Here is a 137,123-nt window from a genome sequence, read left to right as displayed (position 1 = left end):
TTTACGAAGGAAAATTCCAATAAAAGGATTTATCAAGCCTCCCACAGGCCAAACCGCCAAACCCTCCTCCCAAACATGCTAAACTATCAAAATGTCAGCAAAATGGACCGATTCTTGCCACCCATTCCCACGATGCAATGAGAAAAACATAAATATTGATGTCAAAAAAGATCCTCCTGTAATCGGCTTTAAAACGTTCTACTGAAACAGCTCTTCTTATCTCTCAACTCAAATGTTAAATGACCTGCACTTGTATAGCGCCTCTCAGAGTAAGGACTCCAAAGCGCATCCATTCACACAGTGATGGTGATGAGCTACGATGTAGCCACAGCTGCCCTGGGGCACACTGACCGTAAACTGGTTTCTACTGCAGATCTGGAAAACATAATCCATGCCTTTGTGTCATCCGCTTAGACTACTGTAACGCTCTTTTTACTGGTCTCAGCAAAACCTCCCTCTCACGCCTTCAAGCCATCCAAAATGCAGCAGCCAGACTCCTAACCAAATCCAGCAGACAAGCTCACATCACTCCAGGTTTACAGTCCCTCCACTGGCTCCCGGTAGAATATAGAATACAGTTTAAAGTTTTAGTCCTGACCTATAGAGCTCTTAACAACCAGGCTCCAAGCTACCTATCTGAGCTTTTATCCCCACACACCACCTCTCGGAACCTTAGATCCACATCTGAAAACCTCCTGGCTGTTCCTCGAACCAGACTGAAAACCAAAGGGGACAGGACCTTTCAGACTATTGCACCCAGACTTTGGAACAGTCTACCTTCAAATCTCCGTCTCTCTAACACTGTAGAGGTCTTTAAAAATCATCTAAAAACTCACCTTTTCATCCAGGCGTTCCCTCCCTAAAGGTTTCAGAATGACGGCTTTGTTCGGGTTCACACCTTCACTTTGTTTGTACTCATGATTTTATTTTCTACTTTATCACTGCTATTGTTTTTCTGATGTTTTTATTGGTTAGAGGTATTTGCCCTGATCTTTATCATGTTGTACAGCGCTTTGTGATTTATATCTGTGAAAGGCGCTCTATAAATACACTTTTACTTACTTACTTACTTACTTACAGGCATGAAGCATGCCACCAAAGTGCTGTACAATAAAAAATAAATAAACTGATAAAGCCAACAGAAACAATTAAAACCAGCATAGTCAAAATTATGGAGTATGATCATATAAAATATCAGCAACCACTGAGTTAAACGTCAGTTCATAAAAGTAGGTCTTTAGCCTCATTTTAAACATGCTACTGATGAAGAGAGCTAACAGGTAAGGGAAAGTGCGTTCTATTGTTTTGGTCCCGCTACAGAGAATGCCCTATCCCCTCCGGTCCTCACCAGAGCTCTGGGAGCCACAAACAAACAACTGGTTTTTGGAGTGGATTGTCCGAGCAGAAACGTATGGCTACAGCAACTCAGTCACATAGGCAGGAGCCGACCCAGTCAGTACCTTCAACAGCAATGAAACCAATTTTAAAACAAGTTCTAAAATGGACAGGTCGCCAATGAAGAGCAGCCAGAAATGATGTCACGTGGTTGTAGTTTTCTTATGCAAGAGTCTCGGTGCAGCGTTCTGACCAAGCTGCAGGCGAGCTACAGTACCCTGACTTACACCAAATTAGACAGTTACAGTAGTCTAGGCCCGAGGTAATGAAGGCAACAATCTCAAGATCCCGTCTAGTCAGAAATGGCTTCACTTTAGCCAAGCGTCTCAAATGATAAAAGGAAGAAGATACCACAGAACTAATGTGAGCATCAAAGCAGGAAGCATTGTCTTTCTTCACGTCAACATTGATTGCAGAAGCACTCTGGCAGTAAAATATATCACCACAGTCCACCTTGGAAGAAGTGACCATTGGGTCCATTGCCTCTGTTTTATTCTCATTGAGACACGGGAAGTTTTCTGCCATCCATGCCTTGAACTTTAGCCAAATAATCAACAAATCTTCTGATTGGGCAATCTCCAGCACCATCCAGAGGTAGATATAATTTGCAGTCGATGGCCGTTGTGGTTCTGCTGGACCTGACTGCAGTCTTTGACACCGTTGACCATCATCTGCTACTAGATAGGCTGAGAGACTGGGCAGGCCTATCAGGAACTGCTCTGGAGTGGTTCTCCTTATACCTGCCTGAGCTTTCCTTCTCTGCGGTCTCTAAGTTTTGGTCATCCTCCATCTCCCTCGCCCACGGTGTCCCACATGGTTCGGTGCTGGGGCCTCTACTCTTCCTCCTCTATCTGCTTCCTCTTCAGCACATCTTGAGCTTTTTTAAAGGAATGTCTTGCCATCTTTATGCAGATGCCATCCAACTGGCGTGACGGTGGCACAGGAGTTAAGTGCTCGCCCTGTAATTGGAAAGGTTGCAGGTTCGAGCCCCGCTCAGTTTGTTGCTGTCATTGTGTCCAGGTGCCAGACACTTTACCCACCTTGCCTGCTGGTGGTGGTCGGAGGAACCAGTGGCGCCTGTGTACAGCAGACTCACCTCTGTCAGTGTGCCCCTGCGCAGCTGTGGCTACATTGTAGCTCATCACCACCAGGGTATGAATTTGTGAATGACTGATTGTGTTGTAAGGCGCCTTGAGGGGTCCAGGACTCTAAAAGGCGCTATATCAAATACCATTTGCCAACTGTACGTCTCTTTTAGGCCCCATGAGAAGTCTAAGCTGCAGCTGCTTTGTACTTTCAGTGTTGAATCTGATTCTTACAGACTCCGCTCGAAGTTCTCAAATTACTACTCTAACCTACAATTACATTCTTTTCAAAATTACACTATTTTAATGTTTTTTTTAATTTCATTCTATTTCTGTTTTTAGTTTATTTTTAATTGAAGATTTTTCAGCCCTGTGTAATTATAATAGCTCTTTTTTTTCAGCTTTTTAAAACCAATTAGAGACAACATGTGGCGTTAGCTCAGGAGGTAGAATAGGTTGTCCAGTAATTGAAGGGTTGCTGGTTCAACCCTAGCTTTCTCTTGTTGTGCTGTAGTGTCTTTGGGCAGTACACTCCACCAAAATATGCTTCGTAAATAAATTGAACATTGAATTTATTAATTTATTTGAAATGTGATGTATGGAAAAAAAGTACATTACTTTCACTTTACAAAACACTGTTTAACGTCAATAATAACTACAGAAGGTAATAACTGATAGAAGAAGATGCCAAAATTAAAAAATAAATTAATCAAGAATTCCATCTCTATCGTCCTTGTTCAAATCAAGAATCAACAGACTTCTCTGAAAATACACTATTTTAATGGTCATTCTGTGTTATTACACTGTGGAAATATTCTTCAAACGTATTGTTTAAATAACCACTGGAAAAATCTGTACATCTCTCAACAACGTGTGCTTGTTAAGTCACCAAATTCCCACAAGACACCAACAGATATCCAGTAGAAGCAAGAGCCAAAGATCCAGACGTGGAAAGAAAGTCTTCCATAACTGTGACCTCAGTGAGTTGTTCTCGAGTGGTATTAATAAAAAATAATGAGTACTATTAAAATTAATAATAACTGAATTAACTAATAGAAACCAGGATGTAAATTCTACATGATGAAGTAATAAATAACACAAAGTTTAATATATATTTTTGAAAACTTGATGAATGACCATTTCTACAACATTTTGAGGCTGTTTACGTGGTGAACTATGATCGTGGGTGAATTCAGTTTGAATTCCCGCCGACTGAACCCTTAAACGGGCCGGTCTGATGTAGTAAACACTTTTTCACAGCACGCTATGTGTGAGATGGTTTAGAATATTGTGACAGAACATGCTTTGACCTGATAGCACAGTTGTCACCGTCAGCTGAAGAGGAGGGCACCGACAGCATCAGGAAGGTCAGCGTGCCCCAGAGGAGGAAACACGGTTAGAGACGGGACAGCAAGTCAAAGCTGCTCTCAGATTGCTGCAGGATCAGGTTGGAGTTGTGGCAGAAGGTGGTGGTGGTGGTGGTGGTGGTGCAGCACGGCAGCATACAGCGATGCCCACTGCTTCTCCTGCCCCTGTGGCACTCTGGATGTAGCAGCTATTGCCCCTAGCAACCGACCCCAGGACTGCAGTTCCCAGGGAGATGGCACTGCAGTCCGTCAGAGTCCATCCAGCGGGACAGGACAGCTGGACCTGCAGCAGAGACATCTGACGGTAAGAAGATCTGTCCAGGAGGTGACTCTAAAAGACGTTTACTAATTACAAACCTGCTCTCTGTCTGCAGCTGAGTTTTCCAACAGGTGGCACTCAAGAGACGGAGCGCGGCAGCAGAGTGCGTGTGATGTGACTCCTTCCTTCACCACGCAGCGCTTCCCAAGTCCGGCATGAGGACGGGAGTCGGACAGCAGCTCAGTAGTGGAATAAGCTGTGCACCCTGGAAGGCAGAGACCAAAGTCCCAACAATGAGACGTTCTCATCTTCCACTCAGGAATCATCACGGACCCGATCACGGACTGGAACAAAATGCATTTAGGTGTAAAAATGACATTTCCAGATCTGCTTTTAAAACCCAGACAGCTGGCGTTTCTGCTGACCAGAAGAGCAGGTTTTCTTCCTGAGTGATTGCCATGGAAACGTAATTGACCTAGAAGATCTGAATGCAGCAGAATGAAAAAACCACTTACACATGCTGCAGAACGGTACCGGTGAGCATGTTCCACTGCCTTTTGCACATATGAATAAGTCCTAAATGGCTCGTGCAGGCAGCAGTTACCCAGTTGTCCTCACATTTATTTAGGATAAGCTGCAATCTACCTCAGTATTCTACTAAATCCATCATTTATTAGGGTTATTAAGACCAACAGGTCAGTTTAAGGTGAGCCAAAAAAGATTTTTACATTTTAAACGCTAAACGTATTAACGTTCCCAGTTTAATCCCGGAGAACATCCACATGACTTTAGTAACTCTAAGCAACAAATCCTAATCCTGTTTCTGCTGCAGTAATACCTGTGGCTCACCTGTGAGGTGCGGCGGGTCGCCACACTGAGCATCTTTCCCAGCCTCAGGACTGGATCGGACCTGACAGTGAAGACCGTTCATCACACAGCAGCGGGCCACCGCGTACACACCGTTACCTGCTTCGCCGTTGTAGGCAACACACTCTGCCTGTCCGCGGCTCTCCTGCACACGCAGCAGATGGCGGTTTATTTAACACGTCTGCGTTGGTTTGGATCAAAGTGTAAGTCTGAACGGACTCACGGTGATGGTTTCTCCCACACGGACGCCATCGGGAGCATAGCTGCTGCAGCCCATCATCTCCTCCCCCGGGCGACAGCGGCTCGTCACCCTGTCGGTTTTTGAAAGCCCTGACCTCTCCGACCACACGGAGCGGCACAGCAGCTCCTTGCCTGCCCATAAAAGTGAAACCACCTGCTGAGAACAGCGCTGAGATGTGTCGTGTGTTAAAGGGTGGGTCACTCACTTGATTTGGAGCTGCTGGATGAGGGCAAGGCTGCTACAAAGTTTGGAGAAGAGAGACGCCGTGTGTCTGACAGAGGCAGGAAGTTGATTGTATTGCTGATGGAATGATGCAACATCATCTGTAGGACCTGAACCGGTGATGCGTCCTGATTGGAGGACAGGACAACAGCTGCTACACCTGAACACATAACAAAATATAAGACCGATCAGTCTTGGGTTACTTTGCATGAGCGTGTGTGTGTGTGTGTGTGTGTACCTGCAGCATGCGCTGCAGCCTGCGAGGTTCCACTGCGTGATGTGAAACACGTGCTACAGTCACTGCTGGCGCTGACGATGTCATCACCAGGTGCAAACAGATCAACACAGCGTCCTGTGTTGGTGCCGCCTGCTCCCTGTGACATGAGCTGGTCTGCTGAGTTCACCGCTCCCACTGTGATGACCTGCACACACAGATCAGCTTAGCAGAGGAGTGTGTGTGGTCCGGTATGTTCAGACTCTTCAGACGATCACCTCTGGCTCTGAAGCAGGTGAGTAAAGGCAGGCGTCGTCTCTGTGGTTCCCCGCAGCAGCTATGACCACGGCTCCGTGAGCCACCAGGTCTCTGCAGGCGGTGTTTAAGGAGCGGCTGAAGCCACCGACGAAAGGCAGCAAAACAACCACCGTGTCCACCGGGTGGGCCAGTAATGTCGCTCGAATAAACTCCATCCCTGATCAGAACAAAGGCACGGATAAGGTCCCAGCGTCTGCTCCGGCTCTGCTGAGGCTTGGTCATCTCAAGTACCTGCTAGAGCTCCTGAAACGGTCCCTTTCCCCTGACAGTTAAGCACACGAACCAGGCTAACACCCGCACCTCTAGCAACGCCCGAGTCCAGTCCAGTCACAACCCCCGCCAGGTGTGTGCCGTGGCCGTCACACTGACCGGCCTGCAGAAAGGGAGACGGGTCAGAGCATCAGTCAGACAGATCTGTGTTAAAGCTTCATCACTGAGCTGCAGTCACACACACATACCTGCCTATGAACTCTGACCCCATCCTCCTCAGGGACGTTGTTGAAGTCTGTGATCTGCACGCGTCCTTCAACCTCTCTGTGGGAACTCTGAACACTGCCATCCATCAGGAACACCTCCGCCATCCCTCCATCATCTGCGAAGAACAGAGATGAGTCTGACTGTCGAGTTCTTCTTTTATCGCTTTGTCATGAACGAGAAATGACCATTTTACTTTCACAGAAAAAACACAGTACCAGAACAGCCTGGTCCCAAACGAGAAGATAATTACCCCGAAACCTTGAAACTGCTCAGATCACTTTTGGCAGCAACAGCTGCAATCAAGTGTTGATGATGACTGGGTCTTCCACATCTCTGTGGAGGGCTTTCTGATAGAAATCAGTTACAGCAAGTGGTCCCAGACCATCACACCACCACCACATGTTGGACTGGTGGTGTGATGTTCTGAAATGCAAAGTTCGTTTTACACCAGATTTAAAGGGGCACACTGTCTACTGAATATTTGTGGAGCATCAAGATGTTTGTGGGTAGCCAGGCTAGTTTCCGGGCATATGTGAGACGGGTCTTTTTGGTCAGCAGAGGTTTTGGTCTAGAAGTCTCACATGGAGACTAGTGACCTCTGCCCTAAACCAAGCCTGCTTTAGGCGTTGTTTTGGTGCCATGTTGATGTAGCCCCTCCATATTCCTGACATGGCTTTAAAATAAAGAGCTAAACCTTCTCTGCTGCCTCCCAGAGTCTGACCCACCTGTACTTGAGTCCTAACCACAACCAAAGCACGACATTTGGGTTCTTTAGTGGTTATATTTCTTTAGAACAGATCATGATACGTTGCTTTTTGAAGCCTTTTAGCCTAAAAATTCTGGGATGTGTTGGTGTGTTTTCTTTTCAGTGTCATTACCAGCTTTGTACTTATGTGAATATTTGATTTTATTTAAGCCAGAATTATTCTTCAGCTTCTTACTTATATTTTCTTCCTGTTTGGAGGTTTTTATTTTGTAAATCTGTCACTTTTCAAGCATCTTTTTCACTGAAGCTGTAAAAGCCGACATTTTCCTTTTTACTGTGAGTGAAGGCTTATGGTAACGACAGCGATCTCCACCTCATAAACTCATCATCAGTGTGTACGTACTCTCAGTGAAAGGTTGCCATGGTGATAAGAAATGTCATGCTGGGTCGTTTATTACAGACGGAGTTATGACTGATTTAAGAACCCAAAGAACTGCTGTTGATGCTTTTTTTTAATCAGAGAAAACTTTGCTGATTTGTAATAAATGGGCATGCATCCACAGAGTTGGTGTGTGTGTGTGTGTGTGTGTGTGTGTGTGTGTGTGTGTGTGTGTGTGTGTGTGTGTGTGTGTGTGTGTGTGTGTGACCAGATTAGACTCACTTGGAGGGCTGTATGTGGCATTCAGAGAGAGCCCACCATGAGGCTGCAGTAAACGCTGGAGGTTCCAGGGGGCGCTCTGAGCAAAGATGGACGAGTCCTCCTCTACATAATGAACATGAGGGAGCTTCACTGCCTTAAAGGAACAAAGCCAAAGATAATTAACAGTAATTCTCCTGCTCAGTCATAAAAGAAGATCAGGAAAACTAGTTTTTATGGTTTTGTCTTCTTTCTAAAAGCTGAACAGAAGCAAAAAGTAACTGACAGTTAAATATGAAAAAACAAATAAAATTAGTTTTTAATTTTAAAATCTTAGCAGCTTTGCAAAAAAGGATTAGTTAAAATGCACATTAAAGTGTGTTAAACGTGTTAACCCTCACAAGGATGCCCAAACAGTGCACATTTCTGCCAGCTCCTTCCGAGTGGTTCCCATGCCAACCTAGAGCTTGAATCCCTCAGCCTGTCCCGGGTCAGCCTCAGCTTCTCCTCCCAGGGACATGTCTGAACCACCTCTCATGAGCAGCAGCTGTACTCCCTCCTAGATGTCTCACTAAAAGCAGCTGAAATGAGCTTCCTCCTTTCTGCTTGGCCTCAGCGGTAAAATGAGAAGCTCCATCAATCTGGGAGCTGAGACTAGAACCACTGCTCCTCCACATGGAAATGAGTCCAGGCATCTGATCAGGATGCATTCTTTCCTTTGGAGGTTCTAGTCCGGATGAGACCCAGTAGGGTAGACCCAGAACCTACTGGTCTGGGAGGTAGTTGCTAGGGAGAAATATGTCTGTTTCTTTGTGGACCATGAATAAGTGGAAACGGGTGGAAAGACTTTTTAAATCAGCCCATTGAACTGCCTGAAATATGCTGTTTTCAGTAGTTTTACATTATTGATTAGGTGGTGGGAATAAAAAGGGTTAAGAAAAAGTAGCTGTAGGTTTAAATATAGATGATTTTGTACATACTGAGATAATTTTTTTACAGTTTTGTTATTAAAGAAATTCGTACGGATGAAAGGGTTCCAGCTGGTTTTACATGTAGAACCTCAGCAGAGATCAGTTTGTGTCTCTCATGCAGCAACCGACGCCGAGAAGGTCATCTATGCTTTTATTCCCACCTGACTTATTGTTGTATTTTGTTTTGTTTCTGCATCATGAAGCAACATAGCAACAGGCAGAAGGTTGTCAAGCTTCTGAGGAGCTGAAGCACCACATCACTGAGTCTCTGCCTCTGTTAAACGGGATTTCTCAACACGTTCTCACTATGTTTTCATTTTTATACGCAGGCTCAAACTCCGAGGCATTTACAAGCCAGCGATTAAGAACCTACAGTGGGGAGTTTTTGCTTGTTTGGTCATTCGACAGATTTTTCTGTCAAATATCAAATTGGCAGATTAATTATTAAATTGTTGAAGTGGAAAAACACTGAAAACATGCAAGAGAGTTCTGGATCTCTGTCCATCCCACTGTTTTTGCTGACCCTGAAGCAGTTTTCATGTTAGTTAAGGATTTAGTAATTAGAGATTTCCAAAGCAACCTAAAGATAGAGCAGATTTGTGTCTCTTCTTGAATGTGGACGTGGGGTTTGTCACATTAAAATAAACGTTTTAGTAAATACACGAAATTAAAAACACAAGATTATTGTTCTCCCTACTAGAATAAATATTTACACTGCATAAAATATTAATTATGTTAAAATTGGTCGTTTTAATAAACTATCATCTAAATCAGCCAAACTAACAGCAGTTCACACAAAGGTATATTTTTGACCAGGACTAATGAGCTTTCATGCAAATATAAATGTGAAGTGGCCCGTTCTCTCAGATATTGAAGTTAATTCTGTTTTACTCATCATTTGTAACTTTCTCTCTTTAAAAGTTGCTTTTAGGAGGAACATTTACCAGGTGAAGTACATCTCGACTCATTTTGACCAGGAAGCCTTGCAGAGCTCCAGAGTAGGTCTGCAGGATCTCCAGTAGAGAGCCTCTCCTGGCTGCTTTGGCTCTCAGCCTCCGGATAGTCCGCTGGACCTGAGACGCGTGCGTCCCCTGGTGCAGTATAACCAGGTACTGACCGGGCATGCGCCATGCCGCCTGCAGCACAGGGAATAAACACAGTATGCTACAGGTGACCTATATGTCCACGCGCACACCAGAAATTACGCATTTGATTGAAGTCAGTCATTTAACATGTTTCTCTTATCATGTGCAGACTTATTTCCAAATGCAAGCATCCATATAATAAAACATGAACATAATCTGGTTGTTTTGGCACGAGCGCGCGCTGACAAACTATTTAATAGCATCTCTGATTAAAGATGGGCTTCTGCTGATCTGGGTGATGATTTTACCTTGTTACACTTGAGAAACTCCGCAGCGGGCTCTGCTCCAGCTTCGGGCTGAGTCCCGTCGTCTCGGATCAGATCCAGGATCATCTCGTCGTCCTCGGAGTAGTCCTGCGCGCACACGGCCGAAGATGCGCACAGACAGAGCGCCCAGCCAATCCAGGCGCAACGCATTCTGCACACCTCCGCTCCACTGTTTCCAGTTAAAATGGCCCAGATGACAATTACACCTCCGATCAGAGTTCTGGTTTTATTCCAGTCACACTTGTCCAGATGTTTGGAAGAGGGGGTTCCAGCCCCCGCGTGCTCTGCCAGCTCACAGAAACAGCCTCCAACCATATACTCTGATTTAAAATAGAAAATTAAAAAATAAAAAATCGAACAATTGATTTAATTCTTATAATTTAAGGCGGAGACTGGTGACGTCTCAGCGGCTCACGCCACCTCTTTTATATCGAAGGATTGTCTTCCGTCCCCCCCCCCCCCCACACACACACACACACAAACAGTCTGAGAATACTGTCACTCAAAAAAACACGTCCTCTTACTGATGTTTGTGCACGTGCGTTAATGTGAACTATAGAGGTGCTGGCCAGTAAATTAGAATATCATCAAAAGGTTGAAAATATTTCAGTAATTCCATTCAAAACGTGAAACTTGTACATTATATTCATGCAATGCACACAGACCAATGTATTTCCGATGTTTATTACGTTTAATTTTGATATTTATAGGTGACAACCAATGAAAACATCAAATCTGGTATCTCAGAAAATTAGAATATTCTAAAGGCCAATGAAAAAATGTTTGTTTCTCTAATGTTGGCCAACTGAAAAGAATGAACATGAAAAGAATGTGCATGTATAGCACTCAATACTTAGTCGGGGCTCCTTTTGCCTCAATAACTGCAGTAATGCGGCGTGGCATGGACTCGATCAGTCTGTGGCACTGCTCAGGTGTTATGAGAGCCCAGGTTGCTCTGATAGTCGTCTTCAGCTCCTCTGCATTGTTGGGTCTAGCGTATTGCATCCTCCGCTTCACAATACCCCATAGATTTTCTATGGGGTTAAGGTCAGGCGAGTTTGCTGGCCAATCAAGGACAGGGATACCATGGTCCTTGAACCAGGTGCTGGTGGTTTTGGCACTGTGTGCAGGTGCCAAGTCCTGTTGAAAGGTGAAGTCTGCATCCCCATAAAGTTGGTCAGCAGCAGGAAGCATGAAGTGCTCTAAAACTTCCTGGTAGACGGCTGCATTGACCCTGGACCTCAGGAAACAGAGTGGGCCAACACCGGCAGATGACATGGCACCCCACACCATCACTGACGGTGGAAACTTTACACTGGACCTCATGCAACGTGGATTCTGTGCTTCTCCGCTCTTCCTCCAGACTCTGGGTCCTTGATTTCCAAAGGAAATGCAGAACTTGCTTTCATCAGAAAACATAACTTTGGACCACTCAGCATCAGTCCAGTCCTTTTTGTCCTTGGCCCAGGCGAGACGCTTCTTGCGCTGTTTCTTGTTCAAGAGTGGCTTGACACACGGAATGCGACACCTGAATCCCATGTCTTTCATGAGTCTCCTCGTGGTGGTTCTTGAAGCGCTGACTCCAGCTGCAGTCCACTCTTTGTGGATCTCCCCCACATTTTTGAATGGGTTTGTCGTCACAATTCTCTGCAGGGTGCGGTTATCCCTAGAGCTTGTACACTTTTTTCTACCACATTTTTTCCGTCCCTTCGCCTGTCTGTTAATGTGCTTGGACACAGAGCTCTGCGAACAGCCAGCTTCTTTAGCAATCACCTTTTGTGTCTTGCCCTCCTTGTGCAAGGTGTCAATGATTGTCTTTTGGACAGCTGTTAAGTCAGAAGTCTTCCCCATGATTGTGGTGCCTTCAAAACAAGACTGAGGGACCTTTTAAAGGCCTTTGCAGGTGTTTTGAGTAAATCAGCTGATTAGAGTGGCAGCAGGTGTCTTCTATATTCAGCCTTTTCAGAATATTCTAATTTTTTGAGATACCAAATTTGGAGTTTTCATTAGTTGTCACTTATGAATATCAAATTTAAATGTAATGAACATTGGAAATACATTGGTCTGTGTGCATTGCATGAATATAATGTACAAGTTTCACGTTTTGAATGGAATTACTGAAATATTTTCAACCTTTTGATGATATTCTAATTTACTGGCCAGCACCTGTATGTTGTTAATGTTTGAACTCACGTTGTCTGCTGGGTCTGTTTCCAGAGTGAGTTTTAATGTTGGTTCAAGAAAAGGAAACAACAGCTGCGAGGCTGAGGTGTTCTCGCTGTTGCAGCATTTCACACATGTACGTTTTACTTTAAAAGCAGAATTAACGACAGTCATGAAAACGGGCATAAAATCAGACCTATTATCATTTCAGGTCACAGGTGCATCTGTTTTATTACAGCCACTTTCACAGAAATTTATTATGATGGCTAATGCTAATTCATGGTGATATGCAGCAGCAGCGGCAGCACATTTCCAACCTCCCCCTCATAACCCAGTGAGCCTATAGAAGCATCATGTGTCCAGGCTCTTGTCTTTTGATCGTGATCCAAATTTCATGACCTCAGCTGAGGTTTGAAAGGTAGACGAACTAATAAATCAAGAGTTGTGCCTTCAACTCAGCTCCTTCTTTACCACAACGGATTGGAACGTGCCCTCGTTGTGACAATCATCTCCCGCCTCTTCCTGTGATTGTGAACGAGACACCAAGATACTAAAACGTCTCTGCTGGAGGCAGAAACTCACTCCCAACCTGCCATGGGCCTGGCCTCATACACGTTTAGCACCACTTAAAACATAGCCCCAAATCATATTGTTCATGGCTGAATCCAACAAGGTTTCAGGTAGGGCTTCAACCTGCAGTAAGAGCTTTTGAGCCGTTTCAACTTCTGCTGCACCCAAGATCACACTGAAGGTCATGTGATGAAGATGAGACCCTTAGGCTACCAAAGCAGACAGCCTCCTTCTCCACGGCTGAGATCTTGTTCATGAACACCACCAAACGTGACTGCACTGACACCAGGTATTCCTGCAGGAACATCTGCGGAAGGCCTTGGTGGATATGGCCATAATCCTGCTTTAAGTTCACACACCAAACTCGATCCATTCAGTAAATCTATTTTTATTCCACTGAGTTGGACAAAAGTCACACGGTTCATCTTAATTTCAGGTTCAACGTGCGGCAGAATCAGGCACAGAGAAAACTTTGTTCACACTGAGAACATTTTCAAAGCTTGATAGGTAATTTTTCATTTATCCCATAGTACCTTAAAGGACGACACAGAGAGAGAGAGAGTAGATTATTATTATTTGTAATGTCCATGAATCGTCATGCGAGAGCTGGGCGGAAACCCAACCCCCACTCTGCTCTAGCCTTCGGCTCACCAGCTCTGCATACCCGCATTCTCCACCAAAATGTTGGGTAATATTTAACCTCCATAACCCTAGAGATTCATGATGTGTTAATAACACAAATTGGGCATCTTTTAGGCCTCAAAAAGGTAAAATTATAAAAATACCCAACAAAGCTTGGGTACAAGACTGTTTCTCCACAAAGTACCAGTACTGGGACAGCCCTGAGTTCTGTCCAAATCCTCCCAAAAAGACAATAAACTATTTAGTTTTTAACTAACTTATTACTTTGATTATTTTGACACAATTGCGCCTATAATGAGAAGTTGGCTGCTATTCTATCAATCGGAAGTGTTTCCTTTGTGCTTTTACACAAGACAAGTCTCAGCAGCTACGGATCATGAAGGAACTTAATGTCAGGAGTTCTGCAACAAAAACAGGAGCAACTTTACGCCATGCTAACGAGTTAGCATCAGACTGTGTTTTTTCTGTAGCCCTACATCAGTAGGAGCTATTTTTATCTTGTTGGCATCAGTGATCCAGTCTCTTCAACCTAACGCAACCCACAACACCAGTCTGTTTATTTATTTATTTATTCCTTTTTGTCTCTCGGGGGGAAACGATCAGACCAGATTACAGAAATCTATAAAGAGGTGACAGGAAGCTTGGCTCGTTCAGGGTTAGAGGGAGGTCACCAGACCTCTTTCATGAGCTGGTCTGATCTCTCTCTCTCTCATTACGGCTCACCCACTGGGTCTCGTTGACTACAAGTGTTCGTTAACTTCTCTGTGGACATAATTCTGTTGCTTGATTGTGGAAGAAAATCACAATCACTCCTCTGTTGGTCGACACTAAAATCCTAACCATTGAACGTGATCCCTCCTCGAGTGGGAACTCGTTTCATTCATTTATGGATTTTTTCATTTCTTTGGGGAACAATTTCAGAAATACATTCATTACTAACAGCACCAAGTGTTATTGTAGAAATATTCTTTGTCACAGTAGAATCATAGTAATGCTTAATGTCTGGCCTAATTAGGATAAGAATCAAATTTCTATCTAATAGTCACCAAATGAACCCAATTCATTTATCTCCCATCGTCTACTCGATCATTCAGTCCTGTAGACTAAACGTGTTTGTGGTGAGGAGAGCTCACCATCATAGGAACTGTAGGATCCACCCCGTTTTAAAACTCATGCTTCAGCCTATCTCCTTTCAGACCCCCCAGCCACACACACACATGTAGTTTAATGTGGAAACTGTCTTCATGTAAATCATTTCAGGTTGAAGGTTCTGATGTAGCGACTCGCATCTTTATACGTCGCTGTGAACAGCGCCATCTTCTGTGAATCCTACGTAAATCATTGTTACCCCTTTCTCTCATCAGGTGATTTAATACATGATGACATCATCAGATCTCCTTTCTTTCCTGAGTGCAGTCCAGTGTTCTGGGGTGTTTTGCATGAAGTTTACTCAGATCAGGTTGTCTGTTCCTCAGACCAGATGCAGTGCGGGGCAGCTGCGACACTGACTCTTCACAACCTCAGGAAGAACAACCCTGCTGCCCGACAAACCCAACGAAGCTTCCGTGTGCCTGAAATGATCCAGAAAGGAAGAGACAGAAATAGAAGCTCAGTTTGAGCGTTGTGTCCCATTTTCTTACTTTCTTATTTGCCTCTGAAGTAGATCTTTGCTGAGTGTGCACATCTTTATCAGGCTGCTGAGCTCTTGTTTAATTACGGACAGGCCCAGGATCAGGGACAACGTCTTTGTTAACAGTTTTCTGTGTTCGTGGTACCAGCTAATCTAACCGTCCTCGGTCACATTATCGTTTTTTTAGATTTCCCATTAAATCCACTCGAGAAGCTCTTTCCATGAAGTGGAGATTGTAATATGATTTCAAAGCAATCCTCACTTCTCTATTCACACTGCTGCTGTCACCGTGTTCAGATTAGATGATGGACACTCAGCAGTCTCAGATAGGCAGATGGACCATGGGGAATCAGGAAGACCTAAATAACAGGAACAGTACTGTGTGTGTGTGTGTGTGTGTGTGTGTGTGTGTGAGACAGTACCTTTCATCTTTAGCTTCAGCAGTAGAACACACTAAATCCTCCAGGCTCTCCCTCTCAGGCACAGGCATCACAATGACCTGACAAACACGCGTTTTGTTACCAAATCTGCTCCTGAAACACTTTTTGTGCCACACACTCTGAATCTACCTTGGGATAGCACTGGCAGAGGCTCCACGCAGTCCCAACACACACCATGGTGGCTCCCAGAACACACATGGTGACATAGACGTGTGGCCTCTCCTGCACCATGATGAAGAGGCCGACCGCCACCACACACAGGCCGGCCACGATCAGCCCGTATCTGTACGGTTTTCCCTCCACCATCATCACGACTGCCACCGCTGAGCCAGGAGTGTGCACCTGAGAACCTGAGTCTGAGGGAAGGCTTTACTCTGCTGTGTACCGGGGCTTGAAGGTGAAGAAATACGTTCCACTCTGTTGCTCATTATAGCCTGCAGTCACCCTGCTCAGGTCAGGTAGAAATCTGTGTGTGTGTGTGTGTGTGCACGTGGGGTGGGTGTGTGTGTGTGTGTGTGTGTGTGTGTGTGTGTGTGTGTGTGTGTACCTGATAAGTCACCTTGCTTCAGGCTGCTGGCAAAAAGGAATCTCACCTACGAGCTTCGGATCAGCTGACCGTCCATGTTCGTCTGGTTGGTGGACTTTTCCACGGCTCCTGGGACTCACCTCCTTTTACATAAACATGCAGTAACGGCTTCAGAAAACCTTTTATTGGTTGAAGTTTATAAGAATGTTAGAATAAACAGTGTGCATGCTGCAAAGAGGGGATACAAAGCAGAGAGGTAAACATCGTTGTTCTGTTATTCAGACACTGTGCTCCAGCAGAGGATACTAACACACACAACGCATTGCATTAGTGCTGTAAAGCTGTTCTGCACAAGCACAAACAGAAGAGAGAGTGTGTGTGTGTGTGTGTGTGTGTGTGTGTGTGTGTGTGTGTGTGTGTGTGTGTGTGTGTGTGTGTGTGTGTGTGTGTGTGTGTGTGTGTGTGTGTGTGTGTGTGTGTGTGTGTGCACTTGTCTTTATGGGTTTGTGTGGACCAACCCCTGACGGGAGACCAAAATTGTGTGGACATTCACCATTGTGTGGACATTTACCCGGTCCACACAATCAAAGTCCTAGAGGAAGCTTCCTTTGTCCCACCTAGAGTTAAACATAATTTTTGCACCATTCTGGCTATAGTGGAAGTCAGGGTCCACACAAACAACTCAGAAAACGTAGTCCACACAAACCCATAAAAACTCGTGTGTGTGTGTGTGTGTGTGTGTGTGTGTGTGTGTGTGTGTGTGTGTGTGTGTGTGTGTGTGTGTGTGTGTGTGTGACATGCAAAAGTAGTGAAACGTTTGAACGCGTTTTTTCCTGACATTGACATGTTTCATCGTGCAGCTCCGTCTGTATCAGGGTGCCTTCCAGCTGCAGCATTCTGGTGAACAGGAAATGTCGTTCAAGTAGATTTCTGAGGAAGGGTTTGAATAATTAATTTCTAGGTCGCTCCACGATCAGCCTCAGTTTGGAGAAGTCAATCTGTAGGTGGAGTCTCATCTGTGATGAGAAGGTAAGACGGGATCAGACTGCACTGAGAGATCAGACGTGGAAGAACTGGACCTGCAGTTCTGTAGAAGTCCCGCAGAGCTCATCAGTAAAAATGAGCAGCGTGCGTCTGACCTGAAAAGAGACCGGGATAAATGAAGGAGATGCAGAGGGGTTAATTATTGCCACGTATCATTACAACAAATAAACACAAAGGTCCTTCATAGTTCTGTTAAAGTATTGATTAGAAAAACTGGGGTTTAGATTTAATTTTACTTAATGACTCATCTCATCAAATTAGACTAAATAAAGTAACACTTAGAGAAATGAACCGTTTGATTGGTTGGATCTGACTATAGGCCCACACATAACCACTTACATAAACAGTTTCCTTCTTAGCTTTTATGTCTTGTTGGAGCGCAGATTTAACAATCCTGACAGAAAACAGGGATTGATTTGTTGTTGTCTGCTAAAGCAAAAACAAACCTTTGTGTTTGAAAGTGAACACCAAGAGAATTACTTTACTGGACTGGCTTCCTCAGAATAGCAGGAAATCCCTTTGTGTTGGCACACCGTGTTGGTAATGTGATAAACGTTACGGTTAGGCTCGGATGAGATTTCCACAGAACACAACTGCTGAACAATCTGAAAACGTGACGGCTGTCTGAAGCAGCAAGTGTGTGTTACTGCAGCAAAGTGGACCACGATTCACAGGAACCTCTGCTCCTGGAAATAATGTCATAAATGTTTACGGCAGCAGAGCCACACATGTTTTTGAGCCACTACCAAGCAGCTAATAGCGATGTTCTTTACTGGACATCTTAGGCAATTTAGAATTACATTTACAGTTTCTGGTGTTTTTGACTAATGTTACACATCATTTAGGGCAGAAGGTGCTAAACACCAGCACACGTAAAAATGTGAATAGTTTATTTCTTTAGATCAGAAAGTAAAGCGATATCAGACGATTGGTAGTTCAAGTCCAGCTTACCCACCACATTTAAATTCAGCCCACTTAATATTTCCTTTTACTGTTATTAGTGACAAATCTCCATTTGTCACCAGGTGCACCAGCCTTGTGTGTAATAGCCTTTTACAAGAAACATGTTTTTATTTTTATTTTTTTAACAAAACTATAAAATCCATCCTTTCCTTTTCTAAAATGACTATTTCCTGTTGCTGGGGGGCTAATAGTAAGAATGGCTGTGCAATAATTAACCAACCAGGTGTTTAATGGTGGTTCTGATCTTGTCTTTGCGGGCCTTTCTGTGCGTGTGTGGTCTTTCTGCGGTCTCCTTCCACCATCCAACAACACCAACGTCTGCTTAACTATTGGGTTTGAATTAATCGCGCGTGTGTGTGTGTGTGTGTGTGTTGACCCAGTGACCAGCTATAGGAACCTTTACCCGGTGGTCGCTGTAGCAGACCTCAGCACCTTGTGGTCCTGAATGAATGCATGAATTCCAAAGATGGCAGGATGAATGGTGTCAGCATGTTTGTCAGTTGAAGCCTTGATATAAACACAAGCTCGTGTGTTTTCAGAAGTATGTCACACACTTACAAAATCAAACTTCATCACTTAAGAGCATTCAGATGATCATTTCAGATAAAAAGTGGCAGATATAAAACTTAACAAAACAAATAGTGTTTTATTATTAAATGGCTTTGTAGTTTATTTAGTATTTTCCTCAGAATGGGACCCTGATTGTTGCACTGTCCCACAGCTTTGGTCATAAGGCACAAAAAAAGGAACAGGCTGTAGTGAGTTCATCCACGGGCCCATGCAGGTCTCACTACGAACCCATGACAGGCACTGAAGTGAATCTAAGATGTCCATCAGAGGTTAAAGCTGCTGACTGTTCTCCTGGCTCTTCATCACCATGTCATAGGATGGAGGGGGCTCCATGGTCCAGGGAGGGGGGGTGGATGGCAGGGGAGGTTCTGGCTCCGGTGTCCTGATGACAGAATCCGCTGACATCTCCCTACGAATTCGATCCAACCTCCTGATGAAACAATTTTGGAAAGGTCATAAGAACAGAGGTTAGTGTGCAGTAACTTTACTATAGTGTTCACATGTAAACACTTTTATCAGACTTCAGAAACATAATCAGACTTTCACTACTAGTATTTAAATCCTTAGTAACTTCTACGTTACACTTCTCAGGAGTTTTCTGTTTTTGCATTTTTGTCATACATAAAGGTTTTACATCACCAAACAAAAGCAACCTGAGTACGTATAAAAAGCTGTTTTCAAATCGTGATTCCATTTATTTAGGAAAAGGGTAATCCAGATAACTGACCACTAAACTTGATAGCATATGGGGAGCTAAATGCTAACTGCTAATGATTGCTCACATCACTGTGAAGCGGTTTTGTCCCACTAATTGTTTGATTCTGTTACATTGAAATGTCCTGTTTAAGGTCAAAGGTCAGACATTCTCCTTCAGGATTTCCTGCTAGAGCAGAATTAATGGTTCCACCAATTAGTGCAAGAGGTCCTGATCCTGAAGCAGCGAAGCAGCTCCAGACCATCACACTACCACCACCATGTTTGACAGATGAATGGATGTTCTGTTTCTGAAATCCAGAGCTAGTTTGACCCCAGGTGAAGATCTACACTTGCCTAGAATATCTAGACACACTGTAGAGTAGCTAAAGATCTTGCTCTGCAGGTTGGCCTAGTCATGCTCCATTGTAGCCTAAAGCCTGGTTCATGCTCCTCCGTCAGCTCCACAAGGGACAGACGTGCACGGATTGACGGAAGTGTTTTGCTCTCATACTTCTCCGTCTCCTGGAGAGTGTTGCAAAGCAATTCCCCACCAGGACAGCAGAGGGCGTAGCGCTGTTCTGTGGTATCCTTTCATGTATCCGGTCCAAGATAGTGTATTTATGTTGTGTTTTTTGTGTGTATAAGAGACTTTTAACACGGACATATTTGTCTCTCATTCTTCTCCACCTCTTCATGCGCTCCCCACCTCTAAACCCACGTTTCCTTCATTTCCGTCCACAAATAAAATGCTTGCTGCGCATCTTTTCACTCCTCCAGTCACGGGAGAATTAAACGTTCATAATTTAGAGTTTTTTCACGAGGTATTCTTCAAACTTCTCCGTCTGCCGCTAGTTATCCTCAGCTCTCTTTATGTTTTTGAGGGCGCATTGGTGGCGGTGTAGATGACAGCGGTGCCCTGACCAATCACAAGCTTGCGTTCTCCGCCTCGTTCGACGGATGTTTAAAAAAGTGGGCTCAACTCCGTACAAACTTGCGTGCTTGCCGGGGCCCTACGCAAGAACGGATAATGGCGTTGCATGTCTCCGCACTGATGCAGACGGAGAAGCATGAATCAGCCTTTAGGTCTAGCCCAATGGCAGCTCTCTATTTGCAGAGAGACGTTGGGCAGTCTTAGCACCACATTTGCAACAAAGAAAAAAACTACTAAAATGTCGTCGCCTCTAGAACAGTGCTCGTTTGGAACAGCGTTGACGTTAATTCTGAACGATTAGACTTGAGCCTTTCTTTGAGATATGAGCAGATAGAGGTACTTCAGTGATTTATTTTGAAAAAGAATGTACCTACTTCATCTTCCTCTTCTTCAATGGAACATGGCAGACTGCCTCATTGAATGGTTTCTGTATTGGTTAATGTGTTATGTAGTTATTTACTCTAATAGTGCTGTCTGATTGCGGAGACAGTTTGAAAGACAGCCGTAGAGCCTTCCATGACCGAGCTCTGTCCATGAGTCATAGCCAGACTATATATTTACATATTTAGAATGGCTTACCACCTTTTGGCTCATTGGGACACAGAATAGTCTACCAGAAATTTTGGGGATCATAAGATGTTTTTGGGTAAATGTGAGACGACTGTTTGCTTTTGTTAGCAGAGGTTTTGGCTTTGAACTCGAGAGACAACTGTCATGTGAAAGTGTTAATGGTAAGCTGTATGTTATATATATATATATATATATATATATATATATATATATAGCACTCATTACAGAAAGAAAAATCACATAGTGCTTCACAAAGATCAACAAAAGCACGTTCTCCGCTCACATGATTCCAAGATGGCAGTCCCCTTTCTGAATATCAGACAATAAACAAAAGACTGAGCTGGAAATGGAGGAAATGCTTCTACTTTTATTGTTGATGAGGCGTCGCAGCCAGCGTAATTTCAAAATTAGGAAAGTATGGGTATGGTGGCAAAGAGGTGCCAGGCAAAGAGTTTATGCCAATCTACTCCAAGAGATGCGCCTTGAAGACCCAGAACCCTTCTGACAGTATCGCCGCCTGGATCCTAAATCCTTCGAGGGGGTAAAGGAAAAAGTGGGCCCATCAATTTGCAAGGTACAATTTTGTTTATTTTTCCGACATGCAGACAGGGGGCTGCATCTGAATACAACTTTGAATCATGTGAGAGGAGAACGCGCTTTGATTGGCCACTAGAATAGTTCAGTTCAGCCGGAAGCTCACGCTGGGTGCACATGGTGAGGCGAAAAATATCAAATCAGTTTGATTTTCACCTCATTGTCTCATGAGGCAGAAAACTCAGCTAAAATTAGGCACACACAGTGAGGCACACTCAGTGTCTGCTGAGCAAATGGCCTCCAACGACTGTTGGCTCAGCAGTTTGCTCTCTTGTGCGGCAGGCTTAAAGGAGCAGTACAGCTGAATGTCATCTGCATATAGGTGATAAGAGACATTATGAAAATAATCAATTTTCTGTCCAAGAGGGTGTATGTACAGTAGAAACAGCAGTGACCCCAAAACAGAGCCTTGGGGTATCCCACAGAACAGATCGGTAGAATCTGACATGATTTGGTTTATACAGATACTGTATCTTCTGTTAGAAAGGTACGATATAAACCAGTCTAGAACCGTTCCAGAGATCTCCACCGAGTCATGGTCTCTTAGTTAAGGTGCTGTGATCAGCGGTGTCAAAAGCTGAAGAAAGATCTAACAATACCAACACTGTGAATTCCCCGTTGTCTGCAGCCATCATGATGTCACTGGAAACTTTAAGCAAAGCTGTTTCTGTTGAATGCTTTTTACGAAAACCAGACTGGAATTTATCAAAACTATTGTGTAATTCCAGAAAAGTAATCAGTTGATCTACCACAACCTTTTCTATAATTATAGAGAAATTGTTTTAGGCTGAGAGGACGCCAAACTGGGTTTTTAAGGACAGGTTCAACAGCTGCATGTTTGAAAACAGAAGGTACAGAGCCAGATTGGCGATAGATTAATAAAATCCACAATGGGCCAACTAGGTCAAAAGTCTTAAGAAACAAAGTGGTGGAAGAATATCAACAGGGCATGAAGTTGGTGTCATGTTTTCCTGAATGAGAGGAGTAGAGAAGGACCATGATTGGGAGGAAGGTGGTTCGATGGGAGAGTAAGAAGTGGATGGGGTATTATTCTAGATATTTGAAATCCCCTTTCTTTTGTCTTAACTTTACAAACATTTTAACATACTAGATGTGATAATACAATGTATAATAAAGGTTGTAATACCCATCAGTGAGAGTTTGGTCTGAAGGCAGGAACATCTACATTCCACACATCGGCCACAACGACCTGAGGAATATGCAGTCAGAGATACTCAAATCTGATTTTAAGTGCATTATTGACACTTTTCTTCAATCAGATCGGCGACTCATTATCTCTGGCCCTTTACTTGCCCCAGCTTCAGAGACGTCAAGTTCACTCGTGCTCTTCAGCTTCACACATGGCTGAAGGGCTACCGCTGTAAACTTGGCATTCTGTCCGTGGACAACTTTATGGCCTTTTTTAATCGCTCATATCTTTTTAAAACTGATGGGGTTCATCCAAACTCACTAGGGTCTCGTATCCTGACAAGAATATAGAATTTACATTAACCTCATCCAATAGAAATCTGGATGTTCAGTGAGTCCGCTCCATATTAGTGATTATCAGTATGCATCACTGATACCTGTTATTATTACCCATAGGCCTAATCACAGCAATTCTACAGTGAATCGCAGGAATCTAAACAATGTACATTTGGTTCGGACTCTGCCTACTAGACCAAAACAAAATTACATCAAGATGTCCTTACTTAATGTCAGATCAATAACTAATAAGTCTTTGATTGTAAACGACCTAATAACCACTCATTCTGTGGAATTTATGTTTTTGACTGAAACTTGGTCAGAGCAAACTGGAACCGCTGTGCTCAATGAGACTGTGCCTCATAACTTTAATTTTATTCACACCACCAGATCAGGTAAAAAGGGAGGTGGCTGTTGTTTTCTCTGACTCTTATGGCTGCAAAAACATTAATTTAGGCAAATTCTTATCATTTGAATATCTTGCTTTATCCGTTCAATGCAAGAATCCAATACTGATAATAACAGTTTATCGTCCTCCAAAAACAAAGTGTGAGTTTTATGAGGAATTATCTGAATTACTATCGAAGGTTTCTATAGATTTTGAGCAGTTACTTATTTTCGGTGATTTTAATATTCATGTGGATAAACAGGAGGCCCCAGAAGTGAGACAACTTTTTAGCATCCTTGATGCCTTCAGTTTAACTCAGCATGTATGTGGGCCTACTCACAACAAAGGTCACACTTTAGATTTAGTTATACCGAATTGTCTTAATGTTACTGCTCCTGCAATTATAGATATGGCTATGTCTGACCATTACTGTTTATTTTTTAATGTTTTAGCTGTTCCTCACAAGCTGCATAACCCTCAGGAAGCCAGAAAACGTTTTATAGACAATAGCACAATAGAAAACTTTAAGGAAATTATATATAAATTGCCTGCCTCTACAAGATCGCAAACAGTGATGAATTTTAACTTAAAATTGGAAAATGTAATGGATCAAGTTGCACCCTTTCAAACTCGACGCATACAACAACACAAACCCTCATGGAGGAAAGGGCTCGAAATCCGAGCCTTAAGGAGGAAATATCGGCGGTGGAGGAAATCTAAACTTCAAATTCATTATGATAATTGCAGGGACCAACTCTATGAGTACAACGAATGAAAAGAAGCAGAATTGACTTCTTTTCTAAAATTATAAATGAAAATATTAACAATAGTAAAGTCCTTTTTACTACATTCAATAAGATTATAAATCCTCCTTCTGGTCTTCCTGCTGAGATGTCATCTTTAGCAAAATGTGAGGAATTTGCATCTTTAACAGTAAAATTGTGAACATTAGGCAGAATATTTCCAGATCCAATTATGACCTCGTACAACAGCAGTCCAGTACCGCACTCTGTACTATGACTCATTTTGAGCTTTTAAATGGTAAAGCACTAGATATCCTGATTAAACAACTCAAATCGTCCACTTGCTGCCTGGATCCTATTCCAACAATCTTTTTTAAAAATATTTTCCCGTGTCAAATCTGATGTTTTGGAAATCATTAATTTGTCACTTCAATCAGGAATGTTTCCCAGCGCACTAAAAATAGCCGTCATTAAACCCTTGCTAAAAAAGAGTGGCCTTGATCCAACTGCGTTCTCCAATTATAGACCGATCTCAAACTTACCGTTTCTTAGTAAACTTCTGGAGAAAGCAGTTTTTATTCAGATCAATCGTTACCTTACATCAAATAACATCTTTGATACTTACCAGTCTGGCTTTCGCAGTGACCACAGCACAGAGACAGCTCTCATTAAGGTTGTTAATGACCTACACATAAGCACGGACTCTGGCAAAGTAACTGTTCTTGTCCTTCTGGACCTTAGTGCTGCATTTGATACAGTTGATCATGACATTTTGTTAGAGAGGCTAGAACACTGGGTTGGTTTCTCCGGTCCAGTTCTTAGTAGGTTCCAAACATACATTAGAGATAGGCAGGCATTTATGTCCGTTGGGGGGTTTAACTCCAAAAAATTAGTGGTTACTTGTGGTGTTCCTCAAGGTTCTATCCTTGGTCGCTATTGCAGATGACCTGCAGTTCTATATGTCATTGTCTTCTGGTAATACAGCTCCTCTTCACTCTCTTATAGAATGTATGAAGGATATGGATGCCTGGATGTCTGAAAATTTCTTACAATTGAATCAAGACAAGACAGAAATTCTGGTATTTGGTCCGAACGCACAGAGACAGACAGTGGTAGACTTTCTCGCCTCTCTGTCTCTTAAATGTAAAAATGAAACACGAAACTTGGGTGTATTTTTAGACCTGAATTTTAAAAAACACATTAATCATACAACTAAAATAGCATTTTTTCATTTACGTAACATTTCTAAAATCAAACATTTTGTCTCAAGAACTGACCTCGAAAAGCTAATCCATGCATTCATAACCAGCAAGCTCGATTGTTGTAATGGTCTTTTAATTGCCCTTCCTCAGTACGCTATTTACAGATTGCAGCTGATTCAGAATGCGGCTGCTCGTGTTCTGACTGGTACAAAGAATTCTGAACACATTACTCCTCTTTTAAGATCTCTGCACTGGCTACCAGTTGAAAAACGAATTGATTTTAAAATCCTACTGCTTGTATAAAAAGCTCTCAATGGCCACGCACCACAACATATTACAGACATGCTAGTACCTTATACACCGGTCAGACCACTCCGGTCTGCAGATCCGGGCAATCTGGTGATACCGCATACACGTTCTAAGTCAGGGGAGGCTGCCTTCAGCGTCTATGCACCTAAGATCTGGAATACTCTGCCTTTAGAGAAGAGGGAAGCAGCTACAACAAATATTTTTAGGAGAAATTAAAAACCTTTTTATTTCAACAAACATATGGCTAGGTTGTTTCATTTCTAATTTATTTCCTCATTTCATAGACATAGTTTTATTCATAAATAAGCACTTACAGTTATGTTTTATGGCTGTGCATGGATGCATGTGCAAATACGTGTATAGATGTTTGTGTGCGTGTGTGTGTGTGTGTGTGTGTGTGTGTGTGTGTATGTTTGAATGTGTAGATTTTAGTTTCATGTGTATATTTTAACATGTAAACACTGATTGTTTTTAAGGGTGTACATATTTTATAATTGTTTCTTTTATTTAGTCTCTTTTACTGTTAAGCACATTGAGTTGTTGTCGTACAGGAAATGTGCTCTATAAATAAAGTCATTCATTCATTCATTCATTCATCCACACTAATGAAGTCGTGTTCTTGGCACCTCTCTTCAACAAAGAGCAGAATGATCCTAGATTTTATCTCCTCCAACAATCCGTGCAGGACTCCACCACATGCCTGCTTTTTTCCTCTCTGACCTACTTTTAGAAGATTTGAGTTTTCCTGAGTGCCTCACTGGCCTTTGTTAGGTTGTGATTTATAAATAATATGATGTGATCTTCTCCAGAGATCTGTTTAAAAATAGACCACTGGATGACCTAGTCTGGTATCTGTCTGCTCGTGTGAGAGTTTTAAGGGAAGCCTGAAAACTCTCAGCTGGTTTGTTTACATTGTTCTCTGTGTCAGGGCTTTCCTGTGGGTTCACCATTTTTATGATCAGCTTTAGTGCATCACAACTGGAGTTGTGATTTTTCTGCGCACGCCTCCTTCTGTCTCCTTTTCAGATTCAGTTTGTCTTTTCTCTGAGCTGCAAGCCGATTCAGGGCATCTTAGCATACTAACTGTAATTTAAGACGAGGACCATGTCCCTCATACCTGCTGACTACAAGCCCATTAACATGCTGACGCAACCTGCAAGGTTATTTTGTACAACTCTGAGTCTGTGGTGTGATTTCTACTCGTGCGTCTGTATCTCATCAATCACAAGCAGCCAAACAAATGTCATGCTAATACTTAATAACTTGTTTCACCAGTAGTGTTCAGCTTAGACGGTTAGTTGTAGGTGTTGGACTTGTGTACCTTTGTATGGCTAGGGCCTGCTGCGGGTTGAAGCGCGTTCCCGTGCGGGGGTGCAAAAGGAAGTGACCTGGGACTGGGACAGTCACCTGAAGGTTCTTCAGGGCCACGCAAACTCCCGCAACCACCAGACACAAACCCCCTAGGCCCAGAAAGATCCCCAGCATAAATAACGGCGCTGCGGGACCGTCAAAGTAAAGAGCCATGATGATGCCAGCCGTCAGCAGCAGGACGCCCAGGCAAAGCAGTGTGCAGTGATGGACCGTCATCTCAGGGTCTCCAGCCTCCCAGGGACTTGTTTCCTCCTGTCACACACACACACACACACACACACACACACACACACACACACACACACACACACACACACACACACACACACACTCACACACACACACACACACCAGAGTACCTGACTTTAGAAGAGAAATGTGCAACACGTATAATTACTCTGGCTCTGATGATCCTCCATACCTGACAGGAACTCGTGCTGAGGAGCTGCTGCTTGAAGCTTGATCATTACTCTTTTCCTTCTTATCTCAACTTGAGCGGACCCTCCCTGGCCTGCGATGCCCGCACGATGTCTTCCCGATTCCTGGAAAAATCTGGGAAAGGCAGTCACTCCGAGTCGGTGCGAGTTTCCTGCCAGCCCGCCGCGGCGCGGCGCGCCTCCCTCATGCTGCGCCCCGCTGCCGCTTCTCCACCCGCACTAAACTCATGTCCGGCCCGGCGGCAGCGGCAGATTACGGCTCAGAATCCTGCCAGACAGGAGTTGGTGTTGCAGTGAGGGCTTTCATCTGGGCACAGCAGCTGCAGAGGACGTATTTTCATTTTTTATAACGAGGAAGGCTCTCGGTGACGAGGACCCGAGGGGCAGGGCGTCCTCGCGCTCTGAACGCGGTCACTGTGCCTCTGTTTGGGAAAGCTGCTCGCGCTGAGTTATGGTCGCAGTTAAAGATGAGCTGATTCCTTCCTCCTGGAGATGAAAAGATGAATTTGAGCCCAGCTGAGGGGCGGGAGGCAACACCACCCAGCTATAAAACATAATAAAAGCGGTGGCTGAAGAAGCCAGATCAACCAGTCTTTCGTTTGTTGCCTTGTTCAGCAGCCGTGGTCTTTATGGGTGGGGTGCTAAAAGCTGCCTTTAATGTGCTGTTAACATTATTATTAACAATGAATAAAATAAACAGGGAGCCGTTGCGATATAACCTAAATAATGAAATCTAAATAAAACGTGGTGGTTTCTAACTAAATATTCAGTTTACTCGGAAATGAAAAAATGAAAGCCCACCAAAATAAAATCGAGGTGAGGAATCTCCAGTATCTAGTATTTGTAAGTTTATATTGTATGTATGGGATTGTGGCGTCACACTTTACAGCGTAACTATACTGCATAGTTAATTATGACCAGTAAGATGTGATGATTCCATATAAATGTGAAATATCAACCTGAGTGATCTTTGAATGTTTAACCAGAAGAGTTTAGGATTCTTTGCTTGTTCAGGGACTATAAACACACTTCGTAGTAATTCAGGCAGAGTCAAGTATATAGTTAAAATGAATTTTATTCTTTTCTAAACTAATGATAATACATGACAAGCTATGAATAACGATATGTGATGGAGTGTGTATGCGGTGATGTAATGTGTGTTGTGGGTGCGGTTCTAATTCTGTGGATAAAGAATCTTTAAACTTTATGTGAGATGGCCTTAACCTTAATTTGCATCTAATGAACATCGTGTACGAGTGTAGATAATGATTACCTTGTTAAATCAAACAGTACTGATCATGATATAAATGTATCATTGGAAAAACAATATTCATTTCAACTTCACTGAATTGGGCACAGATTATTGAAACATTTCATAGAATATTTGGTTCATTCAACCATATAATTATGTAATGATTATTTAACGTATGAGTTGTAAAGTTCACTTCTTATTCAGAGTGTGGAATCCGGCAGTCTGAGATAAGAGGACAGCTTTTGTTTGGAGACCCAGTTTGACAATCTTGTCTTCATGGAATGTCAACAAGCACTGGAGAATCTTCTGGGTGTTAGAAGATAGAATAGAAAATCAACCTAGATAGTTGACTTGTTTCTGTAGATGACCGGTCACTATGTAGGTCAATATGTAGGTCACAATGGACCCTTTCTGGACATTACAGAATTAAAATATTTTTCAATGTTAAAATACCAAATTAAAGGTGCATTGTGTAAAAAAGCAGAAAGAATGACGTCTGTGGTCACATTTGATTACTGCAGTCCATTTTCTAAACAGAGTCACTTTCTCACTACAGTTCCATAGGTTTTGACTGTTAACAGCTACGGATCAACACCAGATTGTAAATGACAAGTGAAGACAAGTCACACACAGTAATTTAACTGAAGTAGATTAAAGATTAAAGTCCCATTGTTGTCACACACGGGTGTGGTGAAAATTGTCCTCTGCATTTGATCCATCCCCATGGAGAGTGGTGAGCTGCAACTGTGGCTGCACTCAGGAACTATTTGGTGATTTCAACCCCAAACCCAACCCCTTAAAGCTGAGTTTCAAGCAGGGAAGCATTGGGTCCCATCTTTATAAAATATAAGGTATGACCCGACCGGGATTTTGGACTCCGATCTCCCAGTCCCAGGGCAGACACTCAGAAGGGTTTTATACCCATCATATGTGCGAGAATTACAACATTAGGAAACTGCTGCGGTACAAGACAACAAAGTGATACGCAAAAATTACAATTAAGAAATAAGCACAATAAAATGATGATAACATAGGGAGACAATAATTAGAGACTGTTTGACCATTTTTTGTCACGATTCTGCTCAGGGTGAGTGATTTGGCCAAGACGGCCAAAAATCGCAGTGTGATCGGGCAAAAGTCTTTGTTCACATGCTAGCTGCTGCACGGTACTGCACTGCATGTAGTATTAGAGTGTTCCACTAGGGGCACAGTAGAGAACTCACACTGAGAAAAGAGCTGGGTTTGTGGGGTACAACCAAAACAAACATGGTGTTAAGAGAAGAGATCATTAACTGGTTAATTTTGAGATCACAAGAGAAAAAAGACAGCAACAGTATCGCAGATTGTAGGAAAGATCTCTAAACCAGAGACGGAGTCACCATGGGGAGTGTGTCTCATTTGTATTGTCAACTCCACCCACTGGTTACTCAGATATTGCAACGTTTGGATGCGTCATGTTAATTTTGGGGGACGTACACAAACTACACTTCAAATCAATGCAAGTTATGCGTGGCAGCCATTTTAAACATGCATACACATTCATAAATAGCAAGTATATTCCAGGCCTTAGGGGTACAAGAAATAACTTCTGAGTCGCTCCTGTTTACTGGATTTGGTTCAAGCCATCAGGCTTCTGCTTTAATCTGTAAGTCAATTCTATGTAAAGATTGTCTGCGTTAACCTGAACAGGCCCATCCCGGTCTTACTGTGAGACCGGGTTGACGGGTCACGCTTGTGCGTAATCATATCGACGCTTTCTGAGCTGAAGAGGATGTGAGATTCTGGGCTTCTCGTCAGGCGGCTCCTGGATGTGTCGCCACATTGGAGACAGGAACAAGCGCTATTCAGCCAAAGTTTCATCATCAGGGAACATTTTCTAAGTGACAAGTCTCTCTGAGCGACAGGGTTTGGAAAACGCTCGCTTCAGTGGGAGGAATCTTCCCGCATGCGCTCTGCTTCTGCGACGCGCTCCAAGCCAATCTCCACAACTTCAGCTCGCTGTGGACATATGCGCTGACAGCGAGCTGCGCTGAGCGGTGTCCAGCTCAGATGTTCAGATGGGAATCTTTTCTTGGGTGATTTAGCTACATCTGCGATGTGCGTAGAATAAAATGTCAGTTTGTCTGCATGCGTCGGGATAATTCTTTCTATTCTTTCTCCGTCAAAATAAACGGTCAAATACGGGAACTATCCGGTCAACACAAGCCCTGCTTTTAACTGTTCTGTTTTCTTGTGAAAATTGTTGCAAAGAGATATAATTAAACTTGATTAACACCAGAGCCAGGCGCCGTCATCTCCGTGACGGTAAATGAGGGGAAAACAAATTGATCGGATCCTGCACGTCTTTTAACAGGATTGACGCACTTTGTTTTCATTTAGTTGGTTAAAAAAAAGTTGGGCTCGGGTCGGGCCAGAGAATCCTGAAAACCTTTTCGGGCTCAGATTTCAGGCCCGTGCAGGGCTCTAATCCTTCCTGCCAACAGCCATTGTTATATACAACAACTCTTTGATGACTTGATTATTATTATTATTATTCTGAGCTACTCCAGCAATCAGTTTCCCTCTGGGATTAATAAAGTATTTTTGAATTGAATTGAACCACTTTAAAAAGAAAAGCTGGAGAAGAAAACAGCTGACTTAGAAGGAAATGTAACCTTTCAGTGTAAAACTATTATATTGTCCTTTAAATAAATAAAATATAAATGAAATATATTGTCTCCTAATTATGACAAACTAGTAAAACTGGTTACACTACATACCTGTACACTGAAATTTGGTAAGGAAAAAGTGGGAAACACACACACACACACACACACGTCTGTCTTTCTATAATAGTAAGGACCATCCATTTACTTCCATTCATTTTTGTGACTGTATACGCCTAACCCTAACCTTAACTAAAAGTTAATTCACATCATCCCTCTAAAACTAACTGGTAAGCTTCTAAAAACAAGTTAGGACCACGAAAATGTACACACACACACACACGTGCGCGCACACACACACACACACACACACACACACACACACACACACACTGAGTATATTACATTCTACCACTTAAAAAGAAGAGTGGTCTGTAATTTTCATCATAGGTACTGTGAGAAACACAATGTAAATTAAATCCAGGAGTTTATATTGTATTATTATTTATTTTATTTCCAAGAGTTATACAGGGCTGGACAAAGTCTGCAGGAAAACATTTAAAAATAACTTTTATGAATTAATCTAACTTTTCCATTAAAATCTAAAGAGTTTCTAAGAAAGAAGAAAAAGAGAAGAATCATCTTTAGTGTTTTATTAAAGAACATCCAATTCACAGCACACCACACAGCAGCTGCAACATGTTCTCCTGCATTGTTTTCTGTGAGAAATACACCACCCATCATCACACATGCATGCATAAAAAGAGATATAAGGCAACATGACACAGTGGATCATCTGCAATCAGGTGATTTGTGCTTCCTTCAAGACTCCAAAATGAACACCTGTCTTTACCATAAATTTACAATCTAAGTGCAAAAACACTAATGTGATCGTTCTGTTACAACAACAGGTCGGTTAGGGGATGGACGCTTGAGACATGTTGCCAGCGGTCAGCAACGGTCTGCTGAGCAATGGAAAAAAGCATATGGTCACATGAGTCACAATGTGAGGAGTGCATGAGCGCCACACAAACGGAAACATGGGGCAAGAATTTCCTCAAGGTTTTAGGATGTTGCAAAGGAAAACTGTGCTGTTTGGCAGGCAAACGCGGGCTTTATTGCTGGGGAATCCCAGTAAAATGAATAAAGTCTGAGTATCCGTGTGTTAAGAAATGTAAAATTTCCTGAGTGTCTTTGCTACTATGGCAACTGGTGACAGGATTTTAGTTGCTGCTTTTTTAACCAATCAAGTTCCAGGAAAATGTACCAAATATATAAAGGCGAGTATAGCTAAAGGGACTTTTATATCAATATAACAACATTTTAATCATACGTTAATGAACAGTTTTCACTGATGACACAAGGTCAAGATGAAAAAGGTCACTAAAGTGTTTTGTTGAGGTGAAATCAAGTACACACAATATAATAGTTCCCATTTGTTTTGATTTCAAGGGTGTTTTAATGCTATTTGAAAACAAATGTTGTTTTTATTCACAATACAGATCCTGCTTGTTCTTTATGCACTTTAAAGGGATACTGTAGGCACGTTTTTCCTGTTTTTAAGCCATTTTCTTGAGCCAGCATGTGCTAAAATGAGTCTTTACAGGGTTAATGAAATGTCACTCAGACTCCCACCACCCTCTGGGGCCAGAATACAGCATTTGCAACTTCAGAGTTGCCGGTCCGGTCTGTTGGTCTGACTAGGGAAAAACTGGACCTGACATTCCTGGTGCTGCAGTCTGCTTCCAGCATGTTTCCTGCATGTTTTAGATCATTAAAATAACTGATTTGTTTAATTTAGTGATGAATTACTCCTGTAGACACTAGGGTTGTCACGGTGTGAAAATTAACCTCACGGTTATTGTGACCAAAATTACCATGGTTTTCGGTATTATCGCGGTATTTTTTAAAGGTGTTACATTTTCAGACAACTGAATAAACCCTGTATATCAGGAAAATATTGTCCTCAGTTTGTGTCTAAATTTAGCCTAAAATTAGTTATTTTGTAATTATGTTGTTTATTTGTTTACATTTTTCCCCTTTAGTCTTTAAAATACCAATATTTGCCCATAACTCCTTATTTTATGTCTGTTTGATGTCCTCATTTTAAAAATATTAGCTCAGATGATACTCAGTACTCAAGTAGCCTTCTAATCAGATACTTTTTTACCCTTACTTGAGTACTAAACCCTATATCAGGAAAATATTGTCCTCGGTTTGTGTCCTTCCAGTGAGCTTTGCAGATGTGGGAAAATGTCATCAGGCAGTAATCGTTGTTAAATTCATAATTATTCTCGGAGAGAGACCAACTCTTATCTGACCCTGGGAGCCCCGTAATGCATAGCGTCATTTCAACATGGGGGTGTCCGCGACACGGTTTATATGCAGGTAGCGGCGCTGCGGCTGCTTTATATAGCGACTCGTTGCATTCTCCCTCAACCCAAATCCTCGGATCACGCATTTTAGCTAAAACGCTAACGTTAGCTTGCCTTGCGTTGACTGTAGAGTTGTGGGTGATGGTCACGCAGATGTGTCATGAGATTTGAAGCGTTGCTGCCTTTCACAGACACTTTTTCTGCTCGTGCTGCAAACAGGATAGCCGTCTTCTATCAGCTGTCCCTCGGCATTCTTCAAATATCCAAAAGATGCCCGTACTTCCCTCTTTGTCTTCTTTGAGGGATAATAAATGTCCTGACCGCTGCCGTCTCCTCCTTTGGCCATTATTTCAGCTTTAGCTTCAAGAAAGTTTTGGTTGTAAACAACAAAGTGCGCATGTGCCGCCGGCAACTTCAGCAGATGATACGGTGGCTGGTAAGGGTCACCGCGCCTACACCACAGCCACGCTTATCCACCGAGATAATATATGTTTTAAAAAACAAGACTGTTATTATTATTGTCAACTTTTTTTACCGGGGTTTACCGCTACACCGGTTACCGTGACAACCCTAGTAGACACAAATGAAGGTTAGGAGACATTTCAGATTTCAGGAGTAGGAGCGAGGATCTTTTTAATCTGCTAAACAGACACTAGGGGGTGCTAAAAGCAAGCTAAAACTGCCTAGTACCCCTTCTCAAACTTTAGTTTCTATTTTGAATTTTCCTGGAAGTATGTCTATGGTTTATGCCAGGTTGTCATTGAGATTTTCATCAGCCATCATGTTAAAGGGTGAATTATATCATTCCTATAAGGATTTCAATATCAGATACAAACAATAGTACTTAAAGTAGCTTTCCGGAGTTTTCCCATTCCAAAATTACGTGTGATTTTTCAGAAATTCGTAAAAGTTATTATCTTGCCATGTGATATAATGTAAGCAATACTTATTCTTTTTTTTTTTTTTTTTGCTAAGCATGCCCCCTGCCCCACAGAGCTCTGTGCAATAGGAAACTGAGCGCCGACCAGAACTAACCAATAGCGTTATGGGCCATTCCCATCTGTACCGGGTCGGCCCGGGCCGGGTAGCGTAGGTTGTTTACATATCTGGGTGGCCTGGTATTTTTCCGGGCCAACCAAGGCTCATTCTCAGCCCTCTTCTCGAGGGGGTCTGCTTCAGGCCGACCAGGGCCAACACACCCACTGCTGACAGCAAATTCACACCTTCCATTAGAGCAAGCCTCTGATTGGTGGGTAGAATCAGCCCACATGGGCTTAAGGATGTGTGGAATCAACTGGGCCAGGCTGGGGCCGACTGGGGCTACCCGGCCCAGGCCGACCCGGTACAGATGGGAATGGCCCATTAGACTATCGCTTACATGCTTCACATTTAAGGAATTCCTCAGCTGATGCAGAGTTGATGAATTTTTCACAAACAAGAAAGTCTCTAAAATATAAATATATGAAAACACAACATGACATGAGAATAATACTCATAAAGCAATGGGTTTTAGGTCTGTTTGTCGGCTACAGAAGCACATTTATAAACAAGAAACGTGATGTCGCCATCTCAAGAAAGTGGAAGGAGAAATTATTTGTGTGATATGCTTGTCAGCCACTAGATGGTGCCATCGGACAAGAGAAATACTCTGGAAAGAGACTTTAAGTGGCAGCTTGCGATTTGAAGAGAAGGAAAAAAGGTTCCGAAATCTGCAGGTCTGCTAAAGACCACATGAGGTGCTTTTTTAAGGTGAATATCTGTTTTTTCTGAAAAATGTTAACATGGATCCTCTCATGCTAAAGTGCGGAAGTAAAGTAAACATTTACAGTCTGCTGCAAAACCAGTTTGGTCTCTAATAAATTATTGTTGCAGTAAAACAGACATTTGTTCTAAGGTGACATTTTAAAGGGATAGTTCCAGATGTCTCTTCTTTTTCTAGGTGGGGTTCTGTGAAGTTTTTGTCATCAGACAGTGGTCACCTTCACAAAGCACTTCAAGTTATACCTAGGATGTCTTCCTATCTCAATGATTTGTAAAAGAACTCAGGCAACGAGGGTGGGGTTCAAGTCACCAGGTTCACCACTGTTCACTCATCACCCTGAGCCAACAAGCAAGGCAGCAGAACCGTGACGGTCAAAACCCAACAGGGTAAATGCACTCACCTTGTTCACACCCTCCAGGCTGCTTTTGGTGGCAAAGTGAGACCAGTGCCAGGATTTCTTCCATGTTAAATAAACTTTAAAAAATCATAGCAGTTTGCATTGATGGCATTTTATAAACCTCTACACAGATAACACGTTTGCTTGGTTATCTGGTTGTTTCTGTAAAGGTTGGTCACTAAAATCCTTCCATTGAAAAACTGTGTCCATGTGAAAAGTGCTGGGAAACAGAATCGGGCAGCATAGCTCTCTGATGGAAAAGTAATGCTGAGTAAAAATAAACAAAATAGGATTTGCATGGATTGCCATCTGATTTTAAGATTTGAGTTGTACTGAGATGGCAAAAAAATCAACCTTTGAACCGACTGACTTTTCAAACTACCTCGAGGGTTAACTCAACTTTTCAATGAAAACATCTAAACAGGATCACTCTGACTGCAGGTGACTATTGACATAACTCAAATCACATCTCCAAATATGTTCTAACTATCCCTTTAAGCAAGGTTAAATCTGCAACATATTTGTGAAAGAGCCTCCATCAGATGGTGCTGAAGTGACTGATTCTCTGTCAGAGCCTTAGTACATTTCTGCTGGCTTTACAAGCACACCTGCAGTTCCAAAGCTAAAATCTTAAAACCATTGGGTATTGTCGAGATGTGACCATTTTTACCCATTAATTAGCCTTGATAAGCTAACAAACCCCAACTGCTTCATAGACATAGACCCTGGACCAAATAAAAATCCTTTTAAAGTTCTATTTATATCTAAATAATAATTCCCTTAACATATTATTTTGGAAGTCAAAATTATTTTTGGGCTAGCCGAATATTTTAACAGTGAAAGAAAGTCAAGAAAATGCAGACTGGTTGCTCAGAGTTGCTGTGCTTCATAATTTCAACAAATCTTTGTGTTTCAGACAGAAAAAGCATGCTTTAACCGAGACAAAAGCATGCTTCAGGAGAATGAGTATGTCTGCAGGCTACACTAGAGTCTTGTGCCTCACAGAGCAGGCATGTTGTCGTCATAATCATTCAGGGTCACACCTCAAAGCTGATTTCTCTCGACTGTCCAAACAGCGGCTCCGTTGCCAGGTGTGTGTCTGAGTAAGCACGCCGCAGGTGTGTAGAACTGCAAGTGGTCTTGATGGCAACCTCGTAGGGAGGTGGGGGTCCCAGCCACGGAGGAAGATGAGGTGCTGGGCTAAATCCACCAGAATCCATGGGTGGATAGTCAAAATCCTCTCCACGACCACCCTGCCTTTGGCGCTCCAGGGTCCTAAACCCACAAAAACCACCATGATAATGACAGAATAATCATGCAAAAGCACACATATGTTATTGTTGTACAGCCTTGAAAGAGGAAGAGTTGCTGAGTCGTGGCACCGTCTTTCTTTGTCATATTTCGGCCCAGTGTGACTTAATTTTAATCACATCTGTAATCATCGGTGTGTGAATGTGTGTGTGTGAATGGATGATTGATACACTGTAGTGTAAAGCGCTTTGGAGTCCTTACTCTGAGAGGCGCTATACAAGTGTGGGTCATTTATCATTTATCATGAGTCCTATGCTGTGTAGTGCTTCATTTCTTTCCCTATCATTCGCAGTTTTGATCAATCAACAAGAACCAGTCAGTTGATTTGATTTATGTAAAATCAAAAGTTGTTGCAATGCAAACGTAGCCATATCATCCCATCTCCATTGGTTACCCATGACTTTTGGTGTGCAATTTAAGATTTAATCTTGTACCATCCTACCTGTCTAACCTGCTCATGCCTATAGTGCCAGTGTGCCCACTGAGGTCAGCTGGTCGCTTGCTATTTTGCACTCCAACCATGAACTATAAAGCAAGGGGTGAGCAGCCTTTGTGTCTATTGCCCCAGTCCTCTGGATGCACCACCCATCACAATTCGACAGTCATCATCCGACTCTGTCTTAAAGTGACGATAGAAGACCAACTTCTATGATTTGGCTTTTGGACAGTGACTCTCTTTAATGTTTGTTTTTTCCTTTCTTTTCATTGTTTTATCGGTTGTTTTTATCTGTATTTGTTGACTGATTTTATCTGTTTTTTGTTTGTTTTGTTTTTTCGTGTCCTGTCTGGCTGTGAAGCAAACAGAATTAATGTCTGAATGCTGGTGACAAGCCTTACAGATTTACTCTCAGGTAGCACATCAGAGCTTCTGCTTTAATGTCACGCCTGATACTTAAAACTTTATTGTTATTGTTTTTTGAATGCTTAGTAATTCCGACCAGACACGGAGACGAAGATGAACAATAGTCTGCTGCAGAAATGGGACACACAACATTACAACAGGAGCAAGCTATCACTGCATCAACTTGATGAACAAATATAAAACCAACATTGTTTTACTGAACAATCATGATAATGAATCACAGTGCATTAAGTGCCAACCACAGCCTTAAGACATGTGTTGAACGTGCCCAAGTCCATACTTATGAGAGCACCATGTGAGCACCTGTGTGTGTACACGCGCTTGTTTATGTAAGGTTTCTCTATAGGAGCGTCCAACAGAGAGTGTGAGGGGCCACAGATCTGCCCCCAAAGATGCGTAGGAGATGGAAGGAGATCCAAGTCCCAGAGATCCAGGAGCTTCCCCAGAGCACAGAGACCCCAAGGAGACTGCGACCAGATAAGCCCCTGCCCCCCTCGAGAGGCGCAGAGGATCGCCCCGGGGGGCCACAACCAGCAGCCGGCAGAGTCCCGGGAGATATCAGCGGCAAGCCCGCAGCCCGCCCACAGCCTCCCACCCACTAGCCGGCCGAGCCCGGGACCCAGCGACCCAGGACCCAGGGGCGACCACCCCCGCCAGGGACCCAGCAGAGCCCAGGGACCAGGGACCAGACCCCACCAGGCAGCCACCGGGATTAATCAGGCAGACGTAAAAAATCTTAAACCTCCTGACCCGGGAGCCACGAACACTCAGGCTGACCAAGGCACCACACCCCACACCAGGTGTGGCAGGGGGAGGGGAGACGAAGATGTATATCATCAAAAGAAGTTCCAGGAGAAGGGAGGACCCAAAGGCCCCACCTGACATATACAGTCATACACAAACACAGTCACACACTCCCTCCCTCATGCTCACACATGCACACACAACCCAAGACTTACGAAAATGCACGCCAGACACCCACTCATGCTCCCCATACACACCCTATTCACTCTGGTCCCGGTACTGCTGCACATGGGGTACAACCATCACCGGTAACCAGAGTTCGACCCTTTCTGCTGGGGTGCTGATAATTTTATCTGTTTTCAACGATCTTTGTGTGAGTGTTGCCTGTGCAGCGCTTTGGTCAGCTTGTATGCTGCATAGAAGTGTGCTTTATAAATAAAGTGGAAGTGGGAGTTTCTTAATTTATCACAGTATTAGCTTAATGTGCACGCTCATCGTTTTTGTTTCAGCAAACCCAACATGGCACAAGGCAAAGAAAAAGGGTCAATACCTCTTTCCCAGAAGATGATGCAACTTTATTTCATGATGCGGTCAGTTTTGAGTTTCACAGTTAGGACCATGAAAGTTTATCGTTATTTGTGAGTGTAGATATCATCACCAGCATATGCGTATACACATGAAGACAAAATTGTTGGTATTGTCTGGTCAATGGATGAAAAACCCATAATGGTCACAAAAATCACTTGAATCTGACAAATGTAATTATAAATAAAAATTATATGAAATTTAACCAATGAAAGTCGGACATTGCTTTTCAACCATGAATTATTTTAAAAACTGAAGTCATGGAGCAGGCCTGGACAAAAATGATGGTACCCCTAACTTAACATTTTGTTGCACAACCTTTTGAGGGCATCACTGCAATGAAACAATTCCTGTATCTGTCAGTGAGACTTCTGCACTTCTCAGCAGGTATTCTGGCCCACTCCTGCTTCAGTTGTCTCAGGTTTTAAGGGCGCCTTTTCTAGACGGCATCTTTCAAGGAATCAAGGATCTTTATTTGTCATTGTACCAGCGTCCCAGTGCAACAAGTAATTTCTGTGATTACAATTTTGTCCATGTGTGCATTCAGGGGTCAAAGATGGAAATCCTTATTTTTAATATCAAATAGAAATATAATCTCTGACATTTGGAGGATTAGAGCTATTTTAAGATAGCAGAAACTGACTTTAGAGATTGTCAGTTTGATCGACCTAACTGGAATGGGAATTGCTGCCATCTTAACCCTCCCACTGTCTTTATGGGTGACCCCGTGAGGAAAGGTGACCATTGAGCAGGATTGATGGTTTATCCCTTGAGGTCCACATGGCAGGGGTGAGGTGGAGCTCACTCCTCACCCCTGCCACGTGGACCTCAAGTGATAAACCATCATTAAGTGCATCACTGGAAACAACAACTCACAGATGTGTAAAAGCAGTAATGTGTGTCACTTTACGTTAGCAAAACATTTTGGTACCCAACCAGTTTTTGAGCTTCTATTTTATCATAAAAGAGGAAAAGTCTTACTCAGATAGATCTTTACACTGAGCAAAGTTGTTATTTTGCCTACCTTGGTAGAAACACTGACTGGGACTCCGGGAAGCGGGTTAGGGGAGGGGAGAAGAGAGCCTGGGTTGGGTAGTTGGTGTACTCATTGTATGGGTAATGGGGACAATCCGTGTCAAACTCCCGGCGGTTGTAGTTTCCAGCATTTTTGCTGTTCATGGCCCAAAACAAGCCGAGAATGAGCATGACCACCCCCAGCACCACGCAGCAGAGGGAGAACGCCTGCAGGCGACTCTGGTGCGAAGCCAAAAAGGCTGTGGAGCCTCCGGTCACGATGAGGAACGCTCCAAAGAAGATTGCTATGTGGTGCAAAGAAGGCATCCTCCTCCAGGACGGCCAAATATCTCTGAGATTCCTACTTGGCTGTCACCGGCTGGATTTTGTCAGTCACGAGTAAAGGGTAACAGAAAGTGGACCCCATGCACTCTGACAGACCCCAGATGTCCAAATAATTGACTCCACAGTTAGAGAAACCCTCCGACACAAAAATCCTCCTAAATCTTACTGTCTGGTTTCCATCCCTTGCATCTTCATTAACGTTGAAACACTCCTGATAATTTAGTCCACGTGTTAATCCTGACCCCTTGAAGCTCCACCACTGGTGTAAAAGTGTTCAAATTGATGGTTTGCTTGGACAACAAAACAAAACGGCGAAGGCTTTGATGTGCATCAGGCTAATGTTGAGCAGCTGTGTGTTTATCATCAAGGCAGATGGACGAGAGGACAGCAGAGCCCATTAAGAAATCTTTACTGGCGCCCCACCCTCCCTCTGTCTAATGTGTCTGAAGGGTACCACTTTAGCCTGTGTGTGTGTGTGTGTGTGTGTGTGCGAGCGTGCGTGCGTGTGTGTGTGTGTGCGTGTGTGTGTGTGCGTGTGTGTGTGTGTCTGCAACAAAGAAGGAGAGAGGAAGAAGGACAGGAAGATATTAGAGCGATTTTTCTCTGAACATGAAAGGGCAGATATAGTCCTGCATGCTTCAGCAACACATCCTGTAAATAAAACACAACCTGCATTGATTTATTTAGAAAGTCAACTTCTCTTGAACTCACTTCATATGTGTTTTGCAAAGAAAAGGAGAGACTTTACGATAGTTCCCATTGCAATGAAGTGTCTTACTCATCAAAAAACAGAATTTAAAAAGTTGAAATCGTGGTTGTTTGAATTCCTGCATGTAAAAAAATGAAATAAAATAAAGTGTAAATGTTAACCGTGCTATCATCAGAGTATATTACTGGAGAAGAGAGTTTGGGTACAGGATGCTACTTCATTTAACCCCCCCACCAAAAAAGCCACAAACAAGTCATAAATATGTGCCTTTATAATGAGATCAATATTCACATACAAAATTAGGTGCACCTGTTCAACAAACATTAGGATTTCCAAATTATCTCCAGGTAGCTGTCAGTCATCAAGTTCTTTGATTAATTAAAAAGGGGATTGCACCCAAAACAATAACAAAATGCATAACTTGGGGCAAATTTGCAGCTTCAAATAAACATTTACAGCTCAGTAGTGGATGAACACATGTCTTCAAATGTATCTGTGTCCACAAAAGGGGTAAATAAGATCCTGTTAAATGATCAAGAATGCCAAAATCCATGAGTCATGTTGATCATTTACATCATTTTTCCAATTAAACAATGAGTCAAAATTAAAAATAATTGTGAGCTGCAAACTAATTACGGATATGGAAATAAGCCAAAATTAGCAAAAACACAAACAGTTCCGGTAAGATGTCCAAAATGGGTTTAAGTCGGCTTACTTTTAATCAGCCCCATACAGCTGATTGTTTTTTATTTTATTTGGGGGGGGGGGGGGGGGGGGTAGTTTAAGAAAAAATGAACTTGTCTAGACTTCAGGAAATAATTTCTTCTTTTTAGTCAATTAATAGATTCATAACGCTGACGTCAGCCCCAAAGCATTTCCGATTGGGTAATTACTGATGGACTGAAACTACCATGCATTATTTATTGTGGCTGTTTGAGGTAAACTATGAAAACTGCGCAGCTCCAGACATGAGAGATGATCACTTTTATGCCTGCTTACATTTGTGGGCTATAAATGCACGTTTGTGGTGTGTCCGCGCGCCAAACGTGCATCTGAACCGGAGAAGTGAAGAAACTTTGTACCACAGCCATGTGGTGTGACAGCCTGCGTGTGTCCTGATTGGTCCAACAATAAACCTACAGCGGTTTGGTCAACCAATGAGATTAAAGCTTGAGAGACCGGCTCCACCTCTCCCGTTCCATTGGCCAATCAGTGTGAAGCAAAGGAGGGGCTTAAAGCCCACCTGTTAGCGCCCGTCCATCGCAGAAAAAGGGGTGATCAGGAGCCAGGTGTTGGGGTTAGAGATCAATCCGCTCATCTTTCTCCACCGGAGTCTTTTATCTCTGCTCTGCACCGGCCCGTGGTCCCAGCTGACTCCATGGCGGCGCTGCTGTGTTTAGGAGGTTTGGTGGTTCTGCTGGCGCTGTGGGTTAGGGTCAGGGGTCTGGATTACGTGCTCGTTCACCAGAGGTGGATATTCGTCTGCCTGTTCCTGCTGCCGCTCTCCGTCGTGTTTGACGTGTATTATTATGTGAGAGCGTGGCTGATTTTTAAGATGTGTTCAGCGCCTAAATTACACGACCAGCGTGTCCGGGACATCCAGAGACAGGTGAGGGACCTTATTCTCAGGTGTGCAGGATCTTGTTTTCTCGTTTCCGGTTCGGAAACTGCTGGATCAGATTTTAATATTTAAAGTTTACTTTTTATTTATTTCTTAACTCGCTTATGTGTTAATGGATTCAAGAACTAACGTGAAGATACTGACAGTGTGAGCGTCCTGTCACAGTGTCCCGATTGATTATGCGCCCTGGCTACCGGCCAGGGGGGGTGTCCCTGTGGCTGAGTGGTTAGAGCGTAGGACTGTCACCCGGGAGTCACCCGGGAGTCGGTGGATCGAATCCCGCCCGGGCTCCTGCCACAATACATTTAAGGCTATCTTTTGTATTTTATGAATTCAATAACATTTTATGAATTCCGATGCTATTATGTCTTAATTGTGTAATTATTTATTCCAAAATGGTGTATTTCATTCATCTGTTCATCTGCTCTTAATAAAGATCAGATAAGATCAAAACTATTCATAGACTATCTTTTCTTACCAAGTAAAAACACTAAAAATGGGCTAGATTAAATTAATAATGCATTATTTCCACTTGTGCTGCTACATACACTCATCAGTTCTTCGTTTCTCTCATTCGGACGCCCTTCAGGTACGTGAGTGGAAGAAGGAGGGAAGTAAGAGCTTCATGTGTACAGGTCGCCCCGGCTGGCTCACCGTGTCCCTCAGAGTGGGAAAGTACAAGAAAACCCATAAGAACATCATGATCAATATGATGGACATTCTAGAGGTGGACACGAAGAGACAGGTGAGACAAGTGGAATGTGGTGTTTTCATGGAGATGTAAGTGAGTCCGCTCTGTATGTTTATAGAGTTTAAAAGATGTTGTTTGTCTCTTTATTCCAGAGTAGGAATTAAAACGTACAGAACAGTGACAGCAATCTACAGGGTAGGATTAAAAATATAATATTTATTGTTAGAGAACCGTGAGACTTGTTTTTAGCTTTAAAACGAACCCTTTGGGTCGGCTAGCATGCATGGGGAGAACATTTCAACGCCACGCTGGCCGGATTCAAACCAGTGACCTTGTAGTGAGTTAATCTCATCAGTGGGGAAAAAAATGTCACAGTTAGATTTGAAGCATAAGTAAATAAACAGAATACAACTCAGTGTTGTTTTTGCAGATTTCTAACACAACAGCAGTTATTCCAGCTATTGTCTCGGCTCCGTTTGCAGTCCTGAGTGATTTAGTACACAGCCCACTACTGCGTTTCTAGAATGATGAAATGTCTCCAACAGGCTGATGTAGGGAGGTTTTCAATGTAGCTCTATAACATTTTTCTGTTCAAATCTTTTCTAATTGTACCTCTTTTGGACCTTTTCTCTCTCTTTTTTAGTAAAACACAAACTTTTGCAGCTTGAGAACTATTCACTTGAAGATTTTGGCCCTCATCTTGAAAAGTTTGGACACTCCTGTTTTTAGAAGTAGAAGGAGTTGCTATTTTCATCTGGGCCACTAGAGGTCAATGCATTGTAAACACTTCATGTAGTACAAGGGGGCCCAATCCTGGGCCTGAAGGGCCGTCAGCCAGCATCGTTTCTCTGCTCCAACATGCCTGATTCAGTAGTTGAATCAGCTGTTGATTAAAATCAGGTGTGTTGCAGCAGAGACAAAACTACATCAGACTGGATACTGGCCCTTCGGGCTCAGGAATTGGCACCGTTGCTGTTGCAGAAACAAAAGTTGCCTAAATATTTGCCTTCAGAAAGTGAGATAACGTAGTTAAACAAGTTCAGAGAGCTGATCAGAAACACAAGGACACCAGCCTTCGTCAGAGCCAGAGAGCTGTTGCTATCGGTATTTAGTCAAACAATTAATCCATATTACAGTTCAGCCACATTTAGGGGGACATAATCCTATTTTCCATAATGGAATCCTGTGCAAACCTGAAAAGTACGATCTCATCACTAGTGCTTGTGTAACTACCAGCCTCTTCAGTCTGATGCTGTTGCATTATTTATTTTTTCAAACCAGGTAGAGGAATTTTACACGAGGAAGAGGTTACAATTTTTCACAATATATTTGTTAAATTTTTGTTCAGTAATTCAATTCAGTTTATTTATACGGCTCCAAATTACAGCATGAGTGGTCTGAAGGACCTTCACACAGTAAACATTCCAATAAAGGTCAGTTCATTAAGCCAGTCAGTAAAAAGTTTCCTATATAAGAACCCTGCATGGAGTCACTGACTAGTGTCAGTGACTTTACAGCAATCCTCATACTAAGCAAGCATTTAGCGACAGTGGAGAGGAAAACTCCCTTTTAACAGGAAGAAACCTCCAGAGAATCCTGGCTCAGTATAAGCAGCCATCCTCCACGACTCACTGGGGATGGAGAAGACGGTAAACTTATTAATGTAAATATTACACGAGTATCTATTAATAGGGAGCCACTTGTCTCGTAGGTGGTGAGAGTGGAGCCGCTCGCTAACATGGGTCAAGTGACGGCTCTCCTCAACTCCATAGGCTGGACCCTGCCGGTGCTGCCGGAGCTTGACGACCTCACTGTGGGTAAGTCACGAGTGCCGTGTAGCTTTCTGGTGAAGACGCATGCCGGTGACCCCCCTAGCTGGGTGTTCAGTCTCTGCATCCTGTTCAGAGTCTCAGCAGCTTCTCTAATTGAGTTAGAGGACTGATGTTGTAGCTGAAAAGATGAAACCAGGAGGAAATGGCTGCAGTGCTTGGAGGCACCCGTGGATCACGTTTCATAATGGATTTCCTGATGCCATAAACTACGCATCAACCACCTAATGTTTTCCCATCAGGCTGTGCTACACTCGTTTATCCCGACCAGCACACTGGCAGCAGGCGCATGCTGCTATCTCCTCCTGTGTTTGCCTCCTGTTGTCATCACACGGGCAGAAATTCAATTACAGCAGAACACGGTTTGCTCTCTCTCTTCTCTCAGGTGGGCTGGTGATGGGCACGGGCATCGAGTCTTCCTCCCACATTTATGGGCTGTTTCAGCACATCTGTGTGGCGTTCGAGCTGGTTCTGGCTGATGGGAGTTTAGTGCGCTGCACAGAGGTATGGACGCTCAGTCTCCAACAGATTCAAGCCTAAAATAACAAAAAATATAAATATGCTAATGTATGCTGCTTGTTCAGCAGATGCAGGTTCTGATCAACTAAACTGTAAATCCTGCAAAGAAATGGGAATTAATCGTTTTTCCTCCCTCCAAAAAATAATCCAGATAATCCCTTTCTGATCCCACCATCACTATAGATCATTATGTAACCGTCCCTAACTTGGACGCCATCATGCTGGCATTAATTTTAATTTAACACAGTCTGATTCACGTGTATTTAGTGGAAGGAAAATGATCAGTGGAAGTATGTGTACAGCTGATGAACTTTAGAAGACAGCCCCATCCAGTTGTGGGTTTCTGATACCTCTTGTGATTGGTAACCATCCCGTAATCTGCTCTATAATCTGTTATTTGCAACACTTTCTTAATCTGACTTGATGAGACTCGTTATGTTAGAACAAGGTATCAGATGCACTTCTGAGACGGTTTGTAACGGGAGTTCGTTGTGTTCTCATAAGAAGATGCATCCATTTTATTTTTGAGGTGTGCCAGAAACGGACACGACAGCATTCTAATATTAGAAACTCGAGAGTCAGCAGAGGTGAGTGAGATCAGTTTGCTTTTGTGTAAACAGGACGAGAACTCTGATCTGTTCCACGCCGTCCCGTGGTCCTGTGGAACTCTGGGATTTCTAGTTGCAGCCGAGATCAAAATAATCCCAGCTAAAGCCTGGGTGAAGCTGCGCTACGAGCCTGTCAGGGGCCTGGAGAACATCTGCAAACGCTTCACGGAGGCATCGCAGAACAAGCAGAACGCCTTTGTGGAGGGTCTCCAGTACAGTCTGGATTCTGCTGTGATTATGACGGGAACCATGACTGATCACGCAGAGCCCAACAAGGTGTGTGTGTGTGTGTGTGTGTGTGTGTGTGTGTGTGTGTGTGTGTGTGTGTGTGTGTGTGTGTGTGTGTGTGTGTGTGTGTGTGTGTGTGTGTGTGTGTGTGTGTGTGTGTGTGTGTGTGTGTGTGTGTGTGTGTGTGTGTGTGTGTGTGTGTGTGTGTGTGTGTGTGTGTGTGTGTGTGTGTGTGTGTGTGTGTGTGTGTGTGTGTGTGTGTGTGTGTGTGTGTGTGTGTGTGTGTGTGTGTGTGTGTGTGTGTGTGTGTGTGTGTGTGTGTGTGTGTGTGTGTGTGTGTGTGTGTTTTTCCTGTCATGATTTTCTCATTTAATATTTATTTTTTACTGGCGGACATCAGGTTAACAGAATAGGTCTGCACTTTAAACCCTGGTTCTTTAAACACGTGGAGAGTTACCTGAGTGGAGACTACACGGGAGTGGAATACATCCCTCTGAGGCAGTACTACCACAGACACACACGCAGCATCTTCTGGGAGCTTCAGGTACACACACACACACACACACAGCCCTTCTAGCTATGTGGCACCCTTGCATTGATGTTTGTACTCTAGGGTGAATGTGATTTCTTGCTAGTCACGGGGCTGGTGGCTCTAATGGTGCTGTGTAACCAGACACCACCTCAGGATGCTCAGTGGAGCGTCCCACAGACGTCAGCAGGTGAAGCTGTTTTTAAAATTTTGGTCAAGGAAAGTTCAACCATGCTGCCTAATGCAGAAGAACAAAGTCAAACAATTTGAGTTTCTTTGTCCATGAAAATAATCCTACTCTTTATTGAAAGTTAAAAAGATAAGATGACTGGGTCACCCCCTAGCCTTTAGTGTGAACACACATTCAGCAGAGCAGTAGGGTCGGGGAGGGAAATGGGATTCATCCATAGGTTCTGTTGGACCAATCCAGCCAGGAGGCGCTCAGAGGACAGTTTCTGCTCCTTAGCATCAAAAGGAGCTGGTTGAGGTGGTTTGGGCGTCTGGTTGGGATGCCTCCTGGACACCCTGCAGGTTCGGAACTCGCTGCCAAGATGAAATCTCTAATCTGGCCTCAAAAGTCTGTTCAGAAGAGATCGAGGAGGAAGCTGGGGAGAGGGATGTCTGGGTGATGGGTGCATCCCTTCACCCATCGCTCTTCTCATCCTTATGCATCAGTTTCTCTGAAACTGTGTAAATTTAAGCTTGTCAGGTAACATTATCACACTGCTGCACAGTCTGACCTTTACACTGTAGTAAATACATTTCCCTAAAAGGTAGGCAGTAGTGTTTGTAGCTTTAGCAAAATGTCTGATCTCCTCAAAGGATTTTAATGGATCTCTCGGGTCAGAATGATGTACACCAACCACTGGTTAGTTTAGTCAGCCCAATCCAAGATGGCTGCCACAATTATAAACACAAGAATGGCTAAAACCCAGTCAGCTGTACAGATATTGGGTTACGGTTAGCTGAGATGCATCCCTACCACATTCTCCAAACACCACACGTTATGTGAGTATACACTCACTGGCCACTTTAATGGGTACCCCTTGAACTGCCTTAATCCGTCATGGCTTGGATTCAACAAGGGACTCAGATGGACATGAAAGCATCACACAGTTGCTGCATGTTTGTCGGCTGCACATCCATGATGTGAATCCCCGTTCCACCACAACCCAATGGTGCTCTTTTGGATTGAGATCTGGAGACTGTAGAGGCCATCTGAGTACAGTGAACTCATTTTCATGTTCAAGAAACCCATCTGAGATCCTTATGACATGCTGGAAGTAGCCATCAGAAGATGGGTACACTGTGGTCATATTGGGATGGACATGGTCAGCAACAATACTCAGGTAGACTGTGGCGTTTCAACAATGATCAGTTGGTACTAAGAGGCCCAAAGTATACCAAGAAAATGTCCCCCACATCATCACACCACCACCTGAACTGTTTATACAAGGCAGGATGGGTCCATGCTTTCATGTTGACACCAAATTCTGACCTTACCATCTGAATGTTGCGGCAGAAATCGAGATTCATCAGACCAGGAAACATTTCTCCAGTCTTCTATTGTCTAATTTTGGTGAGCCTGTGAATTGTAGCCTCAGGTTCCTGTTCGTAGCTGACAGGAGAAGCACCCCGTGTGGTCTTCTGCTGCTGTAGCCCATCTGCCTCAAGGTTCAATGTGTTGTGCGTTCAGAGATGCTCTTCTGCATACATACCTCGGTTGTAACGACCGGTTATTTGAGTTACTGTTGCCTTTCTATCCGCTCGAACCAGTCTGACCATTCTCCTCTGACCTCTGGCATCAACAAGGCACTCAGTGGATGTTTTCCCTTTTTCAGACCATTCTCTGTAAACCCTAGAGATGATTATGCGTGACAACCCCAGAAGATCAGCAGTTTCTGAAATACTCCGACCAGCCCCGTCTGGCACCAACAATCATGCCACGTTCAAAGTCACTTAACTCATCTTTCTGTTCTGAAGCTCAGTTTGAACTGCAGCGGATCGTCTCTACCATGTCAGCAAGCCTAAATGCATTGAGTTGCCACCATGTGATTGGCTGATTAGTTATTTGAGTTAACGAGCAGTTGGACAGGTGTACCCAATAAAGTGGCCAGTGAGTGTATTTGCTTACACTGGACATTTCTAAACCCTGTTTTAGATTTTTTGATGCACACCAACTACTTGACCCTCCTGAAACTGAGTAAAATAATTTCTTATTGCCACCTAGGAATGAGTCGTATGTCATGATTGTTAAACAGTGAGTGAGTTAAGAATGAATAATGTTTAAGTCACTGGGCTAGTCTGGCAATGAAACCTTCACTTTTTACATCACAGGGATGAACGATCAAAGACATGTGTGCATTTTTTCCCCCAACAATCATTAACTTTTGGGTCTTGGGTCACTCAAAGGAGTCAAATAGTTCAAAACATTAACACTCAGAGAAGTCATGGTTTCATTGAGTCCAGCCTGAGATCAGTGGACTCAGTGGTCTCCTTTAAAAAGCAGCTGAAGACTCACTTGTTCAAGCTGGCTTTTGTATGACCTTCTTCACCTCTCTCTCTTTATTCTGCTCTCCCCACCTATTCCACCTTCCTCAGGATCCACTGATTTCCCTCTTTCCTATTCACTCTCACTCTTTCTTAACATTTTTTAATCACAATTGTCTATTTTTGCTCATTTTAAATATATTAAAAATTTTCTAAATGCTTTTTATATTTTTACATTTTTTGTTTTTGTGAAGCTCCTCGTGATTTTTATCTTGAGAGGCGCTATAGAAATGATATTCTCTTCTTCAGATGCTTGTCTTCACTAGCTTGCTCATTTCCCAGGGTTCTTAACACACACACACACACACACACACACACACACACACACACACACACACACACACACACACACACACACACACACACACACACACACACACACACACACACACACACACACACACACACACACACACACACACACACACACACACCATAAGTGAGAAGAACTTGGCATCCTTGTCTGCTATAACAGTAAATGGTGTGTGATAAATTATGCATAGTCTGGTTAGACAGACGCCTGCACTAGCTTCCTCTGAGCTTTGAGGCAGGTGTGGTTCTGATTTTCTGATTGTGTTGGATTGGGACTGCCCTCTACTGGAGCTTAGGAGGGAGTGTCGTAGTTTAGGGGAAAAAACATTAAAACTTCTTATGAGAGCAAGCTAAAGAATGTATTCATTTATTAAAGCTTAAGATAATTCTAGAATAATTCGTACTTTGTGGTTTAAAAGAAATGAGTACAAATAATGCAAATGAGTTCTTCCAAACCTGTTGCAGGTTTTCAGGAAAATGGCCCTGAACAGCAGAAATATTTCAGATAAGCAAAGAAATGTCAATGTCAGACGGAGATAAGCTAAGTAAACGCAGAACGCCATTTTCAAATGCCACGCTAAAGTATTAAGATAAAAACCACCCAAACACACCTGAACTATTGTGGAAAAGGTTATTGACCCCTGAACTTAAGAACTGGTTCTAACGTTCTTCATGGCAGACACTTTAATCAAGCCTTTGAGTCTCTCGCATCACTTTGAAGGACTTTTGCAGGATTGAAGGGTTTTCCACGATAAACAGCCTAAGATCTGCAGCATCTGATGAATTTAAGTCTAGGCCACTCTGTAACTTTTCTTTTATGGAGACATTCAGAGATGGAGTCCTCGATGACCCTGCTGCATAATCCAAGTGTGCTTGATTCTCCTTCAGGGTTTTCTTGTAAAGAGCAGAAATCATCACCTAAATTACAGCAAGTTCTTTAGTGTGTGAAGCAATAAAGCAGTCCCAGACCATCACACCACCACCACCAGCATGTTGGTCTTTTTATACAGAACATCACAAGAACATCATCCAAAGAGGTCCACTTTTGTTTCATCCACCCTCAGAATTAAGATGAACTCCAAAAAAACAGAAATCTGAAAGCAAGTTATTAAAAGAACTGAAAAGCAGGTCTTCTGTTTCAGAGCTAAACTTAAATTCAAGCAGAGCAAAACAAAAGTTAAAAATCAAGTCTTTTTAAAGCCGATCCTTTTCTTTTGATTGAACCAGTATTGATCTGTATATCCGTGTGGTTTTTTTTTTTAAAGTACATTTTCTGAGTAAAACGTTTGCATTTGTCCTTCTCGTTCTAGGACATTATTCCATTTGGCAACAATCCTGTGTTCCGCTGGCTGTTTGGATGGATGGTCCCTCCAAAGATCTCTCTGCTGAAGCTCACCCAGGGAGAGACCATTAGACGTCTGTATGAGCAGCACCACGTGGTCCAGGACATGCTGATCCCTATGAAGCATCTACAGGCTGCCATCATGCAGTTCCACCAGGAAATCAGTGTAACAATCACATATTGATCATTTATAAATAACCTGGTCCTGCTCGAGTGCTTCTGATGTCCTGTGCTCTTTCAGGTCTACCCACTGTGGCTTTGCCCGTTCCTGTTGCAGCCAGGCAGAGGGATGGTTCATCCCAAAGGCCAGCAGGAGGAGCTGTATGTGGATATCGGCAGTTACGGGGAGCCCAGAGTCAAACATTTTGAAGCTAAAGCGTCCACACGACGGCTGGAGAAGTTTGTCAGAGATGTGCATGGGTAAATAAAAAACTAGGCCATCAAAGCTTTAATGATGCTACGCTGTGCCTGGTTTTGTAGTTACACTCTCTCCTGTTGATCTGAAGGTTCCAGATGCTGTATGCAGATGTGTACATGGATCGGGAGGAGTTTTGGGAGATGTTTGATGGACGGCTATACCACAGGCTGAGGGAGGAGCTGGGATGTAAGGAAGCTTTCCCTGAGGTTTATGACAAAATCTGTAAATCTGCCCGCCACTGACCCTTGTCCTGTACCTGCTGCCGGGCTTCAGCTGCGTGAAACAAGCTGACATCAGGGTGACGTGTGAAACTTCTGATGGCTAAAAAGAAATGTCTCTCTGGTAAACTGTGGGAGCATTTCTAGGAGCCTTAACCTATTTGAATCCATTTTTAATGAATATGTAATTCATTAGTTTTCTACAGTTTGATTTTTTTTTTTCAAACTTCTTAAAAATACACTGTAAAAATGGAGTAATGGTAACATTCTGTGGTCAAATAAGGGTTCTGCAATCTCACTCCTGTTAGGTGAGTTTCCTGGCTGTTGCCAGTTATGGATCAGCACCAGAAGTTTCTAGTTAACAAGCAAAGACGAGTCATACATTGTCCTTTACATAACTGATGCTAGCACTCGTAGGTGTTTTATGGTGGCGAGCACTTCCACACTTGTTACAGTAACATGCCTCTGGCATAGAAGTGGTGTTTGGCTGTTGCTGCTCTGAATGACGGAAGTAAAGCGCCACCATTGACTGATTCACTTCACACACATTTTACTGTAATATCGAGTTGTTGGAAATAGAAAAAGTAGGTCGAGATATTTTTAGAGCGGACTATTTGCCCCGTTAGCTCAACGTTAGCCTCTAGCCGTCTACCTGATATTGGAGTCAAACACAAAGATACTGTGGCTCCTTAAGGGTACAAGTAATGTCGTTGGGTCGCTCCTGTTACTGGCTTTGGTGCTTTAAACAACTCTGGAGATTTTTGTCTGTAAGGCCTGCAGTGCAACGCTGGCTCACAGCAGGGTATCCGCGGGTCCTTAAAAAGTCTTAAAAAGTCTTAAATTAGCTTTTCCAAATTTAAGGCCTTGAAAATCCTTAAAAATGACAAATAATCCTTAAATCCTGTTTCCAAAGGTCTTAAATTACCAAAGACCCAATAAACAAGATTATTTTATTTCTATAAAAATTTTCGTGAATTTCTAGTTAGCGTTCAGCATTTTTTGTGTACGATGTTGGCGTAAGCGGAACCGTACACATTCAGTTGGTTGTGAAAGGGGGCTATTTTTAGATGAGCACATTAGCTGGTTAAGCTAGTGGGAGCTTGCGCCATGGGGAAGTGCAAATTTAATGGTAACTGGATGGCTAATCCCACGTTCACGACGTGGTTAGCACCAGCCCCAGGCAATAGCTGGAAATTATAGCTTAAATTTAATTTAAAAAATAGCTTAAATTTGGTCAAAGAGGCCTTAAAAAGGTCTTAAAAAGTCTTAAATTTGGCTCCCTTAAACCTGCAGATACCCTGTCACAGGAGACACAGCAACCTCACACTCACTGATCAAAGCTAACCACGCCTTTATTTTGAAAGGAGAAGAACTGAATCCTCCCGCAGCCGACTCAGAATGAAATCTGTTTCAGTACAACCTTCCTTCCAGCGTGATTGAGACATTGGACTGTTTCACTGTAGATTTCTCATCATTCTTACACACAGCTCCTTAACTCTTAACTATTTTTGTGCATTAATATATATTTCTGCCAGTGTGGAGTTTGTGTAGGTTATGAATTGTCTTATCAGACATTATTTCTAATAAGCATTCCACTGTCATTAATTCCACATCCATTACTCACAAGGTTCCAGTCTGGTAGAAAATGAAGTGTAATGCTAAATCAGAAGTGTAATGGCCTATAATTTATCATAGGAGCGGCTGAAATACACTTTGGTTTCAGCTGCAATATAGACTAGCCGTTAGCCCATCAGTCCTGTCAGATGTAAACTCAATTTCTCTAAACAGGGCAGCAGCAGCTCAGGAGATGGAGCAGGTTGTCCTGTAATCGGGAGGTTGCAGGTTTGATCCTGGCTCCCGCCAGAGAATGCTGCTGTTGTGTCCTTGGGCAAGACACTTAACCCACCCTGCCTGCGGGTGGTGGCTGGAGGGATCGGTGGCGCCTGTTTTTAGCCGTCTCGCTTCTGTCAGTGTGCCCAGGGTAGCTGTGGCTACAGTGTAGCTCATCATCACCAGCGTGTGAATGACTGATTGTGTCGTGCACCTTTGGAGGTTGTTGAACCCTAAGAAGGTGCTATACAAATACAGGCTGTTGTTCAGGAAGCTTCCTTTTTTTCCTTTTACTCAGAAACGCCTCAGAGGGAATTAAAAATGTTAGACTGTACAGCTTTACCACTTTTCTACACCGCCTTACACTTTACAGCGTTGGGTCCTGAGCACATATTGAGATATCTTTATTCAAAAACTCAAATTTTATTCTTTGTACAAAACTTCTAACAGAAATGCTATTTTACTATCAGCTAAATAAATTTTTCCTTATCTGAAAGCTTTGATTTATTCATTTCTTTGTATGTACTGGATACACAACATTATTTGGTATAAGTAACTGTAAATCGTCTTTTTTTTATTTGAGTGGAAATGATAAATTGTTGTCTCACAGCTACAGTCCAGCAGAGGCTTATGTAACATCCAGAAATGGTCAGTTTTCACCTACATATTGACCTACATGCCACCGGTCATCTGCAGACATGAATACCATTCTCTACGGTGGATTTTACTTTCTATGTTCCAACAAGCCGAGAAGATTCTGAAGCTCTGAACACACGATAACACATTGTCAACAAACTGTTCCCGTTTCAAGGCCCAAGTTTCCCTTATCGCTTCTACAGGATTCCTCATGCCTCTGAATACAGTGAACATGTTCAGCTCATGTGAGTTAATTCATCATGAAATGAAATGTTTTGATTAATCTGTACCTAAGTTAATAAGGTTGACATGAATTTTAATATTACAATGAAACATTTTCATGTTATGTTCTGTAATGTTTGGTTTAACAAGTGAATCATTCTCTACACTCATACATAATGTTCATAAGATAAACATTGTTGGTGTGTTCTTGCTGTGTTTAGTTTCATATTCCATCTTTCAGTTCTTTTTAAAACACAGAAAAGGTTTTATTTACCTGCAACGTTTTGTTTGCGGCTGCAAACATCATCAGGCTGACGCCGATGGTGGCTCATCGGTGGCCTCCACCGGTCATTGAAGGATCGTTGGCTAGCAGTGTCTACACCACGCTCAGGACAATCCAAACTCTCTTCATGTATCGTTCCACAAATGTGGAATGACCTTCCAAGTACTACTAGAACAGGGGCTTCCTTGTCAATTTTCAAGAAACTCTTGAAGCCCCAGCTCTTTAGAGAACATCTTCTAAACTAGCACCCTCCAAGCACCTTTCCCCACTCTACTGACCACTCCTTGTTCTCTTCCCTTTATGATTGATTATGCTGCCTCACTTCCACCTAGGATTGACTGAAAAGTGTTTGCTGTTAGCCTCAAGGGCGACCTGATGGCTTGATTATCACCTGTCAGTTGCTTTGGACAAAAGTGTCTGCTAAATACATAAACGTAAACCACTCTGCTATTTTCTTTTAACCAGAAACCTTCCATCAAAGTAAAACGTTTCAGGGGTATAAAAGTATGATTTACTCTTCCAAAGCTGCTGCAAGAGTTCTGAAAGTATGACAAGATAGTTTAAGACCTTCAAAATCCCATGTTTTCAGGTATTCAATGTCAAAAATAATATTTCAGATATCCAGAATGACATTCTTTGTATCCATAATCAACACTTTGGATATCTTAAAGGTCATTCCTTCATGGGTGAATGCTAACCATGTTTCCACTCCAGGAACCCTTGCAAGTTTTCCTTTTATCTTAGATGGTGACTAAATGCCTGAAACAGAATTCTTAATGAGTGAAACTTACAGTTCAGACAAAGCCTTCGATACCATTAATTATGGCTCACTTTGGATATCCAAAATAAAAACCATTCCAGGTAAGCCTATCTGTAATTTTAAAAACAAAATTCTATTCAAATCTGCAGTAATAAATGTTACAAGTATATAAAACTACATAATTAAGTATATTCTGTATGTTTAGAAATGTTATGAAGCAGTTTTAGTTTTTAGAATGACTAAAAAGACAAAATACAGGGTGGGCCATTTCTATTGATACACCTTAATAAAATTGAAATGGTTGGTGATATAAGTGGTCAGAAACTTGTAAATAACTCATGAAAGAATAAAGTTATGTTCAAACCAAGCACACCATTGTTATTCTCATGAAATTCCCAATAAGTTTAATGTGTTACATGACCCTCTTCCTATTGAAAAAACACAAGTTGGATCCAAGATGGCTGACTTCAAAATGGCCACCATGGTCACCACACATCTTGAAGAGCTTGTCCCCTCACATATACTAATGTGCCACAAACAGGACATTAATATCACCAGCCATTCCCATTTTATTAGGGTGTATCCATATAAATGGCCCACCCTGTGCGTCAAACTCATTAAAAACGTAGCTGGGATGCCATATTAACAACAAAAAAAAGTTTTAATTCTATTCTAAATGTCCTTTTCTCAAGACCTTGAAATGTTATTAAGGGACCCTGCACTGGGCAGGGGCCCTCGTTATTCTTCACCGGAGCATTTGATATCTTTATTAAGGGACCAAATTATACATCAGAACGAGCGACTCGGCCTTTTACATCTCTAAGGGTTTCGATTTACCATGGCGAAATTATTAGCATAAAACAATAAACGTTTTTTTCATTTTGATTGTGAACCACTCTAAATTTAAATATCAAGTAAATATGAACATAGTTTATTTGATTAATTAGATGGCAGGCCAGCTAATAAGGGGGATTTTCACATAAGCATGGCCACGATCTTGTGCCAGTGGGCCGGGTCTTTTCTTTTTTATTTCTTCAGGAGTTTTATAATAAAATGATGCTCTTGGAAAACAATAAGTGTTCTGTCTTTGGTCCACTCTCAGACCTGGGGGGAATTCCAGACAGCAAGATTTTCCCAAAACCAGGCTTTCTGGTTTTATGAGCGTGGCTAGCCTGAAACCCCTCCCATTCAGCATGCTGGAGAACAACACCACACCAGCAGCTGTCACCTCCAGAAGTTCTCTGATGACTCGGCTGTGTGTCTGAAGGGAATGACCTGGAGTTCAGGTAAGCCATCATGGTCTTTGTGGACTGGTGTGAGCATAAATGACCTTCACTTGAACACCAGCAAAACAAAGGAAATGGTGATTGACTTCCAGAGAAGATGCTCTGTATAAGAAGGGCCAAAGCCGCCTCCACTTCCAGAGGAGGCGGAGGTCCTTTGGAGTTAATTCCCATATGCTAAAATCCTTTTATCACTGTTGTTGGCTGTTATTCACTCTGCTGTGGTCTGTTGGGGAGCAGGCAGCTCTGACTGAGACAGGAAGAGATTGAACAAGCTAATTTACAAAGCTAGCTTGGTTCTGGGCTGCCCACTTGATTCAGTTGAGGAACTGGTGAAAGAAGGATGGTGGTGAAGACGACCTCCGTCTTAAAAAACCCTCCAACCCACTGTGTTTCACTGTGGAGACCATGGAAGCTCCTTCAGAGGCAGACATCCCAGATGTAAAACAGAACACAACTGTAGGCCATTGATCCCCTCTGCAGTAAGAGTGTACAACTCCTCAGTTTAACTTGTACTGGTATTATCTTGGTACACAATAACATCAATGCAATACTCTGTATGTGCTCAATACTTGTGTCATATTGGATTTACATAGTTTGTGTTCCTCATAGTATGTTTTGGAACCCAAGTTTCATTTTTTTACGGGTTTGGTTGAAAATTACAATAATAGCTCACTGTCTATGTACCTTTGTTATTTTTGTTCGAATATTCTCTAAGTGTTGGTGCTGCTGTATCAAGTGAATTTCCCCACTGTGGGATCAACAACATCTATTCTATTCTGCTCTGTTCTGCTCTGTTCTGTTCTAAAGAACAAACTCTGGTTAGAGTTAGGTGAGTTTGGCTCACTGCAGAAATAAAAACACACACGGAGCTTCAACAAACACATCCACTCACCAACACTCGTCTGTATGAGCGTGACAGAAGGAAAGAAGAAAGACAGTTTTTTATATAGCGCCTCTCAAGAAAAAAAATCACAAGGTGATTCGCGAGAACCACATTTTTTAAAATAAAAGATTTTAAAAATGATTATGAGAAAAATTAAAATTTTGTTTGACCAAGTTGGTTTCTTCAGATTTAAGGTTTTCAAGATATTTTACATTTTTAAAAACTATTATAATCATTTACATTAATATAAATGTAAGGACAAGAAAAGAGAAAATGAATTAGAAAGAGGAAATCAGGGGATCCCGGGAAAGGCGGAATTGGTAAAAAGAGCTAAATAAGGTGATTAAGGTCACACTAAAGCCACCTTGAACAGGTGAGTTTTCAGCTGCTTTTAAAAGGAGACAGTTGAGTCCACTGATCTCAGGCTCAGGGGGAGAGAGGTCCAGAGTCTGGGGGCCACAGCAGCAAATGATCTGTCAACTTTGTTTTTGGTTGGGGCAAAAACAGTTAGTGTGTTTTTGCACCTGGCTGGAGCTCAGGCACGATCAAACGCTTACAGTCAATAGTGTCTGTGCCACAGCTTCTTAAAGGGTCATGGACAACAGCAACTTACTCGTCTTTTCATTTTTTTTAATGACGGACATACCGTGTTATGTCGATATGTGTTCCCCCGTCGAGATCTGTTCTTTTTTTTCCCACCAAGCTGCAAATTTGAACCGTCTACTGTCAAAAAATGTGTGTTGGTCATACTAACCATAACCCTAAAACAACCATATAAATGGTGCTACACAAAGTAATTTCATAAATTATAATTATGCAAAACACACATTTTTGGTGACAGGGTTATGGTTAGGGTAAGGGTTAGTGTTATTCATTTGTGAGTGTCAGGGTTAGTTAGTAAGAGTTACACATTTTTTGTTTTACTGGCCAGCCTCCACAACACGGCAGAACTCCTTCAGGCTTCAGTTATTTGTGGAAATAAAACATCAGTGTTGCTGAGCAAATGGAGTCAATGGTAGGGTCACGTTGCTGTTATCCGTTCAGAGGTAAGATTTTCAAATAAGAGTGCAAATCATGCCATCTGAAGATCTCCTCTCATGTGGCAATTTTCTAGTTTTTTTATATGACACAACGACTTGCCATAATTTGCTCCGCCCATCTCCTCGGTGACGGTCAGGGCTCGCGAGGTAGCTACCAATAGTCGGAAGTTCACGTTGTCTCCAGAAGTCACGGCAACAAGTTGTCTAGATTTTCTGCAGCACAGGTTGGTTCATATATATTTAAGTATGAAGTTCAAATAGTCCTCCGTAAAGACAAAACCCTCGTTTTTAGTGAACCGTTTTATGTAAAGCTAGCTTTGTTTTTGAGTCTCGCGGCCAGTTTAAACGATAGTTTTAATACTTTCTGTTTGGTAGCTAGCAAGTTTAGATCTTTTTTCGTCAAGGTGGCAGAAGATTAGTTCCTGTCTTGGAATTTGTTCAATTCGTTGTTCCTCTAAATGCTTTTATTGTGTCAGAAGTGCTCTATATTGCTGTTTTGTTATAAACCTTCTAACTTCGAGGCTACGTTGCCTAAAGTTCGGCGTCTCTTAGGTGTAGCTACATGCACACAGTGGGTGAGGCCACGCTGGTACTCCGGTTACCTTGACAACAATGCGGAAGTTACCTTTGACGGCAAATGGAGTATCAACGTTAAATAAAAGAAACCACGAACCAGTCTGGGTTCACTGGAGCAGTTCGTATAGTAGTAATAACTATGGTCTAAATGTGTGCTTTCTCACCTGACCAGGGGGCGTGGCTGAAAGCATTACCTGTTTGTCTGGACGCTGTTGTTCGGTAGCGGAGAAAGCATGCCCACTGACCAGGAGCCCACATACACCGTGAAGCTGCTGCAGCTGCTGCTGCTCTCCACCTGCTGGGGAATGCAAATCTGGGTCACCTTCATTTCAAGTAGGCGCCCTGAGCTCACACACTGAAGAGATGAGTGAAGGCTGTGCTGTCACAATCACACTCAACAGAAAAATCACACCTGGATTTTAAACAATATTGAATTGTTTCCTTTCTTGGATGGATTGCCGTCTATCTCGAGCACTTATGTACCAGTTTAGCTACACCTGCACTTGTTTTTTTCCCTCACCGTTCACACTGACTGACTTTGAAGGAACCTGGGTGTGAACATTCTTTTTGGATAACCAATTCTTGAACAACCCTTCTTCCAGTCATACATTAGTTCACAAGTTATTTGCAGTTAGTTGGTTTGAAGGTATTAAAACCGAGTATAAATTCTCCCACCATCAAATAAACACCAAAAGACGAGATTTTTTAACAGTTTCTGTTCAGAAGTCCAGTTGCCATGATCATTTGAACACCTTTGGATCACCGTGACCCGGGTGACTGAGAACCTTCACCAGTTTCTAATCAGGTTTTATTAGATTTCTACATCAGTGCCATTGTTTCTGAAATGCACAAGCGTGGACAGTTTTCATACATAAGATGATTAAAATGTTTGTTTTAGTAGTTGTTTGAAATCCATTTTCTTAAACAATGAATTACAATAAAATTTATCAAGAGATAGTTGAAAGTAATTTTCCTTAGAAATTCATTTCCTAACATTGTGGTTGTGTAGAATATTGACTCACTTTGGATTCTATGTTAGTGATGAGTGTCATCAGCTTAAGATAAACTGTTATGTTTACTCTGAGTTGTTGTCTGTTATCTGTGTGCTAAAACTGCAAACATGCAGTCATGAATATTACATGTTAATAATGATAAATAAGCACGTTACTTGCCTCTATAGAAGTGTGATCTTTTAGACTGCTGACATTTCCCTCAAATTTAGTGTTTTTGCAGCATTTTGTAAAAATGTATTTTCAGTTATGTTAGCTGTAAATTATTCCCTGAAGGTGACGTCAGTGCAGTCTGAAGTATTAACTCTAACATCATGAATGTGGAGTACCATTGAGGCAGTTTCGTAAACATAATTAATAACGATGTTTTGTTCTGATTTCTCTGCAGGCTTTATAATGAACAACCACCTGAACAGACACACATACGGGTTTATTCAGAGTCACCTTGTTCCTCTCTACCTCCACCTGGGTTCAGCATGTGCCTTCTTTAATCTCGCCATCTATGCCATGTACCATCCGCGCGACCAGCTGGATGACAGGGAATCTTTTCAGGTACAACATAATATCACACAGTAATACAACCTTCCTTAATTTCGTTGCTTTCCCTAAATCTTCTCCTCTGCCTTGTCTCCAGATTTTCATCTTCTTTGTGTCAGTAACGGTGGCAGCTGTCAATGCACAGTGGTTTGGTCAGATGACATCAGAGATCATGGCAGACATGCATCTCATTGAGCAGGCGTGTGGACTGGGTCAAGATATTGGACTGTCATCTAACCGCGAAGCTTATGCCAAGCTGTGTGACACGGATATGAAATACAGCCGCCTCAGCAGCCGCCTGTGGCTGTACCGGCTGCTGTCCTCTCTGTGTAACCTCTGCTGCATAGGCTGCAACTTCTACAGTCTCTGTTACATGGCTGAGAATCTCATCAAGCTGTAAAGCTGACACTCAGCAGCCGGACTGTTGGATTCACTTGATCACAGACTCAGAATTACAGCTCTCCTGTATGGAAGCAGTCATAATTTAATGCAGAACATTTGTATTGCTGCATGTGTGAAATGTCAGCTGAGCGTAGCTGTTCTTGTGTTTTTGGCTGCAGCCAAATGTGCCATTTTCCCCGAGTTTTTTTTTTTTTAACAGAGATAAATCAGCAACTACAGCATGTCACCTTTCACCTATTTTGGCCGACAGTTAAGGCTGCCTTGAAATGTCTTTAATCAAATAGGCGTTACCTTTTGGTGACATGCTTTTCCCCCATTTTAAATTTAGTATGAGAGACATTATAGAGGAAAGAAGGTGAATGTTTTGCACCTTTTATGAGACCGAACCTTTGCTGAAGGAAGTGCTCCCATGCTGCTGACTGCTGCTCTTCCTGATAGGGTGGAATTTTTATACCTTGTTCCGTTTGTGGGGTTGCAGGCTCCCCTGGCTTTTACCTAAATGAGAAGCAGGTTTCTGCATGTGCTTTATGTTGTACCTGTAAAGAGGCTGCAGTAGACACACTGGTTATAGCCCACCTAAAATCTACGTGCACAGCTTTAGGACTTCCTGTTTTGGACGCTTGTGTGAACGTTGTTACGCAGCAGGTTGGTCTTGTTGAAGTTGTCTAACTGGTGAACTGCTGCTCCACACCTGGGTGCTGCTTGGACAGGTATCAGAATGATCAGATCAGCAGTGTTTAAAGAGCAAGTCACCTCCCACCAGAGTATTACTCCGCTCCCCCTTCCTGTTAGAAAAATCAACAAATGCCGTTGCCTAACAGACCGAGAGGGCGGAGCCGCTAACAAACACACACAGGCTCACAGCGACATTGTGACATCATTTGGTACCAGCTAACGTTCTAGGGTACCTCTTAGCCAATAGCGGTGGCAGATTTAAATTCAAATGCAGAGTTTTTACCCGACAACGGCACAACACTGACAGTTTTAGGCAGAAAATTAAAATTTTAACTAAACTACTAAAGTGCTAAACCATTAACTACACGTGTCTGCAGCACGATTAGACACGTTTATATAGTTTATCAGAAAAAATTTGGGGGTGACTTGCTCTTTAAGGACTAGGTAGATGATGAGTCATCTGGAGAGGTTTAACCCTCTGGAGGCGGGCGTTGCAGATGTGCAACCGTTAAAACCTACCTACCTGGTTACTCCACACACGTGTTTCATGAGCATTTTTTACTCAGAAGCACCGCTGAAGGACTTAGTTGTTCGTCCTTTTATCAAAACTTACTTTGATGGGTTAAGGGATGGATTACATTTCTGTTGCAATACCAAAAACTACAGATGCCTCTGAAAATTGTCCATGAGATAATGTTTATCCTGAGCCAGTGCACTAACCGCCATGTCACCTCTCACATCACTGAGCGGGTCTGAGAGGAAACTCGAGGGTTTGCTTGTAGACTTGATTATGTTCAACCACTCCTCTTCACATCATCACCTCTGAATGTGTTTTAACCAGACAGTATGTTTGTACAGGATGTTGTTTTTGTAAATACCGGTGAAGGATTGTAAATCCCTGGAGGACTTCCTTGAGTTTGTCTTATTTAAACCATGTCGCTGTACTTTGGTGTCTCAGTTTAAACCTTTTTTATTTGGCTGTGGAGGTAAAAACACAAAAACTTGAAAAGAAGCCACATTCTCCTTATCTACACGGTTGTGCCTTCTAATGTAGTTCACAGGTTGTACTGAACTTCTCCTTTTCACATAGAGCAGATGGAGTTGTCACTTTAACACACTGAGTTAAGGCTGACCACCCTCTGGTGATGACGTTACTTCCTGATCTCTCGTGTTGACCTGAACACATCAGCTCGCTCCTATTTTACGCGGTTGAGTGCAGACGTTAAAAATGTTGCTTTTGAGTCGGCACACATGAAGGTGTGTTTTTATAAGCTCATTACTGCAAAAACAATGCAATGTCATGTGGTAGCTGGTATCAATTGTACATGTGGGGTTTCTGTTGTCTGTAAGCCAGACCAGTTGATTTATTTAGAAATTTTATATGAAATTGTTTATTTCTTAAAAATAATTTAAGATAATAGGGTTTAAAGTATGGGGTCCTGGTTTTAATTAGTTTGTCATTCTTAAGGTTAATGCTGTGGGTTTGTGTCAAAGATGTTTTTTTCATTAAAGCTTATATCAAATGTCACGTTTGTCAGTCTGTTTAGTTAAATATCGGTATGTTAGGGTTTGATACATTTCCATTTAATGGAGAATTATTTAAAACACCTTTTGACTTCATACAAGTTGTAGTATCCCTTTAAAATGACCAAACTCCAATCTCACAAAGGTCAGTTTTTAATGTAAAAATACATTTTCAGCTACAAATTACTTTGAGGTGATATCAATGATTCTTAACACCTTGCCTACAAAAGTGAACAAGTCTAAAGAAAAAACAGAATAAATACAAAATAACAGAAGTATAAAAACAAACACTTTTCCCTGGTTAACTAAACAAATTTTACTTGCTAAGATGTTTTTTAATCCCTGATATTTACATTTCAGGAAAGTATAATCTCAGTTTGACCAATGAAATGTGACAATCTTCCATTTTAGCATGCTTGACCTCAGTTAAAAGTGCGAGAAACGAGTTAGACAAAATGTAAAAAAAAAAAATAATAATAACATACCCCCCCCCCCCCCACACACACACACACACACACACAAAACTCCCGACTGAATACTTCTGTAAAAGTATTTGTAGACAAACAGTTATGCTTTAAAGAGTCCTTCACAAACATCCTGTAAGAACACAAACCAGGTCTGACCCTAACAACCAACAGCTACACGTGAAACCAACATGAAAGGCTACAGACGGAAAAATGGAAAACATCAGTGCATCTCACGGTTTTGTAAACGGCAAACAGAACAGGCCACAGAAAGGACTGTGCCTTTAGAAGATCCATGTCCCAGTGATGCATCAGTACACGCCTAATACAGCTGTTACATCCAGCTGTTTACTGTGTTCAAGACCAAACTCTGAAATGTTCATTTTGTCAGAAATCTTTGGATACAAGTTATTTTCCCACATTTCCTGGTTCTCTCTTGTGCAGCATTGAAACAAAAAGTATTTGTCGGTCTTCAGCGTCCTGTAGTGTTTCATAACCACGGCCTGCTGTCAGTGTGTCCATTTAAAACAACAATGGAAATGTTTGACACCCTGACCACGTGAATGTGCTGCCCAAATATCCCATAAATATCAGTTGCACTAAAAACAGTTTTCCTGTTCATTAAAATACACAACATATAAAATCCAGTGTCTGTCACACAAGCACCTTCCCCTTGATGTCCAGCTTGTTGTTGTCATTCGGTCTGCTGGACTGTTCTTCTGCGAGAGTGATGTACGAGTAAACCAGGCTGCCTGCAATGCTGCAACAACACCGACACAATCAAGCTACTGCAAACAAGTCAGGCAAAACTCAAGAGTTTTCTAAATCCCCATTTTGATTCACTTTGAAAAGTCTTGGTTTTATGTCAGAAATGTTAAGGTGCAGGAACCATTTGACATCTCAAACAACCATTTTTCGTTGTTTTTCTTTGTGAAAGTCAATTTCACATACCATAATTAAGTCATTTATACCTTTTGTCAGGCAAATTCTAACGAAGAAACAATTTTTAGTAGAGATCCGTCTAGAAAATCAGCTATTAATCAGAATTAGCTAATATTTAGCAGAATTAGCTTAATCACTGGACAGTATGAAACAGAATATGAACAGGTCTTGTTCAGTCTGTGAATGCACCGTTGCATACCTTCTCAGTGACCTAGTGCTAAAGTGTCCGCCATGGGACTGGGAGAGTGGGGTTCAAATCCTCGTAGGGTCATACCAAAAACTTTAAAAATGGGACCCAATGCTTCCCTGCTTGACACTCAGCTAACACTCAATAAATGCATCAACATAATATCAACCAACGTCGCCATTAGATTTAAAAAATAATTGATTGAACAAATGAAATTTTATTCTGCTAGTGTGCATGAAGTAATGCTCGAAGACGAAGTTGTGGTCGACACTCAGCAAAGATGACTGAATCCATATTCAACCATTTCTGTATTCACTAATGATAAACTTTAGGGCAAAGTCACCAAGTAGAGACCTAAAGGAGACATGACATTTGTTCCAAGTCAGACTTGTTCTATGGTCAATACAAACATGTTAATGAAGTTCTTTACACCCAAGCCCTCTCATATAAAGCTATTTCAACAGTTTTATATTAGACAGACTCTTTCCCTCCAGAATGGAGAAGGGTACTGCTGCTGCAGAAGCCTGAATCTCCAGGTCTGCAGCCATACACGATTACCAGAATGAGCATTTTCAAGGCTCTCTCACTTTAAGAAAACAAGCTGGAGTTGGCCCCACCCACCTCTACCTCAGTCAAGCAGCTATAAGCCGAGAAGGGGAGGGGCACAGAGAAGAGCTGCTGCTGCAGAAGCAGCAGCTCTCTCTTACACATGGGAGGTGGTTCCATTCTACTTTTCCTGGTTGTGACATCACAAATGGATACTTTTTGAAATCGCTTGTTTTAAGCACATAATTCCCAACACTGACAGAAAACAGATGTTTGAAGTGTTTATAGAGGCAGCAGAGCCCCACATGGCAGCACAAAAGGATGGAAAATGTTAGCTTTGCCTAATATGTCTCCTTATTTAGTACAAAGAGAAAGTAATTAAAGAAAAGTTTTATTAAACCCAGTCTACTTTACTTAAGATATTGGAGACAGTTAAAACATAAAAAACTTAAATGTTATACCTGATGTTCAACCCTATGAAGTTAGTCCAAGAGAAAATGTAGTCTCCACCAAAAACCATCCCAATGTACGTCACCAGGACGTTCTGCAAATAAAAAAAGACGAATGAAGCTGAGAGTTTTGTTTCATCTTCCATCTGGAGGGTTACTTCAGCTCACCTTGATGCAGCCCACGATGGTAGTTGTTAAAGCAGAGTTGTACTGTGTACACAGAACAGTGGAATACATCAGAATAAACCTAAAGAGAAAAAAGTCTCATTTTACAAATACCTCAACAATTATTCCATTACAGTCCTATTAAACAGTACTGATGCAGAGCTGATGTTAGTCATGAGTGTGTCTGGGTGAGGCAGAGGAGCAGCAACTAGGTTTCATCAGTCTAACAAACCACAGGCACTTTTTATTATTAAGGATTGTGGGCTGTGCATCCATCCATTAAATGACAAAGTCAGCATCTTACCCCATCACACATGAGAGGGTAAACTGGGACAGGAAAACCACATCCGACCAGCCGTCAAACTCTGCTGCCTGGAATCAGAAAACCAGTGTAAGTAGCATCAAAACGTCACCAAGTAAACATGAACCCTCTCAGGCTCAAAATAAGTTTTGACGAAGGACGAACAACTAAGCCCTTCAGGGGAACTTCTGAGTTAATAAATGCTCATGAAACACGTCGGTGGAGTAACCAGGTAGGTAGGTTTTAACTGTTGCACATCTGCAACGCCTGCCTCCAGAGGGTTAACCATCTAGGTGGCCAATCAGAGAAGACTGGGGCACTGTGGGTGTGTTACCTAGGGCTGTAGCGAAGCCTCGACGACGTTGACGGCTCGATTCTAAAAATTTGTCGACGTCAGATCCGGAAGTCGACGCACCGCGCCCACTTGTTGCATCCCCAGGAGTTTGTAAAAAGAAGAGGAATCTGCCTGTTTTTTCCTCTAGTTCGCCCTCTTCTCCGCCTTCACTAACATCTCCGCCAAATACCGAAGACCCGGAACAATGTCCGTCCGCTACTAGATTATTTTCCTGTTTTGCCCCTTCGTCTCCCGGCAATGGACAACAACTTCCGGGTCAGATGCGCTGCTCCATCTCTACCGCAGATGTAGAAAATCACCGGGAGCGTTTCTCCCTTCATAAAGGAGCTTCTTTCAGACATGAGGAGAGCTGTTTTGGTGGTAGCAGTCTCTCCTCCGTGCTGGTCTGTTTGCTGCTGGGTGTTTTTGGTTTATTTAAACTTGGTAACTTGAACTTAACGTTGGTAAAGCTACTGTTAGCATCTTCGCTAACAGCTTCTTGCGTTTGGATAAGCTGTTACGTTTTGGTTTAGAGTTCATCTTTTTGTGGTGTAGATCTCCCTTTTATTACATTTAGAGTGTTGTGGGTTTTCGGTTTAGTTTAAAATATCACCTGAGTTTGGTTTAACCCGTAAGACCACTCGCCTCATGCACATAAGTGACCAAAACAAAGCAGCATGGAGACACTCCGTCTCCAACCACCTGCACTCCCAAGTTCTACACGTCACCAGAACATAACCAACCAACACAATAAAAGCAGTGTTATACAAAATGGAAGGCCTGTAGTGTTTATTCTCTTACAGTAACAATCAATTTTTTTGAGGAATTTATTAGATTTTTTGGTTTTTATCAACTGTGCAATAGAAAAATAATCATTAGATTAATTGTCTAAATAGTCATTAGAATAGTCCACTATTCGATAAAATAATCGTCAGAATAATCGTTTTAAAAGTAATCGTTTACCCCCAGCCCTAGTGTTACCTTTTTTATCATTTTTTTTTATTTTAAAATGTTTTGTATCACTTTTTAAAAGCATTTTTTAAATATTTAAATATTTTGTCCTTGTGAAGCACCTTGTGGTTTTATTTTGAGAGGCGCTAAATAAGACTGTCTTCTTTCTTTGTGTTAGCCACCCAAAGGAATTAAGCTAAATACACAGCGAGAGTGTTAGAGTCATTAACTAATGTGGCAACACAACTTCCACCCAAAAGCTCACAAATCCAACAGTGACTTTCCATTAGCTATGAAAAGGTAGCAGCCTGCTTGGCTGCAGCGGTACTTCAGCAGGGGAAGCTGCAGACGCTGCGGCAGTGACTCTGCTGGGTGTATAATGGCATCTCTGTTCCCTTCAGACTGCTGGGCCCCAGCTGGGCCAACCTGAAGCTTCCTGCCAAGACTTAACCACCCCCCAAAACGGACAGTTCCTTTTTACAGCACACACTCATAACTATGTATATGTGCACTCACTTAATGTCACAGTTAAATATCACACCAACAGACACAAACCATTGTAGTTGTAATAGTGCGCCTACATAGAATGGCCACAGATGAAGGAAAAAAAGCAGGTTTGATAGAAAAGTCAAACTGCTCACCTTCTGTATATCTCCAGTGGCATGAGCCAACAGCAAAGTAGGAATGATCATAAATAATGCATTATAGAATAATAATCCATACTTCCCCAACTCCTGAAGAGAGAGAGCAGAGAGAAACAGATGGGCATTCAGCAACACACACACACACACACACACACACACACACACACACACACACACACACACACACACACACACACACACAGTCAAGCCATAGCTCTACCTAAAACCTCTAGTGTGCATGGATGTGGCTCACGCAGCTCCACCTTTTAACCCATCGTGCACACGTGCATCAGTCTAACAGTGCACTAGTCTGTGAGCAGTACTGTACAGACATCACAGTCTAAATATGGATCTTGCTTCATCCCTGCGGTGACATGAGTTAAGCAGCTTGGGAACAAAATCAAACCCTGCAAGCTACCACACGTTTCTGATTCGGCCGTTATTACCTGCAGTGTAATATTAGTTTTACTAGTAAACACATTTTCCCACGGTAAAATCAAATTTTAAGTTTTTTTTCTCTGACGTCCTTGATCAGCAACAACCATTACTCATCAGAAGATATTGCCACATACCTTAGCGTCTAATTTTTGCTTGACATAGGCTCCGTTGGCAGCAGTCAGGACGTCATTCATAAGAATGAAGATGTAGCCATGCAGGTCAAAGGTTAAGTCAGCACTATACACAGATGACAGGAGGAATTTAGCTTTGTCACAGCAGACGTGCGTCAAACTTGTAATGGCCTTTTACCTAAACATGGAAATACATCAAGGTGAAGCTGCCCTTTGTAATGGGGGTCATTTTAGTCTGGTTAAAAGCAAAAACACCTGGAAACAGAAGAACGTACCTTGCAGCGATAAACGCCCCTAGAATCATTGTAAATACCGTCAGCTGGACTGGCCGGGAGAACTTCTTCCTACCAGGGATCAAAGGCAAAGAAATTCAATCTGACCCCTTTGAAACGCAAATAATAATCACAGTTAACGTACAAAGAAAAGGGTTTTGTGCCACATTCTAGCAGAGCGCCAGTAAATGATAGAGAAAAGTGGGTTATCTGTGGTGTGTAATCTTACTTGAGAAGAAATCCCTCAGCCAGCATGGTGAATAGGATGGAGAATCTCCTGAGGACTGTAAACATTGGCAAGCTGGAGGAGGAGGAGGACATGGAGTGCCACAGAAAATTATCATGCCAGTCATGATTTATTCATTTTTACTTTCATTGTCTAGTTAGAGGGAATGAACTTACTTAAGCCTTTTAGTACCAAACAGACCGGTTATCTGATTTCCCACATAAAGGAGAGGTAGCGGAAACGTCTAGACAACAAGTTTAACATTAAGCTCAAAGCTTGGGAAGTACATTTGAGTCCAAGGCTTTATTATTTGTGTTTTACCTTGTGAGGTATGTTCTCATCAAAATCTGGGAAGGTGATCACCCTCGCAGCCTTGCCCACCCACAGCACGACTACGGTGGCAAACATCTGCACACACACACACACACACACACACACACACACACACACACACACACACACACACACACACACACACACACACAATCACTGCCGCGTTACAAGCTACAAAAGGATAAGTAGTTAGTTAGTAGCGGGGAAACCTACTTGTCCTATGCCGACACATATCGATGAGGGGAACCTGAAACAGAAAGAGTTGTGTCTTTTTAACATTATTTTTTAAGCGGGACGCCTGAGAGCGCAGACTCGTAATGGTTTCCTAAAAAGTCCAGCTTTCTTGGCTCAAACACAAGCTAACGAGCTGCACGGTGCCGCCCGAGCCAGGACCACTACACCGCTAGCTAAAACATGGCAGCTGAACCGTTACCTGTAGCTAGTGAGGACGCTCTTGTTCACCACGACGATCAAAAACGAGCTCAGACCGTAAAACCCGGCGGCGAACAGCTTCACAACCAGTGTCGGAGGTTTATCCGCCATCCCCGACAAGTTCTCATTCCTCTTTGAGTGTCGGCTCGTGCCCGGCCATCACTCCGCTCCGGGTGCTCTCTCACTCACAGACCACCCTTTTTCACACACGTGCACACACCGCGCGAGCTCCAGCACGCACGCAACACGGGGACGTCGACGTTCCACAACTTCCGCCGCTTCACATCTGAGCATCACGTGGGCTGTCGGAGCGGTTCAGCTTCTTGCTGAAACTACAGTAAACTAAAAGGTTCCTCGGGCAACTTTTACATAAAGACCCAAGCCAGCAGATGATGTATGCTCGTCACATAACGGTCAGGGCAACACTTCCACTCTATAACGGTATATGGAGAAATAAATCTCACTATTTGAATAGAACTGCATCTAATAACTCTTATACTCAAGGAGGCTTAATTGGATAAAATACTTAATAAAACAAAAATAAAATATGGTACTTCATACCTAACCTTGTTTTTAAAACCGTGGGAGGAATAGAATTTCTTTTACATTGTGACTTTGATTAACAAAATTCCCATTAAATTATCTAACTTTCATAGGCAGGCGTTATTGTGTTGGCTTCTTATATACAAAAATAAGTTTCTCCCCACACAAACACCTGATTTGGAATAACAAATTCATTAAATATAAAAATAAATCAATATACTGTGAAAATTTGTCGCAGAATAATATAAATTATGTTTCTCAGTTGATGAATAAAAACGGCCTTCTGTTTACATATTCTGAGTTTCTCAAAACGTATAATGTTCCAATCTCTGAAAGATTACTCGATAGTTTTTGATGCAATTCCACCGGGTTATATTAGACTATTACAAAACAACAAAGAACCAAATTTACAGCTATCACCAAAAGAAGATCTTCTAATTAATGGAATCCATATTCCGGACAAAAAATGTAATAATAGATTTTTCAGATATATAGTTCATGCACAAACAATTCCTAAAGGTCAGTTCTATTGGGAGAATACGATAAACAATATTAATTGGTCCGTAATATGGACTATTGCTGATAAATATATAGTCATCAACTAAATTAAGAAAGTTCATTTCAAAATATTTCATCGAATATATCCTACAAAATATTTTATTAAAAGATATAGAAAAGAGATAGATGACTCATGTGCATTCTGAGACAATCTCACACCTGTTCTATGAATGTGTATTTGTTAAATATTTTTGGTGTAACGGAATGAAATGACTGTTTTCCATCTAAAAGTCATTTCCCCCTCTCCTCAGCATGAACTAATCTGCATGAGATATTGCCCCAAGGTCTCATGCACCCGCTCCTGAACGGTCTTCCTTTCCAGCCCAAGAGAAGAATAAAGACAAAGGACTCGTTCTTTTTAATAAATCAAAGAACTCTATTTTTAATAAGCTAATCAAACAAAGTGTTGGTCAATAATAAAATGTGAACCAATTTGTGAAATGAAAATATTAATTACTTTATTATAATCCTATAGAATATAATAAGTTATATAACTTTAAATTTAGTTTCCACTAGGACTGATCTCACGTAGCGTTACGACATGACACATTGCTTTACTGATCCAATCAGAATCTGCCAGATCTGACGGAGGCGTGGTTTTGGTGGTGATTGGTAAATCTGTCATCTTTTCATTCGACCGTAAACCAAAACATCCGAAGTATAAAACTATGCCCACGCCATCTTTAACGCCAGTTCAAAGCGTTCTAGAGAAGTTGTCGGATTGGCCAATCCGTGACTTTCCTCTTCAGCCAAACGAGCCAACGACAAGCTGGATAAAACCTGATGCGTTTTACCAACCAAGAAACGGTTCCTTTCAGAATAAAAGCTGAACTCATTGACCCTCCGGGTCCATCTGACGCTGTCAACCAACTGTCGCTTTTTACCAGGAGACAATCCAAAGACTAGTCTGTCGTGCTGCTGACACTGTTTCATCGGCTCCGGTACCGAAAGAGGGGCTCGAGGACCTGGCAGTCTGGGTCTGTACGGAGGTCTCATTCTAAGGGTGTGTGGAGCGACAAAAATGGCGTCTTATATGTTTATGAATCTCCGAATCAAAGCTTAGTGTGAAGACATCACCTTCACTCCCACCAGAACTAATCGTTTCTCCGGATCTGCTGGTTCTGAGCAACATTCCACACTACACCGTTCTCCGTCTCACTTCACCTTAGTTACACCATACATTTAGTGTTAAAGTTAGTCTAGTTTTCATTTGTTTAGTAATAAATCTTTAAACTTTTAAAACTTGACTCTCTTTTCTCTTGTCTCTCAGTTAATATGAAGTGGTTACATAATCCCTGCAATAAAAAGTTCCAATCTTCTGGTTAAAAATACCCAAAGATCCATCAGATTGATTTCATATTTTCTATGGAATCTCATGTCTCATGGCTCATTAAATAACATGTAAATTAAGCCTTTACATTGGTATGAGACAGAACGCTTACTTTCACCATGTCTTGATAAGAATTTTAAATTACATTTAAGAGATAAAAATTTCCTTTCATTTTTAATCTGATCATTTTTAATTGGGAAATTTCATATTCATAAATCTAAGTGGTTCAACACGAGCCCCAACATGAATATATTTAAGACGGAGTTAAGAATCTATTTTTATCCTCTAAAAGGTATGACATGTCCAAAAGCTATTAGAACTCTCTAAGTTATGTTGATGCCTTTATTTTGAAAGGAATCTTTTAAATACCCCTTCTTCTTCTTTTTGTAATTCTTTATTTCTCTTCTTTCAGTTTTGCTTGTTAGAATTGTCTTATTTTGTATTACTTGTAATTAATTACATAACTCTGTTATCAAAGGAATTAGTACTTACTGTATGTCAATTTGTATCTGACTCCTAGGACACAGCTGGCCTTCCTGACGAGCTTATCTATTGAAAGAAAGCCAAAAGTATTCTAACAAAACATTTTGCTCTGTTATGGTTCTCTGAGATGTGCCTCATCACCCTCAAATTTGTAGCATCTTCACATTTTATTTCCTGTTGCCACAGTTTTGGCGTAGACTAACATTTCTCATACTCAGATTCACACATTTCAAATCACTCGAGCAATCATTTAACATTTTTGCAGCAGAACTGCAAAGATAAGATTTACATTATTCAGTGTCAGGCGTGTTTACATGGGTTTTACCAAAATATTCCATAGGTTAACAGATCTGAACAACTGGCAGACCAGTTTATCACGGACTGTTTTAATATGGAACCAAAATGTTAAACTGGTCCAGAAAGCAGTTTGACGTTTTCTTTTTCAATAAGAACATTCTCAGAAAGAGAGATCTGGTTGCAGCGTACATTTTACCTTCACAGATGTGCCACTTTTTATTTATGATCAGTTGTGTTATATTTGAAATTATATTTAGATCATCTAAAACAAATTCCGGTCTTTTCAAATTAGTTAGCCTACACACACCTTGACATTTGAAAAAGAAAAATGGGACGTATTAGGAAAGAAGTTGTTTTGCTCAAGGTTCAGAAAGGAACCTTTTAGTTCAAACTCCGATAGAGAAACAAATGGCCGCTCCCTGACCTGACCTTGGTAAGGTCCGTGTGTGTTTTGGCAGGTGGATGTTGGATTCAGAACTGACGTGTCTTTGATAAGCAGTGCATCTGTGCATGTGCCACGTTGTCGGGAACTCTACTGCTGAGGCGACCTTTCATTCATTCATTTCCTCTAAGCCATGGCTGGACTTAATGCATCTCTTGGATACTTTGTAGCTGTTGTGATTTTTACAGCCTCGGTTAAAATACTGCTGAGAAAATGGCCGCGGTTCAGCTTTGTTTCTGAGTTTGCCTCCTCTTTCATGCTGGTGGCATGTTGGCTGGAGGTGCAGACCATAGTGGAGGTGGGCGCGTGGGCCGGTGGTCTGGGTCCTGATGTGACCGTAACCATGCTGTTTGTGTTGTTGCTAACTCACGGCATCATCTGTGGCGGAGCGTCGGGGAATCCCAGCCTGGTTGTGCAGACGTTCCTGCAGCTAGAGGCCCCAGTCCTGCCTACTGTGTTTGCTGTTGCAGCCCAGTTTGTTGGAGCTCACCTGGCCCTCCTTGCAGCTGGGTACTACTGGAGCCTGGAGCTGACAGACATGCACATGATCAAGAACCTGATGTCTGTTTCCTGCAGCACATCACTTCTGGTCCCAGTTTCTCAGGGTTTCTTTACTGAAAGTGCCTGTGCATTCATCTTTCATCTCATCCAATTGAACCTGCGACGTAGATCTGCTCTGATCCGGGTGCCTCTGACGGCAGTGCTCCTCACATTCTTGTCTCATACTGGTAAGTGCAGAGAGAACTTTTATGATCGCTGAATTTAAACACATTTAGCTGCACGTTGTCCTCTTTAGAAACCCTTTCATTTGTTGATGCTGGTGGTGGTTGGAGGGACTGGTGGCTCCTGTGGTCGGCAGCCTCACCTCTATCAGTGCGCTCCAGAGCGGCTGTGGCTACATCATAGCTAACCCCCACCGGTGTGTGTGTGTGTGTGAATGGATGAATGATGCACTGTAGTGTTAAGCACTTTGGAGTCCTCTAAAGGCACCATACAAGTGCAGGTCATTTATCATTATTACCAATTAAAAACAAAGACTATTAAAAGTTTGAGAATTTCACCAATTATTTTTGAACAGATTGTGACTAAAGCATCACTGATTTTGTTTTTTTAGCCAGAGGATACACCTCCGCCTTCATGAACCCATCTCTGGCCTATGGAGTCACCTTCCACTGTCCTGGATTTACCCTCAGAGAATATGCTGTGGTCTACTGGCTTAGCTCCGTCACTGGTAAAGACATTAAAGTGTGTGTGTGTGTGTGTGTGTGTGCTGCCAGTTGTTTTACGTGTACCGATTGTCTGTTTCCCAGGCCTGACCTTTGCTCTGCTCCTCTACATGGGCCATATTCCAAGGCTTTTTGCCAGAAATCTCCTCTACTGCCAGAAGACCCGCTTCAGAGTGCCAAAAGGAGACAAAGCAGAAAAGAAGAAAAAGTGAAATACTGTCCCCCCCCCCCCCCCGAAAAAAACCCGAACAACTACAAATAGAAAGAAATCTTACAAGATGTTTATTTCAAATAGAAACTCTGAACCAAAATGTAAAATATTTAGGATGTGAACGACTCATTTCTCAAGTCCATTTTCAACTAAAATATGTTAATTTCTAACGTATACATTAGGTTAGATCACAACAGCAGTGTGAGGAAAATGAGTTCAAACAGAATAACTGGACATCTGTGACAATAGCATTTTATTAAACGCATCCGTAAATGAAGAGAGGACCTGCTGCTGCTGCTGCTGCTATGTGCTGGCAGATCTCTGAGCAGCAGGAATTTTAGAAGAATCAGGCTTTGGGTCTTCCGGCTGGATTTTAGCTGTTGTGGATGACTCTGTGAAAAAAACAGACATAAGTCACATCAAGTGCTTTTCTTTGAAGCCAGTCTAGCAATTAAGGTGTATTGTTTTAATCAGCTGCTTTTGTAGATTTTAAAACTCTTCTGCAAAGATGTCAATTGATGTTTATTGTCTCACCCGGCTGCTCCTGCTGAGCCTCGGGTCTGTCCACCCATAAACTATAATCAGGATTATTTAGTAGAGTCTTGATTTGGCCACAGCCGAGACACCTCAGCACGGTGAATCGAGTCTTTTTGTTTTTCCCTTGAAAGACAAAGTTTCAGAAAAAAGGAAGTTAATCAGCAATTTCTTCTTCTAACCTGATGACATTAAGGGTACGTTACAATGTGAGAGTAAGAAAAAGACGACTTACTTCTTTGTCTTGCTGTCGCTGTAACACCTGGAATAAGTAAAGAGCAACACTTCTTGCATATTGTTCTCTTCACTGACGGGTCTCTGCAATGAAAGGATTCAGTAGTCATCACACAACCTTATCTGTGGCTACAAAAGCACACGAAAAGATGACAGTATTTACAAAATATTTCTTAATAGAGAAAATGCAACAACAGCAACCATTTATTTCAAAAGTAACCATTTTAACATAACAGCAGGGGTCTTTTCAAAAAGCCTTGTTGGCCGTTACTGCAGATATTTAAGTATAAGCTCTAGATCTGCAAGATTGTCTCGTCTGTCTCAACTAAAAATCACAAACATTCTCATTAAATGCCAGATTCCAAAAAACAGTGTTCATTTGCTGCTGATTGTTTGCATATGTGAATGACCAAATCCATGCTAATGCCCTTAGTTTTTAATTGTTTAAGTCAGTGGTTCCCAACGTAGGGTCCGTGACCCCCCCAAGTGAGTCCCCACAGGTTTGTTTGTTCTGAGGTAGTGAGGTTACCAGGATTAAATATGCAAAAATTACATTAATAAAATACTAAAAACACACATTTGATAGAGGAAAATATATACAACTTGTCCTCTTGGACCAGGTATCCGATCCCCAGGGCTCCGTTTTCACCTTCCCTCATCTGATTGGGAAGGATCACAACTCCATCTTTCCCTGTTGGGTTTTCTCAAACAGGTTTAGTTGATTCCTGGTTTATCCGCCTCCCACTTTGCCCAGACCGGATCCATGACTTGAGGAAAAAACCCGTTCACTCTCAGAATTTCCTCCACATTTTTTGTAGTCTTTTCCAGCCTTTCAGGATCGTTGTGGGATGTCAAGATATCATCAATGTGACTGTCCTCTGGGACCAGCTCCTCTACTGCGACTTTGAACTTGACAATAATATAATAAAATCTTTATATAAGATGTATAACGTTTGTAATTAATCACTTTTAATGTGTATATGCGGAAAAGAGTTTGGGTTGGGGGGGGGGGGGTGTCTTTGACAGGCAAGGAGTCCATCCATCCATTTTCATCCGCTTATCCGGAGTCAGTTTGCGGGGGCATTAGCCTAAGGAGAGAGGCCCAGACTTCCCTCTCCCCAGCCACTTGGGCCAGCTCCTCCGGGGGAATCCCAAGGCGTTCCCTGGCCAGGTGAGAGACATATGGGCCATTCTCATCTGTACCGGGTCGGCCCAGGCCGGGTAGCCCCAGTCGGCCCCAGCCTGGCCCGGGTGATTCCACACATCCTTGTCTTAAGCCCATGTGGGCTGATTCTACCCACCAATCAGAGGCTTGCTCTAATGGAAGGTGTGAATTTGCTGTCAGCAGTGGGTGTGTTGGCCCTGGTCGGCCTGAAGCAGACCCCCTCGAGAAGAGGGCTGAGAATGAGCCTTGGTTGGCCCGGAAAAATACCAGGCCACCCAGATATGTAAACAACCTACGCTACCCGACCCGGTACAGATGGGAATGGCCCAATAGTCCCTCCACCGTGTCCTGGGTCTCCCTTTAGGTCTCCTCCTGGTTGGACGTGCCCGAAAAACCTCACCAGGGAGGCGTCCAGGAGGCATCCTGACCAGATGCCCGAGCCACATCAACTGACTCCTCTTAATGTGGAGGAGCAGCGGGTCTACTCCGAGCCCCTCCTGGACGACCAAGCTTCACACCCTATCTCTAAGGGAGAGCCCCCAGCCACTCTGCGGAGAAAACTCATTTCAGTCACTTGTGTCTGCAATCTCGTTCTTTCGGTCTCTACCCAAAGCTCGTGACCATAGGTGAGGGTAGGAACGTAGATCGACCGGTAAATCGAGAGCTTTGCCTTCTGACTCAGCTCTCTCTTCACCACGACAGACCGGTACAACGCCCGCATCACTGCAGACGCAGCACCAATCCACCTATCGATCTCACGCTCCAGTTTTCCCTCACTCGTGAACAAGACCCCGAGATACTTAAACTCCTCCACTTGGGGCAGGACCTCATCCCTGACCCGGAGAAGGCATTCTACCCTTTTCCGAATCAAGACCATGGTCTCAGGTTCAGAGGAGCTGATTCTCATCCCAGCTGCTTCACACTCAGCTGCAAACCGCTCCAGTGAAAGCTGAAGATCACGTTCTGATGAAGCAAACAGGACCACATCATCTGCAAAAAGCAGAGACCTGATCCTCAGGCCACTAAAACGGATGCCCTCCACATCTTGGCTGTGCCTAGACATCCTGTCCATAAAGGTTATGAACAGAATCGGTGGCAAAGGTCAGCCTTGGCGGAGTCCATCTCTCACTGGAAACGTGGACCCAGTGAGATGGGGACCAAGCTCTGACACCGGTCATACAGGGACCCAACAGCCCGTATCAGGCAAGGAGTCCTCTGGGGAAAAAGGTTGGGAAGGAACCTCTAATTTAAGTCAACTGTGCACAAATAAACATATTTCACATAGTTTATTTTACTACGGATTTAAAAAGTCAAGAAAATAGAAATCATGCCCCATCTACACCTGATAAAAATAACGGAAGAAGTACCTTTACTCGCAGGAAGTGCCGCAAAGACCTAAATTTGTTTTCAAAATAAAACACTTAACTCTTTGCCTCAGTTTACTTACTGTCTGAGGACCAAACGTCTTGCGATAGTCTTCTGAGTGAAGCAGTAGAAACGAGCCAACTCCACGTTGTTAGGATTTTGAGATAATATACAATGTGCAGCCTGTAGAGATAAAACCGGTACATTAAGCCCCTTAACACGGTAGCTACCATGCTAGCCGCGCGACTACTGATTTTTCTCGTAACCATTTCTAACCGACCTGATAAAGGTAGTTCATCCTTTGATAGGCCTCCTTGTCCTTTAGTTGATGTGCCATTGAGCAAACCAAAAGAGAGAATTAAAACGCCCACCAGGTGTGTCCGTATGAAGAAAGCTATGACTGAACAAACTTAGTGGCAAACCAAAACACTGTCCGCCATATTTATTACATTTTGCGCATGCGCGACTCCAGCTACTTTTTTACGCTCTAGGATCTGCTTGGGTCGGATCAACATTTGCATGATCTGGGACTGTTTGTTTGGAGGGTGGTCACGGATTAATCTGGGCTTGTTTCATCTGTCACACAAATGTAAACAGTAGTACTTGTGCATCATCTCAGATTTGCAATATTAAATTAGAAAATACAAATATTTATGAAACTCTAAATTTTGTACATTCCATACAAGACAAGTTCACCTCGAATCTCTTTGGGGATTTTATCGAACTTCTGAACATCAAGCTGTCTTTATTATCAACAATTCCTGTTCCAAGAACTCTCCCTTTAGCTTCCTGTGGTCCATGATCAATGTGGTACACATCCTGATACTAAACAGCACCGTGACTACTTTTCCTATGTAGCTAGGATATTTTTTAGGACAATGTTTAAAAAATAAAGACAATAATAGTTCATAGCATAAAGCCAGCAGACATAATAAATCTCTAGTTAAAACTTTAATGACAGGTTTCTGCATGTTTTATACTATAAACCGAAGATCTTTACATTCACATCATGAGAGCAAACAAACGACATTTGTGTGTAGACCAGGCTTTTAGATCTTCAGAATAAAATATAAAAATTCTACAATAGGCTCCTGTTGCAACTTCACCCAATATGGTTGTTTTCAAATCTCCAGTGCACTTCTGGAAGAACGCAAAGGACAAAGGTCAACATAAAATACTCAATTTAATAGCAATAAAGAAAGTATAAACCCTGTCATCTAACATTTTAATTGCCTGTAAGGTGCGCCTCTGATTTGAGGAGACTAAAAATACCGGGGAAGAACAGATGCAGTGGATCGGTCAGGTGTGACAGCTATAGAACGACACGAGCACGGCACACATTCATGATGATCAATGCCGTGAAATGCTTCCTATAAAATGGTGAAGAAATGCTGATAAAACATGCGTGGACACAGCACGTCTGTTGTGTGAGACACATTATAAACACAAAAATGAAATTCAAGTATCAAAATAACTAAGATACTGACAAGCTGAAAAGTCAATTACAAAGGTAGTAAAAGTCGTGGGAAAGGAGACAAACAACACATTAGGCAACTTTTGCTTTTTTTAAGGCAGTTGATTAAAAAAACTAAACAGAACTAGGCATCTTCTTCATTCCAAGTTAAATACAAGCCAAGCCCCAACTTACCACCAGATTTGATGTACATATAAACTATTCCAGGCTCTTAAACTAAGCACTTTAATTTGACTTGTCTTCTGACGTCTGAGAGAAAATGAAGTTCATGTGGACAGCGGTGTGGATGTGCTCGAGATTTTTGGTCTTCTTCACAGTGAGGTTTGTCAGGGCTTCTAAGGCTGGCGAGTCACTCTCAGCCTATTGTCTGGCACAAAATCTAAATGGTTGGCACATGTCTGTGCACAGCATGAGGAGGCAGGCTAGCTGGTTTTGTTCACTAACGATTGCCCTTCATGGCCTCCTTGGCTGCCAGGATGAGTGGTGTGAGACTGGAGAGGGGCTTTGCCAGCTTCAGGAACGGATGCTGAATCAACAGAGAGGAGGACAACAGCCATTTTAATGACACGAAGACAAAATGTAAAACACTGTAAAAATAATGAAAAAGTTTCACCTGCAGGAGTTCCTTCCCACCACCTCTTTTCTCTACATCCATCTCCAGGCAGCGGTTCAGGAAATCTCTGAAAACCGGAGACAGCTTCTCTGGATTCTGAAGCTCAGGTGTGCCATTTGTGGCGATCAGGTATAACGCCTGCCACAGGAGAGACCCGAGAAGACTGGATTAGTGACAGTAGTTGGTAGACAAACGCATCTAAACAGGTGGCAAGGGATCAAACGGTACTGAATGTCAAAACGCATGCAGGTAGCTTAATGACCGATCACATGGAAAATCTAACGGTTGCAAAGATAATCAGATCATGTTAGCGTTAGGTCTGAGCCCAAACAACCCTTCGTACTCACTCGTAGCGGGTTCTCATTCAGATAAGGAGGCTCGCCTTCAACCATCTCAATGGCCATGATGCCAAGTGACCAAATGTCTACTTTAGGCCCATAAGCCTTCCTGGTCACCACTTCAGGAGCCATCCAGTAGGGCGTTCCCACCATGGTGCTGCGTTTGCTCTGCTCCGGAGTGATTTGGGCACAAAAGCCAAAATCAGCTGTAAAAAAAAAAAAATAAAACAGTCATTTAGATAGAAATCACTCCATCACCAGGCTTTTTACCACGCTGTTGCTTCTAGTAGATAGCAGCACAGTACTCACTCAGCTTCACAGAACCATCCATCCCGAGCAACACGTTGTCACTTTTGATGTCTCTGTGAATGACCTGGTTAGCGTGGAGGAAGTCCAACGCTTGTAAACACTGTAAACAAGAGGGAAAAGGTGGAGGAAAGCAACGGTGAGTAGACTTTCCTGCTGCCAGCGGGATTTGCTCCAGAATGCATCACAGACCTCCCGACAGACAGCAGCTATCTGAGCCTCGTCCATGCAGGTCTCTGTGACCACGTCCGTCAGCGAGCCACCAGCTAGATACTCCATCACCACAAACAGCTCCTCCCCCATCAAGAAACTGGCACAAACACACTCGGTCTTATTTTTATTCTATAGAAAATGAAATTCTCAAATGGAATCATGACTGGGGTGGGTGAGGGACCACTGCTAACATCTGATAGAAGGCAGGTTAGAGCTGTGCCAGAAATGTAATTTACAGGCCCTCAAAACAGGAAGCACTGCATCTATAGATAGTTTATTTTTATCATTAAAACATAATTATAAAGACTGTTAAACCTGCAAAAACAGAAGATGTGAAAAAGGTTTTCAAATGTTTTTTTCCGGACAATAAAAAACACGTCAGCGATATCCGACTATACTGCAGAACAGTTTAAGTCTTTTAAATGAGTAAGGCTGTAGTTTGAGAACAGCTGCACCATTAGTTTAGTTCGCTCTCACCTGTCTAGAAAGTTGACAATGTTTGGGTTCTTCAGCTCCTTCATCACCAGGATCTCGTTGATGATGAGCTCCTTTTTCGGTTGTTTCTGTAGATTAATCTGTTTAATGGCCACCTGTGAATGACCAGAGCTTCAGTATGTGGTCAAGAATCGCACCTTCCTTCCACTATATGTGTCAGTGCGCCCCAGGGCAGCTGCGGCTACATCGTAGCTCATCCCCACCAGGGTGTGATTGTGCTGTAAAGAGCCTTAGGGGGTTCCATGGAACTAGAAGGCGCTATATCAAATACAGGTCATTTCCCATAGATGCATTCATCTGGACTAATCATAATATCTGTAACGAAGCTACCAGCAGTGGTGAAACCTTTCAGAGCTTCCTGATCAGTCCTTCTATTACCTCTTGTCCTGTGGCGACATCAATGGCTGTGAATACTGTTCCTGACGCCCTGCAAAAAGGAAGAGAGGACAACTTTAACAACAATTCACCTAGATTTTTACCTCCACATGGCCTTAAAAGGTAAATATAAATAAAATGTTGCAAATAAAAATGTAAAACAAGCTCAGATAAATGATCCACAATGGTGGTGTTTATTAACAAAAACGAAGCCAAAATGCAAAATGTGCAAAAACTAAAACACACCCAATGATTTATTTACACACGCAGCACCTTGTAGCGGTGATGCATTAATCCTCGGCTGTGTGATTTCTTGCTTTGGAGAGGATTTAATTGCTCTGTATTGTTGAGACCCTGCCGCGCTACTCAGGAATAGGTGGTACAGAAAATAAACTAATAATTGTAAGAAACTCCAAATAGAATATGAGTCTTACAGGAAAAGTAATTCAAACTTGTTCATGCTAGCAGACAAATGCTACTGGTTTTTGGTCTAACTTTAAAATCAGTCAATCAGGAAACAGGAGCTTATATTCTGATGGCAGCGGCTGATGTTTATCCAACGTCTCGTGTTTGAGATGCACCGACGTTAAGAATTTATTTGTAAATCAGGGTGGAAAATAAGTATTTGGTCAATAACAAAAATTCAACTCAATACTTTGTAACATAACCTTTGTTGGCAATAACAGAGGTCAAACGATTACTATAGGTCTTTACCAGGTTTGCACACACAGTAGCTGGTATTTTGGCCCATTCCTCCATGCAGATCTTCTCGAGAGCAGTGATGTTTTGGGGCTGTCGCCGAGCAACACGGACTTTCAACTCCCTCCACAGATTTTCTATGGGGTTGAGGTCTGGAGACTGGCTAGGCCACTCCAGGACTTTCAAATGCTTCTTACGGAGCCACTCCTTTGTTGCCCGGGCGGTGTGTTTGGGATCATTGTCGTGTTGGAAGACCCAGCCACGTTTCATCTTCAAAGCTCTCACTGATGGAAGGAGGTTTTGGCTCAGAATCTCACGAAACATGGCCCCATTCATTCTGTCCTTAACACGGATCAGTCGTCCTGTCCCCTTAGCAGAAAAACAGCCCCAAAGCATGATGTTCCCACCCCCATGCTTCACAGTAGGTATGGTGTTCTTGGGATGTAACTCAGTATTGTTCTTCCTCCAAACACGACGAGTTGAGTTTATACCAAAAAGTTCTACTTTGGTTTCATCTGACCACATGACATTCTCCCAATCCTCTGCTGTATCATCCATGTGCTCTCTGGCAAACTTCAGACGGGCCTGGACATGCACTGGCTTCAGCAGCGGAACACGTCTGGCACTGCAGGATTTGATTCCCTGCCGTTGTAGTGTGTTACTGATGGTGACCTTTGTTACTGTGGTCCCAGCTCTCTGCAGGTCATTCACCAGGTCCCCCCGTGTGGTTCTGGGATTCTTGCTCACCGTTCTCATGATCATTTTGACCCCACGGGATGAGATGTTGCGTGGAGCCCCAGATCGAGGGAGATTATCAGTGGTCTTGTATGTCTTCCATTCTCTGATAATTGCTCCCACAGTTGATTTTTTCACACCAAGCTGCTTGCCTATTGTAGATTCACTCTTCCCAGTCTGGTGCAGGTCTACAATTCTTTTCCTGGTGTCCTTCGAAAGCTCTTTGGTCTTGGCCATAGTGGAGTTTGGAGTCTGACTGTTTGAGGCTGTGGACAGGTGTCTATTACACAGATAATGAGTTCAAACAGGTGCCATTAATACAGGTAACGAGTGGAGGACAGAAAAGCTTCTTAAAGAAGACGTTACAGGTCTGTGAGAGCCAGAGATTTTCCTTGTTTGAAGTGACCAAATACTTATTTTCCACCCTGATTTACAAATAAATTCTTTAAAAATCCTGCCATGTGAATTCATGGATTTTTTTTCACATTCTGTCTCTCACAGTTGAAGTGTACCTATGATGTAAATTACTGACCTCTGTCATCATTTTAAGTGGGAGAACTTGCACAATCGGTGGCTGACTAAATACTTTTTTGCCCCACTGTAACTTGAGATTTTTCCACATGCTTCTTTTACTAAAATAACCCTTTTTCTTTTCCAGTTCCAGTAACACTTGGGTCTGAACTTACCCCTGACCAATCTTTTCATATCTGGTGTACTTCTTCTTGGGGTCCCCGATGCTCACTATGGTTCCTAAAGGTCAGATCAACATCATGAGCAATAAGGGAATTGAAATGGAAGCAAAATGAGCAAAGATTTTAATTTGTTGCTGCTAAAGCATTTGACTTACTCAGCTTGTCCATGATCTCTTCGTCCGTCATCTTGTTCTTCCTTTTCGGCCTCTCTGCAGACTTGGAGGCAGCGTCTCCATCAGTACACGTGCTCGGTGCCGGGATTGGGTCAATAACAGAACGGGTATACACCTGGGCAGAGGAACAACCAGTAAAACAAATGTATACAGAAAAGAATCAGCTCAGAGACAGCTCATTAAATAAAACACCTACGCTCTTTGTATGCTCTGGTCGTGGTGCCACAATAGGAGGAGGGGTTTCATCATCATCGTCATCATCAATGTCTTTGATGTTAGGAGACGAAGGTTCGTTGCTTTTTTTGACGGGCTAAATAAAAGCCGCAGTAAAGTTTAGTTAAATTTTATGAAAGTTAAGATAAAAAATCTGCTTTAAAAACCTAAAATCACTTACAGACTGAGGTCCTGGAGTGAACGTGTCTTTTTCTGTAAATTAGAAAAATTACAAAAAAAAAAAAAAACTGTCAGAATAACTGGTTGGGATCTGTGTCAGGGGAAGCCTTCTTTCTTTACACCATGACCATAGACTTTATGGGTTCCTGCAGTCAATACAACACCTAAAATCCCACCATAATTTAGTTTCTCACCAGATGATAAGCTGAGGTACTTCTCCCGACCGTTGCCTGAAGAGTCGTAGAACTTAAGGACATCAAGCACAGCCTGTGGGTTTTTTTTCTGCTCGGACTTGGTGATATTTGAGGTCTGAAGGAGTCGAGCCCACTGTTCTGGCATACCCTGGGAGTGAGGCAAATACGCAACAGAAAAGTGTTGCATTACGTAAATCAATGAGCAACAAAAACGGTGGTTTGGTTAAGAGTTAACTGTCTAAATGGTGACAACTCACTGTAAACTCCCCCGTTACGGCATCAAAACCGACGTGTATGGTGTGTTCAAAATCTGAAGGTGGAGAAATCTCTGGTCGCTCTTTTTCTCGGTTCTTCTTACCTACTAAACATTAAAGAATGATTATGATTTGATTACAACAACAATTATAATACAAAGGGACAACTCACCCTTTTCGGTCCCCCCTGAGAGGATAGACATGATCCCTTTGCGGTGTTTCCTCTCCTCAGGTACAGATGGGAGCGGTTTGGAGCTGTGATTAGTCGAAAAGGAGTCTTTACTGGCGCCGGCGCCAAATATGGTACTGGTTATCCTAACTGGGGGGGCTGGGGGCTTATCCTCGGGGTCTCCATTATCACACATTGCTGGGCAGTGGTTCTGAGCCTCACAGGGCTAACCAAGCAGAGGAACACAGCTGGTAAGGGTGGAGAGGTGAACGATCCGTGAGGGAGGGAGGAGGCACTCACATCAGCATGAAGCACGGGTGTGCACATGCAGGGAAAAGAGGCATCTAGACACAAATAAAACAGGATTATAGATAAACATTCAAAATAGTGTGGATTTTAAAATGAAAATATTTACAGAATCATGTTATATCAATTTAAAGATTATTTTAGATGTTCATTGTAATCTTTACAAACGGGTTTTATCTGTAGTTCTTAATACTAATGACAGCATACTGTCTGGTGTGTACTTAAAAATAAGGAAAGTGGCCAAGTGGAGAAAAAAAAGAACAAGGGTCAGACAAAAAATGTTACCCACAAAAAAGACCAACATTTAAAAATCACGCCTTGGATTAACTGATGAAAGGCCTTTAGTAAAAACCTGACACTGGATCTGGTTACGGTTTTCATCAAGCAGCTCTTTTGAGAAAAACCTTGTTAGTGCCAAAACATTCTTCTGTGTGCCATCTTTGGTAGTTTTCTAAAGAAATCAGAACCAACTGCTGACTTTGTGTGAGCAGCTGGCATCAAGAAGCCTAAACGACCACTAATGTGATCTGTTATGTGTTCATAAAACACTGGTTCATCCCTGAATTTATTAGCTTTTTTCTGTGAATGATTCCATAGGTCTAAGTTTAGTGCCTGAACAAAAAATAAAACTTTCCTCTGAAAATTAATTCAATAAAAAATGGAAGGACCCCTGGAATGCCCGAAAAACGTTTGACTATTGATCAAAGCAAAAATACAAATAAGTCAGGCTGTCAGAAAGATTAAAATATGGAAATAAAGGTTGAGTACAGACTTGTGTTCAATTGGGTCCTTCTTGATTAAGGAAAACCCCTGTAACAAAATCCGATAAAGCGTCTATCACACCCTCTCACTATTTACACATAATAAAACAAAGGTGACTCGCTGCCTAAATTACCAACCACTAGAGAATGGTCTATCTACAGTACATCACACCTAACACTTGGTTATTTTATGTAACTTAACTAAAATGAGAAGCTAACAGACGAGCCCATTGCTGAAACTTCACAGCTAGTCGTCGAATTTGATACATTTTTAACAACTAGCCGAACATTTCATCCAATACAGACGTTTTTCTGTCCTTTCGCCTGCTCTAAATGTTTTTAAAATGAGCAACAACGGGCACGCGAGGAGGCTAACGTTAGCATTTAGTGTCTGGCCAACAAGTGTGCTAAAAGTTACGGTTAGCCCGACATGCTACACCAGCGATTCCCATACAGACAGAGGCTATTTTACTGAAGCTAACAGCCAGACTAATGGCTTCCACATTAGGGACTTTACGAGTTTCAACGGCAGCACTTTGGCTGTTAAGGGCCACTCTACCACCTACAAGTGAACGATCCTTCATTTTGCAAGCTAACGGACTCGCCGCTTTGCGGAACTCACCGGCAATCCCACACCATTCGGTTCAAGTCGACTCCCGGACGATCCCCGCTGGTTTGGAAAAACGTTTAGAAATCTGCTAAAAGAACATCCGGCGTAACATCTGGGTGATTTAGTGGTAAAGTCGGCACATCAACGGCAAATAGTATAAGCGTGACCCCAACTGTTTACAGTTCAACTTTTCATTTGCGTTTTCAGCCTTTGGATAATTCCGCTATGGCGATGGGGAAGCGGAACTACCGACCCAGCCCTGGCCCCTCACTCCCCGCTTCAAATGAATGGAGAGACGTCTGCTAACGCAACCCAGCAATTAAGTCTGAGACCATTTTCACCGTTTTCATCAGTCAAAAAGCTGAAATGCGTTTTAGATCATTTGAATATTATATAGTAAGATTAGTTTGGCTGGGGAAAAAATACATTTAAAATAGTACAAAGTCCGAAAATGTTTTGTTGCATTGTCACAGTTCTAAGACAGGCTGTGATATTAATTCAGTATCTCAGAATATTTTTAAAAGTTTCAATAATGAAAACACCTGGTGCCCCACTCTAATCAGCTAATTAACTCAAAAGCCTTTAAATGGTCTCTCAGTCTAGTCATGTAGGCTACACAATCATGGGGAATACTTCTGATTTGACAGTTGTCCAAAAGACGACCATTAATACCTCACATAAGCAGGGCAAGACACAGAGTTTCATTGCTAAAGAGGCTGGCTGTTTACAAAGCTTTGTGTTCAAGCACACTAACTAAACCCATCAAAGATGGGGGGGGGGGGGGGGGGGGGGGGGGGGGGACACAGATGCAGATTTCATTTTCCAACAGGACTTGGCATCTGTACAGTGCCAAAACAACCAGTACCTGGTTTAAGGACCATTGTATGCCTGTTTTTGATTGGCCAGCAAACTCACCTGACCTTAACTCCATAGAACATCTATGGGGTATTGTGAATAGGAAGATGCAATTGAAATGACTCTTGTCATGATTTGGCTCTATATAAATAAACTGAATTGAATTGAATACACTAGACACAACAATTCAGAAGAGCTGAAGGCCACCATCAGAGCAACATGGGCTCTCATAACACCTGAGCGATGTTTCTCAGCTGGCCAGGGAACAAGTGTAAATGAAGTTACATACTTTATTTATGAAAAATACTCTGATTTCATACATTTAAGATGATTTTCTTCCAACAACAATCTCACAACAGCATTTGCACACAAATTTGAAAATATTATAATAATATAGTTCCAATATCTTAGCAAATTCAATATGAATTTACATAATCCCTTTTAGCTGTGAGAGACATAATATAAGCTAATAAACAAGTACTGTTTAGATCATATCAGTTTAACTGTAGCAATTTAAATGATTTGATATTTTAACATGTACTTCGACAGTGCCACACAGCAGACTATTGTGACTAGAAGAGTTCCTACGCAGACAGGCATCACAACTGACCCATCACCAACTGGAACCTGGAAAATGATGATCCCCTCTTCCTAAAAGGACACAAGACAATTTTTGAAGGTTATAAAAATAAAAACATAGTGAACTTTTCTCCAGCATCACATAAAGTTAATTAAGATTTGTCGAGAATCACCTGTTGTCGATTAATTTTAACCCATGGACACATGCTGGAGTTGCTGACGGTGCACGGAGCATCCACCACTGCATAAGACTCCAATCTGTCGAGGCCTGGGCCAACAGAATAGTTAAATTGTTATCAATTATTAATGTAAATGACTTTTTAATAACCTGTTCAGCAGCACATACTGAAAATAAACTTTCAAAATTTTAGCTTTTTATTTCATATAGAAAGAAAACAAAGATGTCTAAAAACCCTTCATTCATAGATAATGTCAGTTTCAATTCAATTCAGTAATACTTTATTAATCCCAGAGGGAAACTAGAGTTTCAGTACACACAATTCTGAGATCAGGCATACATGCATAGACACATGACAAGAATTGGTGACTGTGGTCATTTGCAACCCGAGTCGTGCTACCTTAGATCAAGAGGGTTTATATGAGGATAGAGTCAGGGGGGGGGGGGGGATGTGAGAGAAGGCACTTCAGAGTTACCCTCCACAGGGAGGGCAGCTTTGCTATGCAAAAAAACACCTCAGACAGAAATGCAACAGACTTCAGACATTACACAACATAAGTGTCCACTAGGTGGGGAGGTAGGGTTGGGACTAGAGCCCTGCACTGAAGCCCTAGGCCCTCGGGTCGGCCCAGCCCGACGGCCCGAGGGCCGGGCTTTAGGCCTAGGGCTGTGTAATTACCTCGGACACGGGCCGGGCGCTTTTATTTTTAATCGAATTCATAAAAAAAATAATAAACTATTAAACGCAGCAGCACCTGCCTGCTTCTCACGCACCGTTAACTCAGTTAAGGTGTGTGTGGTTTATAAACGCGCCGATATAAACCAATTCTCAAACTGCTGATTGAAACATGTGCCCCTATTCTAATATGCCATTTTATGTCCACTTTGATGTCAGAAACCATTCGTTTATTCTCATGAAAACGGCAGCATTCTGTTTTTCTGTGAATAAATTTGCTCTGCAGTTAAAAAAATTACAGCATTCATTGCTGTTTTTTTTCTAACTGGAGAGCGCCTTTTCAGAGCGGCAGATTAAATTTACAAACGCTATAATAACTGGGGGCGTTTATTTAATCTGCTGCTCTGAAAATGTGCTCTGCAGTTAGAACATTAGAATGCTGCTTTGTTTTTCTAATTGCACAAGAGCGCCTTTTCAGAGCGGCAGATGAAATTTACAAACGCATCCAATTAATATAGTGTTCATAAATTTCATCTGCTGCTTGGAAAATACGCTCTGTTAGAAAAAAAAGCTGCATTGATGCTGTTTTTCTGTCTTTTCTTTTCTTTTTTTTTTTACTGCAAAATGCTTCTCATAGATAATTAGAACGCTGAGCATCCTATCACGCTAAAACATTATAAAAGGTTAAATAAACAGTCAGGCTCGGGTCAGGCCAGAGAATCCTGAAAACCTTTTCGGACCGGGTCGGGCTGGGGCTCCACCCCCTCGGGCCAGGCCGGACACGGGCTCAGATTTGAGGCCCGTGCAGGGCTCTAGTTGGGACTCTCCTCACTTCAGTGCATGCAGCCGCATGGGGCAGCGCTCATCACCTCCGTTTGGACAGGGGAGGGAGATAATGGGTTAGAGGGCACAGTGACTCCTAGATACGGTTCCACGGCCTTCACCGGTCACAGTCCCGCCCAGGCTGGGATAGGGAGAAGAGTTACCATAGAAACAGCCGCATTCCACAATTCTTTTGAGGGGGGAGTTTTTACTTCAGCCTCACAGGCTCAAGGGCACCAGATTCAGATAAGGATTGTTTTGGGACAGACAGAGATACTTTCCTCTCTGCCTTAGTGTTTGTTGGTCTACAACCACTCTAAATCCAATAACGGCGTAATTAATCTATCCCAATCCGTGCCGATCCGTCCCTTTGCTCCTTGATGGTATCCACTTTTTGTGCCAGAGCCTGAATCTCAGCCAAAGTTCCAAGCTTACGACTCATCTCGACAATTATATGAGTTTGTGCGTTCACAGCACGATGCAATCCATCCCTGAGCTCCGGGATTGAGCCAATATTCCTCGAAAGCTCGTTAATATTCCGGTAAGCCAGATAACCGCTCAGGCCAAACAGCAGGAATCCCGACACCAAAACGACGAATATCCAAACATCTACAGAATCCTCTACAGACAGTTGAGAGAGGCATATCAGGCTCCACTGTTTCCAGGAGTCCATGATATACCCAGCTGGCTCTGTCCCAGAGGGGCATCCGGGAGCCCCTTCTCCCATTCTCATCGTTGAAAAAAATGTGTCAATCGCTTTGAGAGATCAACTGACCAGATCCATTTTAATAATTTCCAGTTTCCAGAAAAAATGCAGAAAGCGCCGTGCACAAGACAGGACAAAGAGCATTGGTATAAGAAGGGAGGGAGAGGAGAAAAAAGCATCTGTACTCTCCAAGAGCCGGAAGAAGAAATGTGATGGCAAACAGGACATTTGAGCACAGAGCACTACATCAGAATATACTAAATAAACCTTTCCTCACTTACATTTTCCAGTCCTCAGCAGCATGTCAGGAGGTTTGATGTGAACAGTTGTGAATGTTTCCCCAGCAAGAGAAGGTTCATGATAGCGGCCATGTACTGGAATTGTTGCTTTGAGGAGACTTGATGTTGATCCAGCATTGGAGAGATACACATAGGAAAGAAATCCTAAAGTCTTGTGAGCTGGCACCTCTAAATCAATGGAAGAATCTAGTAATATCTGCAAAAGGAAAGACAAGAGTGATTACACAAAGGCTAATTCAGTAAATATACTGTGAGAAATTGTTTAGCTCCATTTGAATAGGAAGCAACACGACTTATCTCAGGGTACCTGCCAGTCATTATGAGCACTCAGTGAGGCCAGTTGATACGGATCAACGTAAACACCATTTGGCCATCTGTACAGCAGCAAAACACTGATATCATGGAGTACATTAGGTCTGAGCTCAACAGTGGTTGTCAGCTCCCTAAAACACAACAGATTATATTTATTTGTGTCACAATTCTAGCCTCATCAAAAGAAAAACCAAAAACCAGGTACCTGTGAAAACCCCTCTTGCCAAGCTCCGTGGACACCGTGGAGGATTCAAGCCACTGCCTAAACAGATCACAATGGTCCTGATCATCATCTGTAGATCAGACAGGGTGATCAAACAGGGAACCAACCACAAGTTGCTCCTATTCCTACTAATATTGAGTTATTTTTCACTTGATAGGGTGTTTGAGTCGTTAAACAGTAGATAATTAAGAGGGAAATCCCCATTTCCTTCAGCTCCTTTATGGTCCAAAATAAAGGCAGGTTTCATTGGCAACAATACTACAATACATTTTTGCAGTGACGTTAAACATTACTTCTTACCATTTTTGACAAAACAACATGTCGATAAAAAAGCTAAAGTGAACAATACTATAAAATACATCAGAATAGTAACCCCGTGCAGTTACCAACTGCAAGTGTTGACAAATTGTTTACGGAAAAGGGACTTCTGAAAAATATTTCGGGGATTTCGGGAAGACAACGTTTGTGCCTGACTGTAAACAAAACAAATGTAATCATTTAATCAGACAAAATTAATTGATCACGAAAGCACATTTTGAATGGTATTTATTCACATTTATTTTACTTATAAATAACTAAAACACGTGCAATCTTACTTTTTTTTGTTCAAATTAAAGACAGGCATCGCAAAAACACATAAAGACGTCCTTTCAGATTCCCTAACAACTCAATCGGTTGTTGAAATTATGGGGATTGTTTTTTGTGTGTCTCCCGTGTGTTCATTGTATTTTTGCTTTTCAGGCTAGAAACACTTTAAAAAACGTTTAAAGTTACTATAGGGCACAATTAACTGTAGGGAGTTATTTTACAGACGTGAGAGCTTTCAGTTGAACCGTTAAATGATGTTGTGGGGAACATGTCTGATACTGTGAGGGTGGATTCATCTGTACCTCCGAACCACACGTGAAACAGGGTAAATCAACATTTCCAGAAGTTAACGAACAAAGATGAGTTTTGAGGCAAAACGCTGTGGAGTGCAGTTCAACCCTCCCTCCATAGTTTTACTTTATGTCCACACCGACACCAAAAAGATGCGAAAAAGAATAATTCCTGTTCGGAGCTTCTCGAAGTATTCTGGTAAGTCAATAAAGCACCCAAAACACATTTTATATTCATTTAGAACAGGTGTTACAGCAAAATCTGTGACCTAGCGTAATCTGTGACTGTGGGGGCGCTAATGACTATTTCTCATTTTCTGGGTCTTACAACAACAGAAGAAGAGTAAGTAAGTAAAAGTTTATTTATAGAGCGCCTTTCACAGATATACATCATAAAGCGCTGTACAACATGGTAAAGATCAGGGCAAATACCTCTAACCAATAAAAACATCAGAAAAACAATAGCAGTGATAAACGTAGAAAATATAATAATGAGTGTAAACAAAGTGAAGGTGTGACTCCGAACAAAGCCATCTTTTTGAAACATTTAGGGAGGGAACGCCTGGATGAAAAGGTGAGTTTTTAGATGATTTTTAAAGAATAATAAGAGCGCTTACGTAAACTGCTTAACAATTGTTCCAGCGGAGATTTTGAGCTTCACGGTTTCTTCTAGCGTTTGGTTAACGTTGCAGTGACGGAAAATGTAAATTATGTTGAATACAAAAATATATGCCGAACTTTCTAACGGATCGCGTGTGTTGTTGGACTTTCAAAACGTTTTTTCTTTGGTTTTTTCCCTCCTGCGTCCCTACAGCAGCCTGGACTCACTGTTCGTTTTTATAGGTAGAACATTCCGTCACCCTGGTGTAAATCCATAACAGTCATATGAGTGTAATAAAACAGTTTAATTTGGTTATTTTACCTCCTAAATATAATCTGGACTCTATTTACGGCCCTCAAATAATAAGCTGGTCACCATATTTTGATAGGTAGAAAAAATTGTGACCTTAAATCCACAATATTCATGTAAAAGTTCAAGAAAACTGTTTAATTTGGTTCTTCTGTCTCCTAAATAGTCTTGACTTGTATAACAAGCTGGTCACCATTTTTTATAGGTAGAAAATTCAGTTACCCTGGTGTAAATCCATAATATTCATATATTAGTTGAATAAAACTGTTAAATTTGGTTCTTCTGTCTCCCTAACATGCGATCCATTAGAAGTTCAGCATATATTTTTGTATTCCAACATAAACTAGAAAAATTGCATTTATTGCACAAATGCTGTTTGAATGCTGGACAGCTGAAACTGTAAGCTGAAGCTGCTGAACAGCTGAACTGAAGCTGAAACAAAGCTAAACTGTCAAATTAGCTGAATGTAGTGAAAGATGTGAAAGCAAACAGCACCAACAAGCAAATAAAGTACAAAAAGTAAGTGAAGAATCAAGAAACCTAATCCTAAACAGCAGAAAACTGAAATCTGTGTACATTGTTTAAAAAACTGGACATCTAAAATGTCTAAACACCTGTTATTTCAGTAGGACTATTTTAACAGTTAAATTTTTACATTTAGCTGAACTGTGAAATTAGCATCATATGCTGAATTTAGAAACTAATTGCTGAAGCTGCTGAATAGCTGAAGTGAAGCTCAAACTAAGCAAAACTGTTAAAATGAGCTGAATGTTTTGAAAGATGTAGAAGCAAAAAGCACCAAAATGTAAATAAAGCACAAAAAGTGAAGAACGGAGAAAACAATCCTAAACAGCAGAAAACTGAAATTTGAACATTATTTAAAAATCTGGATAGCGAAAATGTCTAAACACTTGTTGTTTGAGTAGGACTAGTTTAACAGTTTCATTTTTATATTTAGTTCAACTGTGAAATAAGCATCATATGCCGAATTCAGAAACGGATTGCTGAAGCTGCTGAATAGCAGAAGTGAAGCTGAAACTAAGCTAAACTGTCAAAATGAGCTTAATGTATTTAAAGATTTAGAAGCAAAAATCACCAACAAGTGTAATAAAACTCAGAATATAGGTGAAGAATGGATAAAAAATGCTAAACAGCAGAAAACTTTAATCTTTGAACATTGATTGATAACTCGAAATTTGAAATGTTAAACAGCTGGCCTTTAACGAGAATAGTTTAATGGGTACATTTTTACAATGGGCTGAACTGTGAATTTAGAAATATTTGCTGATATCTGAAACTGATAGATTGACATATGTTCAGATTTGATATAGGATGGATGAATGGTTGGATGAACGAAATAACGGATGGATTGTTGGATGGATGTTAGATGGTTTATTGGATGGATGGATGGATGGATGGATGGATGGACGGACGGACGAATGAATGGAAGGACAGACAGATGGATTCATATGGATGGATGGATTCCTTAGGCCAAGCCGATCGATTTGATGTCTCACTTGTGTGGGTGTGTAATTCCATTTAGCCAAAAGATGATTGACTTCTCTCAACCAATCAGGGAGCTGGGAGGCAGCGGGGCACTTTCCCACCTTCTGACGGTCAATCAAATTTAAGTTGTTTCTAGTTTTAAGTACAGATAGTTCAAAAAGATCAAAAACAGGAGTCTGTTATTGGCTCAATATTCAGCTTTTTATATTCATTCCTATGAGACTTGGTTAAAGTGATTTGTAGTTCCTTGTGTTGCCATGGTAACAGATGACAGGAGTCTGCATGAATAAAGCAGTGTACAATGTCACATGACTATTAAACTTTGAATAACATTTCTATATTAAAGTATGTTGATAAGCTGTGTCTAAAATGTTGTCAAATGTTGTTGCTAAGCACGTTGCCATGGTAACGCAGAACACAATATCAAGTTAATACAAGACTCCTGGGACCAAGCAGGTTGAATTGATGTACCATATGTGTGGGTGCACATTTCCTTTTAGGCAGAAGACGATTGAAAACTCTCAGCCAATGAGAGAGCAGCGAAGGAGGAGGGGGCGGTTCCTGCCTTCTGACTAGTGTTAAAATGTCAGCTATGCTGCTAGTTTAACTTGTGTTTAGAGCTCAGAAAGATAAGAAACAGCAGTATGTTATAGGCTCAATATTAGGCTTTTCACATTCATTTCCATAAGACTTGTTTGGGGATATACTTATGCACTTGTGTTGCCATGGTAACCAGGGCCGGAGTGGGACACATTTTCAGCCCTGGAGTTTCAGACCCCAGACCGGCCCACTTAACGAATTATTATTAAAATCATGTTAGAACTTTATATGTATAGTCTACAAAAGCACACTACTCGGTAAAGCCTTGTAATTGTAAAGCAAGAAAGAGTTGAAAGAGTTGAGTTGCTTTACAAGAAAGAGCAACTCTTTCTTGTAAAGCAAGAAAGAGTTGCTTTACAATGTAGGTTTATTTGAACATCAGTGCACATCTCCAACATTGTTCTTTACAACACATTCTCTAACAATATAACAATCTACATTCTGTTCAAACTGCTGTTCTGAGATTTTCAAACCTTTAAAATGAACTGACTCAGCACTCCCTTTCACACTTTTTCCAGTTTCCCTAGACTCACCTGCACACAATTAAAATAATCATCTGTAAAGCTTTAGCACATTTGATATGGAAAACACATCTTTGTAACCAATTAAAATATTTTCTATGGCAAAATATGCAGGCTTATTTAATTTTACTTTCATTCTAATAACGATCTGTTGTGGGCTTTGTGCATTTACTAACAGAAATACATCAGGTCACTACTATTATTTGGGCATTAAAATTATTATAATGAAACTGATGTTTGCTTGTTTGCACATGAGTTGGCTCACCTTCTATCCCAACAGGAGCAATACCCTCACTGCTGGCTCCTGGCTCTTCTTCTGACACTACATTGTGTGAAAATTGTCACAATTCAGCATTCATTTTCCTTTTTTACATGCTTTCTGATCAATGCTGAATCATCTAGCATTTTAGGACACTTTCATATAGAGCCAGGATAGTTTTCATCATATAAATTTCAATAATATTCAGTTCACTGACTCAATAAGTAATCCTACCAGTACATGCCCGCTCTGGAATTGTGGGTTTCTGCCTGGTGCTTATTAGGCCTACTGGATCTTGTGTTTGACTCTGACAAGACAGTTTGGTGGCATCAGTCACATCATACTGTAAATTATATTACATAACGTTATGTCATGATGCCATATAATTCATTATTGATGCTTAATTAACTTGAATGGTGATTTGCAGCCGGTAAAGTTTAACATCTTGACTTGCCTTACCCGTTTTATCTTCATTTGAAGTTAAAGACCGCAAGCTTGTTTGAGAAAAAAAAGGTGCTCATTTTTGCACATTTAGCTGCATCCAGGGCCAGATTAAGACTTCGTTGTACCCTGGGCAACAATATTCAAGGGCCCCATCATCACGACCCAAGGATCACCATAATATGGTCACATACAGAATATTTTACTGTAATATGCAGTAAATATACTCAATGCTTGAATGCCTGACATCACGTAACCCGCTCAGGGTAACCTTTGACCCACCTTGTGTGGACTGACCAATGAGGAGAGGGTCTTAACTTGAGGCCCTCTCTTCATTGGTCAGTCTGCATGAGACTGACTCTCAACTGACGTTTAGTCATAGGCAGCGAAGCGTCTGTGCAGCACAAAAGCCCGGGTGGACAGTTTGTTTAGTACAGGGTGATCATATTTCCATTTCCAAACAAGAGAACAGGGGATCTGTGCCTATGACATCACACTATGGCAACACCACACAAACCACGTTGGGACCCATTTTCTTGTAAGAACTAAATTAATATCAGATTCTGCCAATAAAAGGGCTCTAAAACAATTCATATGTAAATATTTAGCATATGTATTGCAAAATCTCATTTTTCTGCTTTAGTGCTGCAACAAGGTTTTAATAATAATAAATTATTATAACTTTTGTTTTACTACAGCATCGGTACGCTTCCTGTGCACAGATTATTAAGGGTGCTTGTTTCAGCTGTGAGATTAGACGATAGGATCAATGATAAAATAAGTTGTCACACACTCCATGGAAACTTTCAGAGAATCCACAAATAGTGGCTTTCAATTTCATCTGATAATATTAGAACATGTCAGTAATGTCTGAGGAGCTTTTATAAACACTGGATAACTAACAATACTGGAGAGGGTAACAATTACACAGAGGCTTCTGGGGAGCCCAGTTATGGGGTGGGTGGGGGGGGGGGGGGTCATTTTGCCTTGGCCCCCAAAATGTCTTGAAACGGCCCTGGGTGTGTGACTGAGTTTTGAAGGTGATTTGAATTGTATCAGATGTATAACTATGACATGTGTATAACTTATTGTTTTATACTGGTAAAAACTTGTAGTGGAGATAAATCTACCTACATTTTACTTTACACTTAGTTTTGTTTTCTTGTTTTTATTGAACTATTTCCTGTCCTGTCTGTCTCTCGTCTTCCTGCGTCTCCTCTAAACTCTCCAGAAAAAACTGCTGCCTGGATTCTTACTTTTTCACCTCATCAGTTACTTTTGAGCAGATCAAATGGATCTCCTGAACGCAAAGCGGAGTGCGCCTTTCGATGCTGCGTCAGTGAGGTGAAATCACCGCAGCACCGCGCAGCACATGTGATGAGCTGCGCAGCAGCAGAGCGCTTCAGGCACAAATAAGACAGAAAATAGAGAATATGTGCGGACATGAACGATCGTGTGCTAATTATAGTTTTTTGGTTGCGCCACTTTGAGAATGGACCGTGCGCTGGACGCAGCTGCCTGGATCGCTGCGCAATAACGCGCTGTGCCGCTCTTTGTGCTCTCTGCTCAGAAGAGTCCATAAATGATGTAATATAGATAGAAAACTTGTTTCCGGCTCCCCTGGATGTGTAAGATATACAGCTCCCCCATAATTCGATCCCTGCTCCTGGATGAAAAGCCGAACATTTTCATCAATACAAGAACCCGCAGTCCGGACGCCCGGACAGAGAGTGAAAAGTGGACATGTCCGGGGAAAACCGGACATACGGTCACCCTAGTTTAATATAATGCGGGAGATTACAGACATGCCTACAGTATTTTGCTCGTGCGCTTGCTGGCCTGGGCCCTTCGTGGGCCCTGGTCAATTGCCCAGTTGCCCATATGGTTAATCCGGCCTTGGCTGCATCTGTTTCCAACGCTTTCCTCTTTTTAATTCTTGCCTTCTCCGCGCCACCCTTGCTCTTTCTACTTTCCATCTTTCCGTCAACTGCGTGGTCACGTGGTGCGCACAGGCGCATACTGGGGAAAAAAAACGAGCTGCAGCCTGCAGGTAGAGCCAGCCAGAGACAGCCGGGAGGAGCGTATGTGATCAGCCCGGCGGCCTCAGTGCCATGACTGAACACCGGCACCAAAAAATAAAAATAAAATGATAAAAAACAAAAACGAGAGCACCGGCCCCATGCGGCCCAAACATCGCGCGGCCCACCGGGAATTCTCCAGACCCTCCCGATTAGCCACTCCGGGCCTGATGGTAACAGATAACACATTTAAAATTGAATACAAGATTCTGAGACCAAGCTGGTCGATTTGATGTGTCATGTGTGTGGATGCTGGATCCTGCTTGAACAGAAAATGGTTGAACACTCTCAACCAATCAGAGAGCAGCACTGTTTTCCCGCCTTTTCCCCTGGCTGTTGGAGGCCTGCAGCTGTACCGTTAATGAGAGAAGCCTTTAAATCTGTCCTTCAGAAGTGAAACTGGACCTGTCAAACTTCTCATCACCATTCGAAAAGTACTGCACCGAATTGAAAAATTCAAAAAGTGTGAGTGGCAGAAAGCTTTGATGGTCATCTGTGTGAATTTTTATGTGCCTACCATGAATTGTCTAGAAGCTATGACGAGAACATTTTAGCTGTCTGAAGCCGATCAGAGGAGAAAATCTCTGTTCCTTTAACATGGGTTTCAATGAGGGAAAAGCTGGGTCTCTCCTCTTTCTGAGGCTTGTAGCGAAAGAACGGTAACACTTACAGATAAAATGAAACCCATTCTGAAAAGCTGACAAAAATCCTACTTTTTGAGTTATAATTTGTTTTGGTAGTCCAAACGGTCTGGGGGTAGTAAAGAGTTGTTCACAGAAGATGTGAAGTTCAAAAGTTAGAGTGCAGAATTTTCAGTTTAGAGTGGGGAGAGACATTTTTTTAAATTTGAATTTTCTCAAACAAATGAACCGTACGACCACAATGTTTGGATTACAGTCATAAATTATAGCTCAAAACGAAGGTATATTCGTTAGCTGTAAGCCAGCGTGTGTCTGATTTCAATCGGACCTACGGTTCTCTCGGGACAACGCCAGAAATGGAGCAAGGAAGGGTCACCGCTCCTACCTTTCCCCATTATAACTTTTGTGAATTTTTCTGAAAATTTCAAATCATACCTCAACTTCTACCTGCGATTTTAGAAAAACCGTAAAATCCATCAACAAGTCTCTTTAATATGTTAAACAGGAAAGTCTTGTGAGTTTGTTAAACTTTGAATGAAGCCTCTAAGTTAAAAGGAACCCAATAGAGTTTTAGGTCAAAAAAGTGATAGGAATTTGCTGATTTTGCTGTAACACCTGCTGGAGCTTTGTAGGGTATGGCTGCTAACTCGATCATGTGATGAAAGTGTTTTCAAAATAAAATAATGCGTACTTTTTGTATATTTCAAAATAATATGCACTACAACTATCCGATCGATGACTTAAAACATCTATGAAGCCAGGACCTAAACATCAAAAGGGTTTTACATTCATGTGTCACAGACTCACCAACCTGATGATGAATTCTTTGGATCTAAATATCTACCAACAACTTGATACGTGACCAAAACACTGGAACACAGCATAACTAACCCTTTTACGTGTGCCTCAATTACAAGCTAAGAACACCTGGTCAATCGGTGAAGAAGTTTTTAACCTTGGTTCCATCATTTCTTCTTTCAGATTGCAGCCTAGCTGCTGAAAATCTGAAAAACCACCCAAGGCACAGGGACTATCTGGATCGAGTTTCCCAGAGCCAGCTGGAGAAACTCCACATTATCCTGCGAGATCACTTGCAGGGCTTCAGTCTGGAGCACAGCCTCGCCTCATTCCAGCTGAATGCAGATGAAGATCTGAACAAGCTGGATGATGAAATCTTAGCTCGCAAGAAGGGCCAAATGGACAAACTGTTTGAGATGAACAAGAAGCACAAAGACGATCCAGACTTTGTTTATGACCTTGAAGTTGACTTTGGCAAAAAATCTCAAGAAAAGTGCAGCTGGGATGAGGAGTCAGACGATGGATTTTAAAGCTCTTACGTGTCTGAGAATGCCATCAGAAACCCATTGCAAAGTAACATCAAATATGTGACACGTTGACAAGCGTTGTTTATCTGAACACAATTACAGAAGTTACCAGATTGTTTAGGAAACCTTTATTGTTGAATATGGGAAACAAGACATTGGAGCATAATTAAGAGGACGAATGACCCAACCACAACTAGCTTGTGACAAGCTCCATTTCAAACTACAGTTAACAAGGCATAACTAAGTTATAGTTCACTTTATTTGTTATAAAAGACAGAATTTTACAAAATACATAGACTTTGGTTTTATATTTGTGGCTTACACCTAAATGAGACACAGTCAAATATGAAGAAAGCTGCTAAAATCCTATTAAGGTAAATCTGAGTGTATCCCAATGATGAACAATACAACAAATATCTCTTTGGAAAATGTGTCTACAAAATACTGTAATATACAAAACATATATATATATATATAATATTTCCATAGATGGTTTGACGTACCAGTGTTTTCTTTATCACTATGGACCTCACAGGCCACCATCCGAAAATCGACCAAACTAAGGAAACCACTGGAAGTGCTACGAAAAAGTTTAACAGGAGATAACCACGATTAAAACTTAGCCTGGATTATCAAACATCTTAAAGGGGAAAATTTCAAAGTGCTTAAATATGATATTCTGTTGACAGGATACATTGACCACTAAGTACCACGATACATTCAAAAATGTCATAGGCTTTTGTTGAAATGTTCTCAATCAGTATACATTTGCTCGTTTGGTTTAAACTAATCAAAATATATTTTCGAAATAAACCCCACTATTAGTTGCAGTCATTGACTCAGTGCTGATGTAAACCCTAAAGAGGTAGTAACGAAGAACAAATCTGACACATGCTTCCACTTACCATCACGTCTCAGTAAGGATTTAGGTGTTTCAGATGTAAATTCTCAGCAGGCTATTCGTTCGTTTAAAAAAATAATTCTTTATAAAACTGACATTTCAAGTGTGCTATAGCCACAACTTGGGACTTCGGACTTACTTCTGTTAGTCCTGATTATATTTACAGCTCATTACTTCAGAGGAGAGATTTTCTGACCAGGCCCAGAATACACAGATAATATATCAGAAAAACGACAGACAGCTTAGCTCAGACGCCGTGAAGCCAGTAAAGGTTAATTGTTTAGCTTTGCACTACTTCAAAGTAGGTCTTTTAAAAAGCCGTATGAATCACCTTTTCAATGGAAAATTATAACAAGTATATACTAGATTAACATCAAAAACACACTGACCAATAGGATCTTTTTTGACGTCAATGTTTGTTTTTCACATTGCATTGTGGGAGTGTGTGGCAAGAAACCGTGTATTTAACCTATAATTCAATATTCTTGCACGTCTGGAGGATTTAGCGACGCTGTGTGGTTGTTTGTTTGGCCCATGGGAGACTTGATAAGAAGTTTTATTGAAATTTCCTACATAAACAAACGCAAAAAATGAAAGATTGCAAGCGACTGACTCTTTGGAGATACTCTGGATTCCTGCGGTGATGGAGTTTGTGAGGCTCATTTCGTTCATGGCAAGTCCTTGTGACTAAGTATTTGTTAGAGATGTTTTTTTTAAATCATCTTTGTGTATTTTTAAATCCACGGCATCATGTTGTTTTCATGTTCTGATTCAGGTGTCTCAACACACAATCATTATAATAAATAAGGACACTGATTAAATGAAGGCTTACCGGCTTTGCAGTCGCAGTGAGAATTTATCGGTTTTCTCTGACAACAGGTGATGTGAATCACTGCTTGTCAGAGCGGACTCTTGCTTTAGCACAACCACCGCTGAAGAGAACGGCCCAACTTTCCTTGAAATAAAAAAAATCGTAGGCCTCCAAACGTTTGAAAGCCTTTAATTTTTCATAAAGGGCCCAGGGCTTTCTAATAAATAGGAATAAATATCTCACCAGCAGATTTGTAGAACAGCCACCTAACGTTTTTCATCATCCCAGAGCTCATACAGGCTTTAAAGAGGAAGTCACCCCGTAAATCAACTTTTTTTTTTGCTGATAAACTACATAAATGAGTGTACTCATGCTGTAGACAAGTGTAGTCAATAATTTGGGACTTTAGTGCATCTTAGTTAAAATTCAAATAATCTGCATAAAACTGTCAGTGTTGCGCCGACATCAGGTCAAAACTCTGCACTGCATTTGAATTTAAATCTGCCATTGCTATTGGCTTAGAGGTATTAGCTGGTACATTATGATGTCACAATGGTGTTGTGAGCCTGTGTGTGTATTTGTTAGGGGCTCCACCCTCTCGGTCTGCCAGGCAACAGCGTTCGTTGTATTTTTCAAACAAGAAGTGGAATAAGACTGGTGGGGGGTGACTTGCTCTTTAAATAACTTTAATTTAGCCTTCAGTACAGATTTTAAGTGTTTATATATCGAGGATTTCACCCGCAAACTCTCATGGAAGTGTATGTCGTGTATTGATATTGCGCGTAATCTTGCCACACAACCACTCGCGCATGCGCACAAAGATGAAAAAAGACGTCAACAAAGATCCTCGTATAACGGATGTCCGACTGAAAATCTCATTTCTTCTTCTTCTCCTGAGTGCATCTTGGACAAAACCTGCCAGGTGAAAAGAAAAGGAGAAAAAGAAACATTAAACAGGTCATTTTTGGACCATTAAAGGAACACCTGATCCGACTAATGGTCTCACCATTTCCCTTTTGGTTTTGTGGCTAGGTCCACACAGGCAAAGTGAAACCACTCGATTGGACACTAAAAGTGAAAAAGAAAAAAACGTGAGGATGACAATATCCACTTAAATCTGAGGAGAAACATGTCTGCAAAAGAAAAGGCTTACATCAGGGTTATCACAGCCAATCATCTCTCCGTATGACACCTGATGGCACAAGCAGTATGTCGGCTCATTGGGATCAACAGGCATGTCCAAAACGTCAGACGGTTGCATTGGCAGGAGAGCTTCAGTCAAGTCTGGACTGAAATTCAGACACATTACAGAAAATTAATAAAGGGTAAAGAAATGCATTCTGGGTTTTACGTATCTGCAAGGCCAAATCTACCTGTTCTTTATCTTTTTCTTTCTGGGAGAGTCTTCATCAGAACCTTTCCGCCCCCGTCCCCTGGATCCACGTTTATCTCTCTGTACGCGCAAATCGCTTTCTGCACCAAATACACCAACACGCATGTCTAACATCAAATCTTTACCAGTAGCATCTCAGTATACCAACTTACTTTTCAGCCCTCTTCCATCTGTGCTCTCATATCCACTCAACTCCAGTTTCTCCTTGAGCTCGTTCTCAAACCGAGCCAGATCTGCATCTAACCGCCGAATATGTTTGTCCACCTGAGAGGAAAACGGACCTTTTTTAACATTCAGCTACATGAATCACACCTTTTCCTAAAACGTATTCGGCAACATGAGGAAAACTCTTAACAAGCCATTAAAACAGGAAGAAAGAAAATCTGCGAGTCTTTTTCCACACCGACCATTTCATACGTCTGCATTGCAAGCTGGACTTTATCGTCGCTGAACTCTTTGCACTTGCTGTAGGCATTTTGAATCTTTTGTAGATGTTCCACTCTCTGCTGCGAAGCCAAGTTCTTCACATTCGCCACGTATTCTTCAGCCAGCTTGTCAATCTCTGCTTTCTTTTCTACACAGCAGAAAAATATATGTTAGGACCAGAGATTCCCCCGTACTGTACTTCTGCTTTACGCAAATAACAGCTGCTGATTTTCAATGGGGGAACATTTTTAACACCAACAACTATTCTGTCACTTCAGATTATACATATATTATCTCATAGATGACAACTTCTTGCAAACACAATATGCACACTGCCACAAACGTGAATGTTTAACTTCTTATACCTTTTGGATGATGAAATATAAATGTAAAAACAGCACCTTCAGTTCTATTGTCCAGGTCTCGCATCAAAGTAAAGTTCCTCTGCAGCTCACAGGGCAGGTTTTCAATACCTAGAGAGATGATTACCCAGGAAAGACATTTATTACTTTTGTTGAACATACCCAAGTTCATTTACAGCTAATTAACATAGGAAGTAGAGTTCAGATATCACTGGAAACTACGGTTGGGCATCGCGCATCGAGAATCCACGGACGATCTCCGTGAAAGATAAACGTAATCTGCAAATTGTGATCAACGCTTTCCAGAGCTGATCACACCAGCTGTCTGTGTGCAGCACCGAGTCCCCCTCCCCCCAACCGACTCGCAGCGACCAGATCCAAACAGACGCGTCCGCCGAACTTTTACTCCGTAATGTAAACTTGAATTCTTGCAGCGAAAAATGCAGCGTAGAGGAAACTTGTTAAATACGTCAACACGGTGGATTTAATAGAAGCTTTAAAGAACAAACTCTGGACGGTGTGAGGTGAGTTTGTGTCACTGCAGAAATAAAAACACACACGGAGCGTCAGCAGTCAGACGCAGCCGCTCACCAACACTCGAGCGTGAGCGTCAGAAGGGTGAATAACCTGTAGAATAATTATTATTATTAAGTCATCATGCTAGAGCAACTTTCTCTGTGGTGAACCACATCAGCTGCTGCCCTAATAAATAATAATAATAAATCACACAAAGTTGTGAACATTTTAATTTCCTTTCTGAACTATTTCTGTTGAGTTTTAATGTTTAAAATCTGTTAGATTGTTACCGACAGCAGCAACGTTTAAGTTTCTCTTCCTGTTCTGACTGAATGCTGCTGCAGCATGGAGGTGTAGTTCTCCGTCATCCTGGACATGATCATCCTGAGAGTTTTAGCTGAAGACAGCTGGACGTTTCTGGATATGTTGGAGACATTTAGCCTCTCATCCCAGAGGCTGCTTCCAGACTTTGGTTGTGGTCAGAAACAAACACACTGGTTGTGCTGCAAGTCTTTTTGTCTCCAAAACATGTTTTTGTCTAAATGAGGGTGATGTTGTTGTTCATAGAGTTAAAATTCATTTTGAAGTTAAGATTATTCCATCAAGTAGGCCCTGTGGTTAGCTGGCTCATGTAAAGCATGTCATGTCTGGAAAGAATCGGAATCGGGAATCGATAGGAACCGGAATCAAAACAAGGAATTGGAATAATTCAAAATCAAAGATGCCCAACCCTACTGAAAACCTCAGCTGATTCTGACATGTTGCAATGAATATTTTTGGTATTGAAACAAACGTGCAAATCCTAAGTTCAAAATGGATCATTTCTGACCTTCCTAGTGAAAAAAATAGAATGAATTACAATAACAAACAGGCTTTTAATTATCTCAGAACATCAACAAATCATCCACTTCTTGTTTTGATTACTTTAAGAATTCCCAAACAGAAAATTTACATTAATGAACAAATCAATAAAAGCATTTTCTGAATAACTAAGATTACAAATACAATGTAAAACACATAAAAGTCTCTTTTTTCCAGAAGGAATTTAAGTACTTCTCACCGTCAAAGACATTTGAATGAGATTGAATCTTATTGATCTAATGACACACGGGATTCCTAGTTTCCTTCATTTGTGACAAACTCTCGGTAATAACGTGATTATAACTGGAGTCAGAGTTCAAACAACTATGGTTACACAATTAAAGCTTATGGAGATGTATTCAATGCAACATTATTATTACTTTGCGCAATAGCAAAATAACTTTCAGTGGCAGAATAATAGTGTGTAACAACATCAGCTGCAGATGTGTGAGGATTTATAGTAACACAAGCTGAAAAGCACGTCAAACACCCCGCCTCGGCTGGAGTCTAAACAGTTACGGGAAACGCGGTTTTCAAAGCGATGCGCATACATCGAAGAGGTTGCTGCAAACATACAAACTGACAGAAAGTGATTTCAAATAAGTCAAAGATAAACAATATGCTCTTTATCAATAAAGTATTACTGTTGTAAATAAAAAAATAAGTTGATATTTTAGTAATAAGTGAAACACGGGAGGTTTATTACCGTGTTTATCAATGACAGTTTATTTCATCTTTACCCATCTACTTATCTCGCTGCGACAGCGAGTTAGCTGGAAAGCTAAAGTTTGCTAATGTAACAACTACTTGTCTCTACTTTTGAGCAAACTATTCGATAAAAATCAACGTAAAGCACAAAAACATTTTTGACAAGTTATTATCGATCTCGGTGCATTATCAGATACTTACTGTCCAAATAATGCTCCAAGTAAATTGCCGTCGCCATTTCTGGCTATGTATTTAGCTGCTGCGTTACTCTGCTGCTTCTGTGGTCACGGCTTCACGGGGCGCTGTTGCGTTTGTTTTACTATCCTGAGTTTGCCGCCGGGCGATGGCTAAAATGTTGGCTCCCGCCTTTCTATTTCCCCAGACCAAAATTAAACATTTTTGTTCCCAGGCAAACAGCCTAATTTCGTATTTGGTCACTTATATCTTTCTACACTCTTAACAATTCTAAAACTCAGTTCTTGTGCCAATATTTGTCCCCCACCTCTCACCATTTTCTAAATTCGATTTTATTTAAAGGTGAATTATTTGATGTTTAAAAAAACACTTTCACCGTCAATAAACAAATAAAACCACACATATTTGCATTGCCAAGAGAAGGGCAAATATTTCACGTGTGTGTGCACAGTGAGTGTGAGCTGTAACCAAGCGCACCCTTGCTGCTTTTTTGCTAGCACTTTCCACAGCTGTCAGCTGAGCGGTTACGTCATTCAAAACAACACACCTCCCTCTCCAGAGACGGGCCACTTGTGAAGATGCTCGGTGGGGCGGAGTTAACATTGACTGAAACATAACGGCCCTCCGGTCTAAACGCTGTAGTCACTTTGCTAACGGTCAGGCCTTTTCATCTCGAAGTAAGGCATCGACCTTTTGCATATCACTTCCGCGTTTTAATTATCACGAAAAAGACCGTTTGGGACAAACAGTGGAATAAAAGTAAGTATGTAAACCACAAAATAAGCTTGTTGTCTGACAGAATTGTACTGTTTTCTCACTTTGTGAACATTTTAAACTCATAAGTAGCCATGCTAGTTCACTAGCTATCACCTAACATCTGGAAACTAGCTAGCAAAAAATGCTATTTGTTTATTTCATTTAAACAATGTGTACTTATTTCATCCCATTTCATCACCTGCCATTGAGACCCATACAGTTTATGTAAATTAGAATTAAATGATTTGTATTAAATGCAGTACTATAAATAAACATAATGGCACAACATCTGAACTTTAAACACTGAACAGGAACTCTATTAAAGTCACACGGTAACTTCTTGTGCTAGCAGATCAAACTCATTTGAGCTAAGTCTGCTAATAGTGATCACTTTCTAAAAGACTTTAATTTGCCCTCCACGTGAGGCTGTTTTCTTCTGAAGGAGACTGGTCAGTTATGTTAGCAGTCATGAGGTTTGTTTTAGATGCACCACACCCAGTCATCATCTCCAGCTCTAACTGACTCACGTTGTTTAGGGGTTGCAGATGGCTATGGTAAAGAGTGGCTGGCTTCATAGACAAAGTGAGTAATTGTGTTTCTGTGTATTCAACTGTCCCTCAGTGGAAAAAAAAGGTCTACATCAAGAAATCTTGTCAAACAAGTGTTATATTTAACTTTTAGGTACCATATTACGCCGGTGGAAAAGAAACTGGTTTGATTTGTGGGCTGATGGCCGGCTCGTCTTCTACAATGATCAACAACGGCGCGACATGGAGGATGACATTCACATGAGAGTCCACTGCATCAACATCCGCAACTCTGGAGCATGCCAGGGTTTGTTTTCTTTCCACACATTTTTGCGTAAAAATCACACTTGCAGAATGTTATACACTTTTTTTGTTTAAAAAAAATCCTTCTCAACTTTTGTCCTTCCTCCCAGAACTGAACCCACCAGAGGGAAAGATACGTGATGCATTGTTCCAGATAGTGTGCAGAGATGGACGTGTCATCAGCCTGTGTGCAGACAGTGCAGATGATGCCCTGTAAGCACATTTATTTATTTATTTATTTTAACTTCTTTGCTGATAAAAGTGGATGCACAGAAATGAAATATGTTTACATTCTGAGAAAAACATAATTTATATTCTCAAACATTTTTTGTTGCAGTGCATGGACCATGGCACTGCAGGATGCCAGGATTAATACGGTGAGGTTTTGCTGCATCTGTGGGGTTCTGTATTTGTTTTGTTTGGTTAAATTCCTGAGCTAAAACTTTAAAAAGCATTTGAGTTACTACAAGTTTAAAACATTAAGCTTTAAGCTGAAGACGTGTTTTGTAATGTCTCCATCAGGGAGCCGATCATTCTCTGCTTTCATTTGTTCAGAAGCAATTGAACTCTTTTTTTTTTGTTATTGGTCGCTTGTAGAAGTCTCATTTAATTTGTTGATCATGTAGGTGGTTGCTACTCCTCAGATTGGTTTTGCAGAAGTGATTGCATCTGCTCCTCCCCCCTACTCCGAATATACTCACCCACAGGTACAACTGTTTGTAAATATGATGGGAAAATACAACAAATATCTATTATGTCATAATTCATCATTTTGAAAAGAGAATTATTTAAAAAAAAAACAGGAAACCTATTAGTTGAAAGACGGAGTTTGCTGCCACCTGCTGGTGTAGTTAATGGAGTACCCAAATGCATTTCTAACAAGTATTCGTGAATGTGTAACGATATATTTCTTTCTTTTTCCCAGGTTTATGCTCCAGGCCCATATGGAGACTACAGTGCTCCACCTCCTCGTCCTACACAGATGGTTTACTCTGCAGATGGCCAAGCCTATGCTGTTGCATATCCGTACCAGTACCAAGGTGAGTAACGGCACATGTTGTAAGCATGTAAATGGTAAAAATGGCCTGTATTTGATATAGCGCCTTCTAGAGTCCTGGAACCCCCCAAGGCGCTTTACAACACAATCAGTCATTCACCCATTCACACACACATTCACACGCTGGTGGGGATGAGCTACAATGTAGCCACAGCTGCCCTGGGACGCACTGACAGAGGCGAGGCTGCCGAGCACTGGCGCCACCGGTCCCTCCGACCACCACCAGCAGGCAACGTGGGTTAAGTGTCTTGCCCAAGGACACAACGACAGCGACAGACTGAGCGGGGCTCGAACCTGCAACCTTCTGATTGCGGGGCGAGCTCTTAACTCCTGTGCCACCGTCGCCCCATGTGACTGAAACAGGGGTCAGCAACTTTTACAAATGGCTATTTTTCCCCTCAGTTCACCAGAATAAAACTTGTTTAGAGTCGTATTTGTTGCAGGACCTTTTGAAAAACAAGAACATTTATCATTTTTGATTAATATCTAGGATTAGGGCCACTGAAATCTTTTTTTCTTCCAATTCTGGGAATAATGTGATAATTCGAAGAGAAGTCAGGATTCAGAGGTTAAAATCAGTATTCTCACTTTTTTCCTGAGATAAAAGTCTAAAACCTTTTTTTCCTTTTACTTAAATATCTACTTTATTAATCATCATCAGAGACTGGTGATGTTACCTCTTCCTCTGACCCATCCCCGTGGGGAGTGGTGAGCTGCAGTTGTGGCTGTGCTCAGGAACTATCTGGTGGTTTAACCCCCCAATCCAACCGCTTAAAGCTGCATGTCAAGCAGGGAGGCATTTGGTCCCATTTTTAAAGACTTTGGTTTTAACCCCGATCTCCCCGTCCCAGGACGGACGCTCTACCACTAAGCCACTGAAAAGGTATTAGTTGTCATATTTGAAAAGTCATCATTTTGTTTCTGTTATTGAGTTTTAAAATGGGGGAAAGAAAGTTTTCCAAAATAAATATATGGATATAATTTTTATCCTATGGGATGTTGATATTTGCAGAAAATGGTGTAAAAGAAAAATTAATAGTACTTTTCTGTACTTTAAGTGTCATAAAGAGGGAATTCAAGTCCACTGCTTAAATCAGCTTAATTTTTATTTATATTTAACGTTTAGTTTTTCACCTTTTCTAGCTAAAGTTATTAATAGATCTATTGTGGAAGGTCTGAAGAGCCACGGGGTGCAAACCTCTGATTTTGAAGTAGGAAAACTGGAAGTATTTCATGAACTTGTTGTCTTCTAGGTGGATATGGTACTCCTGGAGTGAACCACGTTATTATTCAGGAGCGTCACCGTGACAACGGAGGAGATATGGCTCTGGGCATGCTTGCTGGAGCAGCGACGGGTTTGGCTCTCGGTTCTCTCTTCTCGGTCTTCTAGGATCCCAACTGGTGAAGAGTCATCAGCTTCCTGAACTGACATACATATTTATTATCCATACACCTTACTGTAAAGGCCTCCTCAGTGCAGTCACGTTGATTTCTGTCGGGTCACGTCTGTGAAACATGATCGTGAGAAGCCGTCAACTACTATAGTGAATACTTTTAGGACTTTCCTTTAAAACTATTTTAGTGTTCTTCCTATATTTTGTTTTATTATTAATAAATTGAAAAAAAAAACGCACATGGGAGACCTAAATATCAGTAAGGAAAATAATCAGTTTGTGTGCAATTAAGGTCCTCTCTGTTTCAGTTTCATGAAGCGTGGTTCGTCTTTTGTATTTGGAATCCTAAACCTTCTATTTAAGACTTCATTGTTTTGTTTTTCTTTCTGCTGCATCTTTTGTTTTCTTTGAACTTTCAGTTAAATCCTGCAGAAACTCGTTTGTTTCTAGGTTGAGGTGAGTGATGTGTGATTGTGCACGCTCAAAGCAACATTTACGTTCATTGTGGCATTTTTAGACTTAAATCTTAATTTTCTTCATAATTCATTATGTACAAGGTAACGTTTGCATTAATTATGAAGGGACATCACTTCTACAATTTTACATTTTCATGCATTTTACTTTATTCATTGGCAGCTGTTGAGTAGCTCTTTTGTTTAGTTATTTAAGCAGACCTACAGTATGAAGACATTTCCGTTAAATTGGGTTATTATTTAAAGCTCTTGAATATTTTTCTTTAATTTAAAACAGACTTTTCTCCACATATTGTTTATTCTCACCATCAGCCTCGGAAATAGAAGCAGATTGTAGTTTTACAAACAAATAGTAGTTTTTTCCTAAACCTTTTAAGACTATTTAAAGATGTGAAATAAAATATTTACGCATTAAATTAAGGTTTACTATGTAATAAAGACAAATGTTAACTAAGATGTATTTTAACAAATAAATATATTCACAAAGCCAAAAAAGCATTTCTTTTTGCATCATTTTGCTTTATTTAGCCCTGAGATTTGTTCACAGAACATAAGATACAAGAAATGACCTCAAACTCTGCTGCTGTAACATCTACAAGTGTCCGGATATTTAAACCCAAAAGGCACCGACTGCTCATATTGTGTAATTGTACATCTGGTTTTAAAGCTGGATCAACTCACGCTACATAATAAATGTGTACAGGCATTATACAAAACTGAATTTAGAAATGGTTTAAACTATTTTCAGTAACATCAAAAACACTAAAGCTTGGAAATAATCTTGTGCAGTGAAATAAATTAAGAAAACAGTTTATTATGTTTAAAAAAAGAGCAAGAATTCATAAATTGGAATAAAACCATGAAACCAGGTTTCTCCGGGGCAGAACTATCCGCCTCGTATTTGGTGACAGTGCCAGAGAGATTATTAATATACATGTAAACAAACTTCAGTGAAGCAAAAAGATAAACGGTGGAAATGACTGCAGTCCAGTTTCTGGGTGGATTGTTGCGATTTTTAGCCTTCTTGGCCAAAATCCTCCGTAAACTTCTTGAGCTTTTCCAAGTCGTGCTCATTGACCGTGGGCTTGGTGTTGCTCAGAGACCGCAGCATGTCCGCCTGCACAGATAAACCACCAGGGAGGTCAGAACAGATCCGTATCACGACTCATCAATAAGTCACTCCATCATTATTACCATGGAGACAACGGGCTCTAGGAGCTTATCCCCAGGAACGTCCATCCACGTCATCTCTATGGCATTGGGATCTCCAGGCGAGCAAGGCGTCAGCAGATCGTTAACCATGACCCCCGAGTCGCTGAATGGTGGTAATCCCTGAGCCTTTAATGGTCATCATGGAAGAAGAGCACAAAAATAAAATAGGTCACCAGGAATTATTCCTGATGTGAAGGACTGTTGTTTTTCTTCAAACAGGAAGTGTAATCTAAACAAAAACAGGTGACTGTTCAGCTCAAAGATATGAGAGGAAAAACCCGGATGGAGCAGATGATAAAAGTAACCATGAAAATGTCTGATTTGATAATCAGCTCAAATGCGGCACATGAAGCCCCGGGAGTCTAGCATTAACAGCTTTCCTTCTTCACATTTCCCAGCTTAAACCACAGAGGTTTGCTCCTGCTGTTAAAACTAGAACAGGTGCGACGGCGCGTTCACCTTCTTGAAGTGAGTTGCTGACTGAACCCTCCTGACCGGCTGCATGAGGGCGTCTCTGACGATTATGCTGATGTCTGCTCCAGAATACCCGTCTGTCTTCTTGCCCAGACTGATGAAGTCCCCCTCCGTCAGGCTGTTGGGGGTGGAGCCCAGGTGCAGCTTGAACATGGAGGAGCGGGCGTGGTCCTCCGGCAGAGGAATGTAAATTCGCTTTTCAAACCTGACACACAAACAAAAGGGTCAGTGAGCCACGGTGAGAGATCAAACCTCGCAGATCCTGATGGTTATCTGCAGCTGCGACAAAAAACAGTCCTAACCTTCTCCTGATGGCAGAGTCTAGTGTCCAGGGAATATTGGTGGCACCCAGAACAAGGATTCCCTCATTGTCATTTCCAACACCTGAGAGGATTCATTAATTACACAACAGTGTCATCCTCCTGACCGATGACCAAGGAGCAGACCGATTTTTTACTTCTATCCCAGAAGAACCGCTCGTGTCGCTCACCCTGCATCTGGACCAGGAACTCTGTCTTTATTCTGCGAGCTGCTTCACTCTCGTTTTCACTCCTGGAGCCACAGAGGGAGTCGATCTCATCGATGAAGATGATGGATGGTTTGTGTTCTCGGGCTAAAGCAAACAGATTCTTTACCAGTCTGGAGACAGAGAGAAGTGAAGACACTTCAGACTAGGAGACTTCTGTTTGTTTTCATTAAGTTTTTCCTATCCCTGGTTTAGTCATTTTGTAATAAAAATAAATAAAAACACTTGAACCTCACTTTTCACTCTCCCCCAGCCACTTGGACACCAGATCAGAGGAGGAGACGGAGAAGAAGGTGGAGTTGTTTGCTTCTGTCGCCACCGCTTTGGCCAGGTAGGACTTTCCTGTTCCAGGAGGGCCAAAGAGGAGAATCCCCCTCCAGGGAGTGCGCTTTCCTACACAAATATGGTGTTTAGTTTTCAGAAAGTCCACATATTCACACCACTCCCATCAGCTGCAGGACTGGCGAGCTGATTTCAGTACCAGTAAACAGCTGGGGGAATTTGATGGGCAGGATAACAGCTTCTTTTAACGCTTCCTTGGCTCCCTCAAGTCCAGCGACGTCGTTCCACTTCACGTTGGGCTTCTCCATAACGATGGCACCTGAAGTAGAGATGCGTTGAATCTGCAGCTAGTAAACTGTTTTAGGACATGTTTGTAAATCCTGCAGCAACTCTGTTCACCTGAGAGCTGATTTTTGAACTTCTTCTTTTCTTGGTCTTCCTCTTCATCACTTTCACCCCTAAAATGCAACAAAATCAGTCATTTTATTTTCATTCCACTGGACTTTACTACTAACATCTGTGATCACTGGGGAAAACCTCAAACAAGTTCATATAAAACAATTTAAGTGATTTACTGCACTATTAAATTGACTTTGCCCTCTCACCCTTTATCAGCAGACTCTCCAACTGGTCTGGCTGGAGGACTCTTCTTATTCCTCAGGTATTCCTTAAGCTGCTCGGCTCTGTTCAGGTAGTCGGCACATTTGGCCCTGATGCTCTGCTTTGCTCGTTCCCCCTGAGCCTCATCTGCAACAACAACAACAACAACAACAGTCCCACCATCAAATCAAACACGACATAAAACTCAGGTGTGACCAGATTCCTCACATTTGATAACATGTAGGAAGTACTGGATAGCATGCTGGTAACATTTGAGAGCCTCTTCGTAGTTTTTAGCTTTGTCTTCCTCTGATGCTTTGCTGGCCAGATCTATGGCTTTCTGTGGGAAAAATACAAAAGAAAAAAATCAATATGAAGAATGTTGGAGAACAAACAGTCAGTCAGGTCCAAATGAGCCACCTTCATTAGACATCTAATGTGATTAGACAATCCAGGTCGTGTTTAACTGTATTATAGATAAAAAAAGAGTAAAACAAAAAGTAAAGTGTGTGTTGAACACACCAAAAACGATGACTACAACAATAAAAACAGGTCTAAATGCACACAGCGGAGATAAGACGGGCTCCTTATATAGGAAACTTTCTGAGTGAACTGATCTGTATGGGGATGTTTACTATGAGAAGGTCCTTGAGACAAGTCTTGTCGTGATTTGGTGCTTTATAAATAAACTTGAACTGAATAAGGACGGGGTAAAAAAAATCCGAGTTTGACATAGAAACCAATTTTATTTGGTTAATTAAATCAGACAGAAGAGTTGTGAACACTTGCACAATCCCATTTCCGTGTTTACTTATTGACAATCCTAATCAGTCATCTGGTGATTAATAACAAGCGTTCGTAAAAAATAACCCTTAAATCAACATAGATTAAAGTTGAGAACATTAGAATTACTTTAACACTTTCACAAGGTAGGTAAAACTTTCATTTTGTAAAGAACATTTATAATTAGTTAACCAAAAACTAATTACAACAACAAATATTGACAAATTTCCGGATGGATCCTTTAATCCGGGGTTTAATAAAACGTTACAGTCACTTTGTCCCAAAATGATCCATTCTGAAGACATTATTATAGTCCAGCCTTCGGTAACCAAGTCTTACCTGTAAATTACTGCTCGCCATTTATCTGTCGTCACGTCGGTTTAAATCCACTTTCCACTATATCTGCTTGACTTTACTGTCTGACGTGTTATTATCTACACAAGTTTCATATTTGGTGACCTTTCATCCTAAAACACTCAGAAACTGCTCAGCCCTGCTGAACATTCTCAGGTTTGACTTTACTTCCGCATCTAAATCCGAACGTGCGGTGGTCACGTGACACGACGCAGCCATCGCTACTACCGTCAGCTCTGAGAATGAAAGATTTATTTGGTACTTTAATGACTGGGTATTTAACAGGTTTTTGTTTATTTCATGTTAATTTAGCCAACATTTTTAAATGAAGTAAACAAAAAGACAGCCCAGGCGAGTTTCAGGTGTAGTTACACGTTACACCGACCTCTAGTGAAAATCCACCATAACACAGTTTCTATGTGATGTAACGCCAGTTTATTTAGCGTTACCATGATTTTACAATTACAAATCTGAACTCCGATTCTCCAATATTCATTATTTATTTAAAAAAGCAAAAAACGAGAGCAAAAATATCTGTCAATAACACCAGAGGTAAACAGCATCACAGAAACCATTTTGTGTTCCTCTATATTTATTACAGGTGTGTCATCTTAATTTCAGCCAAAATAAATAATAAAATAAAGCAACACATAGAGTCCGTGTGGCAGAGGAGTTCTTTTGACACTGTTTATTGTTTTCATTTCCCCTCATTACACATCATCAGTGATGGAGGAGAGTCGGGGCTGTCATCAACTCTCTCTGGCCACAGTTTTCTGACGTAAAACCTTCAGAATGCGATCGCTCTTTGTGAGATCAGCAGGGAGTTGATTATTCTGCAGAACACAGAGCAAAATGTCTCATGAGTTCAGGTGATTCCTTTGCGGTATTAATAAAGCCAAGTGTTCTTACTTTGCTGGGTAGAGTGGGGTCTGAGTTAGCCCCAAGAAGCAGCAGAACTGTCTGAAGATTTCCACTCATGACAGCAGCATGAAGGGCAGTGGAGCCATTCTGGAGACGGGTTTTTATTATATACGAGAGTTAAACATTTCTTAAGAGCCCTTGACACAACAGATGCCGCGTGTTACCTTGAGAAGGCCAAGAGAAGGAGAAAATTTAAGGAGTTCCTCTATGACACCGTTGTGTCCTTTCAAAGCTGCTTTGAATAATGCTGTTGATCCATCCTTAGAAGAGAGAAAACAACACGAAAACATCCTTCAAACAACTTTATCTCTCACTTTTCATTGTTCAAGTTGTGACAGAAAAAGTACAAACTAGAGGGGCAAAAACTTTTCCACAGCACTATTCATGAAGATGTCAGCCTCACAGGTCTGATGTGCAACTGAAGCTTCTGTGTTCCAGAGGCAGAGAGGGCCTGTTCCTTTATAACGGGCTTAAGTGACCTAGCAAGTGCTTAAGTGGCAGCCATGATCAGAGCTGACTGAAACGTGTTAAAGTTAACCACATAGGATCAGTCCATAAAATGAAGCTATTACGTACATTTTCCTGTCCTTTATGAGTCCAAACAGTTTCATGTACTTATCTGTCAGCATCTCGATCTGCTCCACGTAAGAGTAGTACCTTCACCGCTTCACTATGACCCATCTGAGCTGCCATCCATAACGGCGTAGTGCCATCCTGGAGAATTCAGAAGAGTTCGAAGAAAAAAAAGATAAAACAACAACAACAGATCAATAAGGAACGGCTTCATAGCCAGTGCAGCTGATGTTGCCTCTTTGATAAATTGGCTCAATTTATAGTTTTCTAGTTTTTCTGGCAGCTAAAAGCATTTTCCACCACACTCACACTGACTCAGCACTTTTAGGTCTAGAAAGTTATGAGTCTATGCAGGAGCTTTTCTTTATCACACACACACACACACACACACACACACACACACACACACACAGAAGTAACATTCTTTGAAGAGATGCATACTGCTGCTGGATTTCACTTCAGACATTTAAACTCCTATGAGGAGAAAGAATGAGGTTATGGTAGATGGCGTGTATTCGTATACCTCCTTCTTAGGGTTCTACAATCCCCCGAGGTGCTTCATCACACAGTCAGTCATTAATCCATTCACACGCTGGTGGGGAAGAGCTATGATGTAGCCACAGCTGCCCTGGGGCGCACTGACCTGCCGAACACTGGTGCCACCGGTCCCTCTGACCAACACCAGCAGGCAAGGCGGTCTTGCCCAAGAACACAACAGCAGCATTCTCTGCTCGGAGTAGGAATCGAACCCACAACCTTCTGATTACTGGACAATCCGCTCTGCCTCCTGACCTACTGCTGCTCTAGGTTATAACTGTTAGAAATGTGTGTTCCTGCACAAAATCATAAGATGTGTTGTGTGTGTTGTTATGAATGAGTCTCAGCTGTTAATTCATCAAAGCTTGAGGTAATCCAGCAATAAAAACAAAACATATAGAAAAAAGGCGCACAATTAACTCACTTAATTGTTCGAAAGCATACAGTTGTGATTTCTTGTGTTTCTGGGCTTATTTTTTTGCATTTTGTGAAGGTGAATTATCTTCCGTCAGCCTTGCTGTAGCGTCTGCTGCTGCTGTGATGCCAGGACACTTGGTTCCCCCCACTGCTCACTTCAGTGGAACCGCTTTCTCTGGTGGATGGAAACATTTTGTGCAGAAAGTCAGAATGTCTGGCAACAGTTTGTAAAACACATGGAAGCAATCTGAGCACGTGTCCCACAGCAACAACGTACGGTGGATTTTGGAGCAAAGCACGACAGATTGTTGGAGAAAACGGTTCGAGCATCGACGGGCCAGTTTTACCTGAACATGCGTTGATAGAACTGTAAAAGTGAGAAAACATGCTCAATAACGAGGCGTCGGTGGCAAAGAAGGGTTGCAGGTTTGAGCCTGGCCTATTGCAGTCATTGTGTCCTTGGGCAACACTTCACCCACCTCACCTGCTGGTGGTGGTCGGAGAGGCCGGTGGAGCTTGGCAGCCTCGCTTCTGTGAGTGTAGCTCATCACCTTTAGCGTGTGAGTGTGTGTGTGAGTGAATGACTGTGTTGTAAAGCACCTTGGGGGGTTGTAGACCTCCAGTATTAAATAATAACACAAAACAATCTGTGATTACCTCTCTAGCCTGGTTAACCTTAGCACCAGATGACAGCAGCTGACGAATCACAGTCACATGACCCTCCTGGGCAGCAAGGAAAAGAGATGTAGCACCATCCTGAACAAACAAACAAACAAACAAATAACTGAATAAATGCTTTTCTAACCCTTCTGACATAACTGGGGGTAATATACTCATAACATGTTAGTATTTTTTATGACTACACTTCTGTATAATCAGGTTGTTTTCTCAGGCACACACTAATCCTGCCCAAGGTGATTCACGCCTGACTCAGCAGTCTGCAGGAACCCGAGAGGCCGGATTCCTGCTGCATGTGAGCAAAGGCTCTCACGTTCAGCTGGTCATGAACATTGGCTCCATTCTTCAGCAGCGTGTCCACCACCTTGGAGTGACCATACTGGCATGCAACAGTCAGAGGCGTGCCACCGTCCTGTCAGGAAACAAAAGAATATTAATTATTATCAGCTGCCGAGAATATGAGACCACCTCGCTGTTGCGTTGTGAAGGCTGCGGCGATAGCGTCCTTCATAAATCACACACCAGAATCTAATCTCTACGTTACCTTTGTCTGGAATTCAGTGGAGGCTCCAAACTCAAAAAGAAGCTTCACAACGTCACAGTGTGCCTGCTGGGAGGCGAAGAACAAAGCTGTAGAACCTGTCTGATAAAAATAGATACAGCGGTTTCTCCTCATGCAGAACACGGACTCTTATGTTTACACGTCAGTAAAAGGAAGTCAGTCAGTTCGAAATTCAAAAATAACTCTACTAATACTGTTTAAATATATTGTCATTCAGTTTAAAATGATACTTGCATTTGTGTGCATCTTTTATGCTTTTTCACGTCTTTACATATAGAGGACCTTGTAGACATGTTAGGTTTGGAGCTATTGGCTGCCGTGTTTAAAGGAACGCCTGCAGAATAACAGCAGCTTATATATGTGTCTCTTATATCTATTTATAGTTCAGACCAGGAGCTGGAAAATGAAGAACCTGACTTGCTGCAACTAATCAACAAAGAACAAGAAAAAGCTAAGAGGTTAAATGATGTTACACAGTACTTGTGACTCAAAGCCGTTAGCAGGAAGTGAAGAATGCCTTTTACCTCTCTCTGGTAGTTAATGTCGGCTCCTTGCATGATGAGTTCTTTGACACAGTCATAATAGCCGCTATAGGACGCCACCATTAGTGCTGTTGTTCCAAACTGCAAAAAACAAACATGTAAATAGTAACACAGCATTCTTTCTGTCTCTGGCATTATTTATTAAAAAAATGGTGAAAATGGTTAGATCCATGCACTTATTCAACGAATCTCCATAGTGAATAGTATATATGTGAATCTGAGATTGTGTCTATTTCAGCATAAAGAGGGAAAAACAGATCTAATAAAAAATATGTTGTTTCCAGAAAAAGCTTTTATAAAGAAACAAAAAGGTGCGATGGGACACAAAACTAACATCAAAGGATTAAAAAAACAAAATGGTGACAAAGTGAACCTGTCAGAAAATAACTAACATGCCATAAAGTTATTATTGTTTACAGAGAGATTCAAAATAGCAACAAATCATTAATCAACCTTGTAAAGTTGGAAAATGGACAAAAAGAAAGTTAAATTACAATAAATGAATAAAACAACACCAAACACCTAAAGTTAGGTCCAACAGGTTATGGAAGCATCAAAATGAGGCATTTAATGACCTCGAAACAAGGAGACACATAAATAACTTGTTATTGCATTGATGCTTGTAGCTACTGGCCTACACTTGGAGTACTGACTTTTATTATTTGTACTTCTCTGATCTGCTGATTCCATTTTATCAAAAATAAATATAATCACCAAGATGAATTGTTAACACACGTAGGAAACTCACACACTGTAGCTCTGTTGCTTCTGGCATAAATTAGCCCTTAGGAATGGTCTTAAGTGTTGGAAAGGCCGATGACCCATTAAGCCAATCATGCTGAGTTATCATGGTCTGTGTCTGCGTCTTCCTTCATGTGTCTCCTGATGTCTCTCCATCCCTCTCTAGATTCTCTTCTGTGTCTCATAGCGCCCTCATGTGTCCTTAGTCTGCATCTCAGTTAAGTGTCTTATGTTGTTACCCTTTTAAATCATTCCTCCCAGGTCAGCTCCAGCCTCTTGTCCCCAGCTCAGTGTATGTGTGTGAGTGTATGTGTGTGTGTGTGTTTATGTCCTCCTCCAGCTAGGTGTGTGTGTGTGTGTGTCCTTCCCAGTTGGGTCTGGTGCCCTCTCCTGCTCCTCCTCCCTGATTAGTTATTACTTTCACCTGGTTCTCCCCCCTCACACCTGCAGCTCATCATCCTCCCATTATGCCCCAGTGTATTTAAGCCCTGCCTTGTCTCAGTGGCTTGTCGGTCCATTGTTGTTTGTATGTCAGCGTTTTCTGATGCTCTGTGTGAGCTTTGTGCCTCGTCCCAGTTCTGTGCTCTAAGTGAGCTTTTGTTCTTCCGGACTTTTGGACTTTTGGCTCGCTGCCATTTGGATTTATTTTTGTTCTTCCTCCAATAAAAGGATTTTTACTTTACATATCAACTCCTGTCTCGTGTCATCCTGGGTATCTGCATTTTTGGGTCCAAACCATCCTCATAACGTGACATGAGTATTGTCTGATTTTGATCATTAGCCTGATTCCTTTGGTGCACCTCAAGCTTTGTGACACTGTCACTCTTGTCTATTATTTTCTGTAATGTGTCGATATCTGTATCACACGCTGAAGGGTAATACAATAATCAGGGTTTCTAATATTACATCAGTATTACTTTTGCTGCCACCTTTTATAGCGCTGCAGCAAATCTGATCTACATTCACAAATAAGAGGAAATTAGAGTTTTGTTCATGTACGAAGCTTCTGGGTAACATCACTCTCTGTAAAGTCTTTGCAAAATGCACTTATTCCATCCCAGCAAGGCAAGACTCAAAAAGCCTATAAGCCGAGAAAAAAAGGGTTGAATTCTTCACCTATCCAATTCCTCCCAAAGCCAAAGAAACTCATTTTTGTTGTCTTGCACGGAGGATATCATGTATGGAGTGATCAGGAATCATAATTTAGCATTCAACATATTCGTTCTACTTGGAAATGTATTTAGACATAAAACCAGACACCTGGAGACTCAACCATGTCACTTTAACACAGAGCTGTCTGTATTTTTCTGTGCAGTTCTTACTGAAAACACCTATGAAGCTTTACAGTGGAAGAATTCAAACTACAGAAACCTCCTTTAAATAGTATTTTTATGTAATTGTTTGGTGGTTCTATTGTTGTCATCATCATCTTCCTCCGCTTATCCGGGTCCGGGTCGCGGGGTGCAGCATCCCAACTAGGGAGCTCCAGACCGTCCTCTCCCCGGCCACCTCCACCAGCTCCTCCGGCAGGACCCCAAGGCGTTCCCGGACCAGATTGGAGATGTAACCTCTCCAACGTGTCCTGGGTCGACCCGGGGGCCTCCTGCCGGCAGGACATGCCCGAAACACCTCCCCAGGGAGGCGTCCAGGAGGCATCCTGACCAGATGCCCAAACCACCTCAACTGGCTCCTTTCGATCCGGAGGAGCAGCGGTTCTACTCCGAGTCCCTCCCGAATGTCCGAGCTCCTCACCCTATCTCTAAGGCTGAGCCCGGCCACCCTACGGAGGAAACTCATTTCGGCCGCTTGTATCCGCGATCTCGTTCTTTCGGTCATTACCCAAAGCTCATGACCATAGGTGAGGATTGGGACGTAGATCGACCGGTAAATCGAGAGCCTGGCTTTCTGGCTCAGCTCCCTCTTCACCTCCTGCATCACTGCAGACGCCGAACCAATCCGCCTGTCGATCTCCCGATCCCTCCTACGCTCACTCGTGAACAAGACCCCAAGATACTTAAACTCCTCCACTTGAGGTAGGACCTCTCCCCCGACCCGGAGTTGGCAAGCCACCCTTTTCCGGTCGAGAACCATGGTCTCAGATTTGGAGGTGCTGATCCTCATCCCAGCCGCTTCACATTCGGCCGCGAACCTACCCAGCAAGAGCTGAAGGTCAGAGCTGGATGAAGCTAGGAGGACCACATCATCCGCAAAAAGCAGAGACGAGATTCTCCTGCCACCAAACTCGACACACTCCACACCACGGCTGCATCTAGAAATTCTGTCCATAAAGGTAATGAACAGAACCGGTGTCAAAGGGCAGCCCTGGTGGAGTCCAACCCTCACTGGGAACAGGTCCGACTTACTACCGGCCGTGCGGACCAAACTCACGCTCCTCTGGTAAAGGGACTGAATGGCCCTTAACAGAAAGCCACCCACCCCATACTCCTGGAGCGTCCCCCACAGTTTTCTATTGGTTCATTTGATCTTATTACAATTGTTTTCTCATGTTTACATTTGTCCAACATGTGTTTTATCCCAGTTGTTTAGGCCTTTTTGTAAACTTTGAATTGTGACATAAAAAACAAAAAAAAAAAAAAAAAAAACATTATTCTGTGTAAACTCTTCTTTTGCTGCCATTTCTGCAGCTGAATTTATTTTCCTGTAGTGTCCCCTACTGGATAGAAAAGGTACAGCAGGTAGTGTTGTGTTGTGCACATGAATATGCAGACGCCCCTGTTGGGTGCTGGAGAGCATAACAGCATTGCCGCCATTTTGGATGGGTTCCTCACTCTAAACCCAACTGGAGTCAACACTGAGTGGGCAACTATACCCATTTTTGTCCAGCCTAGGTTGGAATACTTGGTATATATCGTGTGTGCGTGTGTGCGTGCGTGCGTGCGCGCGCGCGCGTGTGTGTGTGTGTGTGTGTGTGTGTGTGTGCTCTGTTTTCTCCATCCCCAGTGAGTCATGGAGGATGGCTGCTTATACTGAGCGAGGATTCTCTGGAGGTTTCTTCCTGTTAAAAGGGAGTTTTCCTCTCCACTGTTGCTTTATGCTTGCTTAGTATGAGGATAGCTGTATAGTCACTGACACTTGTCAGTGACTTGATGCAATTTGCTGGGTTCCTTATATAGGAAACATTATTTCTGATTGGCTTAATGAACTGACCTGAATTGGAATGTTTATTATGTGAAGCGCCTTGAGACGACTCTTGTCGTGATTTGGCGCTTTATAAATAAACTTGAATTGAATTGCCATGTGTCTGATTTTGTGATAAGCATAATAAAATGTTTTTTTTTTTAGTTGAGTAAGCACCTTCCTCAGAATAAATGGGGTGAATGGAGACCCATCCACTACGGCAGCTCCAATAGACAGCGCTGGTCCTCGGGGCATTTGCGTATATGATGTCTGTGGTTTTGCAGTTCAGTGTAAACAGATGCCATGTTGAAAAATACGGTTATAATCATGTTAGAAACCCTTACATACATTTAAGACAGTGTCGCCAGCCCATAGGCAGATGGTAAAATCCTGGAAAAACTTCATGGTAACACACACACGCACACACACACTTGGAGAGCTCTCTGTGTCCCTACCACAGGTGGGTTATGGTTTAAGTGTGAAGCTGAGCAGCCAGGACATGCAGCGTCCGTACATTATCTCTGCAATCTGCGTCCACTCGCCCGCTGTTGAGCAGCAGCTGAAGCAGAGCCAAGTTTCCCTTCCTCGCTGCCCAGAACACAGCATTAGCCAGGGGTGTTTCCTTCTGCAAGGTAAAGACACAACAAACACACACACTGAAACCACCATTATGGCATTACACAGCCTGACAGTAGACACCATCTGTGTCCATTTGTCACTTACTGTAAGTATGTGGAGGTTACACAGGGTGACATGTTGCGGCAAGTAACATACCATTTAAACAGAGGTGGGTAGTAACTAGTTACATTTACTCAGTTACTTTTTGTTGAGTATTTAGGAAAATTGTACTTATATAAGTAGTCTTACTGAACTGTACTTTTTACTTTTACTTGATTAATAGTACAGAGAGTTGCGATAGATGGCTGCTGATCCTAAACCAGCTTCTGTTGGAGGTTTCTGGGCAAGGCAGTGCAGCACATTTCATACACAGAGGCAATTCAATGTGCTTTCCCTAAGCAAGAAAAGCAAGAACATTAAAATCAATGTGACAGAAAATACAATTAAAAAGGCAAAGTTATTGGGTGGGCAAATACAGCGAAGAACGTGCAACATTTATTCTGGCCCCATGCCACTGAGTGGTTTATAAACTAGTAGAAGTACATTGAAACTTATTATGTAGTTTACTGGTAACCAGTGTAGAGATTAAAGAACAGGAGTGATGTGCTTGGGTCTTTTGGTTCTTGTTAAGACTCTAGCTGCAGCATTCTGAATAAACTGCAGTTGTTTTACAGCTTTCTTGGGAAGACCAATCAAAAGATCATTGCAGTAGTCCAGCCTGCTGGAGATGAACACATGAATGAGTTTCTCTAAGTTCTGTCTGGACATGAGACCTCTGAGTCATGCTATCTGACGCAGATGATAAAACGCTGATCTAGTTATAGCCTTAATGTAACCAGTGAAGCTCAGGTCCGGATCAATCATGACATCAAGATTTCCAACCTGAGTCCGTCTTTATTCCTCTGGAGCCAAGTTGAGTAATAACCTCCATCATATCCTTCTTATGTCCAAAGACAATAACTTCTGTCTTGTCTTTGTTTACCTGGAGGAAGGTTGACTGCATCCAGTCATTAACTTGATCCCAACGGTGACAGAGTGAGTCTAGAGGACCCCAGTCCCTAGGTGATAGAGCGAAGTAGATCTGGGTGTCGTCTGCATTACTATGATAGGCAATGTTGTTTCTGTGTATGACCTGGCCCAGGGGAGAATGTAGAGATTGATTGAAGAGCAGTGGTCCTACTTTACAGTCTTGGGGGACCCCACATGTCATGGTGATCAGCTCTGATTTGTGTTCGCCAATAGAAACAACATAACCCCTGTCTTCTAACTGTTTACGGGAATTTTCCTCTCCACTGTCACTGCATTCTTGCTTAGTATGAGGATTGCTGTAAAGTCACTGACACAACAAGTCAGTGACTCAGTGCATCTGCTGATTAGCATAATGAACTGAGCTCAAAGCTCTGACATAGGTTCAAATAGAACGTTTACTTTAAGTGCCTTGAGTCGACTCTGTGAACTGGTGCTATGTTAGTAGGCTACATTTAATTGAAACTGAATATATCGCTACTTGAGTACAATCTCCCTTCTCTAGTTACTTTACTGAATGAAGATCACAATCGATTTAATCAGAAATGAAGCTGATGCAAACACACATTTACAGTTTGATTTAAATCTGCTGGACCTGTTGAAGCTCAAGTAAATAAAACAATAGTTTATATAGTCAGTGGAACTTGTTCACACACACACACACACACACACACACACACACACACACACACACACACACACACACACACACACACACACACACACACACACACACACACACATAATTATTCTGCCTTTTTTGTATGATCTAGTTTTTAGTTTATAATTATTTTTCATTTTGCTCTTTAACGAATTTGCAAAAAACTTCATATTGTTATCTATCGGATAAAAAACGTAAAACAAAATAAATCTGCTGTTATGATCAGTTTCTCTGACCTGAGTAGCCAAATACTTTTCAAGATTTACAGTGTGGTACATGTCTGGGTTACCCAGACTGGATGCCCAATAGTATATTTTAGGTATAAATGTTTGGATGACTACCTTTAGGTTTGACTAAAATACAATTATGCTTACATTTGTACATTAGGTTTTCTACCAACTTCTACCTTTGTACATATAAAAATCGAGAATGATCATGGACTCATCACCTCATAGACAGCTGACACCAAAGTTTAAATAATAATTATTTACCAGATGTGTTAACGGATTAGTGTGTGCACTCCAGATGTCTCTCTTCAGTAGTAGGCTATTTCACATGTCAGGGCAGAATACCCGTAGACCTACCAAAAGCCGATTCATTTCCTATTATTTTCATCAAGTCTTTAATTAGGCCAGCTCGTGCATAAATAAAGGCCCACATGGGTTTTACACGTGCACGCGCATGCAGCAGCACCTCACTAAAGTCAGTACACAGCCAGTCGAACGTCAGCTCTGTTTCCGCTTTATAGTCAAATACATGATTAACCAAAGCCTGACACAATCTGGATTAGTTAGGAGAAAGCATCTGTTCTGTCATATTGGATGGAGGGCCGCGTGCACGGTCAATGACGGATGGAGAGAGGTTTACCTTGAAAGACATCCTGCAGTTCTCATTCGTGACTCATGTTTCTCCTTCCTGCGCAGCTGGCTCATTAGACGCGATGCTGAGCGCTATTTGGCCTGTTTTGCCGCACTCTGTAGGGTGTTGGCCGTTTGCGAACCCGACATTAAGCAGGACGATCAGCTGAGCTCATCCTCCGCAGTGAGCCCTGCGCGCAGGGATCCTGGCCACTAGGGGGCGCTGCGGAACCCCCATTCTTACCTTCCCATTCTTACAAGTGCCACTAACTTTCATAGTATTCAGAAAGATTTAAACATTATATCTTGAAAGTTAAACATTTTAGAATTTCTTCAGGTTTATATTAACTAGTAGTACTGTTATTAGTCAGTTCATCTTTGACACACACATTTTATCAATGTTATTTCCACATTTTTTTAAATTATTCTCATTAGTTTAGAATATCTTATATAAAATTCTACTTTTCATTGTAAAATTTTACTGTGACTGTCAAACTTTTAATGTTGAAACACCAGAATAAACTTCACAAGGTGTAAAGGATGAATACACGGACTGGTCCTTCAATAATAAACGAGTGTGCTAAGTATACGTGTAGCTGTAATGTAATTAATGTGATTTTAGGTGCTGCTCGATCACTAAAATTCTCCCAGAAAAGAATAACTTCACATAAATACATTTGTACTTGTGTAAAGTTCCTTTTTTGCTGCTGTTTGTGTCAGGTGTCAGGTGTTGTGCTCAGGTGTGAACTGGTATTTGAAGGATTTACAATATTGCAGCTTTAGCTGTTTCTAAATGATAAATACAGGACTGCAGAGCAGGGAAAGCAACTTATTTTTGTTGACTAATGCCCCTCTCAGGTGCTTTTACAGGTGCTGATTTAGAGATCTGGTGAAAGCACAGTAGACACTTGTACTTACTGGAAAGCTTTATAAGGAGGGCCGGTAGTCTGATACTGGGTCACTGCTGGAGCTGCTCTCAGAATATGGAGACAAAACGGATTCACACCTGCACCGGTACGCTTCCTCAGTCTCATTTCTGTGAAGAAATATATCGTATGATTTTTAAACCTACATGTAATTTTTTTACGCACTAGGCTCTGACTTTGTATAATCTTTCAGAATCATGTTGTTCTATAGGCGTGTTTGCCCAGTTTTGATGCTCTGATCCTTGTAGCTCTGCAGGCCAGCTTTGCGCTGAGGGCCGCCGTGCTCTCCATCCTGCTGTGCGTCCCGCAGCTTGTCCTGTCAGAGTCAGATGAGGTGGTCCTGACCGAGTGGGAGATGTGGAAAAGCAGCCATGGAATAAGCTACGATGAATTAGTGAGACAGATTCTACATTTCACACACAAACATCATTAAATGCTCCGAATCACTCGAGCCTTTCTTTGATTTGTGGTTTTATTCAGGACGACATGCAGAGGAGAGCCATCTGGGAGGACAACAAGCAGAAGATTGAAGACCACAATCAAGGGTTTCTCCTGGGGAGAAGATCTTTTACTATGGCCATGAATAAATATGGAGACCTTGTAAGAAGTTGTGTTTTGACAAAAACAGAGAAAATTCAAGTTCATTCAAAGTATTATTAGCACATAAATCTGTCACACTTCTCTCATGCAGACGAGGCAGGAGTACCAAGTCCTGCAGGGCGCTGTGATCAACCCCCAGTTTGCTAAAAGAGGAAAGGAAGTCTCAGCTCGAAGGCTACGTTATAATGCAAAGAAACGAGATGCTGGGTTTGTTGACTACAGGAACATGGGTTATGTCACTGAGATAAAAGATCAGGTGAGGCATCTCTATGGTTTCTTGGGCAGCTCTGGTCCAGACTGAACTAAAACCAGGTGTGTGTGTTGAAACACTCTGACAGGGCTACTGCGGCTCCTGCTGGGCTTTCAGCACCACAGGAGCAATAGAGGGACAGATATTCAAGAAGACAGGCCATCTTGTCTCTTTGAGTGAGCAAAACCTGGTGGACTGCTCCAAACCGTATGGTACCCATGGGTGCAATGGTGCCTGGATGGCCAACGCCTACGACTACGTTCTGAGCAACGGGCTGCAGGCGACAGACACCTACCCATACACCTCTGTGGTGAGGCTCAGTCAGCGGGCTCAACTGTGATTAAAGGACTGTGGGTCAGGTCCGCCAGTAACATTTATTTGTCTCCACAGGACACACAGCCTTGTTTCTATGACAGCCGGCTGGCCATCGCTCACATCAGAGACTACAGGTTCATTCCCAAAGGAGACGAGCAGGCTCTGGCTGATGCTGTGGCAACCGTAGGTCCAATCACCGTGGCCATCGATGCTGATCAGTCAAGCTTCCTGTTCTACAGCTCAGGTAATGTGTTAGGAGAAATTTAAATTTTGTGAATTTGACATTGACGAAATGTCATCCAGGTGAGGGACCACAACATAGACGTCAACATCTACAACGTGTTTGGAGAGATCTACATCCAGTCAGGTTGCTTCTAGACTCAGCTTTATACTCATTCAAAGTAAAACAGTGAGAGGAATGTGGAAACTAATGTCTGAATTAGAAATCTGTGCCATGGGCAACAAATGACCTTTTAACTATCTTCACCTCTGAAACGTTTCAGTAGAGCAAACTGAGTCTGGCTTTGTGAGACGTGCTGAAGTTTCCACGTTTCATACTAACTTGACTGTTGCATGTCACATTCTGGGTTAAACGTTAATGAGATATTACCTTTTTGTATAAAACATTGATCTTGTTCACTTTTAATTTCTTCCCAGGAATTTACGATGAGCCCAACTGCAGCCCAGACCATCTGAGTCACGCGGTGCTGCTGGTTGGCTACGGCTCAGAGGAAGGCCAGGACTACTGGATCATCAAAAACAGGTCTGCAAACACCCAATATATCTTAAAGCACCCATCTTTACATCTCAGGCTTGCACTGAACATTTACATTTCTGCTTTTTCTCTTAGTTGGGGAACCAGCTGGGGTGAGGGCGGCTACATGCGGATGATTCGGAATGGCAGGAACACCTGTGGGATTGCCAGCTATGCCCTGTACCCAGTTGTGTAGAGTTGTGAGCTCAAGAACATATTAGTCGGGGCTCGTAAAATGAAAATGAGCTGATAATCTTGGGTCAGTCATGCTCAGTCTGACGTGTTTGTTTATACTCCTACACTAGTCTGTCACAGTGAACAGTTTCTCAGGGATGTAAAACACAAGTTTAAAATAAAACAAACATTTTAACCACAAAAATTAGGTTTTGTAACTTTGGACATGAGTAAAATCACCCGCATGATAATAGACGTGAACATCTGGATTTCCTTTAGTATTAATCAGTAGCTCCAAGGTTGTTTCACTGACGTGACAGGAACTCATCTTCTCATCTCTAGTAATGGGAACACATTACTTCTCACCATAGACTGAGCTGCTGCTGCATGACCAGAAGAGGGTAACTGCTGACATCTTCATTAAAATCTGGGCCACAGATTTCATTTGTTTGAGTGATGCTTGAATAATATTAAGCAGTTACATTAACAGAGATTGATTGAAAAAACATATTTGGAAAGTTGGGATTATTTGGCATTCCATCCCAGGGACCAGGAATTGATGGTGCATTCAATTTAGACTTTGAAATAGAAATTTCTGCATTCTAAGTCTGAAAAATCAACTGGAATTTCTCTTTAATTTGGAATTTTGATAAGTTTGGTGGAAGTTTTCTCACCAGTCCGAACCTGAGAATCCAACATGGCTGCCACACACAAAAACGTGGTGCTTGCTTTATATTCAGTCATGTTACAGTTGATTTCCAGCATAAACCATCAGTTCTGACCAGTGAGATAAGATAAGATAAGATAAGATAAGATAAGATAAGATAAGATAAGATAAGATAAGGGGAAAAATAAAGGGGATGGGAAATAATTGGCAGGAAGAAAACCATAAAACAGGACAAATGAAAAGTTGCTGTCACTGTTAGCTACTAACAGAACAAATTTATTTTTCCATTTTCCAGGAAATATGATCAATGAAAACAAACATTTTTAGGAAATTATAGGGAATGATTATAGATGATTATAGTGAATAATGATGAAAAATAAGTGCATTATCTCAAGTATCCTCTGTGGGTGTTATAGATAAACTTATGAACTGTTAAATTTAGTTTTTATAGCTTTTCCACAGAGCGGCTGTTCAGTACGTTACAGAATCTCACCTTCCTTCATCCAACATACATTGTGTTTTTTATTACCCAACTGCTAAATAAAATTTCAGCTACATTTTGTGACATTGAATTATTTTAATTTTAGTTTATATGAAATTCTCATGATTAAAACATTTTTATGTTTTTGTTACCCTGGTTCAGATGAGAAGTGGGAAAATGTAATAAAAAGTTGTTGTATAAGTTCTTAGTTTTATATTTGTCAAGTTTATTTAACATGAACAAAAACTAATTTTGCTCTTAATCTTGTTTCTTCTCTTTGCACGACTACATCGTTGTTACTATATGATCACTGATTTAAAGAAAACAGTGCCTACAGCCAGGGCCAGATTAACACTTCGTTGTACCCTGGGCAACCATATTCAAGGGCCCCATCATCACGACCCAAGGATCACCATAATATGGTCACTAGGGATGAGCGAGCACACCACTATCTGTATCTGTACTCGGAGTGGGCGTGGCATAACCCGGAAGTGAGTGTAGTTTAACCGGAAGTGGGTGTGGTTTACATCAATACGTTATTTTAAGTCTGATCAGAAGTTGCTATGTGTATTGTTTATTTGAAAACTATTTACAGAGCAGCCTCAGAGCTGAGATTAAATGTTTTTGATCACAATAGTAAAGGAACTATTACAGAACAAGTTTTTCAGTAAAATTAGAACATTAATATTTAAGTTCATGAATTAAGAGAGAGAGAGAAGAAAAGATCTTTTCTATAGCGCCTCTCAAGATAAAAATCACGGGGCGCTTCACAAAAACAAAACATGTAAAATAGAAAAAAGAATTTAGAAAATTATTAAAATATATTTAAAATGATCAAAAAATACATAATTGTGATTAAAAAAAGGTAAAGAAAGAGAGAGTGGAATAGGAAAGAGGGAGTGGATCCTGAGGAAGAGGAGAGAGAGGAAAAAAACCCGACCGGAGCGGAGGCAGTGAATGACTGACGCAGTACGAGCCGTTCTCAGCTCTGTCTTGTCAAATGCACCACGTACGTTACGAAAAAAGTAACTTTAAATAACTTTAAAGTAACTTTAAAAAGAAGCAAACTGAAGAAAACATAGGGAGTTCTGAAGAAACGTGAACAGTGAAGCAAGCACAGAGAGATCCGTTACTGTCTGTGTGCATGGATGGATCGGACGGGGACTGAGCCGTCAGCTCCCGGCTGCAGAGTTTTTTGTGTAGGGAGGGGCGGGCGCTCTATTTGACTGGCCAATCACAGAGCGTGAAGACAGTCCAATCCAATGAGGATTTTCCTTCAGCACGATTACAGCTATTTACGAGTTTTACTCGTTTCATGCTCGTACTCGTCAAAAATGCTTTATCCGTACCGGATACTCGTCTGAAACGAGTATCCGGCTCATCCCTAATGGTCACATACAGATTATATTACTGTAATATGAAGTAAATATACTCAATACTTGAATGCCTGACATCACGTAACCCCCTCAGGGTAACGTTTTACCCACCTTGTGTGGACTGACCAATGAGGAGAGGGTCTTAACTTGAGGCCCTCTCTTCATTGGTCAGTCTGCATGAGACTGACTCTCAACTGCTCTCAAATGATGTTCAGTCATAGGCAGCGAAGCATCTCTGTGCAGCGCAAAAGCTCGGGTGGACAGTTTGTTTAATACAGGGTGACCATATTTCCATTTCCAAAAAAGAGGACAGGGGATCTGTGCCTATGACGTCACACTATGGCAACGCCACACAAACCATGTTGGGACCCATTTTTTTTTGAAAGAACTAAATTAATATCACATTCTGCCAATAAAAGGGCTCTAAAACAATTCATATGTAAATATTTAGCATATTTATTGCAAAATCTAATTTTTCTGCTTTAATGCTGCAACAAGGTTTTATTAATAAGAAATTATTATAACTTTTGTTTTACTACAGCATCGGTACGCTTCCTGTGCACAGATTATTAAGGATGCTTGTTTCATCTGTGAGCAGGGTCCGAAATTAAATTTTTTACTCACCGGCCAAGTTGGCTGGTAGATGATGAGAATCTACCGGCCAAGCATATCTTTTACCAGCCAAAATTCTAAATGATTTAGATCTACCCAAAGCATGTTATTCTATATTATGTTGATTCCAAACAGAGTGACAAAATAATTAAAACATCAATTAATAAGAAAAACAACTCTTTTGTCATTTTTACTATTTATTTATTTATTTATTTATTTTTAGAGATGTTTCTATGAACTCTTTCATTGAAATCTAGTCAGACTCCTTGTTTTCTCTGTCCATGAAGTCTGGCCTCCAGCTTCTGACACCGTCGTTGTGCCAAAGCATTACAGCCTCATTTGGGTCCTAGTCCTTGATCTCTGGAGAACACAGCTGCACCATGAGAATATCTGAAAGTGTGTCAGGGCTAGGGTTGTCACGGTAACCGGTGTAGCGGTAAACCCCGGTAAAAAAGTTGACAATAATAATAACCGTCTTGTTTTTTAAAAAAATTATCTCGGTGGTTTACCGTGGCCATGGTGTAGGCGCGGTGACCCTTACCAGCCACCGTATCATCTGCTGAAGTAGCCGGCGGCACATGTGCACTTTGTTGTTTACGACCAAAACTTTCTTTAAGCTAAAGCTGAAATAATGGCAGGAGGAGACGGCAGCACTCGGGACATTTATTATCCCTCAAAGAAGACAAAGTCGGAAGTATGGGCATTTTTTGGATACTTGAAGAATGCCGAGGGACAGTTGTCTGTGAAAGGCAGCAACGCTACGTGGCCATCATAATGTAGCCATTGTCTCACGACTCCGCCGTCTCCAGTTCGCCACTTTTCACAAAATCTTCTGGTTGCCACTGGTCCTGGTGGTTTTTCTTCCAGTTCGACGAGTTTTCTTATGGAAGGCTGGCTGACTCCAGTTAAAAACCACCACATTTCACCGCTAGTTTTAACACGAAGCTAACTGCTAACTTGATAAACTGATTGAATGGGATAGGTGGAAATGACGTTGGATGCGGCGTTCACATTTCGCGTACGTTTGTGTACGTTGCATGCAGGCGGGAGGAGTATCAGAAATCCATGGAAGATGACTGATAAACATAACTACCGTATATCCTCTAATACAGGCCCGGGCCTCTATTTGACTCAAGTTCATCAAGCTCCAGGCCTTTATTGGAAGGAGGGCCAGTATTAGAGACAGTCCTCTATTTCCATTTGAGCAAAATGAACTAATGGTTCGCTGGAGTTTTTGACAATTAAAATTGCGCCCACATTTTCAAAGTTAAACACATTTCTTTTAACAACGGTAGTTTCTGCTTCAGCCATCTCCCCCCTCCCCCTGCTTCAGCCCTCTCCCCCCTCCCCCTGCACTGCGGCCGCTAACTCACTGATGCGCCTGCAGCCTCTCGGAGTTCCTGCTGCTCTAAACATTAAAATAATTATTTCATTTTCTGTTCCTCACTTCTGATTACCTTCAATGGTGTCTGTTTGTTGCAACCAGCAGGTACAAAAACTAACTTGTTTTTATTTGACTATTTTTCTGTCCTGTCTGTTTATTATCTTCCTGCATCTCCTCTCAATCCTAAAGAAAAACTGCTACCTGGGTTCATATATATTCACCTCATGAGTTACCTTTGAACTGCAGTTCTAAAACATCTACCGACCGCTAAAACAGCGGAGTGCTCGCTGTTTGGCGGCCGTATCAGTGATCAGTGCGTCGGAGGACAAGGTGATGCGCGCAGCGCCCCGCTCCACAGCAGCGAAACGCATCAGGCGCAAATAAAAGACAGAAAACATTAAAGGAAATGAACTGACATGAACGATCGCGTGTTAAATTAGTTTTTGAGGTGGCGACACCTGATTGTTACTGTGGCCGTGCTCAGGAGGCAGATCTACCGACCGCGAAAACAGCGGAGCGCTCCCTGCTCGCCGGCCGCATCAGTGATCTGTGCGTCGGAGGACAAGGTGATGCGCCCCGCTCCACAGCAGCGATACACATCAGGCGCAAATAAAAGACAGAAAGCATTAAAGGAAATGAACCGACATGAACGATCGCGTGTCAGTACCTACGGTCTGGCACAGCGCGTTCCCCCCCCCCCCCCCCCCCCCCCCCGAGCGCAGGAGCTTGTCACCTGCTGACAGCAGGCTGCTGTCTTTTCCGAGGGCTGCATCTTGCCGGTCATTATCACGTGACAGCGACTAGTCGATGACAGGCATAAAAAGTCAAGTTGACTAGTTCATACACCCCCTACTGCTGCTCTCCAGAGTGTTCTGCAGCATAATCAGCATGTTCTCTTTGAACTTGATAGTGTAATGACCTGGCTGGGGTTGTAAGCCAGGTGCATTCTGGGTATTGTGTTATATGTGTTTCCTATCGTTCTGCTAGTTCCTATGTGCTGATTTGCGTGTTGTGTGAGTGTTATGTAAGCCACAGGGAAGGTGATGTGTGTTCTGTGGAGGGGTTGAATTAGCATGGTTAACTGACACCGTGACTCTGTGTGGTAGGAGCGTGATAGAGGATCGTGTCTGAAGCGTTACAAAGCGTTGAAGAAAAAGCCTAAAAAAGGTCTGTGTGAACCTCTACTGCCTCCTGCTGGTTGATTTGGGGACTATGACCCTGCCACTGAGACGCTCATACTTGCTTGTCACCACATTCCACCCGGCCACAATAAGAGACCGGCCATTATTTACCTCAGCTGACTCTGACACCGGCCACAATTGGAGGCCTGTATTAGAGGATTTATGGTAATCTGGTGAAAACATTTACTCGCCAGGTGGCAGGTAGAGCTCAAAAATTTACTCACCAAATGGAGCAATTTGCTCGCATTTGGAGAATGGCGAGTGTTAATTTCGGACCCTGGCTGTGAGATTAGACGATAGGATCAATGAAAAAATAAGTTGTCACACACTTCATGGAAACTTTCAGAGAATCCACAAATAGTGGCTTTCAGAAGGTTTTGTTACTTTTTGCAAGTTTAGAAAAGCAGCAGATGAGACAGCATGTCTGATATT

The 137,123-nt window shown here is 42.0% G+C and overlaps 16 protein-coding genes across 27 annotated transcripts; 6 read left to right on the top strand and 10 right to left on the bottom strand.

Annotated features, from left to right (window-relative positions):
- Positions 1-2,860: 2,860 nt before the first annotated feature.
- pcsk9 (proprotein convertase subtilisin/kexin type 9) lies at positions 2,861-10,616 on the bottom strand. The gene is made up of 12 exons (XM_015971768.3): positions 10,153-10,616; positions 9,704-9,895; positions 7,813-7,945; positions 6,427-6,560; positions 6,200-6,341; positions 5,929-6,125; positions 5,675-5,858; positions 5,420-5,596; positions 5,197-5,345; positions 4,956-5,118; positions 4,205-4,371; positions 2,861-4,130 (listed from the first exon to the last, which is right to left on the bottom strand). The coding sequence occupies exons 1-12, from the start codon at positions 10,483-10,485 to the stop codon at positions 3,924-3,926; spliced, it is 2,178 nt and encodes a 725-aa protein (XP_015827254.1). The 5' UTR covers positions 10,486-10,616; the 3' UTR covers positions 2,861-3,923.
- Positions 10,617-10,766: 150 nt separating this feature from the next.
- On the bottom strand, positions 10,767-28,364 carry bsnd (barttin CLCNK type accessory subunit beta). 5 transcript variants are annotated; one of them, XR_011521378.1, is made up of 5 exons: positions 27,429-28,364; positions 26,958-27,259; positions 15,745-19,148; positions 15,598-15,674; positions 13,276-15,116 (listed from the first exon to the last, which is right to left on the bottom strand). XR_011521378.1 is itself a non-coding variant. In XM_070554048.1 (4 exons), the coding sequence occupies exon 4, from the start codon at positions 12,019-12,021 to the stop codon at positions 11,017-11,019; it is 1,005 nt and encodes a 334-aa protein (XP_070410149.1). In that variant the 5' UTR covers positions 12,022-15,116; positions 15,598-15,674; positions 15,745-15,971; positions 16,163-18,992; the 3' UTR covers positions 10,767-11,016. The 5 variants fall into 5 exon arrangements, 4 of the variants coding, with proteins under 4 accessions (XP_070410149.1, XP_070410150.1, XP_070410148.1 ...); XM_070554048.1 differs by lacking the exons at positions 26,958-27,259; positions 27,429-28,364 and having other exon boundaries at positions 10,767-15,116; positions 15,745-15,971; positions 16,163-18,992; XM_070554049.1 differs by lacking the exons at positions 26,958-27,259; positions 27,429-28,364 and having other exon boundaries at positions 10,767-15,116; positions 15,745-16,284; positions 16,980-18,992.
- Positions 28,365-35,093: 6,729 nt separating this feature from the next.
- Positions 35,094-41,126, bottom strand: LOC129152328 (uncharacterized). Its single transcript, XM_054730053.2, has 2 exons — positions 40,402-41,126; positions 35,094-37,150 (listed from the first exon to the last, which is right to left on the bottom strand). Exons 1-2 carry the CDS (start codon positions 40,716-40,718, stop codon positions 36,913-36,915), a joined length of 555 nt encoding a protein of 184 aa, XP_054586028.1. The 5' UTR covers positions 40,719-41,126; the 3' UTR covers positions 35,094-36,912.
- A 1,562-nt stretch (positions 41,127-42,688) lies between these two features.
- dhcr24 (24-dehydrocholesterol reductase) lies at positions 42,689-55,206 on the top strand. Its single transcript, XM_015971764.3, has 9 exons — positions 42,689-43,054; positions 43,656-43,811; positions 45,469-45,574; positions 45,972-46,090; positions 46,726-46,989; positions 47,342-47,485; positions 51,643-51,840; positions 51,916-52,094; positions 52,181-55,206. The coding sequence occupies exons 1-9, from the start codon at positions 42,824-42,826 to the stop codon at positions 52,332-52,334; spliced, it is 1,551 nt and encodes a 516-aa protein (XP_015827250.1). The 5' UTR covers positions 42,689-42,823; the 3' UTR covers positions 52,335-55,206.
- A 1,899-nt stretch (positions 55,207-57,105) lies between these two features.
- si:ch211-121a2.4 (transmembrane protein 205) lies at positions 57,106-64,481 on the top strand. Of its 3 annotated transcripts, none has more exons than XM_070554052.1 (3): positions 57,106-57,327; positions 61,225-61,388; positions 61,471-64,481. In XM_070554052.1, exons 1-3 carry the CDS (start codon positions 57,312-57,314, stop codon positions 61,771-61,773), a joined length of 483 nt encoding a protein of 160 aa, XP_070410153.1. In that variant the 5' UTR covers positions 57,106-57,311; the 3' UTR covers positions 61,774-64,481. The 3 variants fall into 3 exon arrangements, with proteins under 3 accessions (XP_070410153.1, XP_015827251.1, XP_054586027.1); XM_015971765.3 differs by lacking the exon at positions 57,106-57,327 and adding an exon at positions 60,027-60,159; XM_054730052.2 differs by lacking the exon at positions 57,106-57,327 and adding an exon at positions 60,547-60,631.
- LOC107393430 (nucleotide sugar transporter SLC35D2) lies at positions 64,112-71,043 on the bottom strand. The gene is made up of 12 exons (XM_015971763.2): positions 70,791-71,043; positions 70,571-70,604; positions 70,346-70,432; positions 70,201-70,268; positions 70,028-70,099; positions 69,802-69,870; positions 69,530-69,632; positions 68,955-69,047; positions 67,032-67,099; positions 66,731-66,809; positions 66,575-66,657; positions 64,112-65,198 (listed from the first exon to the last, which is right to left on the bottom strand). The coding sequence occupies exons 1-12, from the start codon at positions 70,898-70,900 to the stop codon at positions 65,093-65,095; spliced, it is 972 nt and encodes a 323-aa protein (XP_015827249.1). The 5' UTR covers positions 70,901-71,043; the 3' UTR covers positions 64,112-65,092.
- Positions 71,044-74,472: 3,429 nt separating this feature from the next.
- Positions 74,473-76,469, top strand: aqp12 (aquaporin 12). The gene is made up of 3 exons (XM_015971761.3): positions 74,473-75,170; positions 75,557-75,673; positions 75,753-76,469. Exons 1-3 carry the CDS (start codon positions 74,576-74,578, stop codon positions 75,878-75,880), a joined length of 840 nt encoding a protein of 279 aa, XP_015827247.1. The 5' UTR covers positions 74,473-74,575; the 3' UTR covers positions 75,881-76,469.
- Positions 75,928-79,967, bottom strand: rpp21 (ribonuclease P 21 subunit). Its single transcript, XM_015971762.3, has 5 exons — positions 79,458-79,967; positions 79,260-79,360; positions 76,649-76,731; positions 76,414-76,539; positions 75,928-76,271 (listed from the first exon to the last, which is right to left on the bottom strand). Exons 1-5 carry the CDS (start codon positions 79,512-79,514, stop codon positions 76,183-76,185), a joined length of 456 nt encoding a protein of 151 aa, XP_015827248.1. The 5' UTR covers positions 79,515-79,967; the 3' UTR covers positions 75,928-76,182.
- A 142-nt stretch (positions 79,968-80,109) lies between these two features.
- pak2b (p21 protein (Cdc42/Rac)-activated kinase 2b) lies at positions 80,110-88,456 on the bottom strand. Of its 2 annotated transcripts, none has more exons than XM_015971759.3 (15): positions 87,990-88,456; positions 86,304-86,644; positions 86,135-86,238; positions 85,878-86,025; positions 85,685-85,716; positions 85,487-85,600; positions 85,273-85,405; positions 85,112-85,175; positions 82,995-83,043; positions 82,599-82,711; positions 82,101-82,218; positions 81,912-82,011; positions 81,612-81,808; positions 81,265-81,402; positions 80,110-81,177 (listed from the first exon to the last, which is right to left on the bottom strand). In XM_015971759.3, the coding sequence occupies exons 2-15, from the start codon at positions 86,494-86,496 to the stop codon at positions 81,091-81,093; spliced, it is 1,590 nt and encodes a 529-aa protein (XP_015827245.1). In that variant the 5' UTR covers positions 86,497-86,644; positions 87,990-88,456; the 3' UTR covers positions 80,110-81,090. The 2 variants fall into 2 exon arrangements, with proteins under 2 accessions (XP_015827245.1, XP_015827246.1); XM_015971760.3 differs by having other exon boundaries at positions 86,135-86,235.
- A 652-nt stretch (positions 88,457-89,108) lies between these two features.
- Positions 89,109-93,058, bottom strand: pigx (phosphatidylinositol glycan anchor biosynthesis, class X). Its single transcript, XM_015971752.3, has 6 exons — positions 92,928-93,058; positions 92,610-92,697; positions 92,400-92,535; positions 92,075-92,288; positions 89,585-89,679; positions 89,109-89,483 (listed from the first exon to the last, which is right to left on the bottom strand). The coding sequence occupies exons 1-6, from the start codon at positions 92,986-92,988 to the stop codon at positions 89,346-89,348; spliced, it is 732 nt and encodes a 243-aa protein (XP_015827238.1). The 5' UTR covers positions 92,989-93,058; the 3' UTR covers positions 89,109-89,345.
- A 511-nt stretch (positions 93,059-93,569) lies between these two features.
- cep19 (centrosomal protein 19) lies at positions 93,570-102,075 on the top strand. Its single transcript, XM_015971757.3, has 2 exons — positions 93,570-93,704; positions 101,443-102,075. Exons 1-2 carry the CDS (start codon positions 93,575-93,577, stop codon positions 101,787-101,789), a joined length of 477 nt encoding a protein of 158 aa, XP_015827243.1. The 5' UTR covers positions 93,570-93,574; the 3' UTR covers positions 101,790-102,075.
- ing5a (inhibitor of growth family, member 5a) lies at positions 96,780-108,099 on the bottom strand. Its single transcript, XM_015971754.3, has 8 exons — positions 107,966-108,099; positions 105,719-105,790; positions 105,299-105,465; positions 105,044-105,155; positions 104,872-104,971; positions 104,652-104,787; positions 104,505-104,566; positions 96,780-104,413 (listed from the first exon to the last, which is right to left on the bottom strand). Exons 1-8 carry the CDS (start codon positions 108,000-108,002, stop codon positions 104,374-104,376), a joined length of 726 nt encoding a protein of 241 aa, XP_015827240.1. The 5' UTR covers positions 108,003-108,099; the 3' UTR covers positions 96,780-104,373.
- Positions 108,100-108,578: 479 nt separating this feature from the next.
- Positions 108,579-112,964, top strand: plekhb2 (pleckstrin homology domain containing, family B (evectins) member 2). 2 transcript variants are annotated; one of them, XM_015971755.3, is made up of 8 exons: positions 108,579-108,718; positions 109,252-109,297; positions 109,397-109,549; positions 109,656-109,758; positions 109,883-109,922; positions 110,172-110,252; positions 110,471-110,585; positions 111,856-112,964. In XM_015971755.3, exons 2-8 carry the CDS (start codon positions 109,261-109,263, stop codon positions 111,990-111,992), a joined length of 666 nt encoding a protein of 221 aa, XP_015827241.1. In that variant the 5' UTR covers positions 108,579-108,718; positions 109,252-109,260; the 3' UTR covers positions 111,993-112,964. The 2 variants fall into 2 exon arrangements, with proteins under 2 accessions (XP_015827241.1, XP_015827242.1); XM_015971756.3 differs by lacking the exon at positions 109,252-109,297 and having other exon boundaries at positions 108,587-108,718.
- Positions 112,965-112,967: 3 nt separating this feature from the next.
- LOC107393420 (vacuolar protein sorting-associated protein 4B) lies at positions 112,968-117,209 on the bottom strand. The gene is made up of 11 exons (XM_015971750.3): positions 116,686-117,209; positions 115,792-115,903; positions 115,569-115,710; positions 115,363-115,421; positions 115,163-115,282; positions 114,918-115,074; positions 114,646-114,794; positions 114,458-114,539; positions 114,141-114,360; positions 113,664-113,807; positions 112,968-113,586 (listed from the first exon to the last, which is right to left on the bottom strand). The coding sequence occupies exons 1-11, from the start codon at positions 116,704-116,706 to the stop codon at positions 113,485-113,487; spliced, it is 1,308 nt and encodes a 435-aa protein (XP_015827236.1). The 5' UTR covers positions 116,707-117,209; the 3' UTR covers positions 112,968-113,484.
- A 147-nt stretch (positions 117,210-117,356) lies between these two features.
- ankrd29 (ankyrin repeat domain 29) lies at positions 117,357-128,406 on the bottom strand. 4 transcript variants are annotated; one of them, XM_015971751.3, is made up of 10 exons: positions 127,982-128,406; positions 125,324-125,434; positions 120,913-121,011; positions 120,371-120,469; positions 120,140-120,238; positions 119,806-119,904; positions 118,241-118,335; positions 117,786-117,882; positions 117,610-117,708; positions 117,357-117,533 (listed from the first exon to the last, which is right to left on the bottom strand). In XM_015971751.3, exons 1-10 carry the CDS (start codon positions 127,991-127,993, stop codon positions 117,450-117,452), a joined length of 894 nt encoding a protein of 297 aa, XP_015827237.1. In that variant the 5' UTR covers positions 127,994-128,406; the 3' UTR covers positions 117,357-117,449. The 4 variants fall into 4 exon arrangements, with proteins under 4 accessions (XP_015827237.1, XP_054586022.1, XP_054586023.1 ...); XM_054730047.2 differs by having other exon boundaries at positions 120,371-120,436; XM_054730048.2 differs by lacking the exon at positions 127,982-128,406 and having other exon boundaries at positions 125,265-125,403.
- A 446-nt stretch (positions 128,407-128,852) lies between these two features.
- Positions 128,853-131,655, top strand: cts12 (cathepsin 12). Its single transcript, XM_015971681.3, has 8 exons — positions 128,853-128,985; positions 129,146-129,291; positions 129,378-129,497; positions 129,589-129,753; positions 129,836-130,057; positions 130,138-130,306; positions 130,720-130,825; positions 130,913-131,655. The coding sequence occupies exons 1-8, from the start codon at positions 128,955-128,957 to the stop codon at positions 131,010-131,012; spliced, it is 1,059 nt and encodes a 352-aa protein (XP_015827167.2). The 5' UTR covers positions 128,853-128,954; the 3' UTR covers positions 131,013-131,655.
- Positions 131,656-137,123: the final 5,468 nt, after the last annotated feature.

Source organism: Nothobranchius furzeri, chromosome 8 (genome assembly GCF_043380555.1).
Source record: "Nothobranchius furzeri strain GRZ-AD chromosome 8, NfurGRZ-RIMD1, whole genome shotgun sequence".
Lineage (NCBI taxonomy): Eukaryota > Metazoa > Chordata > Actinopteri > Cyprinodontiformes > Nothobranchiidae > Nothobranchius > Nothobranchius furzeri.
The sequence above is the reverse complement of the archived record's forward strand: the minus strand, read 5'-3'. Positions and strand labels throughout refer to the sequence as shown.

Excerpts from the sequence above, each read along its gene's own strand:
- pcsk9 (XM_015971768.3), bottom strand. The coding sequence starts at position 10,485 with ATGGTTGGAGGCTGTTTCTGTGAGCTGGCAGAGCACGCGGGGGCTGGA. Across the intron at positions 5,597-5,674 it reads GGCTGCAGCGCATGCTGCAG|GTGTAGCAGCTGTTGTCCTG; the intron begins GTACACACACAC and ends TTATGTGTTCAG. Across the intron at positions 4,372-4,955 it reads CGACCCGCCGCACCTCACAG|GGTGCACAGCTTATTCCACT; the intron begins GTGAGCCACAGG and ends TCTGCCTTCCAG.
- bsnd (XM_070554047.1), bottom strand. The coding sequence starts at position 12,021 with ATGGGGAAGACTTCTGACTTAACAGCTGTCCAAAAGACAATCATTGAC.
- LOC129152328 (XM_054730053.2), bottom strand. The coding sequence starts at position 40,718 with ATGCCTTCTTTGCACCACATAGCAATCTTCTTTGGAGCGTTCCTCATC. Across the intron at positions 37,151-40,401 it reads CAGTCAGTGTTTCTACCAAG|GACCCTGGAGCGCCAAAGGC; the intron begins GTAGGCAAAATA and ends TTGTGGGTTTAG.
- dhcr24 (XM_015971764.3), top strand. The coding sequence starts at position 42,824 with ATGGCGGCGCTGCTGTGTTTAGGAGGTTTGGTGGTTCTGCTGGCGCTG. Across the intron at positions 45,575-45,971 it reads GCTTGACGACCTCACTGTGG|GTGGGCTGGTGATGGGCACG; the intron begins GTAAGTCACGAG and ends CTCTTCTCTCAG. Across the intron at positions 46,091-46,725 it reads GTTTAGTGCGCTGCACAGAG|GACGAGAACTCTGATCTGTT; the intron begins GTATGGACGCTC and ends TTGTGTAAACAG.
- si:ch211-121a2.4 (XM_015971765.3), top strand. The coding sequence starts at position 60,060 with ATGCCCACTGACCAGGAGCCCACATACACCGTGAAGCTGCTGCAGCTG. Across the intron at positions 60,160-61,224 it reads CTGGGTCACCTTCATTTCAA|GCTTTATAATGAACAACCAC; the intron begins GTAGGCGCCCTG and ends ATTTCTCTGCAG. Across the intron at positions 61,389-61,470 it reads ATGACAGGGAATCTTTTCAG|ATTTTCATCTTCTTTGTGTC; the intron begins GTACAACATAAT and ends CCTTGTCTCCAG.
- LOC107393430 (XM_015971763.2), bottom strand. The coding sequence starts at position 70,900 with ATGGCGGATAAACCTCCGACACTGGTTGTGAAGCTGTTCGCCGCCGGG. Across the intron at positions 69,871-70,027 it reads GCTGAGGGATTTCTTCTCAA|GAAGAAGTTCTCCCGGCCAG; the intron begins GTAAGATTACAC and ends GATCCCTGGTAG. Across the intron at positions 65,199-66,574 it reads TTCATAGGGTTGAACATCAG|CATTGCAGGCAGCCTGGTTT; the intron begins GTATAACATTTA and ends GTGTTGTTGCAG.
- aqp12 (XM_015971761.3), top strand. The coding sequence starts at position 74,576 with ATGGCTGGACTTAATGCATCTCTTGGATACTTTGTAGCTGTTGTGATT. Across the intron at positions 75,171-75,556 it reads CACATTCTTGTCTCATACTG|CCAGAGGATACACCTCCGCC; the intron begins GTAAGTGCAGAG and ends TTGTTTTTTTAG. Across the intron at positions 75,674-75,752 it reads CTGGCTTAGCTCCGTCACTG|GCCTGACCTTTGCTCTGCTC; the intron begins GTAAAGACATTA and ends TCTGTTTCCCAG.
- rpp21 (XM_015971762.3), bottom strand. The coding sequence starts at position 79,514 with ATGGCACATCAACTAAAGGACAAGGAGGCCTATCAAAGGATGAACTAC. Across the intron at positions 76,732-79,259 it reads AGACGTTTGGTCCTCAGACA|AGACCCGTCAGTGAAGAGAA; the intron begins GTAAGTAAACTG and ends CTTTCATTGCAG. Across the intron at positions 76,540-76,648 it reads AGCGACAGCAAGACAAAGAA|GGAAAAACAAAAAGACTCGA; the intron begins GTAAGTCGTCTT and ends TTGTCTTTCAAG.
- pak2b (XM_015971759.3), bottom strand. The coding sequence starts at position 86,496 with ATGTGTGATAATGGAGACCCCGAGGATAAGCCCCCAGCCCCCCCAGTT. Across the intron at positions 85,601-85,684 it reads TCACTCCAGGACCTCAGTCT|CCCGTCAAAAAAAGCAACGA; the intron begins GTAAGTGATTTT and ends GCTTTTATTTAG. Across the intron at positions 85,406-85,486 it reads GACCAGAGCATACAAAGAGC|GTGTATACCCGTTCTGTTAT; the intron begins GTAGGTGTTTTA and ends TCCTCTGCCCAG.
- pigx (XM_015971752.3), bottom strand. The coding sequence starts at position 92,988 with ATGTATTTTATAGTATTGTTCACTTTAGCTTTTTTATCGACATGTTGT. Across the intron at positions 92,698-92,927 it reads ATGTTGTTTTGTCAAAAATG|ATGATGATCAGGACCATTGT; the intron begins GTAAGAAGTAAT and ends TCTGATCTACAG. Across the intron at positions 92,536-92,609 it reads GGCAAGAGGGGTTTTCACAG|GGAGCTGACAACCACTGTTG; the intron begins GTACCTGGTTTT and ends GTTGTGTTTTAG.
- cep19 (XM_015971757.3), top strand. The coding sequence starts at position 93,575 with ATGAGTTTTGAGGCAAAACGCTGTGGAGTGCAGTTCAACCCTCCCTCC. Across the intron at positions 93,705-101,442 it reads GAGCTTCTCGAAGTATTCTG|ATTGCAGCCTAGCTGCTGAA; the intron begins GTAAGTCAATAA and ends TTCTTCTTTCAG.
- ing5a (XM_015971754.3), bottom strand. The coding sequence starts at position 108,002 with ATGGCGACGGCAATTTACTTGGAGCATTATTTGGACA. Across the intron at positions 105,466-105,718 it reads CCTGGACAATAGAACTGAAG|AAAAGAAAGCAGAGATTGAC; the intron begins GTGCTGTTTTTA and ends TCTGCTGTGTAG. Across the intron at positions 104,788-104,871 it reads AAGAAAAAGATAAAGAACAG|TCCAGACTTGACTGAAGCTC; the intron begins GTAGATTTGGCC and ends TCTGAATTTCAG.
- plekhb2 (XM_015971755.3), top strand. The coding sequence starts at position 109,261 with ATGGCTATGGTAAAGAGTGGCTGGCTTCATAGACAAA. Across the intron at positions 109,923-110,171 it reads AGGATGCCAGGATTAATACG|GTGGTTGCTACTCCTCAGAT; the intron begins GTGAGGTTTTGC and ends TTGATCATGTAG. Across the intron at positions 110,586-111,855 it reads ATATCCGTACCAGTACCAAG|GTGGATATGGTACTCCTGGA; the intron begins GTGAGTAACGGC and ends GTTGTCTTCTAG.
- LOC107393420 (XM_015971750.3), bottom strand. The coding sequence starts at position 116,706 with ATGGCGAGCAGTAATTTACAG. Across the intron at positions 114,795-114,917 it reads TGGCTGGGGGAGAGTGAAAA|ACTGGTAAAGAATCTGTTTG; the intron begins GTGAGGTTCAAG and ends CTCTGTCTCCAG. Across the intron at positions 114,540-114,645 it reads GTTCCTGGTCCAGATGCAGG|GTGTTGGAAATGACAATGAG; the intron begins GTGAGCGACACG and ends GAATCCTCTCAG.
- ankrd29 (XM_015971751.3), bottom strand. Across the intron at positions 120,470-120,912 it reads ACATTAACTACCAGAGAGAG|ACAGGTTCTACAGCTTTGTT; the intron begins GTAAAAGGCATT and ends TATTTTTATCAG. Across the intron at positions 117,534-117,609 it reads ACCCCACTCTACCCAGCAAA|AATAATCAACTCCCTGCTGA; the intron begins GTAAGAACACTT and ends TGTGTTCTGCAG.
- cts12 (XM_015971681.3), top strand. The coding sequence starts at position 128,955 with ATGGAGACAAAACGGATTCACACCTGCACCG. Across the intron at positions 128,986-129,145 it reads ACGGATTCACACCTGCACCG|CTCTGCAGGCCAGCTTTGCG; the intron begins GTACGCTTCCTC and ends TGATCCTTGTAG. Across the intron at positions 129,292-129,377 it reads GAATAAGCTACGATGAATTA|GACGACATGCAGAGGAGAGC; the intron begins GTGAGACAGATT and ends GGTTTTATTCAG.